Source organism: Triticum aestivum, chromosome 1D, assembly GCF_018294505.1.
Source record: "Triticum aestivum cultivar Chinese Spring chromosome 1D, IWGSC CS RefSeq v2.1, whole genome shotgun sequence".
Classification (NCBI taxonomy): Eukaryota; Viridiplantae; Streptophyta; class Magnoliopsida; order Poales; family Poaceae; genus Triticum; species Triticum aestivum.
Window position 1 is genome coordinate 246,473,522 of NC_057796.1, and position 144,179 is coordinate 246,617,700.

General features: G+C 49.0%; 1 pseudogene; it reads left to right on the forward strand.

Annotated features, from left to right (window-relative positions):
* Positions 1–26,340: 26,340 nt before the first annotated feature.
* Positions 26,341–115,891, forward strand: LOC123158725 (DNA-directed RNA polymerase subunit beta''-like; annotated as a pseudogene).
* Positions 115,892–144,179: the final 28,288 nt, after the last annotated feature.

Sequence of the window (144,179 nt, forward strand, 5' to 3'; positions counted from 1 at the left end):
TGACATATGTGGGCTTATAAGGATCATGGGCTTGAGAGAATAATTAAAGAGAAGAATTCAAGTTATGTTTCAATACAAGATCATGGTGAGCTCATATGTTGGATCTAGGTTGATCAAGTATTGAAGCAAGCAAATAGAGTGAAAAATTCATTGTGCCTCTCAAGAGATTACATGGAGTTTTAGAAGAGCAAGTGGTGACCAAGATGATATTCATAATGGAACTTGATATGGTCATGAAAGAGTCCTTGGTGATATAGTCTTGAAGCAATGAAGGGAAGTGAAGAGTTCATTATGACTTTCAAGAAACCGAGACGGGCATGAAGTAAAGATGTTGGTTGACCAAGATGAAGCTCGAAGATTATATATATGGTCAACTCACAAAGTGCAATCTTTGTACCATGTAGGATCAAGTGATCTAGTGGTATGGTAAGTAATTGTGAATAGTGATTTGTTACCTAACCCATGCTATGTGTTTGTTATGTCTATGTGGGTTAGATTTTTCTCATGGGCTTGCATCAAAAGGAAAGATTTCAAGTAGCCTATGTGTGTATGACATCAAGTGGTGAGCACTGCTACGCATCGGTGCTATACAAACGGTTTTTAACCCCTTTCCAAGACAACATTTGGAACCGTCGCCAAGTGAGTGTGGGCGATAGGGGGTCCTTACCACACGACCCAGAAACCATCGGGGATAGGCCCTCCTGGCACACAGGCTGGGGGAAAATGAGCTCGTGTGTGATCGAGTGAGGCATCGAAACCCAATCGTTTCCATTCGTATGTACATCCCACACGGTTAACCATTTGCTTTTATCAACTACATGACACACGATTTGATGAAGAAAACTGCGTGGCATCGGGCTATCCATAACAAGCGCTTTTACTGCTAGAACCGTTTGCAAAGTTCCCTGGCCCATTTAGCAGGTTTATTAGTTTACAATTAATAATTCCAGTATTACGCAAATTCACATTTCATATTGAACAGCTGTTTGCCAATTTCATATCAGGCACATAAATATATTTTAACATCACAGTATGATAGCTACCTGAAAACAACACATTAAAACATATAGCTAGTTCAACTTCATAAGAACAATATTCGAACAATTTCCCTAATTGAGATCATCTAGGAACGTCTTATCCACCTCTACTTTCAGTTCAGTAAGAACCTGTCTTGCACTGTCCAACTAGGAAAGTGCCTCCTCATTCTCCAACACCATCTTAGCAAAGTCTGATTTAAAAATCTGAGATCATTCTCCACCTTCCTCTTTTTATCCCGCATCTTCAAATATTCTTCAGCGTTGACAACACTTTCTCTAAGCCTACCTCTGTTCTCTTCCTCATACATGCTCCAGAGCTTTGCTAGGCACATCTTCAAAGATTGTGGCCACTCTTGATCAACCCACTCCAAGTATGAACACTTCCATTCATCCTATAATATTTAAAACTAGATCAGTAACAATTGTAGGGGAAATGGGTTTATAGAAACATAGAAAATCACCAATACTTATTTTTAAAAACTGAAGAAACAGGTTGATTATGACATATCTTCTCAAAAAGATCAATGTGCAAATGAATTAATTTCTACTGAGATAACAACCAAATTCTGAAACATCAGAAGCTATAATTGTCGGCGTTCTGGGAACGGGGGTCCCCAGACTTGCCTGCCAGCTGCCCATGATGTGGCGCTGCAAGCGGGCCCGTACGGCCCATCCTCACCAGCAAGCATTCAAGACCCTCGCGAGGGGCCAAGCCTCGCGAGGCGGACGACGCAAGACCTCCTCGGGAGTGGCCTCACCAGGCAGGCTCGCGAGGGGCGGGGAGATCAAGGCAAGGGAAACCTCGCGAGGTTCTCATGACGTAAGCCATGACAACCAAGGCCAGGCGGGCGCCAGCGACCACAGCGTCCTCGTTTCCTCTTTGGTGCTAAGGAGGCAAGCGCAGGCAAGGAGTACGGTGGCATCAGGACGAGACCAAGACTAGCAGGACGGTAGGATGGAGGTCACCGTGGAGCCCAAGACGGCGTCACCACCAGAGCCTTTGGCAGGCGAAGACCACCTTTAGTCGGGATAGCTTGTACTAGCTGTCCCCTTTCAAATTGGCCGTTGTGGCATCCCTTCCCGCTCAATATTTGGGAAGAGGACCAGGGCCTCTATAAATAGGACTAGCCACCACTGTAGGAGCCAACTCATCTTGGACTGGATTCATTCCATCCTCACACTCACCAAGCACAAGAACACCTCGACCTCAGGAGGCTGTTCTTCCTTTGTACTGTTCATCCTTAGCCCAAGAGGCAATCCACCACCACCACACTGGAGTAGGGTATTACACCACAATGGTGGCCCGAACCAGTATAAAACTTGTGTCCCTTGTGTTGTGAGTTCGTCGATCTAGCCTTTGAGATCGCGGAGCGGGTGAGGACGTGATCAGTGAGGGAGAGATCTTCGTGCGCACCCCAGTGTTCGAACCTCAAGGGTTTTGCCGGAACCCGAAATCTGACATTTGGCGCGCCAGGTAGGGGTGCGCCGGAGTTTTTCCTTACGTTGATCCGCGTCCCATCGCTTCGTCGCATCCAGGTCGGACGCCCGTCGAGCCTGCGCTAAGTGCAGGGACGCCTTTGCCGCCCGTATCGCTCAGACGGCTCCTGTCGGCAGGCCTCCCCGTCGTTCTCCGTCGCCTGCTGCCAACGCCGCCACCGGCCCGGCGGGGAACGAGCAACAAGCAACCTCGCTGCACCCCTCGGTGCGGCGGGATGGCCGCACCGCCACTCCATCGTTGACCCCCGCTGGTTCATCATCCCACTCTCGTCACGCTCCCACAGACGCGTAGGCCGCGCTGATTATGGCACGCGAGCTCCTGCGCTACCGCCCCGTCGACGACCTCTACGAGGACTGGCTCGACCGCATCGGCGAGCTTGTCAGCGCCGCAGGGGGCTCCCCTGTGCCGTCCCTCTCGCTGCCTCACCCTCCGCCAGCTGCGGGTGACGTAGCTCATGGAGCGCCTCCACCACCGCTGCCCCGAAGACGGCGTCCTGGCGCCAAGGCGCGCGGCCCCCCGGCGCGACCCACCGCGTCCGGCGCCCGTGCGAGAATAGAGAAGCTGCCAAGAAGTCCCTTGGCCGCGGGAGATCGCTCCCGTGCTCCCCGCGCCGCCACGACAAGACCGCGTGCCGCCCGCGATTGCGGTGCGCGTACACCATCAAGGGCCAGTTCTGCACCAGCAAAGGTGACCACAGCAGGTTGCCGCGCCTTCACCCCCGAGCCGCGTAGCGTCGCCTGGTCGGGCAAGTTCAAGCCAGATCTGCCTCCTCGCTACGACGGCACCCCCGACCCCGCGGAGTTCTTGCAGCTCTACGAGCTGAGCATCGAGGCAGCCAACGGCGACGAGAAAGTCATGGCGAACTGGTTCCCCATGGCTCTCAAAGATGGTGCCCGCTCCTCGCTCCTGAACCTGCCTCCAGGCTCAATCTCCTCCTAGGACGAGATGCGCGACCGCTTCGTTGCCAACTTCCAGGGCACTCGCGACCGTCCCCCGGCCGCGGGTGACCTGCGCCGCATCAAGCAGCAGCCAGGAGAGACTCTGCAGAAGTACATCCAGCGCTTCAACAACGTCCGCCTCAAGATCCCCAAGGTGACGGACGAGGCCATCATCTTGGCGTTCTCTGATGGCGTCCGTGATGTCAAGATGAAGGAGGAGCTCGCCATCCACAAGGAGTTTTGCACGTCTCTAGAGCTGTCCAACCTGGCGACCAAGTGCGCAAGAGCTGAGGAAGGGTGCCTCTCCCTCCTCGAGCTCCCATCTGCTGACTCGGAGGAGAAGAAAGCCAAGGCCAAGGACGTGAAGCGCAAGGGAGTGGTCGTGCTCGCAGCAGAGCCGGACACAAAGCGCGATAGGGACCAGCCTGAGTCGTCCAAGAGCAGCCGACCGTTCTGCGCCTTCCACAACCTACATAGCCACAACACCAACAATTCTCAAGAGCTCAGGGCCATTCGAGAGGGACGCTTCGGTCGATGCCCCGAGCGCAACGACCGGGGCTATGGCCGAGGGGGGGGTGTGGCGGAGGATGCTGGGATGACCGTGGCCCGCGCTAGGAGTGGCGTGACCGGCCTCGTGAGGACCGCTGGCAAGATCAGCCTCGCGAGGGCGCCTGGAGGGACCAGCCTCGTGAGGACCGCCCTCAGGGCAACGCCAGTCTTCCTTCACTGCCGCCACCACCAAGAAGGAACGACGACCACCATCAAGACGAGGGGGCTGGGGGCTTCCAGGAGCCACGTGCTATCGCCTGCATCCTAGGCGGAGCTCAAGCCCCAGCCTCACAACGTATCTCCAAGCAGTTTGCTCACGAGGTGAATGCAGTCCTCCCCAGGCTCGAGGCCACATGCCCGCTCAGGTGGTCCAAGTGCGCCATCACCTTCAGCTCGGCAGATTAGCTCAAGTGCGTAGCTACCGCTGGCACTCTCCCAATGCTTTGCTCACCCATCATCAGCAACGTACAAGTCACCAAGACCCTCATCGATGGCAGCGCAGGGCTCAACGTCCTGTCCGTCGAGACGTTCGACAGCCTTCAAGTACCATACGACCAGCTTCAGCCTACCAAGCCCTTCTCATGAGTGACCGACGGCTCCACCACCCCGATAGGACAGGTCCGCCTCCTTGTCACCTTCGGATAACGCGACAACTACCTCACCGAGATCATTGACTTCGACGTCGCCCACATTCGCCTACCGTACAATGCCATCCTCGGGTATCCAGCCCTGGCCAAGTTCATGGCAGTGACCCACCACGGCTACAACATCCTCAAGATGCCAGGAAGCGGCGGAATCATCATGGTCCCCTGCGAAGAAAGAGATGCCGTGTGCTCCCTCGAGCGCGCCTTCCAAGCCGCAGCAATCGAAGACCTCAACAGCAAGAGCGAGTATCCTTCTAAGGCCATCCCCAAGAAGAAGAAGCAGCTACTCCGCACAGGGCCTCAGGGGAGAGGCGCCTCAAGCGGTGCCGCATCAGGATCGGCGCTCGCGCCTGGGGCGCCTCCCTCTCTCACATAGGAAGGCGCGCCCCGGTGCCCTCCTTGGGTAGGGCTCGGGGGCTCCCTTCTGGAGGGCCTCAGACCTTTCCAACATCACGAGGGAGGCGCTCGGGCACCATTTGGAGGCGTGCTTCACGGCACATTTCCCTCAAGAGGACACAGGGTGAGGAGCGCCCAGCGCTCAGGAGTTCATTGCCAAGACCACACAGGAACTGCAGGATGCAAGGGCCATGCGCGGCGATCGCCGCTCACCTGGCACAGCACCCCATCCAAGCGAGGATGCCGGGCCGCGCGTCAGCATCGATGTCCCAGGGCTCAACAGGGAAGCATCTCAGGAGCCCTTCTGGCCTTCTCGCATGGGGCGTTGTGAGGGTCCACCTCACAGCTACGTTTGCATGCCATTCGTCCTGCCGAGTGTGGCGTCCGCCTTCTAGTGCAACCCGCGGAGCATCCCGGTGGCTCAGGAGGCCAGGCACCACGTAGTCCTGGCAGAGATGGAGACGGTCCTCAAGGAACCGCCTGGACCCCCAGAGCCTCCTGAGGCTAAGGGCCCCGGTGGCTCGTGAGGAGCAACCCCTTCACCGCGCATCTTTAGCTGCTCCAACATCCCTTCTGCAACGGAACCAGGTGACATTTTCCAAATTTATTTAGTTGGGAGCGCCCCCAGGGCGCATCATTCCCAGACCGCGTGGGTCCGTCCCTGCGGCATGTATCCCTTTTTATGTCTTTAGCTTACCTTGCTGGGGGCGCCCCACGGGCTGCATCATCCCCAAGCCGCTCGGGCCTGACCCAGTGGCATGTATCTTTCGTGCATTTACCTGAGCTAGTTTGCTTTCCATGCTTAATCTATCTATGATTATCACCTGCTCGATTGTCACCCACCACGGGAGCTACTCACGCTGGCACGGCGCTTGTGCTCGGGTCCGTCCCTGCAACGTTGACAAATCTGAGCGACCGAGCTCTGGCTCACGGCACGCCCCGCGCATGTCACCTCACCAGGCCCTCAGTGCCTACATCCTCTCGCGGAGTAACCAGTGCAGACCGGCAATCATAATGGCAAGCTGTGCTTTTCCTTGTGCTGACTTGCAGGAATCTCTTGAGGACAACAGTAGGCGGCACCGCAGGCTCTCTCTTTTCCCATGCGATTCGCTTGCGCGTTAAAAAGGGGGGATCCTGAGCATCGCGACTCAGGAGCTCTTACTGGCTCTCCAGCCCTCACCCCCTTGGCCTGGACCACGCCAGCGCGACCTGGCATACCAGCGGCAGCTGAGCTCGCTCGAGGGCCGGGACCTGAGGACGTAGAGGACGAAGGAGAGCATGGAGAAGAGAGGGAGGCTCGTATGGGCCTGACCTGGCTGCACTATAACCACCCGCGCCCAAGTCTGGCGCCTCGCGAAGGACCAACTCCGGACCGTCAAGATAAGTCTCGCGCTCGGGTCGGCTAACCAATAAGGCCTAGGAATCACACTCGCCGCAGCCCTGCTGTGGCAACGTCACCTCCCTTTCTCACCTTTCGACGAGCGCTTGCGTGCTAAAGGGGACCTCCTGAGCATCACGCCTCAGGAGCTCTTACTGGACCTCGGGCCGCTCACCTCCTGGCCTTGACCATGGCATCGCGACTTGGCATACCAGCGATGGCTGCAACCTATCTGGGGACCAGGACCTGTCAGCGTAGAGCACCAAGCCGTCGCGAGTTTTGAAAGGGGAGACCGAGCTGAAGCAGGACGCGCACTCGCACAAGTTCATAATAAGGATAATATCAACAAAAGATGTTACAGACCCTTTACACGCCCCCATGGGTACTTCTCGATTCCTCACAGGAAAGAAAAGAACGCGACCTCAGGAAGCCCTATCTACACGCGCCCCGTGACCGACGCCATCATCAATAGTGGGCCACGAGAGGCCGGCGCCAACCCCATCCACATCAGCGACGGTGGCGACCGGACGCTACAGCCTTGCTCCGGGCGCGGCGAGAGCTCGGGGGCACGTAGGTGTCGTTGCTCGTCTCCGGAGTCTCGTAGAGATCGGGAGAATCGCTGGACTCCCAAGCGTCGGTGTTGCTCCCAGAGGAGCCGTTGGTGAGGCGGATAGCAGGCCTTTCCCCAGCTGCAACGCCGTCCCGACGGCCCCCTCCAAGGCAGCACTCCAAGCGGCGGCCCTCCGCATCGAAGACCTTGAAGGACATCATGGAGGCGTGTGACACCCAAAAAAAAATTATTTGGCTTTTTCAAACTTTTATTTGATTTGAGGGAGGTTATTTAAAAATTTTCTTTTAAAGAACTCTCCCTCTCAAAAATGTTCTTTTATGACAAGTATTTTGTTTGGATTCACCCAAGGCTTGATTTTTGGTCTTGGAGGTTTTTCCATCTTATGTGGACTCAACACAAATGTTTTTCATTTGGGGAAAGTTTTTGAAAATCTTTTAAAATAGCCTATGGCATTTGGAGTGATCCTTTTCCCTTTCAAAAACTCCTCTTGCCATGACATGAGTGGAAATCCCCTCCCAAAAGCCATCTCCCATCTTTGTGTCAAGATATACTTCAAATCCAGCAAGTTGAACCTCCCCATGATTTTTTCTTCCTTTTATTTCTTATCAAAAATATTTTTCTGCCCTCTACTTTGGCTCTTGGAGATTTACCAAGGAACTACCTTTTCTCCTTTGAGTGTTGCCTCCAAACCATTTTCCCTGGCTAGTCCTTAGAGCCCTCAACCAAGATCCATGATGATCCACTGGTCTCCAGTTCAAAAATTTCAAATTGTGCTAGCTGCAAGTTTGGACCATATTTGCCAAATTTGATGAAATTCAATTGTTTTCTCCTCCTAAAAATCTGAGAAAATTCAGGCAGCCTCTGGATGCATTGAGAGGTCACCTCACCAAGTCCCAGCTCCAGAAAAAAAATTCTTCATGCCAAATCATTTCGTCGAACACCTGAAGGGCATTGTTACTGTCAATTTCAGAAGTTCAGTAAACAGTTTCAGAAGCTGCTGTCGTTTTCTTCAGAACCCCTTCTCGATCTCGCCAGTGGCCGCAGTGGCGCCGTGCGCCCTGTGCTTCCTTCCTATCCCCTGCGCCGCACGATCACCTGGAGGCTTGCGGGCGTCGGCGACGAGCAGGAGGAGGTGCCCCACCCCGTGAGCGACGGCAGCAGCGCCCTTTGCGGCCGCCAGAGAGGCGCAGCGTTGGACGGCGCCGTCCAGCGCCGCCTAAGCCACCAGAGGCCACCGCGTGGCCATCCACTCACCCGTGCACGCTGCAGTCCGTCGTCGTGAACTGGTAGGCGCGGAGCGCGCTCCCTGCCGCCGCCGTGCCCGTACGGCCGTTCCGTCGAGGACCGGCGCATTACACCTAGCCCGACCGAGGTTTAGCGGGGGAACGGCACCAGTGATCCTCCCTGATGGTGCCTAGCCTCCTAAATCCCCTGCCCAACCTCTGCCTCACCGTAATCGCTCGCCGGAGCTATCCCGTTCATGGCCACCCCCTCGGATCGCCTATAAAAGGAGGTCCCGAGCTTGAACTCGAACCCGTACCACCTCTACACACCACCAGTACCACGCCAAGCCACTGGAAGAGCCCCGAGGGAGTCTTCTTCCCCAACTCTGGCCGCCTCGACCCGCTTCAGGATCCAGCGCGATTCACTCCCGTGCGTGCACCCCCACCCCTCAACTCTTGCCAGTAGTCTCTTAGTACATCCACATCGCTGACCCGCGCATCAATTTGAAGCTTGCAGCACCCACCGGAGCATTCCAACATTGCCCAAACCACCGTCCGCCGGAGATAGTGTCGCCGTCGACGTGGTGCTCTCCGACGGCCAAGTCCACCACCCACCGATGCGGAAGAACACCCTGAACCTGTTGGTACCCTCCGATCTCTCTGCCTCGCCATGGTTCAACGCCGGCGACCACCGCAGCCTTCGGGCGCCGGTGAGCTCCGTTAGGAGTTTTAAACCTGACGGGTGGGACCCCCCCGTCAGCCTCTCTTCTTTTCCCCCTTCGAACCGTTTTCTGAAAGCGCCTTCGGGCAAAACGTGTTTTCCTCCTGGGCTGACGTATTCCTTACCGAACCGTTTTTTGGTTTTTCAAACAAGTCCCTGGTTCTTTTCTGTTTCATCACAGATTAGTCCTTGGACTAAAACCCTTATATCTTTTTAACAGAAGATGATTTTTGATTGATTCTTTTTCTGTCAGTCTTATATTTTTGTCTAGTTTTTTATAGTATTTATTTGGAAAAAAATTGGAACAATTTTTATGCACGCAACGATTTTCACGTTAGTGTACGGTTTCGTTAAACCGTAGGTTCCGGAGGAGGTGACGGAGCCGCGAACTTCGCCGAGCTAGACTCCAACTTCTCTGAACCAGGCAAGCATGTTTGAACCTTTGATATGATAGGTGTTTTGCATGTTTGCTTGAATGGTTTGTGCATGGCATATGAGCATCGGTGAGTATTACGTTGCATGCAAGGTAACTATCCCTGTGTTTCGAAGTTACTGTGATCTTTGATGAGAGATGACCTGATCATGTGGTGACATGAAAGGTAGTAAGATGGTATTGTTGTAGCATGCCAGTCTTACGTTATCCGATAAACTCCGACGTTAACGTGGACTGAGCCACGTTACCGTTCTTCCCCTTTCATGCTACCACATGTTTTCTGCAAAGGATACGGTTTAGTAAGTTGTTAACCTCTTTCCTTGTACACACCAAATAGAGGGGCCGGGATGAGGGTTCCATGGCCCTGGATTAAAGCCAGTCATCCGGTCAGGGAGCATGGGTGTTTCCGGTTGGGACCAAGAGGGGGGCACCCCTTAGAGCGCGCGGTATAAATTTGATCCCATGCTACGCGAGGTTGTAGCCTCCCCGTCTCAAAGTTTTTCTTGAATGTTGCCGAGGGTGATTCCTGGCATCGGAATGTTGAATGGGTGTGTACTGGTTAGATGTGTTTCTCCTAAAACACCATAAATGGAACTAGTCCCTTGTGGCTACTGAAATCCGTTGGCTGTGGTTAAGAGTACAAAACTCTGCAGAGTCAAATCCTTTCGAGTCATCGTGCCCATGGTCAAGGACCATGGCCAGTATATCCATGTCCATGTCAGTCCCTATGTCAGTATCCGTGGTAAATCCCCGGTGAACAAGCTTGAGTGGTAAACCCGGTTGAATTGTTATTCCTGTGGATGGACTAACCTTTTATTTATCTCGTACCTGAATATTCCCTTGAAACGATTTAAATTCATGAGCTGCTGAAATATCAAGTTATGAAATATAAGCCCTTTATGTGATGTCGCTCAGACGTCCGACTGTGGCACTCTTGTCATTTACTTTCAATATAAACCCTTTATGTGATGTCGCTCAGACGCCCGACTGTGGCACGCCCGTTATTTACTTTTGATATAAGCCCTTTATGTGATGTCGCTCAGACGTCCGACTGTGGCACGCCCGTTATTTACTTTTGATATAAGCCCTTTACGTGATGTCGCTCAGACGTCCGACAGTGGCACGCACTGCCATTTATATTCCATTATAAGCCCTTTATGTGGTGTCGCATTGACGCCCGACTGCGGCATTGTTATTTCATTTGTATCCTTTCGAGGAGTCATTCAGACACTCAATTGGCCTTCAGTACTACATTGGGATTTCGGGAGGACTACCGCCCGACTTCCCTTTTATTTCCCATGCATTGCTATCTCTTTGTCTGAGTGTGCTTTGTTAATCTATTCCTATGCATCATGTTTACATTTGTTATATCTTATGTCCGAACTGTCTTGCGAGTACTTTCATAGTACTCACCTGGCTTGTTGATTTGGCCAGATGTTGACGAAGGCGATCTCATGGATGAAGAGTTTGATAGTGAGTCCGACGCCTAGAGGAGTCCTAGTCAGTCCCGTGCGATCCTGGATATTGGTCACTTGTTTTATATATGCTTCCGCCACCCGCAATAAGAATCCTCGAGCTTCACTCCGATGCTCGATGAGCTGTAAGATTTAGGAGTCATGTCACCCACTTCACTATGACATATCCACCACCGCTTTTATTGTGAGTCAGTAGTTACGCCACCCTATCCGCCTTTATGTGTAATATCGGCGTGCTTGTAATAAATTGTTGAGCAGTCTCCGCTCAACCTTGTATTATATTTAGTACTCCTGGTTTTTCTTCTGTGATCAAGAAATTGTCTACCAGTGGGAAGGATTCTTCTCTACTGGTCCGTAAAAGGGACCGGTTCCTCAATAAATATTTTTATTGGAAAACCGGTCGTGACAAGGCGTCGTCGTACTCGAAGTGGATCGCGGGGGCGCCTTCCGTACAGCAGACCCGGGCGACCTCACTCCAGCCGCGGGTCATGAAGACCTTGCCAGAGGAGACGACTTCAACCTTCACTCCGGTCGCCGGGGCATCGCAGTCGGCGTGCTGTAGCCGGAGCGCGAGGGGCCCCCTCGGCAGCATCACGGCGGAGAAGAACCGCGGGAAGCAGATCCAAGAGCGCGGAGGCATCGCCGCCCACAACACATGTTCGCGCGAGGAGACCGTGGCATGGACTCCTAGGGCGACGGCGTGCGTCACCGCGGAGCGGCGACCATGGCTGCGGCGAGGGCGGCGCCGCTCGCTGCATCTCTCCCCTGAGCCGTCGGCTTGGGCATACAGGGGCAGCGGGTATCCCGGAGGCGGCCGCTCGCACCAAGGCCTTGCCACCTCTTGCCTCACGACTACGTCGCGGCGGTGCACCGGCCTCTTCTTCGGCGGAAGCGGCCCGGGCTCATCGCGGGGAGCCTTTTCCTTCTCCTCAGTGGAGAATCTTCGGATCGGTGCCATTGGTATCAAGGCCAACAATGAAGCAAGGAAGGAGGAGGAGCAGAACAGGAAGAGATGGGCAACGGGGGATCCACCCCCCTCCTCATTTATAGCCCGAAGGGGCCCAACCGACGGCCTCCATGATCGCAGGTAATGATAACCCTTTTTGCATGCAGCACGGACTCTCAAGTCGGGCAGTTGCTGAGGCAGCATGGGGAAGCGGAGACGCCCACGTCCAATCAACCGCCACGCGTCGACCAAGGCCGCAGGCTGTGGGGGCCCGCGGCACTCCGCACTTGCCCTTTGGCTTCGCCTCGAAGCCAAGTCCGAGCGCGCCTTGGGCCCGGGGGCTACTGTCGGCATTCTAGGAACGGGGGTCCCCAGACTTGCCTGCCTGCGACCCATGGCGTGGCGCTGCAAGCGGGCCCGTACGGCCCATCCTCACCAGCAATTATTCAAGACCCTCGCGAGGGGCCAAGCCTCGCTAGGCGGACGACACAAGACCTCCTCGGGAGTGGCCTCACTAGGCAGGCTCGTAAGTGGTGGAGAGATCAAGGCAAGGGAAACCTCACGAGGTTCTCATGAGGCAAGCCATGACGACCAAGGCTAGGCAGGCGCCAACGACCACAACGTCCTAGTTTCCTCTTTGGTGCTAAGGAGGCAAGCGCGGGCAAGGAGTACCGAGGCATCAGGCAAAGGTTTCCATATCGGTGCAACGAGACCAAGACTAGCAGGACGGCAGGACGGAGGTCACCGTGGAGCCTGATACGTCTCCAACGTATCTATAATTTTTGATTGCTCCATGCTATATTATCTACTGTTTTGGACATTATTGGGCTTTATTATTCACTTTTATATTATTTTTGGGACTAACCTATTAACCGGAGGCCCAACCCAGAATTGCTGTTTTTTTGCCTATTTCAGAGTTTCGCAGAAAAGGAATATCAAACGGAGTCCAAACGGAATGAAACCTTTGGGAACGTGATTTTTAGGAAGATTATGATCCGGGAAACTTGGACCCTACGTCAAGAAACAAAAGAGGAGGCCACGAGGTAGGGGGGCGCGCCCTCCACCCTCGTGGGCCCCCTGTTGCTCCACCGACGTACTCCTTCCACCTATATATACCTACGTAGCCCCAAACGATCAGATACGGAGCAAAAAACCTAATTCCACCGCCGCAACCTTATGTACCCACGAGATCCCATCTTGGGGCCTGTTCCGGAGCTCCGCCGGAGGGGGCATCCATCACGAAGGGCTTCTACATCAACACCATAGCCTCTCTGATGAATTGTGATTAGTTTATCTCAGACCTTCAGGTCCATAGTTAGTAGCTAGATGGCTTCTTCTCTCTTTTTGGATTTCAATACAATGTTCTCCCCCTCTCTCGTGGAGATCTATTCGATGTAATCTTCTTTTTGCGGTGTGTTTGCTGAGACTGATGAATTGTGGGTTTATGATCAAGATTATCTATGAACAATATTTGAATCTTCTCTGAATTCTTTTATGTATGATTGGTTATCTTTGCAAGTCTCTTCGAATTATCAGTTTGGTTTGGCCTACTAGATTGATCTTTCTTGCAATGGGAGAAGTGCTTAGCTTTGGGTTCAATCTTGCGGTGTCCTTTCCCAGTGACAGTAGGGGCAGCAAGGCACGTATTGTATTGTTGCCATCGAGGATAACAAGATGGTTTTTTTATCATATTCCATGAATTTATCCCTCCTCATCTTGTCATCTTGCTTAAGGCGTTACTCTGTTTTCATGAACTTAATACTCTAGATGCATGCTGGATAGCGGTCGATGAGTGGAGTAATAGTAGTAGATGCACGCAGGAGTCGGTTTACTTGTCTCGGACGTGATGCCTATATACATGATCATACCTAGATATTCTCATAACTATGCTCAATTCTGTCAGTTGCTCAACAGTAATTCGTTCACCCACCGTAAAATACTTTTGTCTTGAGAGAAGCCACGAGTGAAACCTATGCCCCCCGGGTCTATCTTCATCATATTAATCTTCCAACACTTAGTTATTTCCTTTGCTTTTTCCTTTGCTTTTATTTACTTTGCATCTTTATCACAAAAATACCAAAAATATTATCCTATCAGATCTCACTCTTGTAAGTGACCGTGAAGGGATTGACAACCCCTTATCGCGTTGGTTGCGAGGATTTATTTGTATTGTGCAGGTATGACGGACTCGCGCGTAGCCTCCTATTGGATTGATACCTTGGTTCTCAAAAACTGAGGGAAATACTTACGCTACTTTGCTGCATCACCCTTTCCTCTTCAAGGGAAAACCAACGCAGTGCTCAAGAGGTAGGAAGAAGGATTTCTGGCGCCGTTGCCGGGGAGGTCTGCGCAAAAGTCAACATACCAAGTACCCATCACAATCCCTTATCTCCTGCATTACATTATTTGCCATTTGCCTCTCGTTTTCCTCTCCCCCACTTCACCCTTGCCGTTTTATTCGCCCTCTCTTTTCCGTTCGCCTTCTTCTTTTTGCCCCTCGCTCTATCTGTCGTTATGTCTGAAATTGGGGAAATTATTACCGATATGGACAATAATAATATCATTAAAAAATCTGATGCTCCTGCTGAAGAACCCCCTACCTTGCATACAAAAAGATTTCGAATTGGTAGTGGTAATATTATTGGAAAAGGAGTTATTCAAGATTTGTTTACTTGTGCCGGTGCTTTGCCTTCTATGGGCAGTTCTATTCTTCATAGAACTAGTAGTCTTGCGGACGCTATTGCCATGCTTATAGTTGAACTTGAAAGGCAATTTATGCACATGCATCCTTGCATACAAAGAATTTTCCTAGAATTCTCTAATATTGAGCATTCTTCTGTTAAGCGTGCCGCCGCTATCTTTTTGGCTCATGAGTTTAGATTCATAATAAAAGAGGCCAAAGAAATCTTTGCGCATTATAGGGTAGATGCTAGTCATCCTCCCATTGAAGCCATCCTTTTTAATCAAGAAGACATGATGCGTTTACGATCTTTGGATCATATTGCTTATAATGAAAATCTTAGGAAAAAGGTTCCAACGGATATTCTAGTTGATAGAATTTCCGAGCTTAATGATGATTTTGCTATTCAGAATAATGGATTAGGTTTTCCTCTTGAACAAAGGCTTGTGACTTTTTTCCAAAAGAATGCTTGTAATGATGAATTGGTTGTGCAATACAAAGGGCCTAGGGAGGAACCCATACCTCCCGAGATTGATCTTGGGGACTTTTGTCCCATTAAATTTAGCCATTTTGATTATTTTTGCTTGCCTCAAAGAAAAATTTCTGCTGAACGTAGAGAATATGAGAAAAGTTTTCATGACTTGCCTTACCACTGTTATGGGAATACCTAGATCTATCCTTGCTTTAATGCCTAGCTAGGGGCGTTAAACGATAGCGCTTGTTGGGAGGCAACCCAATTTTATTTTAGTTGTTTTTGCTTTTGCTTATATTTAGGAATAAATCTTTGATCTAGCCTCTGGTTAGATGTATTTTTATGTTTTAATTAGTGTTTGTGCCAAGTTAAACCTATAGGATCTTCTTGGATGATAGTTATTTGATCTTGCAGAAATTTACAGAAACTTTCTGTTCACGAAAACAATTGTTAAAAATCACCAGAACGTGATAAAATACTGATTCCTATTGCTGCTGATCAATAAACAAATTGCCTAGGTCTTCCTATTTTGGCTTATTTTTTGGAGTTCCAGAAGTTTGCGTTAGTTATAGATTACTACAGATTGTTCTGTTTTTGACAGATTCTGTTTTTCGTGTGTTGTTTGCTTATTTTGATGAATCTATGGCTAATAAAATAGTTTATAAACCATGGAGAAGTTAGAATACAGTAGGTTTAACACCAATATAAATGAAGAATGAGTTCATTACAGTACCTTGAAGTGGTCTTTTGTTTTCTTTCGCTAACGGAGCTCACGAGATTTCTGTTGAGTTTTGTGTTGTGAAGTTTTCAAGTTATGGGTGAAACATTTTGATGGATTATGGAACAAGGAGTGGCAAGAGCCTAAGCTTGGGGATGCCCATGGCACCCCCAACATAATCTAAGGACACCAAAAACCCAAAGCTTGGGGATGCCCCGGAAGGCATCCCCTCTTTCGTCTACTTCCATCGGTAACTTTACTTGGAGCTATATTTTTATTCACCACATGATATGTGTTTTGCTTGGAGCATCTTGTATGATTTGAGTCTTTGCTTTTTAGTTTACCACAATCATCCTTGCTGTACACACATTTTGAGAGAGCCATACATGATTTGGAAATTATTAGAATACTCTTTGTGCTTCACTTATATCTTTTGATTTATATAGTTTTGCTCTAGTACTTCCCTTATATCTTTTAGAGCACGGTCGTGGATTTGTTTTATAGAAACTATTGATCTCTCATGCTTCACTTAGACTATTTTGAGAATCTTAAATAGCATCGTAATTTGCTTAAATAATCCTAACATGCTAGGTATTCAAGAATAGTAAAAACTTTCTTATGAGTGTGTTGAATACTAAGAGAAGTTTGATGCTTGATGATTGTTTGGAGATATGGAGGTAATAATATCAAAGTCATGCTAGTTGAGTAATTGTGAATTTGAAAAATGCTTGTGTTGAAGTTTGCAAGTCCCGTAGCATGCACGTATGGTAAACGTTATGTAACAAATTTGAAACATGAGGTGTTCTTTGATTGTCCTCCTTATGAGTGGCGGTCGGGGACGAGCGATGGTCTTTTCCTACCAATCTATCCCCCTAGGAGCATGCGCATAGTGCTTGGTTTTTGATGACTTGTAGATTTTTGCAATAAGTATGTTAGTTCTTTATGACTAATGTTGAGTCCATGGATTATACGCACTCTCACCTTCCATCATTGCTAGCCTCTTCGGTACCACGCATTGCCCTTTCTCACATTGAGATTTGGTGCAAACTTCGCCGGTGCATCCAAACCCCGTGATATGATACGCTCTTTCACACATAAACCTCCTTATATCTTCCTCAAAACATCCACCAGACCTACCTATTATGGAATTTCCATAGCCATTCCGAGATATATTGCCATGCAACTTTCCACCATTCCGTTTATCATGACACATTCATCATTGTCATATTGCTAGCATGATCATGTAGTTGACATAGTATTTGTGGCAAAGGCACCGTTCATAATTCTTTCATACATGTCACTCTTGGTTCATTGCAAATCCCGGTATACCGCCGGAGCCATTCATATAGAGTCATACTTTGTTCTAGTATCGACTTGTAATCATTGAGTTGTAAATAAATAGAAGTGTGATGATCATCATTTTCTAGAGCATTGTCCCAAGTGAGGAATAAAAAAAAGAGAAAGGCCATAAAAAAGAGAAGGCCCAAAAAAAGAGAGAAAAAGAGAGAAGGGACAATGCTACTATCCTTTGCCACACTAGTGCTACAAAGTAGCACCATAATCTTCATGATAGGGAGTCTCTTGTTTTGTCACTTTCATATACTAGTGGGAATTTTTCATTATAGAACTTGGCTTGTATATTCCAACAATGGGCCTCCTCAAGTGCCCTAGGTCTTCGTGAGCAAGCAAGTTGGATGCACACCCACTTAGTTTCTTTTGTTGAGCTTTCATACATTTATAGCTCTAGTGCATCCGTTGCATGGCAATCCCTACTCCTTGCATTAACATCAATCGATGGGCATCTCCATAGCTCATTGATTAGCCTCGTTGATGTGAGACTTTCTCCTTTTTTGTCTTCTCCACATAACCCCCATCATCATATTCTATTCCACCCATAGTGCTATGTCCATGGCTCGCGCTCATATATTGCGTGAAAGTTTATAGGTTTGCGATTTCTAAAGTATGAAACAATTGATTGGCTTGTCATCGGGGTTGTGCATGATGAGAGCATTCTTGTGTGATGAAAATGGAGCATGACTAAACTATATGATTTTGTAGGGATGAACTTTCTTTGGCCATGTTATTTTGAGAAGACATAATTGCTTAGCTAGTATGCTTGAAGTATTATTATTTTTATGTCAATATGAACTTTTATCTTAAATCTTTCGGATCTGAATATTCATACCACAATTAAGAAGAATTACATTGAAATTATCCCAAGTAGCACTCCACATCAAAAAATATCTTTTTTATCATTTACCTACTCGAGGACGAGCAGGAATTAAGCTTGGGGATGCTTGATACATCTCCAACGTATCTATAATTTTTTATTGCTCCATGCTATATTATCTACTGTTTTGGACATTATTGGGCTTTATTATTCACTTTTATATTATTTTTGGGACTAACCTATTAACCGAAGGCCCAGCCCAGAATTGTTGTTTTTTTGCCTATTTCAGAGTTTCGCAGAAAAGGAATATCAAACGGGGTCCAAACGGAATGAAAACTTCGGGAACGTGATTTTTAGGAAGATTATGATCCAGTAGACTTGGACCCTACGTCAAGAAATAAAAGAGGAGGCCACGAGGTAGGGGGCGCCCTCCACCCTCGTGGCCCCCCTGTTGCTCCACCAACGTACTACTTCCTCCGATATATACCTACGTACCCCCAAACGATCAGATACGGAGCAAAAAACCTAATTCCACAGCCGCAACCTTCTGTACCCATGAGATCCCATCTTGGGGCCTGTTTCGGAGCTCCGCCGGAGGGGGCATCCATCACGGAGGGCTTCTACATCAACACCATAGCCTCTCCGATGAAGTGTGAGTAGTTTACCTCAGACCTTCGGGTCCATAGTTAGTAACTAGATGGCTTCTTCTCTCTTTTTGGATCTCAATATAATGTTCTCCCCCTCTCTCGTGGAGATCTATTCGATGTAATCTTCTTTTTGCGGTGTGTTTGTTGAGACTGATGAATTGTGCGTTTATGATCAAGATTATCTATGAACAATATTTGAATCTTCTCTGAATTCTTTCATGTATGATTGGTTATCTTTGCAAGTCTCTTCGACTTATCAGTTTGGTTTGGCCTACTAGATTGATCTTTCTTGCAATGGGAGAAGTGCTTAGCTTTGGGTTCAATCTTGCGGTGTCCTTTCCCGGTGACAGTAGGGGCAGCAAGGCACGTATTGTATTGTTGCCATCGAGGATAACAAGATGGGTTTTTATCATATTGCCTGAATTTATCCCTCTACATCATGTCATCTTGCTTAAGGCGTTACTCTGTTTTCATGAACTTAATACTCTAGATGCATGCTGGATAGCGGTCGATGACTGGAGTAATAGTAGTAGATGCAGGCAGGAGTCGGTCTACTTGTCTCGGATGTGATGCCTATATACATGATCATACCTAGATATTCTCATAAATATGCTCAATTCTGTCAATTGCTCAACAGTAATTCGTTCACCCACCGTAATATACTTATGGTCTTGAGAGAAGCCATGAGTGAAACCTATGCCCCCCGGGTCTATCTTCATCATGTTAATCTTCCAACACTTAGTTATTTCCTTTGCTTTTTCCTTTGCTTTTATTTTACTTTGCATCTTTATCACAAAAATACCAAAAATATTATCCTATCAGATCTCACTCTCGTAAGTGACCGTGAAGGGATTGACAACCCCTTATCGCGTTGGTTGCGAGGATTTATTTGTATTGTGTAGGTACGAGGGACTCGCGCGTAGCCTCCTACTGGATTGATACCTTGGTTCTCAAAAACTGAGGGAAATACTTACGCTACTTTGCTGCATCACCCTTTCCTCTTCAAGGGAAAACCAACGCAGTGCTCAAGAGGTAGCAGTGCCCAAGATGGCGTCGCCACCAGAGCCTTTGGCAGGCGAAGACCACCTTTAGTCAGCATAGCTTCTACTAGTTGTCCCCTTTCAAATTGGCCATTGTGGCATCCCTTCCCGCTCAATATTTAGGAAGAGGATCAGAGCCTCTATAAATAGGACTAGCCACCACCGTAGGAGCCAACTCATCTTGGACTGGATTCATTCCATCCTCACACTCACCAAGCATAAGAACACCTCAACCTCAGGAGGCTGTTCTTCCTTTGTACTGTTCATCCTTAGCCCAAGAGGAAATCCACCACCACCACACTGGAGTAGGGTATTACACCACAATGGTGGCCCGAACCAGTATAAACCTTGTGTCCCTTGTGTTGTGAGTTCGTCGAGTTAGCCTTTGAGATCGCGGAGCGGGTGAGGACGTGATCAGTGAGGGAGAGATCTTCGTGCGCACCCCAGTGTTCGAACCTCAAGGGTTTTGCCGGAACCCAAAATCCGACAATAATTAACTACAACAACGCTACAAGTTCTTACTCTGTCAGGACCCCGATTCTAAGTCACACCGATCTAGCCTGTAACACCTCATATCACTTTGCGGCCTCACGCACGGTACTCCCACGGGTGTCGCCTTACCATGGCCCGGGACCGTTTGCGCCTTTTGGCTCACGTATATGACAGTGTCACTAGCATCCATATGACAGAGAACCCGGGCCGACATGGCTAGTCGTGAACCCAAAGCAGCACTAACGTATGGGGACAGGCATACATGAATCAACATCGAACGTGTCGGTCAGCAGCGTGTGAATCCGGGCTGTAGCACTGGGCTAACAGGACTCCGGGAACCCGGGCTGTAGCAGGCTAGGCAGGACTCCAGATGTCACCGCGTGACATTTCCCCGAAGGGACAGACACAGGAATGAAGTGAAACACATGCCGGCCAATCAAGTGTCCGGAGCAGTAGTGCTGGGCTAGCAGGACTCCGGTGGACCGGGCTGTAGCGGACAACTATGGCTCATGGAAGCACTAGACTACATTTCCCAATAAGAGAGGCTGCCAAGGATAAACAACTAGATTATCGGATCCCACACATACCAAGCATTTCAATCATACACACAATATGCTCGATATGTGCAAATACAACATGGCATCACAACAAGACTCTACGACTCAGAGTATTTATTCATTAGGCTCCGAAGAGCCAGATATTACAAACATAGGTCTCACGACCCAACATTAAAAGCATACAAGTCAAACACATGCGAAAGCTTAACATGTCTGAGAACAGACATCTACAAATGAAAAAGGCTGAGAAGCCTGACTATTTACTAGATCCTGCCGAGGGCACAAGATCGTAGCTGAGGAATCAAGCTAAACGTCGAAGTCCACACGGAACTACTAGCAAGACTGACGTCTCTCTGCAAAACATAAAATAAGCAAACGTGAGTACAAATGTACCCAGCAAGACTTACATCAGAACTATCTACATATGCATCGGTATCAACAAAGGGGGGTGGTGGAGCTTAACTGCAGCAAGCCAGCTTTGACTCGGTGGCTATCCTAACTACGACTGCAAGTAACTCTTTTGAGGTGGCGCACACGAGTCCACATTTTCACCATATCAATACACCACTATGGATTCGCTCCCGTCTCCCTACGAGGACGCCATCCATAGCACTCACGCTTATCTTGCACATTTTAGAGTATCCACTTTCACTTGTCTATGAACTATTATAGGCAACCCAGAAGTCCTTTACCGCGGACACGGCTATTCGAATAGATGATGTTAACCCTGCAGGGGTGTACTTCGTCACACACGCTCTCACCGCTTACCGCCGTTTACACAGCATGTACTCGGCAACCTTCAAGCGGAAGCCTAGCGAGGGTGTTGTCCACAGCCTACCTAAACACTCAAGTCTCTAGTCCAGGTTTAGCGCCTATTCAGGATCCATCCGCAGGGAGTCCAGCCGAGGTTTCCACATACGGCCCCGAACGATGTGTGCAGGGTTCCCGAGACACCAAACGGGCGCCCGGTACACCGTGCCACGAGCCTACCGCATCACAGCCCACCCCTCGGGTCAGCGCTGTCCACGGCCTCCAGCTTACTACAAACACCAGAAACTACTTGCAACTCCTGGACAGAGGACAAGGGTGATTAAGAAGCCGAGAGGGTCCATTGGTTTCGGGCCCAATGCGTGGTAGTAACTGTTTCATGGATCACAAACACAGTACTCAATTCCCGAGGACGGCTCCAATGAGACAACCCACCATGTACTCCTACATGGCCTCTCACCGCTACCTTTACCAAATCGTGTTCACACACTTAGCTCACACATAGTAGGACATGTTCACAACTTTCCAAATCATCCCCGATGAATCAGACCTGACACGACTCTAAGCAATAGCAGGCATGACAAACAAGCATGAATGAGTAGGCACATCAGGGCTCAAACAACTCCTACTCATGCTAGTGGGTTTCATCTATTTACTATGGCAATGACAGGTCATGCAGAGGATAAGGGGTTCAACTAACGCAACAAGTAACAGATGAATCGTTGTTGTCCTAATGCAGTAAAAGAGAGCAGGAGCGAGAGAGTGGGATTGTAATGGAATGAACAAGGGGGTTATGCTTGCCTGGCACTTCTGAAGATATTATAGTTCTTCATCGGTGTCATCGAACTCATTGTCGGAATCACGGCTATCGAGAGGGGACAAACACCGGCAAACAAGGAAGAACACAATCAATGCAATGCACAATATGATGGATGATCATGACATGTCTAGAATGTTATGATTTACACTAATGCATCTAGCAACAGTTTAAATGAGGTCCATATGAACTAAGGGTTCATATGCAAACTCCATATTTAGCATTTATAATGTCATTATCATGTTTTCACCTATACAGCAGGTATAACTTAGTTTGACATGCATGAAAATGATACAGATGGATAGATTGCATTTTTCTGATAATTTTTCATATATAAATTATTTCATTTTGAGCTACGGTTGATTTTATATGATTTTTAGAAGTTTATACTATTTTCTGGAATTTTGTGAATTATTTTAAATCCAGAATACCAATACTGCATCAGCATGACATCATGCTGACGTCAGCAGGTCAACAAGCCATGGTCCAGGTCAAACCTGACGCGTGGGTCCCGTATGTCAGTGTAATAGGGCAAGAATAGAGGCTGACCAGTGGGTCCGGGTTAACGTACACGTCAGCATAGTGAAAGCTGATGCGTGGGTCCATCGTGTTTAGATTAATCTTAATCTATTTTCTTTAGCTGGTTAATTAGGCAGTGGGGCCCGGCTGTCATTGACTCAGGTGGTAGTTAGTGGGGTGATTAGCTCCTAACAGCCGGGTTAGGTCGGCGGTTAGTCGCCGGCGACGTCCAGAGACGGCGGCGTTGCTCGGGTTTTGCCCTCCGGCGACCAAATCGGCGGCGGAGGGGCTCTACGTGCAGCTGCGACTCGTCCGTGTACAACAGTGCCATTAGCTCGAGCCGGGGTGAACCAGAACGACGGCGGGGAGCACATCCGCGGCGGCGCCCGCACGGGGTTGGCTGAGGCAGCGTTGTGGTGTGCGGGAAGAAGAGTTGGTGGGAGTTATCGGCTCCTGGGAGCGTGATGAGCATGACGACGGCCTCGGACACGAGCTACAGCAGCTGTGGCCGCGACGGCACCATGGCCGGTGGCGAGGAGCGCTCGGCATGGTGGGACGGCAGCTAGAGGACAGGAACGAAGGGGGCGAGAAAGGGGAAAGAATCAGGAGCTCACAGGGATGCGACAGGGCAAGTCAGCGGCCTCGGGGATGCTCTGGACGAGGCGAATCGACGCCGGCGATCTCCGGCCAGAGGCGGCGGGGACGAGCTCGATGGCGACGCTTCCAGGCGTCGGGGCTTGCTTCCTTCGTCGAGGGAACGTAGGAGACGATGGCGGTGCTGCTGGACATCCTAGCTAGGCGAGGGGGGGCTCGGTGGCCACGGCAACGGTGAGCAGCGTCGACGAGCTCCGCTCAGGCAGAGAGGAAGAGGGAGCAGAGGAGGGGGAAGAGGTCGGGAGAGAGAGCAGCGAGTGAGGGAGAGGAGAGAGGGGTCTCTGGGCGTCTCCGTGGCGCCCTCAGAAGAGCCGGGTGTCGCGGTGGAAGCAGGAGCTGGCGCGCGCGCGGTGACCACGCGCCCCTGCTCCTACTGGCACGAGGAGGAAGGCGACAGGAGCCCGGGAGGTGGGATGGCCTAGCCACTTGGGCTGCAGGTAAGGCCCAGGTAAGGTTCTCTCTCTCTTTTATTTCTGTCTTTAGTTTCTGTCTTCTATTTTCTTTCTCTGTTTTGGATTAGTAAAAATACTAATTCATTCTGTAAAATCCTGAAAATAATTGTGGGCACTTTTGAAAATATTTCCAACAGCCCTCAACTAGTTTCAGAATTATTAGAGCATTTAAAATATTTATAGGATTTAAATGCCCCAATTCAAATACAATATGAGTTAATTAAAAATCCAAAAATGACCTAGAAATATTGGCATCATTTTTGGCAGAGGTTTTCACCTTTATCAAAAATCATGAACATTTTCAAAGCCATTTTGGGTTAATTGAAAATATTGTTTATTTGAACCTAGTTGAATGCATTTGGTGCTAGGGTTTCAACATCCCCATTTCAAGTTTCTTTGAAAATTAAACATGATGACATGAGGAACAAGCAAAGTCAAACAAGGGCTGATCTGGGGCTGTGACATACTCATGTAACTGTAAATAACAAATTGAACATTTTATGAGGAAGGTAAATATAACTGCAACAGCATAGCGACAGTATTTGGATGACAGCAAATTGATACTAACAGGTGTGTACATGCACAAATTTAGTAACATAGAACCAATAGCAGTAAGGCTGTCCACTATGTATGCCAAAACTGGTGTAAAGACAACTATTGCTACATCTCGCCCGGTGCCCTGCACTGGCGAGCCGATGCAGCGGAAAAAAATTAGGGACCCGGACTCCGGAGCACCTAGTTGCTCCGATGCCCAGTTCCTCCGTGCCATAAAGATTTATTATTTTACTGCTTGGCTACTTGGATGTGTGGACCAAAGTTGGCTGCACAAACTGCTGAAGCGGTGCCAAATAATTTGCTAATGGCACCGCTGATGAGATGGTAACATTTTTAGATACTAGGTACAAACTGTGACACTATCTTAGGATGCGTTTGGTTGAAGGTGTGGTATGAATGGGTTGGGACCGTGACAGTGTTTGTATCACATCTAACAAATAATTTGTAACAACGAAAGAGGGTCTAACCTTCTCTGCACATGCCAGAAACTTCCTCCCATTGTCCACAGATTCAAACGCAACTAGCTTCATGCATGGAGATTGATGGTGACAAAGAGCAGACAGATCTTCAGCCACCCCGCTCCATTCGTTGCAGCTGGTGGTCCTAGGGAGCTACCAGAGGGATAAATGACTCAAATTGACCGCCGGGTTAAAATCCTTCATTCCAAGTCATAGCCTGAGAGAGAGAGAGAGAATAGAGGCATGCCCGGGTGGTGAAGGAGTCATCGGAGGAGGAGGAACCGCTGGAGAGGTCATTGAAGAAGACCATGGCGACCCCGGCGGTAGGATGCGAGACGGCGAGAGCGAGGAAGTGGCTATAGCTTAGGAAGGAAGGAAGGAAGGAGGAAACAGGGGAAATGTGACTTGTGGTCGGGGAGAAAAGGGGGTGGGGAAGGGGGGAGGGGCGGGGTAGATATTTTGGCGGTAGGCCAAAAATTTGAAAATGTGGAGGGAAACTTTGCGCGCGGTGCCGCTGGACACCATTCACTTTCAACGATGTGCATCGCAAACGATTCTTCTGCTTTACGCGCATGGGATGAGTTTCATAATTCAAATTTTGGTGGAAATTTCCCCGGGTACTTCATTGCATAATTTAACATTGCTTGCTAATTTGGGCACACAAAAGAGCGTACATCACACATACCACACTTACTGAATCGAGCAATTTTAGTAATTAAACAGAGCTAGTTGACCTAAACATTGCTCTAACAAAAGACCGGCATTAAAAACAAAGCCTAAGTACGCATAATTTTAACAAATCCGCCGCTGCGCCGACCTATGGATCGCCGGTGTGAGATGAGACGTCGATGACTTGTCCTGGCGAAATGTCGCCATTGGAGGACTCCGCGTCCCCCTGCTGAAGTCGACCGCTTCCTTGTCCTCGTCCTCGGCGCCGTCCTCAAGGTTGTAGTACTCGTAGTAGTGGTTGCACCAAAGCTCGCGTTGGTACTCCACCGCCGATTCCTTGACGGACAGACTCTTCTCTACCTCGACTTCGGCCACACGCAACTTCTCCTCCTGGCGCTCCTCGATCTCCGCCGCCTCCTGCATCTCGAGTTCCCGCTCGGTGATCTCATGAGGAAGGAGGTGCTCCATGGCCACCGCTGCCTTTTCGTACGTGGGTTGCATGCTGGATTCCGAGGTGGCCTGGAATATCTGGGCGTGTGCATCCTCGATCTTGGCGTGGATGGTCTCACCCCGGGCCAGGGCAACATCGGCGGCACGGACGGCAGCTCGAGCGCTCCCGGCGTTTGCAACCGCCGTCATAGCAGCAGCAGCTACAGCCGTCTCTGTTGCTGCACCTGCCCTGTCGGCTGCCGCAGATGCCCTCTCGGCGGATGCAGACGTGCTCAATGCGGATGCGACGGCACTCTCGGCGTAGGCGGCCTCGCTCTCCATGCAGGCGGCGGCGCTCGGGGAGGACGCAGCCATCATACAGGCCTTCACGAAGCGTTTGCATGGCGTCATCTTTGCAAGAAGGGGGTGCGGGAATGGAGACCGGGATCATAGATTCGGGGGTTGCCGGCACTGGAACAGACAAGCCGGGGAAGGTTAAGGAGGAAGACTTAAATAGACCAAGAAATTTTCATCACAAACGGTTCCTACAAACAAATTGTGTGTGATGTTGTGGATATTTTTTATTAGCTATGAAAGACAAATTTGGAGTAAAGTGGCAACAGATGGTGTTTTAAATGTACGAGAAAATTTGTAGTACTAATAGAACTTTCATGTCATATTTTGGAAAATTTTAGTGGTCATTTGACCTTTTAAGACATTTAAGTGATTTTCTAGCCATTTAATGACCTTAATTCAAATTTGAACTACATGTACATGCAACAGCTAACCATAACGGTATGAAAAGTCATATTTTGTGTACTTGTGTGCGATTTAATTCCATGTGCAGTAAATTGGAAGGAATTTTCAAACATATTGGTCTAACGGCCATGACACAATTAAGCATGGAGTGCCATGGCATTTAAATTCCAAAAAATTAAAAAAAGACGAGAAACACATGAAACCTTGCTTGATGTAATGTCATGCCACCAAGATGATGTGGTAAAAAAATTGGCATGTTCGACGAAAGTTTGGACACGCACCCCTCACAAACCGAAGCAACTCACTAAAAGGCTCGTGTTTCCGAGAGGGAACAATGCATGTTTGATGACGAATGGGAGATAGCTTCCCCTTACGGCCTTCAATTTTTTCTACATTTAACGTGCACTAATGCAACTGTCGTGTGAAATTTTGGAAAATTTCAGGGGTCATTTGACCTATTAAAGACATTTAAGTGATTTTCTAGCCATTTAATGTCCGTAATTGAAATTTGAACTACATGTACATGCAACAGCTAACCATAACGGTTTGAAAAATCATACTTGTGTACTTGTGTGCGAGTTAATTCAATGTACAGTAAATTAGAAGGAATTTTCAAACATATTGGTCTCACGGCATGGACACATGCATGGAGTGCCATGGCATTTAAATTCCAAAAAATAAAAAAATGATCAGAAAAACATGAAACCTTGCTTGATGTACTGTCATGCCACCAAGATGATGTGATAATTTTTTTTGAAAAGAAGATATTCCATATTTGAAAAAAATTGCCGTTATTGTCGCAAGCATACGACTCATCACGAAATAAAGAAGTAGGAACATCGTCTGTTCGATCTGTCCAAAAAATCCGGAATATGTCTATGTTATATAGACTTGCATGTAACTATTCAGAGTCATGATATTCTATATAGTGTGAATATTCCCTCAAAAAGCTTGATTCTAGTGCAAAATGATCAATATGTAAAATCCGAACAAGTAATTGCGGAGATTCGTGCCGAAACGTCCACTTAACATTTTAAAGAAAGGGTACAATAGCATATTTATTTTGAATCAGACGGCGAAATGCACTGGAGTACTGATGTTTACCATGCGCCCGAATATCGATATGGTAATCTTCGTCGATTACCAAAAACAAGCGTATTTTTCACTCCACAAGGATCAAGATCAAATGAATACTTATGGTAAAAAGATAAGGAAATTCTTGATTATTCAACATCGGATGGAATCATGTCCAATGGCCATTTGAATTTTATCTATCCTACTATTTTTCAAGATAATTCAGATTTGTTGGCGAAAAAGCGAAGAAATAATGTCGGGTGGTTCGTGCGACATATGCCAACGGATGGCTTATCATTGTGGGTGCCAATAAGACGTCGCCGGTGCCTGGAAAAGGGATGAGGCGAAGACATGCACGCCAGCGGATCTTACCCAGGTTCGGGGCTCTCCGAGGAGATAACACCCCTAGTCCTGCTCTGCGGGGTCTCCGCATGATCACTAGATCGGTGAAAGTAGCTACAATCGCTCCTAGAGCTGTTGGGTTCAAGGGAGAAGAAGAACAAGGCTAGCTCTCTCTTCTCTCTATCTATGGTGTGTGTGCTATGCTTAGAAGCCAACCCTTTGCATGGGTGCTTCGGGGGGTTTATATAGGCCTACCCCCCGGGGTACAATGGTAATCCGGCTGGGCACTGGTCCCAGCCGTCAGTGTCTACGCTCGCCGGCTTCTCCGCCGGCTGTTGGGACCCGCCGACTGGTGGGTCCCGCCGGCTGCCGGCTTCTTGGTCGACAGGCCGGCCCCACCGCCTAGGGTCTTGTCAGCGGCTGCTTACTGTAGCTTCACCTCTGATGACGAGGGCTTTGTCGAGGTAAGCGTGGCTACAGTGGGCCGCCTCGGGGGCTCTCACTGTAGCCTTACCTCGTCTTGTCTCCTTAATGGGGCTCCTGCTTCGAGGAAGGGAGTAGCTGGCTTCTGGGGGCCGGCTACGCCCTTGGCCGACTGGGAAAGGCCGGGCCGCCTTCACGCCTCTCTCTGGCTGAAGGGGCCCGTGCCCGTGGGCCGTACGGGAGTCCGTCGTGGATGACATTGAGGCCAGCATGGCTACAGTGCCGAGCCGCACGGGAAGCGGCTGTCCCGTACGGCCTTCTGTAGCCATGCCCGCCTCGGGCTTCGGGGGTAGTGGGCCGCACGGTGGCCACACCCCGTCTTGTCACCGTTATGAGGAAGTAGCTTTGGTGGTTGTGGTCTCGGACGGCTTCTGGGAGTCGGCGCTCTTTGAGGCCGGTTTCTTGGAGTCGGCCACCCCGCGGTTGTCTTGGGGAGGGAGGTCGCTTGAGGCTGGGCCGCCTTCCACGAATCGGCTTCGGAGGTAGCCGGCCAGGGAAGGGGGTCCAATGCTTGGAGCGTTGGGAGGCCCGAAGGCCTGATAGTTTTTCCGAAGAACCAGGGGTAGTCGGTTAGGCTACCCATGGCCATTTACTCCGACAGTAGTCCCCGGAGCTGATTGGGCTTCGAGGTTGAGTAGGAGTTGAGAAGCTCGATCAGCTTCCCATCTTAGCAAGCCGGCAGCTGGGAGCCGGCCTTGGTCAGGCGTGCCGCCTAGGTCGAAATGTTCCGAAGTCGGAGGGCGGGAGCCCGCCAGTGCGTGCACCGGGCCGCGGGCCGGCCACTGGCCATCTGCGAACCACGTGGCCCTTCTTGGCCGGAAAGCCTCCCAGCCCACGCGCGTGACGGGACGTCGCCGCAGGGAGGGGGCCCGCCACGTCGGCGCCCTGGCCCAGGCGCGGATTGGCTACATTCCGAAACCGTCCGCACGTCCCGTGCGGCAGTTTCGGCTCGCATTTATGCGCAATAATCGCGAGGCGTGGGGGGAGTGGGTGCAGTTAATCCCACGACTCCCCCCACGTTCGGCTTCCCCGGTCCTGCCTTACGAAGCTATAAGTAGGGGGAGGTGGAGGGCGGCAGGCCCTCGCACGCTCCTCCTACCTCCACCATCTTCTTCGCTCACCCGTTCTTGCGACAGCGCCTCGCCGCCGCGCTCTTCCACTGCACATTCCTCCGCCGCCGCGCTTGTTTTCGCCATGCCTCCCGCCACGCAGCAGCATGGCGGGGATTGGGATGGCTCCAACGTCCACGACGACCACGTCGAGTTCCTCCGCAACACGCGGCGGCTGCCCAGCGCGGACAAGGTGGAGGTCCGCCTCGCGCCGGTGAAGGAAATCACGCCAGAGCCGCAGGAGGGCGAGCGGGTGGTCTTCCGCTCGCACTTCTTGCACGGCATCGGCCTTCCAGTGAGCGCCTTCTTCCGCTCCTGGCTCGAATTCTATCAGCTCCAGCCGCACCACCTCACCCCGAATGCGGTGGTGCTGCTGTCGGCCTTCGTCACCCTGTGCGAGGGCTACCTCGGCGTCCTCCCCACCCTCGAGCTCTGGGGGGAGTTCTTCCAGTCCAAGCTGGGCACGCGCATGCAGGGCGTGCCGGCTCAGACTGGCGCCTTCATCGCGTCGCGGAGGTCGGTCGCCGACAACCCCTTCCCCGTCATCCCGCTGATCCAATCGGTGAAGAAGTGGCAGAAGTCGTACTTCTACGTGCGGAACATTGCCCCACGGGGCGACTACATCAACCTGCCGGCTTACGTAGCCGGCCCACTGGAGGGCAGGCGGCCCCAGTGGTCCTTCCGGGCCGTGACTCTGACGCCGGCCGGGTCCGCAGCCGTCGCCCGAGTGCGAGTGATGACCCAGTCGGAGGGCTTGACGGTGGCTGACCTTCTGGCCGCGTTCGTCACGCGCCGGGTTCTTCCGCTCCAGAGCCGTCCTCATCTGATCTGTCAGATGAGCGGCCAGCTCGATCCAAGCCGGATGTGCACCAAGGACATGCCGCACGAGGAGGTCGCCTATATGGTGAACTACCTTGCGAATTGCAAGCTCTCCGAAGAGTGGCAATTAGGCAAGGAGCCATACAGCCGAGCCAATCCACCGCCCACGGTATGCTCTCCCTATGTCTTCTTTTTCTCTCAACTTCGTTGCCGATTTCCTCTTGGCCGACTCTAACTTAGTCGGCTTGTTCTTTGACAGAGTCCTCTTCTCCGGCCGGCCGGCGGGTCAGACACGGAGCGTCGATTCGTCCCCGACCGAACGGAACACGATCTGGAGGACCCCGACCTGGGGGCGGCCGGCATGGACGACAACATCGAGCCGGGTGGCGGCCAAGCCGGCGGCGAAGCAGGCGGCTTCGGGCTTGGAGTCACCTTCGACAACTGGCTGGACGACGACGAAGCCGAGGTCGCCCCGCGCCGCCAGCCGGCTTCTGGGCGTCACGCAGGCTCCTCCGCTGCACCGCCTGCTCGGGGCGGAGGGCAAAAGCGTCGCGCCACCCAGGGTCTGTTCGGCAGTCGGACGAAAAAACCCAGGGGCGGGGCGGCCGCCACCAGGCGGGAAGAGGCGGCCGCGAAGGCGGCTTGCTTCCGCAAGGCGGTGAAGCAACCGCAGACCGTGTCGACGTAAGTCCGAATTTTTCTTTGTGTACTCTTTTTCTTTCTTTTCTTTGGTGGTTCCTGAAGCCTTGTCTTTTTTCTCCAAATGATCAGAGCTCCGTTGTCGCTTGAGCGGGCGGCTGCCGGCTCCGTCGTCGGGTCGCCAAGGGTGTCTGGGAGTACCACTCGCCGCGTGGACCCCCATGCCGATCTACAGGAGGCGACAGAACGGAACGCGCGGGAGGCGCGGGCGGAACGGGAGGCGCGAGAGGCGGAGGCACGGAAGGCGGCCGCCGCTCAGGCGGCTCTGGAGGAGGAGGCGGCGAAGGTGCTCGCCGACGCTGCTGCCAGGGCCCAAGCGGAGGCTGCATCTGCAGAAGCAGCGGGGGAGGTCTTGATGGTCACGCCTCTGCGCGTTGCGGCGCCGGGTTCCATGGAGCCCTCGCCAGAAGGAGCCAGCCGCGACCAGCCAAGGCCGGGAAGAGAGGACGACGTCATCATCCTGGAGAGGGCGCCGGTGCCGACCCCGCCGACTGGGGCGGCTCAAGGCGGCCGGCCAGATCAGCCGCCTACACAGTCGGCGGGGGGCGAGCCGGCTGTGAGGACTGAGATGGCGGTCCGGATGCCGCCGAGCCGGCGCGCGGGGAAGGCCACGTCGGAGCCACAGAAGGCCGCGTCGGAGCCACAGCCGGCCGCGGGCTCCAGCTCGTCGGCCCAGGATGCGGAGGCGGCCAGCGCAACCTCAGGGTGGACACCAGGGGGAGGGACGGCCGTGATGAACGTGGCTGCGCAGGATGTCCGGACCCGTCTCCAGGGCCAAGCCGTGGCGCTGAGGTAGTTCACCGTTGAGTTTCTCGCGACACGGGCGGCCATCAGGGTTAGTCTTCCCATCTAGCTTCTCTTGATCTTGATTTCTTCCGTGGGGGCGCGTTAGCGCACCCACTGGGTGTAGTCCCCGAGTTCCGAGTCGGCTGCTGAGCAGGCGGCTTGGAACTTCTTGGAGGATTTGCCTTTGCTATTCTTGTTCTTACTCCGATCTTCTGTCTATTTTGCAGGACTACCACAATCTTCGTGCGGCCGCCTTCAACTCCCAGGTTCGGGAGCTGACCCAGAAGACCGCCGACCTTACTGAGAGCCGAGGTACGTGCTTGGTTCTTTATCTCATGTGGGGGCGCGTCAGCGCACCCACTGGGTGTAGTCCCCGAGATTCGGGCCGAGTGCTGAGCAGTCGGGTCGGATCTTCCTTGACGACTTCTTCTTATTGTTCTTTCTTCTTCTGCCATCTCTGCAGCGGCCAACGCCGGTCTGAGGGCACAGCTGGGGGAGTCCCAGACTGCCCTTCGTGCCAAGGACGCCGAGATCGCCGCCTTGGTGCAGGAGCGCGATCGCTTGGCCAAGACGTTGGCCGACCAGGAGGAAGGCCACAAGGCGGCCCTGAAGGCTGCGCAGGACCGCGAAGCCACTCTCCAGGCCGAGTTTGAGACGGAGGCGGCTGGCTGGGCTGAGGCCAGGCAGACTCTGATCTCTGGCTACGGCCAGATCAAAGATCTGGTTTACGGTAAGCCGCCTACCTCTTCGTCCTTTCTTGCCATCTGCCACTTTGGCTTGTTTTCTGATTTTGGTGTTCTTTTCTTCCTTTCTTCTTCTTTCTTGCACAGAGTATTTCCCTAGCTATTCTACTGCCGCCAACCAGACCATCGAGGCCCGTCGCCAGGCGCGGAGGCAAGCTGGCTTTGAAATCTCGCCAACCGCCGGCCGCTCGCTGGAGCAACAGCTTCTGGCGATCCAGGCCCGCATCCAGCCGGCTCACCGACTGCTCCGCCGGCTTCAGCGAGCCGGGGCGCAAGTCCTGGCCGCCCTCTGGCCCGGCCAAGTGGTTCCTCGCACCCCCAGTCGGACTGCCGACTGGCTGGAGGTAGCAGTCGGCCGCTTCGAAGCTTGGAAGGCCTCGGCGGCTCGCTCCTGTGCCAGGCCAGCGCTGGAGTTCGTCAAGGCCTGGTATCCCGGCCTGAGCCTGGACCAGTTGGCTACCTGGCGGCAGCAAGCCGACACGGAGCTGGAGCCGGCACGGCCGGCAATCATCCGGCGGGCTTCGGCAATCGCCGACTACACCGACACCAGCGGCTTCGCCCCCGAGGTGGACGACAATGGTGTCGCCCAGCCAGAGGAGTGGTTCGGTCTGAACCCGGCGGACGGCGAAGACTCGGCGGAGGAGATCGACTCCAGCGACGAGGGTGAAGAAGAGGAGGAGGAGGTGGGTGAAGATGCCGAGCCAGCTGGGGGAGCAGCCGGCCAGCCTCAGCCTGACCGCACCTCCAGCACCACGTCGCGCGCGAGTGCGTCGCCTGCCGTAGGTGGTGATCAAGCCGAGACCCGCTAGGCGGCCACCCCTTCAGCCGGCGAGGCCGCCTTCACCGACCAGCTCGGCCTCCGCATCGCGCCTTAGTCTGCTATCTTTTGTTTTCCTGTCTAGTTACTTTTGGAACAAAGTTTGGTTAAGTCTGCACAATTCCACCCACTGGGTGTACTTGAACATATGTCTGTTGCCAACCCGTTGGGGGCTTTATGTGTATATATAACTTATGCATGCATTTGGCCTTTCCTTGTGCTTTGCTTTTTATCCTTCCGCTGTTTCCTTTGCCGCCCTCCCTTGGATGCCGCCTCCCCAGTCCAACAGTTGCTTGGCAATCTGAAGCTGGAGGAGTGCTTGGCCGATCGGGGGGGGGGAAGTACTTTAGCTTTGCTGGACTGATGCTAAGTTTTTTAGGAAGCCAGCCAGCCGGCTGTTTTTTGACAGCCGGCAGGCATGTTTGGAGGCCGTCTCTTTGCTATATAGGTTCGTTGCTCCTTAGCCATTTTTCGTTTGGGCATCCTTTCTGCCTTGCCTCTTGCTAGTCGGACAGTCGGTTCTTCGAGCTGCGACTTTCAACAAGAGGGGACTCGGGAGCCGGCACACTACTTTTCTGACTTTAGGTAGAACTTTCAATATAGCTCAAGGCGGCCAGTCCCCGGGCCAACTAGTCAAGCCCGGTGTCAGACAAGAATTCAAATGTAATAATACATTCATGGATATGACGCTTGTCATTCATAGATAAACAAAGGCAGTCCCCGAGTACTGTTCGGGGGGCCTGTTGGTTTGTACTTAATACAAAAGTGTAGCGTGATACATACTGCTTTCAACTGTAAAATCGTCTTAGGAGGTTTGCATTCCATGGTCGCTCCGACTCCTTGCTGGAGTCATCTCTCTTGCGTACTCTTGGTTTTTGCGTGTCGATCAAGTAGTAGGAGTCGTTGTCGATGCCTTGCTGACGACGAAGGGGCCTTCCCAAGGGGCCGAGAGCTTGTGCTGGCCGGCAGTTCGCTGGATCAGCCGGAGCACAAGGTCGCCCTCCTGGAAGGATCTTGGCTTGACCTTGCGGTTGTAGTAGCGACGCAGCCCTTGCTGGTAGATGGCGGACCGGCTGAGTGCTAACAGCCGGCCTTCTTCCAGTAGGTCGACGCCGTCTTCTCTTGCTTCTTTGGCCTCCTCCTCTGTGTACATGGTGATCCGAGGCGAGTCGAACTCGATGTCTGTTGGGATGACGGCCTCGGCACCGTACACGAGGAAGAATGGAGTGAAGCCGGTTGACTTGTTGGGTGTAGTGCGCAGACTCCAAAGGACAGCCGGCAGCTCATCGAGCCAGCAGCCGGCCGATCGTTCCAGTGGTACAACTAGTCGAGGCTTGATGCCGGAGAGGATGAGTCCGTTTGCTCGCTCGACCTGGCCGTTTGACTGCGGGTGGGAAACGGACGCTAGGTCCAGTCGGATGCCCTGCGTCGCGCAAAAACGTGCCAGTGCTCCCTTGGCGAAGTTCGTGCCGTTGTCGGTGATGATGCTGTGCGGTATGCCGTACCGAGTGGTGGTGTCGGTGATGAATGTCACGGCAGTCGGCCCGTTCAGCTTCTTAATCGGCTTTGCTTCGATCCACTTGGTGAACATGTCCACCGCGACTAGTAGATGTGTCAAGCCGCCGCGGGCTGTCTTGAAAGGGCCCACCATGTCCAGTCCCCAGACGGCAAAAGGCCAAGTGAGGGGAATGGTCTTGAGTGCCGAAGCCGGCAGGTGTTGCTTGGAACTAAAATTTTGACTTCCTCTGCAGCTCTTGACTATTTCTTTAGCATCCTCCAAGGCAGTCGGCCAGAAGAAGCCGTGGCGGAAAGCCTTGGCCACGAGTGATCTTGAGGCTGCGTGGTGGCCGCATTCGCCTTGGTGGAGGTCTTTGAGGATTGCCACTCCTTTTTCTGGCTCGACACAACGCTGGAAGACTCCAGTGACGCTGCGCTTCACAAGCTCTCTGTTGATTATTGTGTATGCTGCGGCTCGTCGTTGCACTAGTCTTGCTGAGATCTCATCAGCTGGCAGCTCTCTGCTGACTAGGAACTTGAGGATGGGCTGGGCCCATGACGGAGGTGTGACTTCTTCTTCTGTTAATGTAGCCACCATGACTCGGGTGGGTGGGCTGGGTGGCGTGGAATTGGAGTCGGCCACCGCTTCTTGTGTCGTTGCAGTCCCCGGGCCGACTGCTGCAGTCCCTGGGCCGGGTGCGACTACGGCAGTCCCCGGGCCATTTGCCGAAGTCGTCGTGCCGCCTGCGGGATTTGTCCAGTCGGATCCGGCTGTATCTGGCGCAGGAGGTATGAAGATGGAATCCGACTTTGGAGACGGCTTGATGGACGGCTTGAGGAGGCGCTGGAGGGAGACGCCAGTCGGTATGGCTTGTCGGGTGGAGCCGATCCGTGCTAGGGCGTCTGCTTGGTCGTTGTCGGCCCTTCGCACATGAAGGAACTCGCAGCCCTCGCAGTATCCGCTGATCTGCTGGACGAGGAATCGATAGCTCGCCATGTTCGCGTCCTTGGCGTCCCAGTCGCCAGACGATTGCTGGACCACCAAGTCTGAGTCGCCGTAGCACAGGATCCGGCGTATGCTGAGTTCTTTGGCTAGCCGGAGCCCATGTACGAGCGCCTCGTACTCGGCTATGTTGTTGGAGGCGGCGAAGTGGATCTGCAGTGTGTACTTGAGCTTGTCGCCTTTGGGAGAGGTGAGGACGATGCCGGCTCCCAAGCCGGTGCGCATCTTGGACCCGTCAAAGTGCATCCGCCAATGGGTAGAGTCGGGAGCCGGCGGTAGGTACTGGGTTTCGGCCCAGTCGACGAGGAAGTCGGCCAATGCTTGCGACTTGATGGCGGTGCGGGGTTGATAGAAGATTGTGTAGGGTGCCAATGCAATGGCCCATTTGGCCACCCGGCCGGATGCATCCCGGCTGCCTATGATCTCGGCGAGCGGAGCAGTGCACACGACCGTGATGGGGTGCTCTTGGAAGTAGGGCGTCAGTTTGTTGGCAGCGAAGTACACCCCATAGCACATCTTCTGGTAGTGCGGGTAGTTTTGCTTAGAGCTGGATAGCACTTCGCTAAGATAGTACACCGGCCTCTGGACTAGCTGGGCTCGGCCTTCCTCCGGGCGCTGGACCACAACAACAGTGCCGACGACTCGGCTAGTCACGGCGATGTAGAGGAGCATGGGCTCCTTTTCAGTCGGCGCAGCCAGGACAGGCGGAGTAGTCAGCATTTTCTTCAACTCATGGAAGGCTTGGTCGGCTTGATCATTCCACTCGAAGTGAGTGGACTTCTTCATGAGTCGGTACAGGGGGAGAGCCTTCTCGCCTAGTCGGCTGATAAAACGATTCAGGGAGGCTAAACAGCCAGTGAACTTCTGCACATCTCGCAGCTTGGTGGGAATCTCCATCCTCTTGATGGCCTTGATCTTGACGGGGTTGCATTCGATGCCGCGCTCGGAGACCAGGAAGCCCAACAGCTGGCCGGCTGGCACTCTGAACACGCACTTCTCAGGATTGAGCTTGATTTGGAATCGGCGCAAGTTGGTGAATGTTTCTTTCCGGTCTTCCAGCAAGGTACTGCGCTTCTCTGTCTTCACCACAATGTCGTCTACATAGACGTGGGCATTTCTGCCGAGTTGTTTCAAGAGGCATTTCTGCATGCAACGCTGAAAAGTGGCACCGGCATTTCTCAAGCCGAATGTCATTGTCAGGTAGCAGAAAGCTCCAAAGGGTGTGATGAAGGCAGTCTTCAGGCGGTCAGCCGGGTCCAACTTGATCTGATGGTACCCTGAGTACGCATCCAAAAAACTTAACAGCTCGCATCCGGCTGTGGAGTCTATTACTTGGTCAATCCGCGGCAGAGCAAACGGATCCTTTGGGCAGGCCTTGTTCAAACTAGTGTAGTCTATACACATACGCCACTTTTTATTCTTCTTCAGAACCAGAACTGGGTTGGCAAGCCATTCTGGAAAGAACACTTCCATGATAAAGCCAGCGGCAAGGAGCCGGGCTATCTCTTCTCCCACGATTCTTCACTTCTCTTCTGACAGTCGGCGGAGGGGTTGCTTGACAGGCTTCGCATCAGCTCGGACATGTAATTTGTGCTCGGCGAAATCCTTCGGGACACCCGGCATGTCCTTTGGGGACCATGCAAAGATGTCTCGATTCTCACGGAGGAAGTCGACGAGCTCGCCTTCCTATTTACTGTCCAAGTTCGCTCCAATGACAGCGAACCTCTCCGGGTTCTCCGGGTCCAGAGGTATCTTCTTTGTCTCTTTGGCAGGCTGGAAGGAGCCCTGCACATCACCATCTTTGGGGTTGGGGACAGGCCCGGTTGCTTGCCGGCCATGGCCACAACCCGTTCCAACATCTTCTTCTCTTTTGCCACCACGAGGGACTCGGCCAGCCTGCTACTGGCCATGGCGCACTCGATGGACTTCTTGTAGTCGCCGGCTACCGTGATGATCCCCTTCGAGCTCGGCATCTTCATCTTCAGGTAGGCGTAGTGGGGCACAGCCATGAACTTGGCCAAAGCAGGTCGGCCAAGCAGTGCATGATAGGGGCTCTCCAAATCCACTACCTCGAACCATATTGCTTCCCGGCGGAAATGATCTTTGTCTCCGAAGAGAACATCCATTTTGATCTTGCCGATTGGAGAGCAAGACAGGCCGGGGACGATGCCATGGAAGACGGTGCGGCTCGGCATGAGCTACTTTGCTTTGATGTTCAGCTTCTCCATGGTATCGCGGTACAGTATGTTGATACTGCTTCCGCCGTCTATCAGGACGCGGGAAAATCTGGCTGCTCGCCTCTCCGTCACGAGGGTGACGTCCAAGACCATTGCATAGGAGCCAGGCGAAGGCATCACCTCTGGGTGGTCGGCCTGGCTCCAGCTGATCGGCTTCTCTGACCAGTTCATGAACTCGGGGGTGCTGGAGGCGACTGCATTCACTTCTTGATGCTGTCGGCGTCGGCTGCGCTTGTCGTCGGCTTGATTGGTGAAGATGACGTAGGCGGCATGCTCTTCGGAGAATTCGTCTTGGATGCCGCCGGCTGCCGGCTGAGCCGCCGGCTGCTGGGGGGCTACAGGCGGCGGGCCGGGAGGCGGAGGTGGCAGCATCCCCTCGCCCTTGGTGATGCGGGTGAGCCAATGGCATTTCCGGGTTGTGTGGTTGGACGGCTTCGCGCCGCTGTGGAATTTGCAGGGGGCATCAAGAGCCTGCTCGTAGGAGAAAGCCGGCTGCCAAGGCGGCCGGCCACCCTTCTTCTTGGGAGCGGGCCGTTCTTCGGGCGGCTCATCTTCAACGGTGGCCACTTGCCGACTGGAGGAAGTCGGCATGGGGCCCTTGCGCTTGTGGGCATTCTGGTAGGGGCGCCGATTAGGGTCGCCAGCCGGCGTCTTGGGAGCCGGAGCAATCACCTTCCCCGAGGCGTCTACTCGCAGCTCGGTCTTCATTGAGGAGTCGGCTGTGGCGTACTTGTCAGCGATGACCAGTAACTCATCGAGGGTAGCCGGCTCGTCGCAGAGGAGTCGGTGCTTGAGGAGGGTGCCCTCTCGTCACCCGGCGGTGAAGTACTCGATGGCCTGGACCTCATGCACCCCCTCGCAGGAGTTGCGGAGCTCGGCCCACCGCGTGAGGTAGTCGCGGGTCGACTCGTTGGGCCCTTGGACGCAGAGGGAGAGCTGGCGAGCCTTGGGAGGCCGCTTGTAGGTGCTAGTGAAGTTGCGGACGAAGACTTCTGTGAAGTCCAGCCAACTGTTGATGCTGTAGGGCTTGAGGCTGTTGAGCCATGTGCGCGCCGTGCCCTGCAGCATGAGGGGGACGTACTTCACGGCGACGCGTTGATTGCCGTTGGCTATGCTGACGGCTGTGGAGTAGTCGATGAGCCAATCTTCCGGCTTCACTGAGCCGTTGTACTTGGGCGTGTCTCTGGGGAGCGAGAACCCTTTGGGGAAGGACTCGTCGCGGATGCGGGGGCCAAAGCATGGCGGGCCGACATCGCCTTCTTCTTCTAACGCCAAGGATTGAGCAAGGCGATCGATCCTGTGGCGGGCGTCGTTCTCGCCGACTCCTTCTCGGCGGCCGAGTCGGTCGCCAAGAGTCGGGTGTGTGATAGGCGGCGGAGTGAGGCGTCTTTCTCTTCGAGGCGGAGGAGGGGGCAGATTTCCTTGGTGCTCTACTGCTCGAGGGCGGCCCTCCGCATCGCGCTCGATGGTGATGCGAGTCCGGCTGCGGCTGGCAGCCGGCTCCTTGTCTTTCTTCTGGCGTGCGCCGCTCGTAGTCGGCGAGCGGGACGTCGCGGCGTGCTCCCGGCGCGGGGGATGACTATCAGCACGGGCGCCGGCTTCGTGCCGTTCTGCAGCCACGTCGATCAGCTGCTGGATCCGTCTTGTCATGTAGGGGAGCTCGTCCCAGCCCATTCAGCTCTTCTGCGGCCGCCTGGGCGGCTCGCAAATTCTCGAGCGGGGTGGCGTAGACGGGGCGATATGCCCCCAGCATGCTGGCGACGGCCGCGCCGTGCTTCTGGACGAAGCCGGCTCGGCTCGGGCCGCTAGGCGGCGGCGTACCGAAGGCGGCGCGGTCGACTTCGCGCTGGTGAGCCTCGGTGAGGCATCTCATGGTGCCTCCAAGGTCTCGGCGTCGGCATCGGCCGGGATGGGGACGGAGAGGTCGTGCATTGCCGCTTGCAGGGCGTCGTGGGCGTTCTCGCCCAAGTTGGCGACGTGGCTGATGACCAGCACTTCGGTGACAGCGCTGTTGCCGCTGTCGGCTCGTGGGAGGGGGTTGTCGAAGACCACCACGTCGGAGGGGTAGGCGCCGAGCGATGCGGTGTCGGAGTCGACAAGCATCGAGTCGGTGGAGCCGACCGACTCCACATCTGCAGTAGGCTCGCTGGAGACGTGAAGCTGGTCGAGGAGGCTGACGAGGCGGCTCTCGGGGTAGTCTGTGCCTGCGTCGGACGCAGGCTCGTCGGAGATGCGAGTCTCGCCGAGCAGATCGGCGAGGTGGCTTGCTGCGCAGGCGTCGCCGACGCCTTGCAGCGCGTCGAGGCAAATGCCATCGGGCGCAGCAGGCTGGCTGCGCTCGCGGGGGAGGAAGAGGGTTCCCATCCAGAACAGGTCTCCGGACAACGGTGCACCTGGCCCCACGGTGGGCGCCAAATGTCGGGTGGTTGGTGCGACATATGCCAACGGATGGCTTATCATTGTGGGTGCCAATAAGACGTCGCCGGTGCCTGGAAACGGGATGAGGCGAAGACATGCACGCCCGCGAATCTTACCCAGGTTCGGGGCTCTCCGACGAGATAATAGCCCTAGTCCTGCTCTGCGGGGTCTCCGCATGGTCACTAGATCGGTGAAAGTAGCTACAATCGCTCCTAGAGCTGTTGGGTTCAAGGGAGAAGAAGAACAAGGCTAGCTCTCTCTTCTCTCTATCTATGGTGTGTGTGCTATGCTTAGAAGCCAACCCTTTGCATGGGTGCTCCGGGGGGTTTATATAGGCCTACCCCCCGGGGGTACAATGGTAATCCGGCTGGGCACTGGTCCCAGCCGTCAGTGTCTACGCTCACCGGCTTCTCCGTCAGCTGTTGGGCCCCGCCGACTAGTGGGTCCCGCCGGCTGCCGGCTTCTTGGTCGACAGGCCGGCCCCACCGCCTAGGGTCTTGTCGGCGGCTGCTTACTGTAGCTTCGCCTCTGATGACGAGGGCTTTGTCGAGGTAAGCGTGGCTACAGTGGGCCGCCTCGGGGGCTCTCACTGTAGCCTTACCTCGTCTTGTCTCCTTAATGGGGCTCCTGCTTCGAGGAAGGGAGTACCGGCTTCTGGGGGCCGGCTACGCCCTTGGCCGACTGGGAAAGGCCGGGCCACCTTCACGCCTCTCTCTGGCTGAAGGGGCCCGCCGCCCATGGGCCGTACGGGAGTCCGTCGTGGATGACGTTGAGGCCAGCATGGCTACAGGGCCGAGCCGCACGGGAAGCAGCTGTCCCGTACGGCCTTCTGTAGCCATGCCCGCCTCGGGCTTCGGGGGTAGTGGGCCGCACGGTGGCCACACCCCGTCTTGTCACCGTTATGAGGAAGTAGCTTTGGTGGTTGTGGTCTCGGACGGCTTCTGGGAGTCGGCGCTCTTTGAGGCTGGTTTCTTGGAGTCGGCCACCCCGCGGTTGTCTTGGGGAGGGAGGTCGCTTGAGGCTGGGCCGCCTTCCACGAGTCGGCTTCGGAGGTAGCCGGCCAGGGAAGGGGTCCAATGCTTGGAGCGTTGGGAGGCCCGAAGGCCTGATAATTTTTCTGAAGAACCAGGGGTAGTCGGTTAGGCTACCCGTGGCCATTTACTCCGACAAATAAGTTCGTCATTCCATAACAATATCATCAAGAACAACAGAAAGAACTAATATCCTGTTTTGGGATTTCGATTGAAATCCCCCTTATGGGTGTTTTACGTAGAAATACTATTTTTGCTTATTTTGATGATCCCTGATACAGAAAAGATGAAAAGGGTTCAGGACTCGAGCGGAAGACTTAGAAGAGGAATATGAGACCCTAGAAGACGAATACAGGACCCGAGAGGACGAATAATCTAAATATAGAATCCTAGAAGACGAATATGAATATGAAACCCTAGAAGACGAATATGGGAGCCCAGAAAACGAATATGGGAACCCAGAGAACGAATATAGGACTTTAGAGAAAGACTAAGAAGAGGAATCTGGGAGCCCAGAGAGCAAATATAGGACCCAAGAGGACGAATATGGAACTCTAGAGGAAGACTCAGAAGACGAATATGGCAGCCCCGGGAAAAGCGCAGAGGAAAATATGGTACTTTAGAGGAAGACTCAGAAGAAGATTTAGAGGATGAATACGAGAGCCCAGAGGAAGATGCCATCTTAAAAAAAGAGGGTTTGATTGAGCATCGAGGAACAAAAGAATTTAGTCTAAAATACCAAAAAGAAGTAGATCGGTTTTTTTCATTCTTCAAGAAATAGTATTATTGCCAAGATCTTCATCCCTAAAGATACTTGACAAAAGTATTATTGGAGTGGATACACAACTCACAAAAAATAAAAGAAGGCGACTAGGCGGACTGGTCCGAGTGAAGAGACAAAAATGCCATACGGAACTCCAAATATTTTCCGGAGATATTCATTTTCTTGAGGAGGCGGATAAGATATTAGGTGGTTGTTTGATACTACCAGAAAGACAAAAAATTATTCTAAGGAATCAAAAAAAGGAAAAATTGGGTCTACGTTCAATGCAAAAAAAATCTTAAGAGCTAGGAAAAGTATTTTGTTTCCGTTCACCCTACAGTGGCATATGAAATGGACGAAGGAAGAAATTTAGCAACACTTTTCCCGCAGGATCTCTTGCAAGAAGAAAATAATCTCCAAATTCGACTTGTCAATTTTATTTCTCCTGAAAATAGCAAGTTAACTCAAAGAATTTATCACACAAACAGTCAATTTGTTAGGACTTGCTTAGTAGTGAATTGGGAACACGAAGAAAAAGAAAAGGATGGTGCTTCCCTTGTTGAGGTAAGAGCAAATGATCTTATTTGCGAGTTCCTAAGAATTGAGTTAGTCAAGTCCACTATTTCGTATACACGAAAAAGGTATGATAGGACAAGTGCAGGACCGATTCCCCGTAATAGGTTAGATCGCGCTAATATCAATTCTTTTTATTCCAAGGCGAAGATTGAATCACTTAGCCAACATCCAGAAGATATTGGCACTTTGTTGAATCAAAATAAGGAATACCACTCTTTGATGATTTTGTCGGCATCCAACTGTTCTTGAATTGGTTTATTCAAGAATTCAAAACATCCCAATGCGATAAAAGAATGGAATCCTCGAATTCCTATTCGAGAAATTTTTGGCCCTTAGGCGCTATTGTAGCTAGAATATCGTTGTCGGTGTACTAAAGTTTGGGCCCTTTGGTACCCCTTACTTGTGCACGGGCAGTTGCAGCCGCACCCGTGGCGGGGCCTGACGGGGGTAGTAGGGGACACAAGACAAAGAAGACGGCATCCAAGATAGTAACCAGGTTGCAGAAGACAAGCTGGAACCCCGGCAAGATCCTTGCCGGGCGGTCTTGCCGGGACGGCTTGCGAAGCAATGACAAGAACACCACCCTTGAGGTCGAGAGCTTTGACACCATCGACAATGTCAAGACCAAGGCCCAGGGGCTCATGCGCAGTGGCATGCAGATCTTCGTAAAAGACCAGATGACCAAGTTCCTGCCGAGATCCTTGTCGGGGACGTTTGCGAGACCCCGGCAAGATCCTTGCCAGGGACGTTTGCGAGGGCATGACAAGGCTCCGCCACCCCACCGCCGCTCCAGCACAGTGACCGATTTGCCAGCCTGGCAAGCACCTGCGTGGTGGCATGCAGATCTTCATGAAGATCCTGCCACCGCTCCAGCGCAACGGCTAGCCAGCCAGCCTGGCATTGCATGCCTCGTCAGCCTGGATACGTGTCAAGGTGGGGTGAGGCGGCGACGGACGGGATGGGCTCTATTTCCGTCCCCGATAAAGCTAGGGGGCACGTAACCAGCGCATTTAACGCGTTTTGTCCCAGGACGTCAGTGATAAGCATAGCTATTTTACACCTCATGTGTGCCACTGTGGCAGCCCCTTGGACGTATAAAAGGAGGACCAAGGCGTACTAGAGAAGGATTCGGAATTTTTGGACTTTCTGGCCCAGCTTGCATGCATAGCAGCTAGCCGAAGCTCAAGAACGCATAATATACACTCAAGCAGGACTAGGGTTTTAGGCTCCTCAGCGGCCTGAACCTGGGTAAAAATCCATCATGTTGATCATTAGATCTGCTCTTTATGCACCCCTCTTCCCTGCCAAACCGTAGAAGGGATCCACGTGATCCCATAGGTGTCGTTTCTCCGACATCCTTTGCGTGCCAGGTAGGGGCGGAGAGGTTGTGCAAACCTAGTTTAGCAGTTATAGCGCGTCGTTTCCTTGATCACCATGGCTCCCAAGAAGAAGGAGATCACAGTGATTGGTTCGTCTGGAGCCGATCCGCCTGTGTCGGCACGGACAGGTGATGGTGTAGTCACATATAGTGGCGGAGGTGCGGATCACGAGCATCCACGACATTCTGGCAATCAAAGCTAGGCAAGCGGCATCGTTCGTGCTCGCGACGACGAGCCGCACGCCGCTGTGTCCATGGACGGACCCGTGCTTCCTACGGGCGGTGCGGCGACCTCCAAGACACCCCCGCCAGCGCCCGTGCCATGGTCTTCCCAGGCCGTGTGCGACGAGCGGTGCCACGATGTTGCAGACCACGGGCGTCCCCACAGAAAGAGCTCTCAGCATCACTCTCGAGATGCGCAGGGCCGGCATGCACGCCATGATGCTGGTGGGAACGACACATGGTCGCGGAACCGTGATGGGGCTCCTTCTAACATGGTTGGAAGTCCGAGCACCTCCCGTTCCTTGCGCTTGTCGCTGCCACCCACACCAGCAGAAGCGTTGGCACGAGCGCAGCTACTCCTCGACTTTCCTCCCGCTGCGAAGAAGCAAGAAGAGTGGAGGGCTGCTATCCAGAGCCTTATTGGCCATGCTAATAAAGATAGATACCAGGAGGCGGGCCTTTCATGGTGTCGGTCCATCGAGCCGGCGTGTGCCGACAGCAGAAGGGCCGGAGGCACCGCAACCAAGGTGCACTCCCCTCCACCACGACAGCAACGCTCGCCAGCTCGGCGGGTCGATGCCCATGACGATGGATCCACGGCGTCGTCTGATCCACGAGCTCGTCGCGACCAACGTCAAGTTCTTCGGGAGCGGGTTAAATAGGACGCTCGAACTACCATCGAGCGGCGACGAGAAGCACGACATCAATGTGATAGGCGTGCAGGGCCTACTGTGTACAGGCCTGCGCCGGGGGACTCTAGTGACTTGCCCTACGAGGTAGGTTGTCCAGCTTTTAGCCGTGAGCTGCGGCAGTTCCAGTGGCCCAATACCCGCATGTTTAAACCAGAGATCCCGGAGAAGTACGACGGCAAGACTCATCCATCCGAGTTCCTGAGCGTTTACACCATCACGATGCAAGCTGCCGGGGCTCGGGACGTCAAGGTGCTTGCCAACTACTTCCCGTTGGTGCTCATGCCCAACGTCAGGTCATGGTTGATGCACCTACCAGTAGATTCCATCTCCTCTTGGTCAGACCTGTGCCACGAGTTCGTTGGCGCCTTTACTGGAGGCCACACGGCTCCTGGCCAGGCAAGCGATTTGCATCTCATCCCCCAGAAGGATGGCGAGTGCTTGTGCAACTACATACAGAGATTCAGCCGTGTGCAGTACAACGTCAGATCGTCATCAGCGCATTCCATCAGAACATGCGCAACCGCAAGATCCATGAAGAGCTGGTGATGAAAAAGGTTACAGATGTTGCCGAGCTTTATGTTTTGGCCAACAGATGTACTCGAGCTGAAGAAGGAAGGAAGTACCCCAGCGAAAATGCCGGAGCGGGAAGTGACTCTTGAGACGAAGACGTCGTCGGCCCGGCAAAGAAGGTCCGACGGTGCAACGGGAAGCGCAAGGGCAAGACCATGCTTGCCGTCGAGGAATCCGGCAACCTCGGCACCGCCAGGAAGGCCAAGGTTGACGACCCCGGCAAGGAGGTTGCCGGTTGCGCCGTCTGCTAGGCCTTGGCAGCCACCGACAAGCCGGAGGGCTCCAACAAGAAATACTGCGAGATCCACCGCACCAAGTGCCATGACCTCCAGAACTTCCGGCAAGTTGAGCAGCTTCTGGAGAGGCAGAAAGCTGAGTATGAAAGGTGAGACAAAGAGAAGGGCCAGGATGGTGTTGACGAGTCCGGCAAGAAGCGCGGCGGCTGAGGGGGGCGCCGCGGCAAGGAAAAGCAACAAGAGAGGCCTGCTCGGGGCCGCGACAAGAAAGAAGGAGATGATGACCGTGAAGAGGATGACGAGTCTAGCGAGCACGAGTTTCAAAAAGCTACGGAAGCCATGTGCATCGATGGTGGTGCCTCATTGCATTCTTCTCACCGCCAACTTAAACAGTGGGCGCGCGAGATCAATGCGATGGAGCCATCGATCGATGCCCAGAACCCACTAAAATGGTCCAACACGCCTATCATTTTTTACGCCGAGGATCACCCTGATCGCACAACCGTGGTCGGGTGCTTGTCGTTGCTAGTTTCACCAACAATACGCAACCTCAAGGTGACAAAAATGTTAGTGGACGGTGGGGCCGGTCTGAACTTGATCTCGGCCAAGGTGATCAAGAGGTTGGAAATCCCTGATGGAGATCTCGAAGAGACGGGCACGTTTCAAGGAATCAATCCAGGGAGAAGCTAGCCCAAGGGTAAGATTACACTACCAGTCACATTTGGTGGTGAGCTGAACTACAGGACAGAGAAGATCATTTTTTTATATCGCCAAGATCCCGTTGTCGTATAACGGGATCCTTGGCCGCCCAGCATTGGCCAAGTTTATGGCAGCATCACACTACGCCTACAACACGCTGAAGATGCTCGGCCCGATGAGCGTCATCACTGTTGGCTCTGACAAGAAAGATGCACTCATCTGTGCTGACCAGCTCTACCGGGAAGTAGTTGTGGCACCTGCCGCCAAGGCACTTGCTCCTCCAACTGGATCTCTCGAGGGGAAGAACACCGGCAAGACCCCAGTCACTGGCAAGACCTCTGGCCCCGACAAGGCCTCTTGCACCCACTCCGGAAAACGCGCCTCCTAAGGGGTGCCGCATTCCCATTGAGGACGTGCCAGAGAGCTCCACCGGCAAGAGCAAGAAATCCAAGGCAGCACCACCAGAGACCAAGAAGGTGCTCGTCAAGGAGGACGGCACGGGCGGAGCTTTCACTATAAGCTCCACCCTCGACAGCAAATAGGAAAGCGCGCTCGTCACCTTCCTGCAGGCGAATGTCGATGTGTTTGCATGGCAAGCATCAGACATCCCCGGCGTTCCCAGGGAGGTGATTGAGCACCACCTTGCTGTCTGTCCTCATGTGCGGCCCGTCAATCAGAAGCTCAGGAAGCATGCTTTGGAGCGGCAAGAGTTTATCATCAAAGACACTAGGAAGTTGGAAGCAACAGGTTTGCTCAGAGGAGTGCTCCACCCAACATGGTTGGCCAATCCAGTGGTGGTGCGCAAGGCAAATGGGAAATGGAGGCTCTGTATTGATTATACAGATATCAATAAAGCCTGTCTGAAGGATCCTATCCCTTTGCCACGAATTGACCAGATCATGGACTCCAATGCCGGGTGCGACTTACTGTCGTTCCTTGACGCCTACTCAGGACACCACCAAATCTTCATGATGAAGGAGGATGAAGAGAAGACCGCGTTTACCACCCCATGTGGTACGTATTGTGTTATACGAATGCCTTTCGGGTTGAAAAGCGCTGGTTTTACGTTTGCAAGGGCGGTTCAATTTGGTTTTGAGCCCCAGCTGCATAGAAATATGGAAGCATATATGGATGACATAGTGGTCAAAACCAAGGACAAGGCAACACTTGTGCAAGATTTGGAAGAAACATTTGCAAACTTGCGCAAGATCAACCTTAAGCTCAACCCTGAGAAGTGTGTGTTCGGTGTCCCATCCGGCAAACTTCTCGGGTTCTTTGTGTATCAGCATGGGATCGAAGCAAACCCCAACAAGATCAAAGCGATTGAGCAGTTCGAAGCACCAAGATGAGTCAAAGATGTGTGTCGGCTTGCTGGCTGCGTTGTTGCTTTGAGTAGGTTCATCTCCATATCCGCTAAGCACGCCCTTTCCTTTTTCAAGATTTTGAAAAAGGCAGGACCAATGAAATGGACTCCAGAGGCCGAGGCAGCGCTACAAGATTTGAAGAGGTACCTCTCCTCTACGCCAATACTAGTCGCACCTAAGCCGCAAGAGCCGTTGCTACTGTATCTAGCGGCAACGATCAAGTGGTCAGTGTTGCGCTAGTGGCGCAGAGGGAAGTTGATGAAGGAGGTGTCACAGTGGCGAGACCGTCGGATGGCGAGCCAGAGCTCTCCCCGGCAGGGACTGGTGCCGGCAAGGCAGGACCCCCGGCAGAGTCTGGTCCCGGCAGGGCAGAGTCTGGTGCCGGCAAGGCAGGATCTGCGCAAGCAAACGAAGTGATACAGATGAAGAATACGATGTATCACCCGGTTTATTTTGTCAACTCCCTCTTGCAGGGGACTAGGTCAAGATACTCTAGGGTGTAGAAGTTGCTCTTCGGCCTTCTTATGGCCTCGAGGAAGCTCCATCATTATTTTCAAGCACATGAGATCATCGCCATCACTCGCTTCCCGTTGCAACGGATCTTGCACAAACCAGATGCGACCGGAAGGATTGTGGAGTGGGCGTTGGAACTGTCGAGCTTTGGCCTCGGGTTTGAAAGCACTTCGACAATCCAGAGCAGAGCCTTGGCAGATTTCATTGCACAATGGACCTCAACGCCTAACGAAGAAATTCAAGAGACCACTCTCCCCGGCAAGGAAACGAGCCGCAACTGGATCATGTACTTTGACGGGGCTTTTTCGCTGCAAGGCGCCGGTGCTGGTGTGTTGCTTGTCGCGGCCACTGGAGGGCACCTCAAGTACGTGGTCCAAATGCACTTTCCCCGGGAGAGATCAACAAACAACACTGCGGAGTATGAGGGACTGCTTGCCGGTCTCAGGATCGCGGCAGACCTTGGGATCAGAAAGTTGATCGTCCGTGGAGATTCGCAAGTTGTAGTGAAGCAAGTAAACAAGGATTATCGAAGCCCATTGATGGAAGCTTATGTAGATGAAGTGAGGAAGTTGGAAGAGCGTTTTGAAGGTCTTCAAGCAGAGCATGTTCCTCGAGCAGAGAACAGCATTCCTGACGACCTGTCGAAACGTGATGCCCTCAAATTACCTATGGAACAAGGGACCTTTGTGCTCCAATTGACTCAGCCATTCGTTGAACCATCGGCAGGACAGAATAAGCAAAGGAAATTGAGCCCCGACAAGTACTCTCCCGCTGAGCTCCCAGGATCTGCTGGCAAGGAAGTTGCCGAGGACGCCAAGCTTGCCGGAGAGCGCGAGGCTCCGGCAGGGCCTCAAGCCCTTGCAGTCGAGACGACTGCTTCCGCGACGGAAGACATGCCTTTAGTCCTTGTCGTCGAGCCTCAGGCTCCAGCATGGGCACAACACATTGTTCGTTTCCTCCAAACAGGGGAACTCCCTGAGGAACAGGATGAAGTAGAGAAAGTAGCCCATCGGTCCAGCATGTACCAGTTTGTGGACGATGTCCTGTACATAAAAAGACCAAACGGCGTGAAATTGAAGTGCATTCCTCGTGAGGACGGAGTAGAGCTGTTGGCAGAGATACATGCAGGCATATGTGGCTCTCACATAGGATCAAGAGCCCTTGCTAGCAAAGCATTTCGGCAAGGTTTCTTTTGGCCAACTGCTCTCCAGGATGCAACTGCATTAGTAACCAAGTGTGAAGCGTGCCAGTTCCATTCAAAGAAGCTCCATCGGCCAGCTCAAGCTCTTCAGATGATCCCTCTTTCCTGGCCATTTTCGGTTTGGGGGCTCGACATACTGGGCCCCTTGCCCCGTGCTGTCAGGGGCTTTGAGTACTTGTACATAGCAATCGACAAGTTCACAAAGTGGCTAGAAGTGGAGGCAGTGAGAAAGGTGACAACACAATCAGCCGTCAAGTTCTTCAAGGGATTAGTTTGTCGTTTTGGTGTGCCAAACAGAGTCATCACCGATAACGGCACGCAGCTCGCGAGCTGCACCTTCATGCAGTACATCTAGGACCTCGGCAGCAAAATCTGTTTTGCTTTTGTTGCATATCCATGAAGCAACGGCCAGGCAGAAAGGGCAAATGTTGACGTGTTGTGGGGCCTCAAAACAAGAACTTTTTACAGGCTACACAAGTGCGAAATACGCTGGATTGATGAGTTGCCGGCGGTTCTTTGATCCATCAGGACGACACCAAATCGAGCCACCGGCAGACACCCTTCTCCCTCATATACGGGGCAGAAGAAGTTCTCCCCACGGAACTCTTATACGGGTCACCTCGAGTGCTCGCTTATGATGAGCTTGTGCAAGAGCAGTTGTGACAAGATGATGCTACGCTCCATGAGGAGGATTGTCTTCAGGCTGCTGTGAGAGCTGCGCGCTACCAGCAAGCCTTGCCCCGCTACCATAGCACGCAAGGTTCACACCCGAAGCCTTGAGGAAGGCAACCTTGTTCTTCAGCGCATTCAGTCGGCCAAGAACTCCAACAAGTTGACACCAAAGTGGGAAGGCCCTTATCGGGTAATACGAGTCACCAGGCCCGGCGCAGTCCTCCTAGAGAATGAAGATAGCATTCTAGTGAGAAACTCCTGGAATATCGAACATCTTCGCAAGTTTTACCCGTGAGGCGCGGTTGCCGGGAACCCCCTTTTGTACTAGCCTTGCCAGCAAGGCATATAACCCTATGTACAGAGCTAGGCGCAGACCCTGTGCGCAGTTGAATAAGCTTCAGTATGTACATTGTTGATTTCCATGTTATATACGTATGTATATATGCATGCTTGTCCAAGATATCGTACTACATTCGCTTCCCGCAAGTACTCACGATTCGCCAAGATTCCACGTTCCTATTTTCTCTTCTTTCTTTTTCTCAGAGGACAGAAGGTTCCCTCGCACACAAGTTTGTCGGGGGGGTAGAGAGTGTGGGCACCGACAAGCGACGTGCAAAGTGACGGCTTGCGAAAGCGAATGCGGCGGCGAAAGCTAAGTCATGAAACCTCGAGTGAATTTTCTTTTAAAAATAAGGTTATTTCCCTCGAATGGTTTCGGTTCTTTGTATGGAAAACCTGCACGCGAAGGAACTTTGTTTGGATTGGTTGCACCCATGCTCTGTTTCGAGTCCGCTCAACAGTTCAAGCGGCCGCGCCAAGAGCGGCAAGGTGCCTTGCCGGCAGCGGCACCCCCAGCAGGCTACTATGGACCCGTCCTCAAATCGCTCGCGGCAAGGGTGCGTGCAACGGCAAGCTTTTTCCAATAACGCGTAGGGTGTGTGCCATACAAGGAGGGATCAAACAAGGAAGATAAACGTACATTCAACCCAAAACACAGCAAGTTATAGTACATCAATAGTTGCCACAGTTCTAACTTAAGATAAATTTGTCTTGGGTATGAGTTCACGGTGGCAAGACAAAGCGGAGCGGCTAGTCCCAGCGCTGGCCTTCTACCCTCTTGACTTGGTCAACCCTGTTGACGGTGGGCACAACAAGCTCTGCAAGCGCCTTGCGGTACGCATCCTCCGGCAAGCTTTCGAGCACATTGGTGAGGTTGAGGTTGGGATTCCAATACGCCACCTTGGTGAGCACCTTGAGGAGGACGCCCCCGCAAAGCTTGCGGGACTTGTTGGCCAGGTGGGTGGCTCGATTGGAGTGGAGCAGCTTCAGAGCCTTGAGGACGGCCTCGAAGAACATGGTCAGCCTGGCGCTCTCAGAAATCCCCTTGTTGTGGGAGAACCTGAAGTTCGGCATACCCATGATGGACAGCTACGTGGTGAGCCTCTCTGCAGCATCAATGAGGCGCTCAGTCCAGATCCCCACGCCCTCCATGTAATCGTTGTGAGTGGCAGCATCACTCTCAAGCAGCAGCTTCTCATCCTTGAGGTCCTTGGCCAGGGCCTTCTCACGAGCCTTGCTGCCCTTAAGGGATGGGAAAACTTTGTTTTTGCCACTCTAGCTTTTGACCACTTTGATTATGCCACTCTGGAATTTGACATATCACTTTTGCCACTCTTAGTTTTTGACAATACATCACAATTGCCATTCTGTGGCAAAAGCAATAATTTTAGCGTGGCAATTGTGATACATTGTCAAAATCTAAGTGTGGCAAAAGTGAAATGAAAAGTTATTGCTTTTGCCACGGAATGGCATTTGTGATCTATTGTCAAAAACTAAGAGTGGCAAAAGAGATATGTCAAATTCTATAGTGGCATAAGCAAAGTTTGCAAAAGCTAGAGTGGCAAAAACAAAGTTTTCCCTTAAGGGATTCCTCCATGCTGGCCAGCTTCAGCTTCAGATCAGCAATGGAGTGTGACACCCAAAAAATTTGTTTGGCTTTTTCAAACTTTTATTTGATTTAAGGGATGTTATTTAAAATTTTCTGAAGAACTCTCCCTCTCAAAATATTTTCTTTCATGACAAGTGTTTTGTTTTGGATTCACCCAAGACTTGATTTTGGTCTTGGAGGTTTTTCCTTCTTATGTGGACTCAAAACTAGATGCTTTTCACTTGGGAGATTTCTTTTGAAAAATCTTTTAAATAGCCCTATGGCATTTGGAGTGATCTTTTCCCCTTTCAAAAATCCCTCTTGCCATGACCTAAGTGGAAATCCCCTCCCATAAGCCTTTCCCCATCTTTGGATCATGATATACTTCAAATCCAGCAGTTTGAACCTCCCCATAATTTCTCTTCCATTTATTTCTTATCAAAAATATTTCTGCCCTCTACTTCGCTATTGGAGATTTACAAAGGAGCTACCATTTCTACTTTGAGTTTTGCCTCCAAACCTTTTTCCCTGGCTAGTCCTTAGAGCCCTCAACCAAGATCCATGAAGATCCACTTGTCTCCAGTTCAAATATTTCAAATTGTGCTTGCTGCAAGTTTGAACCATATTTGCCAAATTTGATGAAATTCATTTGAATTCTCCTACTAAAAATCTGAGAAAATTCAGGCAGCCTCTGGATGCATTGAGAGGTCACCTCACCAAGTCCCAGCTCTAGAAAAAATTTTCTTCATGCCAAACCATTTCGTCGAGCACTTGAAGGGCACTGTTTCTGTCATGTTCAGAAAGTTCAGTTAACAGTTTCAGGAACTGCTGTCGTTTTCTTCAGAGCCCGATGTCGATCTCGCCAGTACCGCGGTGGTGCCTTGCTCCCTGTCCCCTCCTTCTTATCCCTGCGCCGCATGATCGCCTGGAGGTTTGCGGGCGTCGGCGACGAGCAGGAGGAGGTGCGCCACCCCATGAGTGACGGCAGCAGCGGCTTTGCGGCTGCCAGAGAGTGGCGCAGCATGGACGGCGCCGTCCAGCGCCGCCCAAGCCACCGGAGGCCGCCGCGTGGCCACCCACTCGCCCGTGCACGCTGCCATCCCTCGTCGTGAACTGCTAGGCGCGGAGCGCGCTCTCTATCGCCGCCGTGCCTGTACGGCCGCCCCGTCGAGGATCGGCGCATTACGCCTAGCCCGACCGAGGTTTCGCAGTGGAACGGGACCAGTGATTCTCCCTGATGGTGCCTAGCCTCCTAAACCCCCTGCCCAACCTCTGCCTCACCGTAATCGCTCGCCGGAGATATCCCGTTCACGGTCACCCCCTCGGATCGCCTATAAATAGAGGCCCCGAGCTCGAACTCGAACCCACACCACGTCTGCACTCCACCAATACCACGCCAAGCCACTAGAAGAGCCCCGAGGGAGCCTTCTTCCCCAACTCCGCCCACCTCGACCTGCCACGGGACCCAGCTCGATTCGCTCCCGTGCGTGCACCCCTACCCCTCAGCTCTTGCCAGTAGCCTTCTAGTGCATCCACTCTGCTGACCCGCGCTTCAATTTGGAGTTTGCAGCACCCAGCGGAGTACTCCACCATCGCCCGAACCACCGTCCGCCGGAGAAAGTGTCGCCGTCGACGTGGTGCTCTCCATCGGCCAAGTCTACCACCCACCGACGCGGAAGAACACACTGAACCTCTTGGTACCCTCCGATCTCTCTATCTCGCCGCGGTTCAACGCCGGCGACCACCGCAGCCTTCGGGCGCCGGCGAGCTCCGTTGGCCGTTTTTAAACCTGACGTGTGGACCCCCCCGTCAGCCTCTCTTCTTTTTCCTCGAACCGTTTTCTGATGGCGCCTTCGGGCAGAATGCGTTTTCTCTTTGGGCTGGCGCATTTCTTTCCGAACCGTTTTCTGTTTTCTCAGTTAAGTCCCTGGATCTTTTCTGTTTCATCACAGATTAGTCCCTGGACTAAAACCCTTATAACTTTTTAATAAAAGATGATTTTTGATTGATTCTTTTTCTGTCAGTCTTATATTTTTGTCTAGTTTTTTATAGTATTTATTTGGAAAATTTTTGGAACAAATTTTATGCACGCGATGATTTTCACGTTAGTGTACGTTTTCGCTATACCGTAGGTTCCGGAGGAGGTGACGGAGCCGCGAACTTCGCCGAGCTAGACTCCGACTTCTCCGAACCAGGCAAGCATGTTTGAACCTTTGATATGATAGGTGTTTTGCATGTTTGCTTGAATGGTTTGTGCATGGCATAAGAGCATCGGTGAGTATTACGTTGCATGCAAGGCAACTGACCGTGTGTTTCGAAGTTATCGTGATCTCTGTTGAGAGATGACCTGATCATGTGGTGACATGAAAGGTAGTAAGATGGTATTGTTGTAGCATGCCAGTCTTACGTCATCCGATAAACTCCGACGTTAACGTGGACTGAGCCACGTTACCGTCCTTCCCCTTTCGTGCTGCCACATGTTTTCTGCAAAGAATACGGTTTAGTAAGTTGTTAACCTCTTTCCGTGTACACACCAAATAGAGGGGCCGGGATGAGGGTTCCATGGCCCTGGATTAAAGCCAGTCATCCGGTCAGGGGGCATGGGTGTTTCCGGTTGGGACCGAGAGGGGGGGCACCCCTTAGAGCGCGCGTATATAAATTTGATCCCATGCTACGCGAGGTTGTAGCCTCCCCGTCTCAAGGTTTTTCTTGAACGTTGCCGAGGGTGATTCCTGGCTTCGGAATGTTGAATGGGTGTGTACTGGTTAGATGTGTTTCTCCTAAAACACCGTAAACTGAACTAGTCCCCGTGACTACTGAAATCCGTTGGCTGTGGTTAAAGTACAAACTCTGCAGAGTCAAATCCTTCTGAGTCATCGTGTCTATGGTCAAGGACCATGGCCAGCATATCCATATCTATGTCAGTCCTCGTGGTAAATCCCCGGTGAACAAGCTTGAGTGGTATACCCGTTTGAATTGTTATTCCTGTGGATGGACTAACCTTTATTTTATCTCGTACCTGAATATTCCCTTGCAATGATTTTAATTTATGAGCCACTGAAATATTAAGCTGTGAAATATAAGCCCTTTATGTGATGTCGCTCAGACGTCTGACTGTGGCACTCTTGTCATTTACTTTCAATATAAGCCCTTTATGTGATGTCGCTCAGACGTCCGACTGTGGCACGCCCGCTATTTACTTTTGATATAAGCCCTTTATGTGATGTCGCTTCAGACGTCCGACTGTGGCATGCACCGTTATTTATTTTTCCATTATAAACCCTTTATGTGGTGTCGCCTTGACGCCCGACTGCGGCATTGTTATTCTTTTGTATCCTTTCGAGGAGTCATTCAGACAGTCGATTGGCCCTCAGTATTACTTTGGGGTTTTGGGAGGACTACCGCCCGACTTCCCTTTTATTTCCCATCCATTATTATCTCATTGTCTGAGTGCGCTTGTTAATCTGTTCATATGCATCATGTTCACATTTGTTATATCTTATGTCCGAACTGTCTTGCGAGTACTTTCATAGTACTCACCTGGCTTGTTGATTTGGCCAGATGTTGACGAAGGCGATCTCATGGATGAAGAGTTTGATAGTGAGTCCGACGCCTAGAGGAGTCCCAGTTAGTCCCGTGCGATCCTGGATATTGGTCACTTGTATTATATACGCTTCCGCCACCCACAATAAGTATCCTCGAGCCTCACTCCGACGCTCGAAGAGCTGTTAGATTCAGGAGTCATGTCACCCACTTCGCTGTGATATTTCCACCACCGCTTTTATCGTGAGTTAGTAGTTATGCCACCCTATCCGCCTTTATGTTTATTGGCGTGTTTGTAATAAATTGTTGAGCAGTCTCCGCTCAACCTTGTATTATATTCAGTACTCCTGGTTTTTCTTCTGTGATCAAGATATTGTCTACCAGTGAGAAGGAATTCTTCTCTACTGGTCCGTAAAAGGGATCGGTTTCTCAATAAATATTTTTATTGGAAAACCGGTCGTGACAAGCTTGGTATCAGAGCCAGGCTGACTGTAGGAAGCCACTAGGTGCGATCGCTAATCGGTTATTAGCGTCTTTAGTGCTTTTTCAGCATTTTGCAAATGTAGCTATTTTCTGTTGGTCATCATAAATTTATGATTTGACTACTCAGAATTTTTGCCTACTTTTGTAGATGGCTGGCAACGACTGCGAGACTCGGGTGTTCACTAATGTGGCCGAGGGGTTTGTCAAACTCCTCGTCTCCATCACCAAGCTCGCGATCGGGCCAGCGACGCGTCCGGAGTTCACGCTTTATCAGCACAAGCTCAGCGACGACGTGTCTATGCACCAGGCCGTGGTGCAATTCAAGGGAGGACGTTCTGCGTCTCGCCACTTCCGTTTTGTGGGAAGGGCCATGCCTACGGAGAGGCATGCCATGCAGATGGCCGCCCGTGAGGCGATAGCTCGCCTTCGGGATATCCTCCCTATGATGAAGACTCGTCGCTACCGCTACCTCCCATGCCATGTGCCATATACTTGTCACTATGCATTCGCCTGCCATAGGGGAGAGCGAGATGAAGCTATCGAGATGCTCGTTGAGTATCTCAAAGCTCTAGAGGAATCTTTCGACAACCTCGTGGACGATCTTGTGGCTGCCCGCATGGACTTAGTTCAGGGCGGTCCTGCCAGCAGGAAGGAGCTTCTCCACATGGCACCGCCACTGACTTTCGTCTCGTCCTCAGCATCTTATTCACCGGCCATCTTGGCCACTGCTCGCCGTCTGCCTACCACTGAGGAGTTCGACCGAGTCATCGCTCCTACTCCAGTCAGAGCTGCACCACCTGCCGCACCCGCACTACCGCCTGTCGCACCCACGCCATCACCTCAGCACAGTGCTACACGCCTGGAGCATATTAGGGAGGAGGTGGAGGTTGAGTCTCCTGCACCGCTGGGTCTTACCCTCGGCAAGGGGAAGGACATCTTCACCATCTCCGACTGAGTGCGCCTAGTCGCCGCGCGTTGTGCCTGCATGTATGATATGTTTTATATGTACGTTAGTTTGTAGTTTTTGTGTGCGCTTCGTGTGGAATCCCGGAGGAGTATGCCAGCCTAAATAACATGTCAGGAGTGTGTGCGCACATCCTGAGTGATGTATCGTATGTTTGCGTATCGCGTGTAAGATATGTGCTAAGCGGTCCTTCTCCGTGCGAAATCGTTTATGTCCTTGAAAAATCTTGAGGTCTTTTAAATTTTTGTCTCTGCAAGATTTTCCTTGTGCCACACAGTTTTACTCATAAATTTTGCAAAATAATACCCCCAGAGTGGAAAATGTCTCATCCGTGGACTCGTTCCATGCCAAATCCCCCAGAAGAAGTTTATGGAACACAGACAAGCAACAACTTCACTCAGGGACAGTCTAGTCAACAGGACAGCGAGGCAGCCTTATCTCAAGTATGCCGCCTTTTCGAACAAAGCCAACAGCAACACCAAGAAATGATGAATCACGTCATCAATATGGGAATCACCGTGAGCCATACCAACCACACTCCAAGTTGTCTGAACTGCAGAAGACACGCCCTCCAACGTTTGCTCACACTGATAGGCCACTTGAAGCCGATGATTGGCTTCGTGACATCGAAAGAAAGTTGATTATTGCTCAATGTTCTGATCATGAGAAGGTGCTTTATGCACCTCACTACCTCACTGGAGCAGCTGCAGCATGGTGGGAAAACTTCCTACACATGCATCCCAGTGAACACAACATCACCTGGGAGGAGTTTAAGGAAGGCTTTCGTGGGGCACACATCCCCAGGAGCATCATAAAAATCAAGAAAAGAGAATTTGATGACCTCAAGCAGAGAGGCATGTCAGTGACGGAATACAACAGTCAGTTTACCCAGCTATCTCGTTATGCCTACGACGAGCATATGACTAAGAACAAGAGGATGGAAAAATTCTTAGATGGCCTGGCACCGGCACTAAGATGCCAACTGGTTGTACACACTTTCCCAGATTTCAAAACTCTGGTTGACAAGGCCATTACTTTGGAGAATGAGCGCCGCAGTCTGGAAGATATTCGTAAGCGAAAGAGGGACAAGGCGACTCTTGCTCGCAACAATCGAAGCAAGACTGATGTTCAGAGGATTGAAGCAAGAAAATCCACGACAACTGATCTAAGGCCAACCAGACAGTTTCATTCAAGGGACAAAGACTTTACATACCATCCAGGGGTCACTTGCTATGCTTGTGGTGAAGAAGGGCACTATGCCAAACAGTGCCCAAAGCCAAGGAACTCGGTCCCCAAGCCGAACAATGGTGGGAATAATCCAGCCCCCAAGCGCAACAATTTCAACCCCAACAACAATCACAGGAAGGGTCACCTGAACCATGTGACCAGGGAAGAAGCGCAGAATGCCCCAGACATCGTGCTCGGTACGTTCCCTGTCAACACAGTACCTGCCACGGTTTTGTTTGATTCTGGAGCTTCTCACTCGTTCGTTTCGAAGAGTTTTGTTTTACAACATGGTTTTCCGATACTTCCCTTGGAAAAATCTATGATCATCAAGTCCCCCGGGAATAAGCAGATCACTCAGAGTTACTGCCAAGGAGTGATCATTGAGTTCGAAGGACTAAAGTTTCAGGCTAATCTCATCGTGTTGGAAAATAAAGGACTGGATGTCATCCTAGGGATGGACTGGTTGACCACCAACAAGGGATTTATTGACTGTTTCAATCGGACCGTGATTCTCACTCACCATCACGGCAAGACAATAAAGGTTACAGCTCAAGAGAGACCACGGTCACGGCAACCAAAATTGAACAAAGTGGACATTTCAGAACTGAGAAAAGTTCTAGTGGTGTGCGAGTTTCCTGACGTATTTCCTGAAGAACTACCAGGCATGCCACCAGACCGAGAGATAGAGTTCAGCATTGAACTAGCACCTGGCACCACTCCCATCTATAAGAAACCTTATAGAATGGCACCCTCAGAATTGGTAGAATTGAAGAAGCAGATAAAGGAATTACTGGACAAAGGATTTATTCGAGCCAGCTCCTCACCTTGGGGTTCGCCAGTATTATTCGCCAAGAAAAAGGATGGGACACTGAGATGTGTATAGACTATCGAGCTCTCAATATGGTCACCATCAAAAACAAATATCCGATGCCACGGATAAATGATTTGTTTGACCAGCTCGCACAAGCCAAGGTGTTCTCAAAAATTGATTTGAGATCGGGATATCATCAATTGAAAGTACGGACAGAAGATATCCCTAAAACAGCATTCACCTCCAGATACGGATTATATGAGTTCACAGTAATGCCGTTTGGACTGACGAACGCCCCTGCATATTTCGTCCACCTCATGAACAAAGTGTTTATGAAATTTATGGACAAATTTGTTGTGGTGTTCATTGACGATATTCTGGTATATTCAAGGACACCAGAAGAGCATGCTGAACATCTCAGAATTGTTTTGGGAGAATTAAGGAAACATCAATTGTACGCCAAATTTAGCAAGTGTGAATTTTGGCTAAGGCAAGTTGGTTTCCTAGGCCATATATTAACCCAAGAAGGCATGGCCGTAGACCCAGAAAAGGTCAAAGCCATACTTGACTGGAAACCACCAGCCAACGTGACAGATGTGCAGAGTTTCCTGGGAATGGCCGGATATTACAGAAGATTTATTGAAGGATTCTCCACTATGGCAAAACCAATGACACAGTTGCTCAAGAAAGACAAGAAGTTTGTATGGACGGAAGCGTGCGAGAAAAGCTTCCAAGAACTCAAGAAGAAACTAACAACAGCACCAGTTTTGATCGTGCCAGACATACACAAGAGCTTTGAAGTGTATTGTGACGCATCCCGGAAGGGCCTCGGGTGCGTGCTGATGCAGGATGGCAAAGTTGTCGCGTATGCTTCCAGGCAACTACGGAAGCATGAGGAAAATTATCCAACTCATGACTTGGAGCTAGCAGCGGTCATCCATGCACTCAAGGAGTGGAGGCACTTTCTGTTGGGAAATCGTTGTGAAATATATACGGACCATAAGAGCCTTAAATATATTTTCACACAACCAGAGCTAAATTTACGCCAACGACGCTGGTTGGAATTGGTCAAGGACTATGATGTCGGCATTCACTACCATCCAGGGAAAGCAAATGTAGTGGCAGATGCTCTTAGTCGGAACCCCAGCCCGGGCAACGACAGTCCACAAAACTTGAGGCCTGAGTTTCAGCAGGAGCTCGCTAGACTCAACATGGTGTTAGTCTCTGAGGGCAACGTATCAAATCTGGAGATACATCCCACCCTAATGGAACAAATTAAGAAGGCTCAGCACGGACATCCCAGCATCGAAGGTATAAAGAGGAAGATGAGCCTTGGCAAGGCTTCAGAGTTCGTCACAGACAATGAAGGAATATTATGGTACGGGGACAGACTTTGCGTACCTAACATTGAGGAACTCAAGCAACAAATCCTAACCGAAAGCCACACCGCTCCATACTCGATCCACCCTGGAGGAACCAAAATGTACAAAGATATTCAAGAAAGATTTTGGTGGCACGTTATGAAAAGGGATATAGCCGCATTCATTGCTTGTTGCAATTCATGTCAGCGCATTAAAGCCGAGCATCAAAAGCCAGCAGGGCTACTACAGCCAAACAGGATACCAGAGTGGAAATGGGATGAAATTGGAATGGACTTCATCATCGGACTACCTCGATGGCAACGCGGAAATGATGCCATATGGGTCATCACAGATAGGCTAACCAAGGTAGCACATTTGATTCCCGTGAAGACGTCCTACTCCACACAAAGGCTAGCCAAGCTTTATCTCTCCCGTATAGTTCGTTTGCATGGAGTCCCAAAGACTATAATATCCGACCGAGGCAGTCAATTTGTCTCTAAATTCTGGGATCACTTACAACAAGCTCTGGGCACTCAACTAGCATTCAGTACAACGTACCACCCTCAGACTGATGGACAAACGGAATGCGTGAACCAAATCCTAGAGGACATGCTGAGAGCCTGTGTGCTCACCTATGGATCCAGTTGGGAAGAAAGTTTGCCGTATGCCGAGTTTGCTTACAACAACAGTTACCAAGCCAGCCTGCAAATGGCACCCTTTGAAGCATTGTATGGACGGAGGTGTCGTACCCCACTAAATTGGTCAGAGACAGGTGACAGTCGTATCTTCGGCCCAGACATGCTCAAGGAGGCCGAGGACAAAGTTAAATAGATCAGGGACAGACTCAAGACAGCTCAAAGTCGATAAAAGAGCTATTACGATCAAAAACATCGTGAGGTCAGCTTTGAACCCGGTGATTTCGTATACCTACGAGTGTCTCCTATGAGGGGCCTGCAACGGTTCAAAATTAAGGTAAAGCTAGCCCCGAGATTTATTGGACCCTTCTGTATAGTTGCATGAAGAGGCACGGTAGCCTACCAGCTAGACCTACCCAAAGAGCTGTCAGACGTCCACGACGTGTTTCACGTCTCACAGTTGAGGAAATGTGTGAACAACCCGGAGAAGCATGTATCTCATGAAATCATTGATGTGCAACCAGACCTCACCTACAGAGAGCGGCCAGTAAAGATTTTGGAAGAGTCTGAAAGAAGGACCCGTCAGAAAACAACTAAATTCTTCAAGGTCCAGTGGAGCAATCACACCGAGGATGAAGCTACATGGGAAAGAGAAGATTTTCTTCAGGCAAAGTACCCATATCTATTTGAGGATCAGCAGAAATCTCGGGGACGAGATTTTTCCTAAGGGGGTAGGTGTTGTGACACCCAAAAATTTTGTTTGGCTTTTTCAAACTTTTATTTGATTTAAGGGATGTTATTTAAAATTTTCTGAAGAACTCACCCGCTCAAAATACTTTCTTTCATGACAAGTGTTTTGTTTTGGATTCACCCAAGACTTGATTTTGGTCTTGGAGATTTTTCCTTCTTATGTGGACTCAAAACCAGATGCTTTTCACTTGGGAGATTTCTTTTGAAAAATCTTTTAAATAGCCCTATGGAATTTGGAGTGATCTTTTCCCCTTTCAAAAATCCCTCTTGCCATGACCTAAGTGGAAATCCCCTCCCATAAGCCTTTCCCCATCTTTGGATCATGATATACTTCAAATCCAGCAGTTTGAACCTCCCCATAAATTTCTCTTCCATTTATTTCCTTATCAAAAATATTTCTGCCCTCTACCTTGGCTATTGGAGATTTACAAAGGAGCTACCATTTCTACTTTGAGTTTTGCCTCCAAACCTTTTTCCCTGGCTAGTCCTTAGAGCCCTCAACCAAGATCCATGAAGATCCACTGGTCTCCAGTTCAAATATTTCAAATTGTGCTTGCTGCAAGTTTGAACCATATTTGCCAAATTTGATGAAATTCATTTGAATTCTCCTCCTAAAAATCTGAGAAAATTCAGGCAGCCTCTGGATGCATTGAGAGGTCACCTCACCAAGTCCCAGCTCCAGAAAAAAATTTCTTCATGCCAAATCATATCGTCGAGCACTTGAAGGGCACTGTTTCTGTGATGTTCAGAAAGTTCAGTTAACAGTTTCAGGAACTGCTGTCCTTTTCTTCAGAGCCCGATGTCGATCTCGCCAGTACTGCGGTGGCGCCTTGCTCCCTATCACTTCCTTCTTATCCCTGCGCCGCACGATCGCCTGGAGGTTTGCGGGCGTCGGCGACGAGCAGGAGGAGGTGCGCCACCCCGTGAGCGACGGCAGCAGCGGCTTTGCGGCTGCCACAGAGAGGCGCAGCGTGGACGGCGCCGTCCAGCACCTCCCAAGCCACCGGAGGCCGCCGCGTGGCCACCCACTCGCCCGTGCACGCTGCCATCCGTCGTCGTGAACTGCTAGGCGCGGAGCGCGCTCTCTGCCGCCGCCGTGCCCGTACGGCCGCCCCGTCGAGGATCGGCGCATTACGCCTTGCCCGACCAAGGTTTCGCAGTGGAACGGGACCAGTGATTCTCCCTGATGGTGCCTAGCCTCCTAAACCCCCTGCCCAACCTGTGCCTCGCCGTAATCGCTCGCCGGAGATATCCCGTTCACGGCCACCCCCTCGGATGGCCTATAAATAGAGGCCCCGAGCTCGAACTCGAACCCACACCACCTCTGCACTCCACCAATACCACGCCAAGCCACTGGAAGAGCCCCGAGGGAGCCTTCTTCCCCAACTCCGGCCGCCTCGACCCGCCACGGGACCTAGCTCGATTCGCTCCCGTGCGTGCACCCCTACCCCTCAGCTCTTGCCAGTAGCCTTCTAGTGCATCCACTCTGCTGACCCGCGCTTCAATTTGGAGTTTGCAGCACCCACCGGACTACTCCACCATCGCCCGAACCACCGTCCGCCGGAGAATGTGTCGCCATCGACGTGGTGCTCTCCGTCGGCCAAGTCCACCACCCACCGACGCGGAAGAACACACTGAACCTCTTGGTACCCTCTGATCTCTCTATCTCACCGCGGTTCAACGCCGGCGACCACCGCAGCCTTCGGGCGCCGGCGAGCTCCGTTGGAGTTTTTAAACCTGACGTGTGGACCCCCCCGTCAGCCTCTCTTCTTTTTCCTCAAACCGTTTTATGATGGCGCCTTCGGGCAGAATGCATTTTCTCTTTGGGCTGGCGCATTTCTTTCCGAACCGTTTTCTGTTTTCTCAGTTAAGTCCCTGGATCTTTTCTGTTTCATCACAGATTAGTCCCTGGACTAAAACCCTTATATCTTTTTAATAAAAGATGATTTTTGATTGATTCTTTTTCTGTCAGTCTTATATGTTTGTCTAGTTTTTTGTAGCATTTATTTGGAAAATTTTTGGAACAAATTTTATGCACGCGATGATTTTCACGTTAGTGTACATTTTCGCTATACCGTAGGTTCCGGAGGAGGTGACGGAGCCGCGAACTTCGACGAGCTAGACTCCGACTTCTCCGAACCAGGCAAGCATGTTTGAACCTTTGATATGATGGGTGTTTTGCATGTTTGCTTGAATGGTTTGTGCATGGCATATGAGCATCGGTGAGTATTACGTTGCATGCAAGGCAACTGACCGTGTGTTTCGAAGTTGTCATGATCTTTGTTGAGAGATGACCTGATCATGTGGTGACATGAAAGGTAGCAAGATGGTATTGTTGTAGCATGCCAGTCTTACGTCATCTGATAAACTCCGGCGTTAACGTGGACTGATCCATGTTACCGTCCTTCCCCTTTCGTGCTGCCACATGTTTTCTGCAGAGAATACGGTTTAGTAAGTTGTTAACCTCTTTCCGTGTACACACCAAATAGAGGGGCCGGGATGAGGGTTCCATGGCCCTGGATTAAAGCCAGTCATCCGGTCAGGGGGCATGGGTGTTTCTGGTTGGGACCGAGAGGAGGGCACCCCTTAGAGCGCGCGTATATAAATTTGATCCCATGCTACGCGAGGTTGTAGCCTCCCCGTCTCAAGGTTTTTCTTGAACGTTGCCGAGGGTGATTCCTGGCTTCGGAATGTTGAATGGGTGTGTACTGGTTAGATGTGTTTCTCCTAAAACACCGTAAACGGAACTAGTCCCCATGACTACTGAAATCCGTTGGCTGTGGTTAAAGTACAAACTCTGCAGAGTCAAATCCTTCCGAGTCATCGTATCTATGGTCAAGGACCATGTCCAGTATATCCATATCTATGTCAGTCCTCGTGGTAAATCCCCGGTGATCAAGCTTGAGTGGTATACCCGTTTGAATTGTTATTCCTGTGGATGGACTAACCTTTATTTTATCTCGTACCTGAATATTCCCTTGCAATGATTTTAATTTATGAGCCACTGAAATATTAAGTTGTGAAATATAAGCCCTTTATGTGATGTCGCTCAGACGTCCGACTGTGGCAATCTTGTCATTTACTTTCAATATAAGCCCTTTATGTGATGTCGCTCAGACGTCCGACTGTGGCACGCCCGCTATTTACTTTTGATATAAGCCCTTTATGTGATGTCGCTTCAGACGTCCGACTGTGGCATGCACCATTATTTATTTTTCCATTATAAGCCCTTTATGTGGTGTCGCCTTGACGCCCGACTGCGGCATTGTTATTCTTTTGTATCCTTTCGAGGAGTCATTCAGACACTCGATTGGCCCTCAGTATTACTTTGTGGTTTCGGGAGGACTACCGCCCGACTTCCCTTTTATTTCCCATACATTATTATCTCATTGTCTGAGTGCGCTTGTTAATCTGTTCATATGCATCATGTTCACATTTGTTATATCTTATGTCCGAACTGTCTTGCGAGTACTTTCATAGTACTCACCTGGCTTGTTGATTTGGCCAGATGTTGACGAGGGCGATCTCATGGATGAAGAGTTTGATAGTGAGTCCGACGCCTAGAGGAGTCCCAGTCAGTCCCGTGCGATCCTGGATATTGGTCACTTGTATTATATACGCTTCCGCCACCCACAATAACTATCCTCGAGCCTCACTCCGACGCTCGAAGAGCTGTTAGATTCAGGAGTCCTGTCGCCCACTTCGCTGTGATATTTTCCACCACCACGTTTATCGTGAGTTAGTAGTTATGCCACCCTATCCGCCTTTGTGTGTCATTGGCGTGTTTGTAATAAATTGTTGAGCAGTCTCCGCTCAACCTTGTATTATATTCAGTACTCCTGGTTTTTCTTCTGTGATCAAGAAATTGTCTACCCGTGAGAAGGAATTCTTCTCTACTGGTCCGTAAAAGGGATTGGTTTCTCAATAAATATTTTTATTGGAAAACCGGTCGTGACATGGAGTCACTGGCTTCGAAGAGCAGCTTGGTCTTGTCAAATATGGTAACCTGCAGCTCTGCCAAGGTGTAAGCGGTTTTCTCTCTATCGCTCTTGAGCGTCAAGACCTCCTTGCTATGCTTCTCCAATTCCACCTCTAGTTTCTCCACCTTGCCGGCCAGCTCATTCCGGGCGGCCTCTTCGACTTCGGCAGTGTCGACGGCCTCCTTCAGCTTGCCAGCATGATCCAGGACCAGAGCGTCGATTGCGTGTTTATGTTTCTGCTCTAGCTCCTGGGTCCGCTGCGCGACAAGCTTCCCAATTTCTTCATCTTTTCCATGGAGCTTGGTGGCAAGTGCATGTTCACGAGTGGCAAGGTCCTCTTCTTGGGCGTCAAGCAGAACGCGGCGCTCACTTAGCTGACCGTCGTCCTTGGTGGCCTGTGCAGTGGCCTCCTCCCGAGCCTTCTCAACATCAGACTGCTTCAGGAGGAGCTTGTTCTAGCGCTCACTCAGCTGCTCCTGGCTGGTCTTCAGCTCATGTCGGGCCTCAGAAAACTAGATCTGCATCTACTCGACGCGCTTCTGGAAGTCCGCCTCTGCCGCATCGAAGACTGCCGTCCTGGAGTCTAGCTTCTCCTTGCGGGCACGGTGAAGCGCCTGAAGCTTCTGGAAGTTGCCGCTCATGGCTTGGAGGAGCCGGTCCTCCTTGGAACTGTCGCTGCTGGTGCTCGGCTCATTAACAACCTGGAGCCTGGCGGCGGCAATGACTTCTTCGTCAAAAACTTCCCCCTCGGTCGGTGCTCCGGTGCCTGCCTTCGCCGGGATGCTGACGAACAGTTCGTCGCCTACCTTCAGGTATCTGCTTGGGGTGGGGGCTTCGAAAGTTGACGGTTGGTCTTCGGCCACCGTCTCCTCGGAAGCTAAGGACTCCGGGACCGATGTAGTGCCGGGCGCTCCTGCGGCAGGGATGCCGTCAGTATGGTCGCTGGTCTCCTTGGCGGCCTCCTTGGTAGACCCCTTGGCGGCCTCGCCGGCAGTAGCCTTGGCGGCCTCGCTGGCAGCATCCTTGGCGGTCTCCTCAATGGTGGCATCGAAATCCATCTGATCCACCAAAGAGGGATCTGGAGGCCAAGAAGGGGAAATAAAATGAAACAAAGATTGAAGCTCAAAGCAACAAAAACAAAAAAGATTGCACTAAAGAAGTAGCAAGGGCCAGGAGGCGGGCGGCTTACCTGTGACGAGTTGGGGGGGGGTTCCCTCCCTGACAACACTCGTCGCCAGGATGGAGCTGCCGGTGCCTGTGCTTGCTGGTTCTCCCTCCTCGTGCGTGGGCTCGTCGGCAAAAGCCCTTGCCGGGGATCTCTCCCTTGGCAGCGTGGGCTCATTGGCGGAGGTCCTCGTCGGGGACCCCTCTTTGGGTGGTGTAGTTGACGGAGGAGGCATGTTGGGGGTGGCCCTTAATGGCTCCTCCTATTGTCGCTCCTCTTGTGCAAACCTGGCAAGGTTAGCGGTGAAGATACACATCCCGACGCTTGCCAGCGCAAAGTCGGTAGCGTGCTCACGCTGAGGGCTGAGTCGGGGGCTGCGACATGGGTTGGGGTCCGAGCTGATCGTGATCATCTCCGGCGCACTTGAAGTGCTTGTCGCAGGCTCGTCGCTGTTGGGGAACGTAGTAATTTCAAAAAAATTCCTACGCACACGCAAGATCATGGTGATGCATAGCAACGAGAGGGGAGAGTGTTGTCCACGTACCCTCGTAGACCGACAGCGGAAGCGTTATCACAACGCGGTTGATCTAGTCGAACGTCTTCACAATCCGACCGATCAAGTACCGAACGCATGGCACCTCCGAAGTTCTACACACGTTCAGCTCGATGACGTCCCTCGAACTCCGATCCAGCCGAGTGTTGAGGGAGAGTTTCGTCAGCACGACGGCGTGGTGACGATGATGATGTTCCACCGACGCAGGGCTTCGCCTAAGCTTCGTGACGGTATTATCGAGGTGTAATTTGGTGGAGGGGGGCACCGCACACGGCTAAAATATCGTATATCAAGTGTGTTCTTAGGTGCCCCCCTGCCCCCATATATAAAGGAGCAAGGGGGAGGCCGGCTGCCTATGGGGCGCGCCAAGGAGAGGGGGGGGAGTCCTCCTCCTAGTAGGAGTAGGACTCCCCTTTCCTAGTCCTACTAGGAAAAGAAGGGAGGAAGGAAAGAGAGGGAGAGGGAGAGGGAAAGGGGGCTGCGCCCCCCTCTCCTAGTCCAACTAGGACTCCTCTGGGAGGGGGCGCACCACCTCCTGGCTGCTGCCCTCTCTCTCCCCTCAAGGCCCACTAAGGCCCAATACTTCCCCGGGGGGTTCCGGTAACCCTCCGGCACTCCGGTTTAATCCGAAACTTCTCCGGAACACTTCCGGTGTCCGAATATAGTCGTCCAATATATCAACCTTTATGTCTCGACCATTTCAAGACTCCTCGTCATGTCCGTGATCACATCCGGGACTCCGAACAACCTTCGGTACATCAAATCATATAAACTCATAATAAAACTGTCATCGTAACTTTAAGCGTGCAGACCCTTCGGGTTCGAGAACTATGTAGACATGACCGAGACACCTCTCCGGTCAATAACCAATAGCGGGACCTGGATGCGCATATTGGCTCCCACATATTCTACGAAGATCTTTATCGGTCAGACCGCATAACAACATACGTTGTTCCCTTTGTCATCGGTATGTTACTTGCCCGAGATTCGATCGTCGGTATCTCGATACCTAGTTCAATCTCGTTACCGGCAAGTCTCTTTACTCGTTCCGTAATACATCATCCCGTAACTAACTCATTAGTCACAATGCTTGCAAGGCTTATAGTGATGTGCATTACCGAGTGGGCCCAGAGATACCTCTCCGACAATCGGAGTGACAAATCCTAATCTCGAAATACGCCAACCCAACAAGTACCTTTGGAGACACCTGTAGAGCACCTTTATAATCACCCAGTTACGTTGTGACGTTTGGTAGCACACAAAGTGTTCCTCCGGTAAACGGGAGTTGCATAATCTCATAGTCATAGGAACATGTATAAGTCATGAAGAAAGCAATAGCAACATACTAAACGATCGGGTGCTAAGCTAACGTAATGGGTCATGTCAATCACGTCATTCTCCTAATGAGGTGATCCCGTTAATCAAATGACAACTCATGTCTATGGCTAGGAAACATAACCATCTTTGATTAACGAGCTAGTCAAGTAGAGGCATACTAGTGACACTCTGTTTGTCTATGTATTCACACATGTATTATTTTTCCGGTTAATACAATTCTAGCATGAATAATAAACATTTATCATGATATAAGGAAATATATAATACTTTATTATTGCCTCTAGGGCATATTTCCTTCAGTCTCCCACTTGCACTAGAGTCAATAATCTAGTTCACATCGCCATGTGATTTAACATCAATAATTCACATCACCATGTGATTAACACCCATAGTTCACATCTCTATGTGACCAACACTCAAAGGGTTTACTAGAGTCAATAATCTAGTTCACATCGCTATGTGATTAACACCCAAAGAGTACTAAGGTGTGATCATGTTTTGATTGTGAGATAATTTTAGTCAACGGGTCTGTCACATCCAGATCCGTAAGTATTTTGCAAATTTCTATGTCTACAATGCTCTGCACGGAGCTACTCTAGCTAATTGCTCCCACTTTCAATATGTATCTAGACCGAGACTCAGAGTCATCTAGATTTAGTGTCAAAACTTGCATCGACGTAACCCTTTACGATGAACCTTTTGTCACTTCCATAATCGAGAAACATATCCTTATTCCACTAAGGATAATTTTGACCGCTGTCTAGTGATCTACTCCTAGATCACTATTGTACTCCCTTGCCAAAATCAGTGTAGGGTATACAATAGATCTGGTACACAGCATGGCATACTTTATAGAACCTATGGCCAAGGCATAGGGAATGACTTTCATTCTCTTTCTATCTTCTGCCGTGGTCGGGCTTTGAGTCTTACTCAATTTCACACCTTGTAACACAGGCAAGAACTCTTTCTTTGACTGTTCTATTTTGAACTACTTCAAAATCTTGTTAAGGTATGTACTCATTGAAAAAACTTATCAAGCGTTTTTGATCTATCTCTATAGATCTTGATGCTCAATATGTAAGCAGCTTCACCGAGGTCTATCTTTGAAAAACTTCTTTCAAACACTCCTTTATGCTTTGCAGAATAATTCTACATTATTTCTGATCAACAATATGTCCTTCACATATACTTATCAGAAATGCTGTAGTGCTCCCACTCACTTTCTTGTAAATACAGGCTTCACCGCAAGTCTGTATAACACTATATTCTTTGATAAACTTATCAAAGTATATATTCCAACTCCGAGATGCTTGCACCAGTCCATAGATGGATCGGTGGAGCTTGCATATTTTGTTAGCACCTTTAGGATTGACAAAACCTCCTGGTTGCATCATATACAACTCTTCTTTAATAAATCCATTAAGGAATGCAGTTTTGTTTATCCCTTTGCCATATTTCATAAAATGCGGCAATTGCTAACATGATTCGGACAGACTTAAGCATAGATACGAGTGAGAAACTCTCATCGTAGTCAACATCTTGAACTTGTCGAAAACCTTTTGCGACAATTCTAGCTTTGTAGATAGTTACACTACTATCAGCGTCTGTCTTCCTCTTGAAGATCCATTTAATCTCAATGGCTCGCCGATCATTGGGCAAGTCAATCAAAGTCCATACTTTGTTCTCATATATGGATCTTATCTCAGATTTCATGGCCTCAAGCCATTTTGCGGAATCTGGGCTCACCATCGCTTCTTCATAGTTCGTAGGTTCGCCATGGTCTAGTAACATGACCTCCAGAAGAGGATTACTGTACCACTCTGGTGCGGATCTTACTCTGCTTTACCTATGAGGTTTGGTAGTAACTTGATCTGAAGTTACATGATCATCATCATTAACTTCCTCACTAATTGGTGTAGGAGTCACAGGAACAGATTTCTGTGATGAACTACTTTCCAATAAGGGAGCAGGTACAGTTACCTCATCAAGTTCTACTTTCCTCCCACTCACATCTTTCGAGAGAAACTCCTTCTCTAGAAAGTATCCATACTAAGCAACGAATGTCTTGCCTTCGGATCTGTGATAGAAGGTGTACCCAACTGTCTCCTTTGGGTATCCTATGAAGATACATTTCTCCGATTTGGGTTTGAGCTTATCAGGATGAAACTTTTTCACATAAGCATCACAACCCCAAATTTTAAGAAACGACAACTTTGGTTTCTTGCCAAACCACAGTTCATAAAGGCATCGTCTCAACGGATTTTGATGGTGCCCTATTTAACGTGAATGTAGCTGTCTCTAATGCATAACCCCAAAACGATAGTGGTAAATTGGTAAGAGACATCATAGATTGCACTATATCCAATAAAGTACGGTTATGACGTTTGGACACACCATTATGCTGTGGTGTTCCAGGTGGCGTGAGTAGTGAAACTATTTCACTTTGTTTTGACTGAAGGCCAAACTCGTAACTCAAATATTTTACCTCTGCGATCATATTGTAGAAACTTTTATTTTCTTGTTACGATGATTCTCCACTTCACTCTGAAATTCTTTGAACTTTTCGAATGTTTCAGACTTGTGTTTCATCAAGTAGATATACCTATATCTGCTCAAATCATCTGTGAAGATCAGAAAATAATGATACCTGCTGCAAGCCTCAATATTCATCAGACCACATACATCTGTATGTATGATTTCCAACAAATCTGTTGCTCTCTCCATAGTTCCGGAGAACGGCGTTTTAGTCATCTTGCCCATGAGGCACGGTTCGCAAGCATCAAGTGATTCATAATCAAGTGATTCCAAAATCCCATCAGTACGGAGTTTCTTCATGCGCTTTACACCAATATGACCTAAACGGCAGTGCCACAAATAAGTTGCACTATCATTATTAACTTTGCATCTTTTGGCTTCAATATTATGAATATGTGTATCACTGAGATCCAACAAACCATTTTCGTTGGTGTGTATGACCATAAAAGGTTTTCATTCATGTAAACAGAACAACAATTGTTCTCTAACTTAAATGAATAACCGTATTTGCAATAAACATGATCAAATCATATTCATGCTCAACGCAAACACCAAATAACACTTATTTAGTTTCAACACTAATCCCGAAAGTATAGGGAGTGTGCGATGATGATCATATCAATCTTGGAACTACTTCCAACACACATCGTCACCTCGCCTTTTACTAGTCTCTGTTTATTCTGCAACTCCGTTTTCGAGTTACTACTCTTTAGCAACTGAACCAGTATCAAATACTGAGGGGTTGCTATAAACACTAGTAAGTACACATCAATAACATGTATATCCAATATACCTTTGTTCACTTTGCCATCCTTCTTATCCACCAAATACTTGGGGCAGTTCCGCCTCCAGTGACCAGTTCCTTTGCAGTAGAAGCACTTAGTCTCAGGCTTAGGACCAGACTTAGGCTTCTTCACTTGAGCAGCAACTTGCTTGCCGTTCTACTTGAAGTTCCCCTTCTATCCCTTTGCCCTTTTCTTGAAACTAGTGGTCTTGTTAACCATCAACACTTGATGTTTTTCTTGATTTCTACCTTCGTCGATTTCAGCATCACGAAGAGCTTGGGAATTACTTTCGTCATCCCTTGCATACTATAGTTCATCACGAAGTTCTACTAACTTGGTGATGGTGACTAGAGAATTCTGTCAATCACTATTTTATCTGGAAGATTAACTCCCACTTGATTCAAGCGATTGTAGTACCCAGACAATCTGAGCACATGCTCACTAGTTGAGCGATTCTCCTCCACCTTTTAGCTATAGAACTTGTTGGAGACTTCATATCTCTCAACTCGGGTATTTGCTTGAAATATTAACTTCAACTCCTGGAACATCTCATATGGTCCATGACGTTCAAAACATCTTTGAAGTCCCGATTCTAAGCCGTTAAGCATGGTGCACTAAACTATCAAGTAGTCATCATATTGAGCTAGCCAAACGTTCATAACGTCTGCATCTGCTCCTGCAATAGGTCTGCCACCTAGCGGTGCATCAAGGACATAATTTTCTCTATGCAGCAATGAGGATAATCCTCAGATTACGGATCCAATCCGCATTTTTGCTACTAACATCTTTCAACATAATTTTTCTCTAGGAACATATCAGAAATAAACAGGGAAGCAACAACGCGAGCTATTGATCTACAACATAATTTGCAAAATACTATCAGGACTAAGTTCATGATAAATTTAAGTTCAATTAATCATATTACTTAAGAACTCCCACTTAGATAGACATCTCTCTAATCATCTAAGTGATTACGTGATCCAAAGCAACTAAACCATGTCCGATTAACACGTGAGATGGAGTAGTTTCAATGGTGAACATCACTATGTTGATCATATCTACTATATGATTCACGCTCGACCTTTCGGTCTCTGTGTTCCGAGGCCATATCTGTACATATGCTAGGCTCGTCAAGTTTAACCTGAGTACTCCGCGTGTGCAACTGTTTTGCACCCGTTGTATTTGAACGTAGAGCCTATCACACCCGATTAACACGTGGTGTCTCAGCACGAAGAACTTTTGCAACGGTGCATACTCAGGGAGAACACTTTTATCTTGAAATTTTAGTGAGAGATCATCTTACAATGCTACCGTCAAACAAAGCAAGATAAGATGCATAAAGGATTAACATCACATGCAATCAATATAAGTGATATGATATGGCCATCATCATCTTGTGCTTGTGATCTCCATCTCCGAAGCACCATCATGATCACCATCGTCACCGGCTCGACACCTTGATCTCCATCGTAGTATCGTTGTCGTCTCGCCAACTTATTGCTTTTACGACTATCGCTACCGTTTAGTGATAAAGTAAAACTATTACATGGCGATAGCATCTCATACAATAAAGCGACAACCATATGGCTCCTGCCAGTTGCCGATAACTCGGTTACAAAACATGATCATCTCATACAACACATTATATCACATCATGTCTTGACCATATCACATCACAACATGCCCTGCAAAAACAAGTTAGACGACCTCTACTTTGTTGTTGCATGTTTTACGTGGCTGCTACGGGCTTAGCAAGAACCGTTCTTACCTACGCATCAAAACCACAACGATAGTTTGTCAAGTTGGTGCTGTTTTAACCTTCGCAAGGACCGGGCGTAGCCACACTCGGTTCAACTAAAGTGAGAGAGACAGACACCCGCCAGTCACCTTTAAGCAACGAGTGCTCCGAACGGTGAAACCAGTCTCGCGTAAGCGTACGCGTAATGTCGGTCCGGGCCGCTTCATCTCACAATACCGCTGAACCAAAGTATGACATGCTGGTAAGCAGTATGACTTATATCGCCCACAACTCACTTGTGTTCTACTCGTGCAAAGCATCAACGCATAAAACCTGGCTCTGATACCACTATTGGGGAACGTAGTAATTTCAAAAAATTTCCTACGCACACGCAAGATCATGGTGATGCATAGCAACGAGAGGGGAGAGTGTTGTCCACGTACCCTCGTAGACCGACAGCGGAAGCGTTATCACTACGCGGTTGATGTAGTCGAACGTCTTCACGATCCAACCGATCAAGTACCGAACGCACGGCACCTCCGAAGTTCTACACACGTTCTGCTCGATGACGTCCCTCGAACTCCGATCCAGCCGAGTGTTGAGGGAGTGTTTCGTCAGCACGACGGCGTGGTGACGATGATGATGTTCCACCGACGCAGGGCTTCGCCTAAGCTTCGCGACAGTATTATCGAGGTGTAATTTGGTGGAGGGGGGCACCGCACACGGCTAAAATATCGTATATCAAGTGTGTTCTTAGGTGCCCCCCTGCCCCCGTATATAAAGGAGCAAGGGGGAGGCCGGCTGCCTATGGGGCGCGCCAAGGAGGGGGGGAGTCCTCCTCCTAGTAGGAGTAGGACTCCCCTTTCCTAGTCCTCCTAGGAAAAGAAGGGGGGAAGGAAAGAGAGGGAGAGGGAGAGGGAAAGGGGGCTGCACCCCCCTCTCCTAGTCCAACTAGGACAACTCTGGGTGGGGGCGCACCACCTCCTGGCTGCTGCCCTCTCTCTCCCCTCAAGGCCCACTAAGGCCCAATACTTCCCCGGGGGGTTCCGGTAACCCTCCGGCACTCCGGTTTAATCCGAAACTTCTCCGGAACACTTCCGGTGTCCGAATATAGTCGTCCAATATATCAATCTTTACGTCTCGACCATTTCGAGACTCCTCGTCATGTCCGTGATCACATCCGGGACTCCGAACAACCTTCGGTACATCAAATCATATAAACTCATAATAAAACTGTCATCGTAACTTTAAGCATGCAGACCCTTCGGGTTCGAGAACTATGTAGACATGACCGAGACACCTCTCCGGTCAATAACCAATAGCGGGACCTGGATGCCCATATTGGCTCCCACATATTCTACGAAGATCTTTATCGGTCAGACCGCATAACAACATACGTTGTTCCCTTTGTCATCGGTATGTTACTTGCCCAACATTCGATCGTCGGTATCTCGATACCTAGTTCAATCTCGTTACCGGCAAGTCTCTTTACTCGTTCCGTAATACATCATCCCGTAACTAACTCATTAGTCACAATGCTTGCAAGGCTTATAGTGATGTGCATTACCGAGTGGGCCCAGAGATACCTCTCCGACAATCGGAGTGACAAATCCTAATCTCGAAATACGCCAACCCAACAAGTACCTTTGGAGACACCTGTAGAGCACCTTTATAATCACCCAGTTACGTTGTGACATTTGGTAGCACACAAAGTGTTCCTCCGGTAAACGGGAGTTGCATAATCTCATAGTCATAGGAACATGTATAAGTCATGAAGAAAGCAATAGCAACATACTAAACGATCAGGTGCTAAGCTAACGTAATGGGTCATGTCAATCACATCATTCTCCTAATGAGGTGATCCCGTTAATCAAATGACAACTCATGTCTATGGCTAGGAAACATAACCATCTTTGATTAACGAGCTAGTCAAGTAGAGGCATACTAGTGACACTCTGTTTGTCTATGTATTCACACATGTATTATTTTTCCGGTTAATACAATTCTAGCATGAATAATAAACATTTATCATGATATAAGGAAATATATAATACTTTATTATTGCCTCTAGGGCATATTTCCTTCAGTCGCCCGTCGAGGTTTTGGCCCTCTTCGCCATCCTCTGCACCAGTGTTTCCGTGTCTCTGCGGAGACAAGCCAAAATGAGAACAAATCAGATAAGATGATCAAAATAGAGACTCAAGAGATGAAGCCAGCAGTGAGGCACTTACTCGTCTTCTGCTTCTGGTTCCTTTGCCCTGTTTGGGCTGAAAGAGGAGAGGCCGAAGTCGGCCTCTAGAATGGAGTACGGGCTAGGGGGTGGAGATCGAGATGGGGACCTGGGCCGCTTGGCCGAGGCAGAAGCGGCGACCGCTGCTTCCTTTTTCGCCGCGGCCATGCGCCTCGTATGGCACACTGATACGTCTCCAACGTATCTATAATTTTTGATTGCTCCATGCTATATTATGTTCTGTTTTGGACATGATTGGGCTCTATTATGCACTTTTATATTATTTTTGGGACTAACCTATTAACCGGAGGCCCAGCCCAGAATTGTTGTTTTTTGCCTATTTTAGAGTTTCGCAGAAAAAGAATATCAAATGGAGTCCAAACGGAATGAAACCTTCGGGAACGTGATTTTCGGAACGAACATGATCCAGAGGACTTGGACCCTATGTCAAGAAATCAAAGAGGAAGCCACGAGGTAGGGGGCGCGCCTACCCCCCCCCCCCAGGCGCGCCCTCCACCCTCGTGGGCCCCATGTTGCTCCACCGACGTACTCCTTCCTCCTATATATACCTACGTACCCCCAAACGATCAGAAACGGGGCCAAAAACCTAATTCCACCGCCGCAACCTTATGTACCCACGAGATCCCATCTTGGGGCCTGTTCCGGAGCTCCACCGGAGGGGCATCAATCACGGAGGGCTTCTACATCAACACCATAGCCTCTCCGATGATGTGTGAGTAGTTTACCTCAGACCTTCGGGTCCATAGTTATTAGCTAGATGGCTTCTCCTCTCTTTTTGGATCTCAATACAATGTTCTCCCCCTCTCTTGTGGAGATCTATTCGATGTAATCTTCTTTTGTGGTGTGTTTGTTGAGATCGATGAATTGTGGGTTTATGATCAAGTTTATCTATGAACAATATTTGAATCTTCTCTGAATTCTTTTATGTATGATTGGTTATCTTTGCAAGTCTCTTCGAATTATTAGTTTGGTTTGGCCTACTAGATTGATCTTTCTTGCAATGGGAGAAGTGCTTAGCTTTGGGTTCAATCTTGCGGTGTCCTTTCCCAGTGACAGTAGAGGTAGCAAGGCACGTATTGTATTGTTTCCATCGAGGATAACAAGATGGGGTTTATATCATATTGCATGAGTTTATCCCTCTACATCATGTCATCTTACTTAAAGCATTACTCTGTACTTATGAACTTAATACTCTAGATGCATGCTGGATAGCAGTCGATGTGTGCAGTAATAGTAGTAGATGCAGGTAGGAGTCGGTCTACCTGTTTCGGACGTGATGCCTATATACATGATCATACCTAGATATTCTCATAACTATGCTCAATTCTGTCAATTGCTCAACAGTAATTTGTTCACCCACCGTAATACTTATGCTCATGAGAGAAGCCACTAGTGAAACCTATGGCCCCTGGGTCTATTTTCCATCATATTATTCTTCTAACACTTAGTTATTTCTTTTGCCTTTTATTTTACTTTGCATCTTTATCATAAAAATACCAAAAATATTATCTTATCATATCTATCAGATCTCACTCTCGTAAGTGACCGTGAAGGGATTGACAACCCCTTTATTGTGTTGGTTGCGAGGATATATTTGTTTGTGTAGGTGCGGGGGACTCGTGCGTGGCCTCCTACTGGATTGATACCTTGGTTCTCAAAAACTGAGGGAAATACTTACGCTACTTTGCTGCATCACCCTTTCCTCTTCAAGGGAAAACCAATGCAGTGCTCAAGAGGTAGCAAGAAGGATTTCTGGCGCCGTAGCCGGGGAGTCTACGCGAAAGTCAACATACCAAGTACCCATCACAAACCCTTATCTCCCGCATTACATTATTTGCCATTTGCCTCTTGTTTCCTCTCCCCCACTTCACCCTTGCCGTTTTATTCGCCCTCTCTTTTCCGTTCGCCTCTTTTTTGCTTGCTTTTTGTTTGCTCGTGTGTTGGATTGCTTGCTTGTCACGATGGCTCTACCTAAATTTGGTGATCTTCACCTTAAAAGGTTGGAAGAGATCGAAAGCAACGTCAGGAGTTTTATGGTCTTACAATTTTAGCATAATAATTTCTTTAGAAACGAGCTTAAGGAAAAAAAAGCTTTATGAGTTATATGAATAAAGAGCTCGATGATATGTCTAAAGAATTTGATGGTTTGAAATCTCAGATTGCTCATCTTGAGAAGTTAATAGCTGAAGTTGCGGATAAGCAGGCCACCTTAGTTAAGAAGATGGCCGCTAAGCCGGAAGTTTTTTGGGAAAATAAAGATGAATATCTAAAAGTTATTGATGTGTCCCCTATTAAATCTTTGTTTTGCAATATGAATCTTGATAATGATGGGACTGAATATGATCCACCTTTACCTAGAAGGCGTTCCAAAAATTCGGAGTTTTTAGATCTTGATGCTAGAATTGATAAAAGCAAGATTGAAGAAGTTAAAACTTTAGATCTCAATGAACCCACTATTTTGGACTCCAAGGAATTTAATTATGATAATTGCTCTTTGATAGATTGTATTTCCTTGTTGCAATCCGTACTAAATTCTCCACATGCTTATAGTCAAAATAAAGCCTTTACTAAACATATCATTGATGCTTTGATGCAATCTTATGAAGAAAAACTTGAGTTGGAAGTTTCTATCCCTAGAAAACTTTATGATGAGTGGGAACCTACTATTAAAATTAAAACTAAAAATCATGAATGCTATGCTTTGTGTGATTTGGGTGCTAGTGTTTCCACGATTCCAAAAACTTTGTGCGATTTGCTAGGTTTCCGTGATTTTGATGATTGCTCTCTACACTTACACCTTGCGGATTCCACCATTAAGAAACCTATGGGAAGAATTAATGATGTTCTTATTGTTGCAAATAGGAACTATGTGCCCGTAGACTTTATTGTTCTTGATATAGATTGCAATCCTTCATGTCCTATTATTCTTGGTAGACCTTTCCTTAGAACGATTGGTGCAATTATTGATATGAAGGAAGGGAATATTAGATTCCAATTTCCGTTAAGGAAAGTCATGGAACACTTTCCTAGAAAGAAAACTAAACTACCATATGAATCTATCATGAGAGCCACTTATGGATTGCCTACCAAAGATGGCAATACCTAGATCTATCCTTGCTTTTATGCCTAGCTAAGGGCGTTAAACGATAGCGCTTGTTGGGAGGCAACCCAATTTTATTTTTAGTTTTTTTCTTTTTTCTTTTTAGGAATACATATTTGATCTAGCCTCTGGTTAGATTTGTTTTTATGTTTTAATTAGTGTTTGTGCCAAGTTTAACCTATAGGATCTTCTTGGATGATAGTTATTTGATCTTGCTGAAAATTCCAGAAACTTTCTGTTCACGAAAATAATTGTTAAACAAATCACCAAAACGTGATAAAATATTGATTCCAATTGCTGCTGATCAATAAACAAATTATATAGGTCGTCCTATTTTGGCTGAATTTTTGGAGTTCCAAAAGTTTGCCTTAGTTACAGATTACTACAGACTGTTCTGCTTTTGACAGATTCTGTTTTCGTGTGTTGTTTGCTTATTTTGATGAATCTATGGCTAGTAAAATAGTTTTTATAAACCATGGAGAAGTTGGAATACAGTAGGTTTAACACCAATATAAATAATAAATGAGTTCATTACAGTATCTTGAAGTGGTGTTTTGTTTTCTTTCGCTAACGGAGCTCACGAGATTTTCTGTTAAGTTTTGTGTTGTGAAGTTTTCAAGTTTTGGGTAAAAGATTTGATGGATTATGGAAGAAGGAGTGGCAAGAGCCTAAGCTTGGGGATACCCATGGCACCCCAAGATAATCTAAGGACACCAAAAAGCCAAAGCTTGGGGATGCCCCGGAAGGCATCCCCTCTTTCGTCTACTTCCATCAGTAACTTTACTTGGAGGTATATTTTTATTCACCACCTGATATGTGTTTTGCTTGGAGCGTCTTGTATTATTTGAGTATTTATTTGTTAGTTTGCCACAATCATCCTTGCTGTACACACCTTTTGAGAGAGTCACACTTGATTCGGAAATTGTTAGAATACTCTATGTGCTTCACTTATATCTTTTAAGTTATATAGTTTTTGCTCTAGCACTTCAGTTATATCTTTTAGAGCATGGTGGTGTATTTGTTTTATAGAAACTATTGTTCTCTCATGCTTCACTTAGATTATTTTGAGAGTCCTACAAAACAGCATGGTAATTTGCTTTAATTATGATAGGCATTTAAAGATTAGTATTTTTTTTCTTATGGGTGTGTTGAATATTATGAGAAGTTCGATACTAGATAATTGTTTTGAGATATGGAGATGGTGATATTAGAGTCATGCTAGTTGAGTAGTTTTGAATTTGAGAAACACTTGTGTTAAAGTTTGTGATTCCCGTAACATGCACGTATGGTGAACCGTTATGTGATGAAGTCGGAGCATGATTTATTTATTGATTGTCTTCCTTATGAGTGGCGGTCGGGGACGAGCGATGGTCTTTTCCTACCAATATATCCCCCTAGGAGCATGTGTGTAATACTTTGCTTTGATAACTTGTAGATTTTTGCAATAAATATATGAGTTCTTTATGATTAATGTTGAGTCCATGGATTATACGCACTTTCTCCCTTCCACCATTGCTAGCCTCTCTAATACCGCGCACTTTTCGCCGGTATCATACACCCACCATATACCTTCCTCAAAACAGCCACCATACCTACCTATCATGGCATTTCCATAGCCATTCCAAGATATATTGCCATGCAACTTACCACCGTTCCGTTTATTATGACACGCTCCATCATTGTCATATTGCTTCGCATGATCATGTAGTTGACATTGTACTTGTGGCAAAGCCACCATTCATAGTTCTTTCATACATGTCACTCTTGATTCATTGCATATCCCGGTACACTGCCGGAGGCATTCACATAGAGTCATATTTTGTTCTAAGTATTGAGTTGTAATTGTTGAGTTGTAAGTAAATAAAAGTGTGATGATCATCATTTTTAGAGCATTGTCCCAAGTGAGGAAAGGATGATGGAGACTATGATTCCCCCACAAGTCGGGATGAGACTCCGGACTAAAAAAAGAAGAGGCCATAAAAAAAGAGAAAAGGCCCAAATAAAAAAAAGAAAAAAGGAGAGAAAAGGAGAGAAGGGACAATGTTACTATCCTTTTACCACACTTGTGCTTCAAAGTAGCACCATGATCTTAATGATAGAGAGTCTCCTATGATATTACTTTCATATACTAGTGGGAAATTTTTTCATTATAGAACTTGGCTTGTATATTCCAATGATGGGCTTCCTCAAAGTGCCCTAGGTCTTCGTGAGCAAGCAAGTCGGATGCACACCCACTTAGTTTCTTTTGTTGAGCTTTCATATACTTATAGCTCTAAGTGCATCTGTTGCATGGCAATCCCTACTCACTCACATTGATATCTATTAATGGGCATCTCCATAGCCCTTTGATAAGCCTAGTTGATGTGAGACTATCTTCTACTTTTTGTCTTCTCCACAACCAGCATTCTATTCCACATATAGTGCTATGTCCATGGCTCATGCTCATGTATTGCGTGAAGATTGAAAAAGTTTGAGAACATTAAAAGTATGAAACAATATCTTGGCTTGTCATCGGGGTTGTGCATGATTTAAATACTTTGTGTGGTGAAGATAGAGCATAGCCAAACTATATGATTTTGTAGGGATAACTTTCTTTGGCCATGTTATTTTGAGAAGACATAATTGCTTAGTTAGTATGCTTGAAGTATTATTATTTTTATGTCAATATTAAACTTTTGTCTTGAATCTATCGGATCTGAATATTCATACCACAATTAAGAGAATTACATTGAAATTATGCCAAGTAGCATTCCACATCAAAAATTCTGTTTTTATCATTTACCTACTCGAGGACGAGCAGGAATTAAGCTTGAGGATGCTTGATAGGTCTCCAACATATCTATAATTGTTTATTGCTCCATGCTATATTATATTCTGTTTTGGACATTATTGGGCTTTATTATGCACTTTTATATTATTTTTGGGACTAACCTATTAACGGAGGCCCAGCCCAGAATTGTTGTTTTTGCCTATTTCAGAGTTTCGCAAAAAAAGAATATCAAACGGAGTCCAAACGGAATGAAACCTTCGGGAACATGATTTTCGGAACGAACGTGATCCAGAGGACTTGGACCCTACGTCAAGACATCAACCAGGAGGGCACGAGGTAGCGGGCGCCCCTACCCCCCTGGGCGCGCCCTCCACCCTCGTGGGCCCCATGTTGCTCCAACGACGTACTTCTTCCACCTATATATACCTACGTACCCCCAAACTACCAGATACGGAGCCAAAAACCTAATTCCACCACCGCAACCTTCTGTACCCGTGAGATCCCATCTTGGGGCCTTTTCCGGAGCTCCACCGGAGGGGGCATCAATCACGGAGGGCTTCTACATCAACACCATAGCCTCTTCAATGATGTGTGAGTAGTTTACCTCAGACCTTCGGGTCCATACTTATTATCTGGATGGCTTCTTCTCCCTTTTTGGATCTCAATACAATGTTCTCCACCTCTCTTGTGGAGATCTATTCGATGTAATCTTCTTTTGCGGTGTGTTTGTTGAGAACGATGAATTGTGGGTTTATGATCAAGTTTATCTATGAACAATATTTGAATCTTCTCTGAATTCTTTTATGTATGATTGGTTATCTTTGCAAGTCTCTTTGAATTATCAGTTTGGTTTGGCCTACTAGATTGATCTTTCTTGCAATGGGAGAAGTGCTTAGCTTTGGGTTCAATCTTGCGGTGTCCTTTCCAAGTGACCGTAGGGGCAGCAAGGCATGGATTGTATTGTTGCCATCGAGGATAACAAGATGGGGTTTATATCATATTGCATGAGTTTATCCCTCTACATCATGTCATCTTACTTAAAGCGTTACTCTGTTCTTATGAACTTAATACTCTAGATGCATGCTGGATAGCGGTCGATGTGTGTGTGTGGAGTAATAGTAGTAGATGCAGGCAGGAGTCAGTCTACTTGCTTCGGACGTGATGCCTATATACATCATCGTACCTAGGTATTCTCATAAGTATGCTCAATTCTGTCAATTGCTTAACAGTAATTTGTTCACCCACCGTAATACTTATGCTCATGAGAGAAGCCACTAGTGAAACCTATGGCCCCCGGGTCTATTTTCCATCATATTAATCTTCCAACACTTAGTTATTCTTTTGCCTTTTATTTTACTTTGCATCTTTATCATAAAAATACCAAAAATATTATCTTATCATATCTATCAGATCTCACTCTCGTAAGTGACCGTGAAGGGATTGACAACCCCTTTATTGCATTGGTTGCGAGGATTTTTTTTGTTTGTGTAGGTGCGAGGGACTCGTGCGTGGCCTCCTACTGGATTGATACCTTGGTTCTAAAAAACTGAGGGAAATACTTATGCTACTTTGCTGCATCACCCTTTCCTCTTCAAGGGAAAACCAACGCAGTGCTCAAGAGGTAGCACACACATGTTACAGCTGGGCCTCTTGCCGCTGCGCAGCCTTGCCGGCCACTCCTTTGACGGGGCCCTCCTCGCTCGAAGAGGCTCGCCGGACTGGTTCATCGGAGCCAAACCGCCGAAGGACGCATTTCTTCTTCCTCGGGACTGCGGGCTCATCGTATGGCTCCTCTTCATCGGCCCCTTCAGCCGCCTCTTCGGCTGTCTCGTCGACAGAAGGGCCCCCGGCAGCGGCGCCGCTGTGCTCCCCGGCAAGCTGCTCCCGCCCGGCAAGCTCATCCTCTGGGCTAGCCTCGTCCTCCTGGAAGCTGACGCTGCTGGCCTCCACAGCAAGGGCTGCCTCTTCCGCCCTGCTGGTGATGTACGCCACCTCTACATCGGTGGTGTCGTGGATGAGTTGCGGTTCTTCGCGGATGGGCCTCTCCGACAAGTTGTCGAAGAATATTTGCACCCGCACCGCGTCTGGCTCGGCCATGGGCGTTGAATACCGGCATCATGGCGATGATGGAGGTCAGAGCAGAGTTGTTGCACAAAGGGACCTCGCCCGCCGGCAACTTGAATGGTTTGTCGGCGTTGTTGGCCTTCTTGGTCTTGTCGGCCTTGATTTGGAACAGCCTTTGGCAGAGAGCCACGTGCTGCATCATTGTCAGATTGTTATTCAGGCCGGGGCGCAGCCTCATGATGTCCGCCGTGTTCCGGAACTCCCAAGCCAGCCTCCCTTTGTTCTGCAGAGGGGCGATGCGGCGGCGGATCAAATCGGCCCAAATCATCTCTAGAGTGAGCCCGGCAGCCTTGAGGCGATGGATTCTGGTGGTTGCGATGGTGAGCTTCTTGTCCTGAGGGTCAAGATCGCACCAGTTGCCGCCGCAGACCACTTGCGCTTGCCGGGGCATACCGAACGGGTGCGGCTCCTTATCCATGATCTAGCACCACCTATGCCGCCATTCATCCCACTTCTCCTTGTGGGTCCCGTTCGGGTACGCCTCCTTGCACAAGGCCCTCGGGATCCAGGTGACGCAGCGAGATAGGGCCCCTCCTGGCTGGATGCAGGGGACGAAGTAGTGGCGGAAGAGCGCCGTGTTGGGGACCACTGTCGGTTCAATATCTGGCGTATCTCGTAGTAGGGATCCTAAGCTAGGCGTCTTGGAGCGATGGTAACATGGGCACGGGCTTTTACCCAGCTTCGGGCTCTCTTGATGAGATAATACCCTACATGCTGCTTTTGATTGTATTCCTATGGGTGTAGTGCAGAGTACATGTATCTACCATGAGATTGTAGTAATGAATATGATATCATCTATTGACTAGCCTGGCCTCGGTTTATATATGCACCATAGGCCTAGGGTTTAGAGGAGTCCTTGTTTTGGGCACCAAGTCTTGTAGAATCCTCCTTGTATGCGACATGGGCTGTCCGAACTGGCCCAATAGTGAACCGCCATGGGGGTTCTCGGCCCGATCCAGCTGGTCGGGAGACGACGTGGTGAGTACCCCCTAGTCCAGGACACCGTTAGTAGCCCCCTGAACCGGTCTTCAAGTTGGGGACGCTCCTCGATTCTTCCGAACTGTTCTTCATCTTCTGTCGTCGGTCTTGAAAACTGGTTCGACAAATCTTCTCATCTGCGATCTTAAGGATCGCCGAAGTGCATCCGAAGAGTTTACACGTCAGGTATCCAAGGACCCCTTTAAGTTTCCGGCCTTTATCAATGCCCTGTTATTTTTATGCCACACCACGGGTTTGAAGTTGTTCCCAGGCGGCAGTGTCGTCTTGCATCCGAGCTCCAACGCCGGACTACATTTGAGGTATCTTTTGCAACCAAGCACCAACGCTGGACCGCTTCCGAGCTCCAACGCCGGACTGCATCCGAGCTCCAGCGCCGGACTATATCCGAGCTCCAACGCTGGACTATGTCCAAGCTCCAACGCCGGACTATGTCCGAGGTGTCATAGATCACCTTGGTTCAAAAAAGTTGAAGGAGTTTAGCCGAGCTTAATGCCAATGCCCTCTATGGAGCCAGCCACTAGCGCCCAAGCTTTATGCTGGACTGCTTCCGAGGTGGTGCATCACCCCGACTGCGGGCCAATTTTTTGTCAATATTTTTTATATGGTGCAATTTATTCTCTGTCGAGATATATAGCCAGTAGCCCTCAAGGTGTGTATCGGTCTAAAACCCGAGATGCACCTGAAGGATGGCATAAGACCGCTGATCCCAGTAGCCCCCGATTCTCAGGTTGATTCACAAAATCGGCCTGCGGATCAACTCCTAGCTCGGTAGAATACTTCGGGACACAAAAAGCAGTGTGCAAAGTCCTCGAGACTCAGGTTGGGTGCGTCCGACCAACCTGAGGATCATAATCTCCTCGAAAACTATGTTGCACTTAAATTTTCTGCATTGGATTGCCAATGCAGTAGCCCCCGAGACACTGGTTGGGTGGCAACACCAGATCAGGGGATCGATGTGCCCCTTTAATATTTATAAATAATGAGCGTGAAGCCCAGTAGCCCCCGAGCCTTAATGTGGGAGCGGGTGGCCGAATTAAGGATCGATATCCGGAGTAAAATCACAAATTATGTGTAATGATTCTATGTATCCAAGTACTTTACATCATTAATGCTCGGATCCGCATTGTACAAAACTTTGTTGACCGACCATCGGCTTCAACCTCTTCGGCCAGTAGCCGAGGAGTGTTTTCCTATTTTATTAAGTCGTTATAAGGGCAAAGATTTATGGAAAACAAGGCAATCCGGCCATACGGTTTTATAAACAAAGGTACACAGAGAGAGATATTATATTACATTTTTAACGTAAGAAACATCTTCCAAAGAAAATAGTCCTGCTATCGATTCCTTTCTTTAGGTCATCATGCTTATCATGATCATGAAACCTCACCTCTGATCAATGTGGGAGGAAAATATTGAGGATTTAGTTCGGGGAAAGTTCCCGAACTCTGTGGTATTAATGAACCAAAATTTTCACTTCCGTCGTTGCCGACCAATGTGATCCTTTAAGATTGCTAGCTTTCGGCTTCACCCAGTCTGAGGTACTTACTCGGATGACTCGGTAGTAACAATCACAGAGGTGCTCCCTTTACCACCTAGTCGAACAATCGGGAACGTAGGGGCAAGCACAGGAGCCAGGCAACCCAGCTTGGCCAAAATCTTAAGTCAAATTGATTCATATGTATGGCTTTATAACGATGACTAAGGAAGGCGGCCCTCGTATATTAAATACAAACGCCAATGATATGTTTATTTTGACTCCGTTGTGACCGTTTATTAGTTGAAAGTGGCCCATCGTCGGCTTCCGCCCCCTTGTAGATGCTACGCAGGGTGTTTTCGCAATAACAAAACAACCCTTAGCCGACGTCTCAGATCCCAAAGGCGGCTGTGTTAGCGGAAACGAGGCAATCAGATATGTGGGCTTTATAACTTTCACTTAGTCATATGAGCTTAAAGTTGGGAGGCCAGGTACTAGCCCTCGGTTAGTGTTCGGTGACAGTCGAGGTCAAGTCGTAAACACTTCGGCAAATGTTATGAACGGACCGTCATTTAACACGGGGTGACCTCTATCAATCATTATAGTTTAATACAGTCATCGGATCGCTGTCCAGTGTACACTTATTGTGACAGTCAGTTTTCTGCTTTCTCCACTGAGGCGCTTGACCATGCGAGCTGGAAGGACAATCGCAGTGGTTCTCCCTTTGCACACCTAGCCGAACAAAGCGGAACGTAGGAGGCAAGCACAGGAGCTGGGCAACCCAACTATTGACCGAAGACACAATTCGAAACCGATGCATATATAGCAATGTCCGAGAATGTTTTTCCCGAATCTCTAAAGGTGTCTGGCGTTGCACTGCGAGACTTATGCTGGAAACACACAAATAGTTTAAAAGTGCCATAGGCTTGGAAAACCAAAAACTTCAGTAAAAACTGGTCGTCCGAACTAGATCAAGTGTTCGGTGCCAAATCGAAAATTGGTCTTGGAGAGAAAAAATTGTGCTTCTATCGTGCTTTAACATGACACATCCTATCTCAAGACTTCAAGCGGGTCAGCCTACGGCTTGAACCTTCTATCCTGAAGGCGGAGTACTTCTCTGAGGCCAGTTTAGCGAACTAAACTCGAGCGGCTGTAGAGAGAAGCTAGGCTATCCGGCTATTGACCATGCACTCGAGTCGAAAAAAGAGCGGTAGAAAAGAATTTGCAATGACCAAGAAGAAAACACTTATTATAAAACAACTCATATAAATTTAAGAGCCCCCAAGTGACTTGGGTAAAAGAATTTTATGTATAATGATTATATGTACCGAAGTACTTATATCATATCTGTGTTCACCCGAACTTTAAACGTGTCTTAACCGACCGTCGGCTTCTCCCTCTTCAGTCAAGGACCGAAAAGTGTTATGTACTCCACCTGTCGAGAATATTAATGGTGTTTCCGATAACTAGGCAATCAGGCCATAAGGCTGTAACAGACAAAGCATGCTCCGGGAACTTATGCTATATTACTGACGAAGTGTAAGAAGCATCTTCGAAGAAAATAGTACCTCCACCGATACCTTTCTTCGGTTGCTCATTGTCAATATGAGACTTGTGCAATAGATTTTTTGTACTCATGAGTTTCGTTGTGTGCCGACCATGATTGAAAACAATAAGAGCGCTAGCTTTCGACTTCACCCAGTCTAAGGTCTGAGCTCGGATGACCCGATCATGACAATCGCAGAGGTGCTCCCTTTACTCCCTAGCCGAACAATCGGGAACGTAGGGGTAAACACAGGAGCAAGGCAACCTAAATTGCGGAACAAGTCAATATGGTGCATATTGTGGCATAATACACGAACAAGGAATGAAGCCGTACAAGTATAATCATATGCAAAAGGAAAAGCTTCATAAAGGAAGCCCCCAAGTAGACGGGATATTTGAATTTGTGTGTCACAAACAAAGTTTTGACAAGGAAGTTTTTCACATACAACTTTTTGCCAAAAAAGTATAATGCTTTGGTCGAACCGAACAAAAATTTAAAATTGAAAATTATGAGCATAAAAGCGACTTAGCTGGTTAATGTGCTCGGTGTCGATGCACGGCCCGAGCTTACGGCGGGACAAGGTCCCAGCCCCAAGCCGGTCCCGAGGTGGCGGAGCGAAGAGCTGGGCACTCCGAAGTGGCGACATAGCACGGCCAATGCAGGCCCGCAGTGTGATGCCGAAGTCCCCGTCGTGGGTTAATGAAGTGATGACGAAGCCCTCGGTCCAGCCGAGGTGACGTGGTATGTCGGTACGCAGAGGTGAAAGCGCTGCCCGATCCAAATCCTTTATCTGTGCACAGAAAATAGTGCAAGCCAGAGATAATAGGAATAATAATAAATTAAAAAAATGTTGCATAATTAATAATTTATGCGAAGTCAGTAATAAAAGACATATGGCCTGTGTGCCGAACACTCGATGTGAGCTCTCTCAACGATGCCGAAGTCCCCGAGGCAACCGAACACGTCGGTATGGCAACACGACCAACAAGGTGATCAAGCAAGCTGATTTACGTCGATTGGGACGACGGCGTCGGCTTGCCGAAGTGACCACGTGACGTAGTCGAAGTCCATAACCGAACCACCATGTGACTGTCGTTAATGCGGCCACCATTTGATAGACCTGGTTTATTTGTTGTAGCAATCCGAAGAAAGGTGACTCCCAAAATTGGGACTCGATCTGCACACCCATTGCCTTATGGGCGATAAAGCAACAACATCGCAATGCTGGCGAAGGTTGGGTTGCCGAGACAAAGCCCTCGGTCCAGCTAACATGACGAAGCTGGTCGGCTGGTGACACTGAAGTCACCGGAGTATGTTGATGATGAAATAGCCAAGTCCCCGGTCCAGCCGAGGTGACGGAGCGGGTCAGTGAGGAGACATTGCAGCTGCCATGTCAGCCGAGGTATTGAAGCAGGTCGGTGTGATGGACATCGACTTGAAGAAGCAACAGTGCGGCCATGCTGACGCAGGTCATGACTTGTGACGCGGTCAATGCCAGCTTCATGAAGTGACCATGAGGCAATGCCAGTGTGCCCGCTCCGTGTAATCCGTGGGGCAGCGATGTTGGTGATGATGTATCCTTCATGATGCCGAACTCTTGTTTGGCTTGCCAAGATGATGATCGAAGAAGTTGAGCTCGGCTCAACAAAGCGCAGGTCGGCAGCCGTGGAGCAATATTGCCGGACTGGTTTGTAACCCCCGATACCGATGCTTCAGAAGCCTTGAATGTTCTTCGTTGCCGTCATGTGTTTTATTTTGTTTGTTGCATTTGATCATGGCATCATTCGCATTGCATCGGCACTCTTTGTCGTCATTGTTTTTAAAACTCGCATCTGCTTGTTGTGGCCGCGTCCCCCTTGCTTTTGTTGACCGTTCCGAGACCAACCTTGTTCTTCGCTTCCCTCTTGCCTAAACCGAAGTCTCTCTGTATAGTGCATAGACCCCCCTCGTGTGCGCTTCCGAAACTTCCCCGAACCCGAACCCGGCTGTCGTTACCGATGGATCCGGATCATCTCCAAGTATCCCTAAGATATCATTGTTTTATTTATTGGACTCCGTAGCCTATTTATTCTCGTCTATCATATTTCAATCAGAAGATCCAAACTTCCCTCCTTTCCATATATATAGTCAATTCCTAGTCCATTTTGGATAACCCTAGAAATCCTCCCCCTTGTCCTCCTAGCCGCCGCCACACTCCACCTGGTCGTCTCCCACCTCGGGATCTCCTCCCGATCCAAAAATCACTACTGGAATCAGCTAATTTGCCATCTGCCAGCTCTTTGCCGTCCGCTAGCTGACGGCAAAGAAGCTCTTTGCCATCAGCTACCCAAAAGCAGACGGCAAAGAATAGGCAGACGGCAAAGAAGCTCTTTGCCATCTGCCAGCTCTTTGCCGTCCGCCAGCAGACGGCAAAGAGTGTGGTGGCCCCCACCCCGCTCGTTTGAAGAAATCTTAACGGCCCACCTCTTTGCCGTCCGCTATCAGACGACAAAGAGGCAAAAAGGCGGACGGCAAAGGCTGGCAGACGGCAAAGAGGGCACTTGACTAACGGCAGGTACCCCCCCGCCCGTTACTCACTTCCTCCTCGCCCTTCTCTCCCACCGCCGCCGCCGCCGCCGCGCCCCGTCGCCCCCGCCGCCCCGTCGCCCCCCGCCGCCCGGCTCCCTGCCGCCCCACCGCCCCCCGCCCGGCCCCCGCCGCCCCGCACCCACCGCCGCCCCGGCCCACGCCGCCCCGCGCCCCCCGCCGCCCCACCACCGCCCCGGCCCCCCGCCCCCGGCCCCCCGCCGCCCCGGCCCCCCGTCGCCCGGGCCCCCACCGCCCCGCCTCCTCCATCGCCCCGCCCCGGCCCCCGCCGCCCGGCCACCCGCCGGCCGGGCCCCCGCCGCCCGCCTCCTCCACCGCCCCGCCCCGGCCCCTGTCGCCGGCCCCTCCCCGACCCGTCGCCGCCCCCCACAGTGAGCCCCTCCCATTTTTTCTGTTTTTTTGTTTTTCTTTTCTGTTTAGATAAGGTTTTTTAGTTTAAGTTTTTTCAGTTTAGAATTAATTAGTTTAGGTTATTTAGTTTAATTAGTTTAGGTTTAATTAGTTTAAATAGTTTAGTTTTAATTAGTTTAGGTTTTCAGTTTAGGTTAAGGTTAAGTAGAAGGGGGAAGAAGAAGAAGAGGAGGAGGAGGAGGAGGAGGAGGAGGAGGAGGAGGAGAAAGAAGAAGAAGAAGAAGAAGAAGAAGAAGAAGAAGAAGAAGAAGAAGAAGAAGAAGAGAAGAAGAAGAAGAAGAAGAAGAAGAGAAGAAGAAGAAGAAGAAGAAGAGGAGGAGGAGGAGGAGGAGGAGTTGGAGAAAGAAGAACAAGAAGAAGAAGAAGACGGGGGATGAGAAGAAGTAGAAGAATGAGAAGAAGTAGAAGTAGTAGAAGAATGAGAAGACCCCCTGACCCCCTGACCCCCCAACCCCGACACCACACCCCGACACCCGACCCCGACTCCACCCCGACACCCGACCCCCTAACCCCCTGACCCCGACACGGACACCCCGACCCCCCGACCCCCTAACCCCCTGACACCGACACGACACCCCGACCCCCGACCCCGAAACAGCACCCCGACCCCGACACGGCACCCCGACACCGACACGGCACCCGACACCGACACGACACCCCGACCCCCGACACGACACCCCCGACACCCCGACACCCCGACCCCGAGACCCCGACCCCGACCCCGACACCCCGACCCCGAGCCTGACCAACACCCCGACCCCGACACCGACACGGCACCCCGACCCCGACCCGGCACCCCGACCCGACACCCCGACCCTGAGACCCCGACCCCAACACGGCACCCCGAGACCGACACGACACCCCGACCCCCGACACCTCACGAAAAGGTGTTCTTTGGCCTTCCAGAAGCCGACGGGGTCATATATTTGTGGAATTATTAGTTAGGTCATATATCTTTCGATTTTGTTATGAAAAACATCATATATAATTGTGTTGATCGGGTAGTTTTAAATGTGCAGTTGTTTCATCGCTGCGAGGTTTGGTGTTCGACGACCTCGCCGTGCGTTTGACGAGCTCTGCCCCTTCGTTCGTGGGTGAGCACAAATGACATGTCCTCCTCCCCCATTAATTATTTGATCTATTCCGATGAAACTTGATAGCTAGATATATATGTGTCTTGAATCATCAGTATGCGTAACCAATATGTGTCTCCCGTTCGAAAGCGTCATAGTTATAAATATGCATGCATTTGCATATTTATAACCTTGATTCTTTCGAATTGTCCAACGCTATCCATGGACAGCCCGAGTATGTTTAGATTGGGTTCGTTTTCCCATATGCTTTGCTCCGGATCCGACGCATAAATTTCGTCAGTGCCTCCCCTGTTGTTCTCCGGGTACACATCCTCTCTGTTTATTGCAGAGACGTGTATCAGGAGAACAGCGGGGAGGTGCTGCCGAAATTTTGCGTAGGATCCGGGGCATAGCATGGGAAAATGAACCCAATCTAAACATACTCGGGTGGGATTAGGACCTATCATTACCTATTAGAGTGTAGGTTGCATGGACGTAATAAAATTGACAAAGTAGATCAACTGATGAATACATACATGGTGAATTATATATATATATATATTTGTTGTGTGTCTAGTAGCTCTGAAAGTCAAGATGAGTGATCGTGCGTGGATGTACACCGGTCACACTGGTCAGAACAAATGGAGCACTGAATGGTTCACAAAAACCAAGGGGTTTGTGCGAGCCGCATTTGCAAATGGCCAGAGGAAAACCTGGTGCCCCTGTTTACGGTGCGGCAATTGGGAAAAGAGGACAGAGGCTGAAATGGGCAAACACCTGCAGAAGAGTGGTTTTACGCCCGATTATACGGTGTGGACATTTCATGGTGAGTCTGCCCAACGTGACCGAGCTGAGGTGGATCGTCGTCGCACCGACGAGCATGGTACCGGGATGGAAAACATGGTGCAAGACTTTGATGATGCTCGGGATTCGGACGAGGAGATGGAGGAATCTGCAAAGGCCTTCAATGAAATGTTGGAGTCTTCAAAACGTCCGCTCCATGAGCACACTGAGCTTTGTCAGTTGGATGCCATCTCACAAGTAATGGCTCTGAAGGCTCAGTTCAACTTGGGCAGAGAATGCTACGATGCAATGATGACAGTATTTGGACGCTTTCTACCCAAAGGCCATGTAATGCCTGCAAACCTGTACCAGTCGGACAAAATCCTCCGTGCACTGAAGATGCCCTATGATAAGATACATGCCTGTGAGAAAGGATGTGTCTTGTTTAGGCTTGACTATGCGGACTTGAACTATTGTCCCATTTGCAAGTCTTCCAGGTATGTTGTGGTAGACAACGGTATGGGTGAGAAGACACAGACCAAAATCCCCGTTAGTGTTCTTCGGTATATGCCAATCGTACCAAGACTTCAACGTCTTTTCATGGTCGAAGAGACGGCCAGACAGATGACATGGCACAAAACGGGCAAAAGAACCGAACTAGATGCAGATGGGAATCTGATGATTGTACACACATCGGATGGTGTTGCGTGGAAAAAGTTTGATGAATTACATGGTGACAAAGCGGCAGATCCGAGGCATCCTCGAGTCGGCATCAGCACGGATGGGTTCAGTGTGTTTGGTATGACGGCAGCCCAATACAGTTGTTGGCCCGTATTTGTCTTTCCACTCAATCTCCCCCCCGGACAGATTATGCAAAGAAAGAACATTTTCCTGACGTTGATAATTCCAGGGCCCAACTATCCGGGGGAAAAATATGAATGTGTACATGCAACCGCTTAAGGACGAATTGCAAGAAGCCTGGGATAATGGGTTCAAGACATACGATGCCTATAGCAAACGGAACTTCATAATGCGTGTCTGGTACATGTACTCGACGCATGACTTGCCGGCGTATGCGCTATTCGTTGGCTGGTGTGTGCATGGAAGGTTCCCGTGCCCCACATGCAAGGGAGCTCTTGAGTTTCGTTGGCTTCAGGCCGGTCGCAAGTTTTCTTGCTTCGACATGCATAGACAGTTCCTGAATCCTCGCCATAAGTTCAGGAAAGACAAGAAGAACTTCATCAGAGGTAGAGTTGTCAAAAACTCTGCACCACATGCATTGACAGGCCAACAGACCCTGGATCAGTTAAACGCTCTCGAGCCAGATCCAGAGCGTCCAGGGTACTTCAAGGGGTATAATTCTAAGCACGCCTGGACTCACAAAACATGCTTATGGGATCTGCCTTACTTCAAAGACCTCCTTTGCCCACACAACATCGACGTGATGCACACTGAGAAGAATATCGCCGAGGCACTTTTTGGTACATTGTTCGGCATAGATGGGAAGTCAAAGGATAATACTAAGGCTAGAGTCGATCTGGAGGCGCTATGTGATAGGCCGTTACAAAACATGAAAGAACCGAAAGGAAAGCAGAACTGGACGAAGCCAAAGGCATGGTTCAATCTTGGAAGGCCAGCTATGAGGGAAATTATCTTGTGGGTGAAAATGCAGTTGATGTTCCCCGATGGGTATGCAGCGAATCTACAGAGGGGAGCCAGTCTTGATAAATTGAAGATATTTGGTCTCAAGAGTCATGATTGGCACATATGGATTGAGCGGGTAATGCCGGTGATGTTGCGTGGCTTCATCCCTGAGGATGAATGGCTAGTACTGGCAGAACTCAGCTATTTCTTCCGTGTTCTTTGTGCGAAAGAACTATCGCCTGTCGTGCTAGAAGAAATGGAAGAGTTGGCGCCGGAGTTGATCTGCAAGTTAGAGAAGATCTTTCCACCGGGCTTCTTTAATCCAATGCAACATTTGATTTTGCATCTCCCGACCGAGGCAAGATTGGGGGGGCCCGTGCAAAATCGTTGGTGCTACCCAACTGAGAGGATGCAGAAGACGCTTCGACAAAAATGTAAAAATAAACGTAGAATTGAAGCATCGATGGCTGAGGCATTCATCACTGAGGAGGCGGCAAACTTCGTGACAGCACACTACGAAGCCAAAAATCGTCATTTGCATAATCCGAAGCCTCGGTACAATGCTGACGACCCTAAAAAGGGTGGATCCAACCTCAGCCTATTCAAAGGGAATCTCGCACCAGCCAGTGTTTCAAATCCAGTATCTTTGGATAACGAACAATGGCGGACCATTTCGTTGTATATCTTCAACAACCTGATAGAAGTGCGGCCGTACATCGAGTAAGTTCTCGGTACATAGTTTCGCAACTTCTATTTCCTTTGAACTGCTCTTATTCCTGGATATTTCATACAGTCGATACGTCGCCTTATTCTCGTATGGAGCGGTGATCCAAAAGGATTCTGTCGAAGAGTATGAGCTTCTCGCAAAGCAAGGAGGCGGCTATCCCGGTTTCATCTCTTGGTTCAAACAAACGGTAATTTCTATTAGACTTGTAGGCTAACTTGTAGGGCTATCCCGGTTTCATTCGCTAATTTGTGCGTAATGCAACAATCCTTTCATATTAAACTTGTAGGCTAATTCAGAGTCTATGGACGCCGAATTGAGACAAGTCGCTAATGGTTTTGACTATAAGGTCCGTTCATTTGACAAATACGACATCAACGGGTATCGCTTTCGTACCTATGGCAAAGAGCTATCTATGGCCGACCGAAAGTCTACAAATTGTTGTGTATCTGCTATCGGCGAAGGAGGTACCGAGTATTATGGGAGAGTTGAAGCAATTTATGAACTTCTATTCTATGGTGAAAACCCACCGAATGTCGTAGTCTTCAAATGTTATTGGTTTCAGCCGAAGGAGACTAGAAGGACTCATGAACATATAGGGCTAGTTGAAATCAACCAAAGCACCCATTTAGATGTTCCTGATGTCTATATTACGGCTCAACAGGCGACCCAAGTATTCTATCTACCGTGGGCCTGCCAAACTAATCCAAATCTGAAAGGTTGGGATGTCGTTTATGAAGTGCCGCCACGTGCTAGACTATCTCCCCCAAAGGAAGAGGATTATGAACCTCACATTAACCCAGACACATATGAAGGAGAATTCTTCCAAGAGACACGTCTTTCCAAAAAGCGTTTCAAGAACCGCTATACTTCACCCCAAAACATTGAAGTAGACAGCGACAGTGAATCCGACATCACCCCAGAGGAGGAACAAGAAGAGCCGGAACAAGAAGAGGTTACTGCTGCGGATGACCTGTCATTGCTTGACCGATTACGTCAAGGTGGCCTTGCACATGTTGATGCCACTGAACCCTATGAGCCCGTCATTGATTATAGTGATGATGATGATTATGCATTTATTGATGATACTGATCGAGATTATTAGTAGTGTCAGGTATTAAATTTTTAATGTTGTACTTGATGATGATACACTTAAGTGATACACATATTATTATTCATGTCGGTCTTTTTTTATGTTGTACTAATTTCGTTTACTGTTTGTCATGGCAGGTGTTGAAAGATGGTGGGCGCTGGTCGGGAGCGCGCCAAGGCCCCTTCTTCGTCGGCGCGTGGTCTGAGGTCTTCGATTCCAGACGTACCTCTCCGCCGAGCGTTGCTGGACAGTATGTCCACACCGCCGGGCCCTTCTTCGTCGACCGCGGTGCCCAGCAGGGGACGAGGTAGGAAGAGAGGAGGTGGGGCACGTGGTCGCGGGAGAGGAGGTAGGGTGACTGCTACGGCGCCTTCCTCGCCGCCACCCCCAGCTGTTTCACCCGAGCACGTGACTGCTAGGGTGGACTCGTCCGAGGAGGAGGCTACACGGACTCCGGTCCACGAGCCTCCGGTCCACGGGTCTTGGGCCCACGAGCCTCGGGTCGGCTGGCCTTCGGCCCACGAGAGTTCGGCCCACGAGACCCCGGAGGAGCACACGTCCGGATGGGGTACCTGGCCGGATCAGCCCGAGGAGCCGAGTGGCCATGCTGATGATGGCGGGGAGCCGACTGATCTTGAGGAGGAGGGTGGCACCGTCTACCAGCGTGGTGCTACACGGCTCCCGTCCGTGCCGGCGACCCGCGAGCAGAGGTGGTTGATCTTCCCTGATGGGGAGAGGTACGTAAGTGCATTTAATATTTTTGTACCTTCTGCATTCACGTTTCTTCAAATAACTAATGCCTTGGCATTGTCATGCTGCAGGGGTTGGGACCACCATCATAGTGTCCGCCGGCCCAACTCCGTCCTTGGAGTTCTTTGCCGGCAAAACTTCCCGGGGTTTGTCACGTTGCCTGGTGAGGGTCGGCTTCCAGAGCTTGGGTTGAGCTGGGAGCACTACGTGGCTGCCCCGGCCCCACCGGATGTCATTATCGACGGTGTCGTGTGCGACACGAGGGCAGACATGGTGATCAGGACGTTCTGGGTAATTTCTCCTTTACACATTTTCAAAATCTTCAACTAGCTAGTTATTAATTGTACTAATCAATATTGTCTCATTTGATTGCAGACATTCTATAGGTGTGAGGAGGGATACGAGGAGGACAGCGCAAATGTTATCCAGAACGTCTGCAAGCGCCTACTCCAGAACTTACGGCACGAGGCTCGGGTGCAGGCTGTTCGAGACGACTACGCCTTGCGTGGTATCAAGAAGACCAAGCCGGCGTGCCGCGATAAGTTCCTGAGTAAGGAGCAGTACATGAAGGTAATTCTTAAGGCCTTCTACTTAAGTTCCTTCATTTAGTAATTCTTAGCCGTAGCGCTCAATTTTCTATTTGCTAACTTAGGCGCCTCTGAGATGGTGTGCGGATCGGATGGATTGTTGGGAGGTCTTGGTCGATGAGTGGTGCTCACAAGAATGGCTAGCCCTCCACAACCAGGCCAAGGACAAACGTGCCCAAATGGAAGGTGTGCCACACCATCAAGGCAGCTCCAACTTATATCAGTTCGGGCGCAACTGGGTATGTGGTTTGCTTCATGATTCATGCAATTCATTCATCATGCTAGCTTGAGCCCTTTAATTACTAATTTTCATTGTTTCTCTCTTTCAGGCACGCCACAATAAGGCGGATAAGGTGCCAGAGGTGTACGACCTGTATGCCATGGCCCATACTAGCTCTTTCAAGAAAGTCAAGGCTTTCTCTCAGTCTGACCTCGATGATGCAAACAACTTCACCAACATCTCCTCCCACAACAAGCTCGTGAGATATAGAGATGAGGGGAAGGCGAGGAAAGGGGAGGACTTTAACCCGAGCCAGGGTCCCATTGATCCAGAGCTGGTGATGATATCTGGTGGCGGGAGATCCCATGGCTCCATAGCCATTGGAGATGGACTTATCCGTTGTCCTAGCACTCTCCCGGAGATCAAGGCGCGCCAGTCGAGCTCCGCTCCTGAGATAAGGCCTCGTGAACGGCCAGTGCAACTCGCCATCAAGGTTAGTGATACGTACTCAGTTATCTTGACTGAGAGAGATAGAACGGAGAAACTTCTGGCGGAGGCGGCGGAGAGGCAGCGGGAGATGGAGGAGAGGACGAGAAAGATGATGGAGGAGGAGAGGGCATGGAATGACATGCAGGCAAGGGCCATGTACGAGCTCCTTGTGGTAAGTTTCTTCTGCAGATTACTTGCTAGTCTTAACATTTGAGTCTCATTACTAACTAGTATGACTCTGTTCTGAAAACCAAATGTGCAGTCTGTGTGCGAGAAGTCCGGTCAGCCCGCTCCGCCGATGCCAGTGATTGCTCCTGGGAGCACGGTGAGTTTAGTTTGAATGGACATTACTTGGTAGTCTTAACATTTGAGTGTCGTAATGCTAACGAGACATTGGAAATGATCTTTGGTGCAGCTTAACTCCAGAAACGCATCGCACGATCCTTCTCCAGGTAGCGGCACTAGCCACCCCGCTCCTACACCTCCCTGATCACGGTAAGTTTCTCTAGTGTTTTGCTTAACAAATGCATAAAGACCTAGACTTAGCTTTATTTCCTCCAATATGCTTACCATAATGACCTAGAGTTAGCTTATTTTCCTCCAAAATGACCCATTTTACCTAGGTTAGCTTATAAATGATGCAGTTCATCCAAGTTAGCTAAAAAATGACCCATTTTACCTAGATTAGCTCCTAAATGATCCATTTTACCTACGTTAGCTTTAAAATGGCCCATTTCACCTACGTTAACTCCAAAATGACCCATCTTACCTAGGTTATCTCATAAACGATCCATTTCAACTAATTTAGCTCATAAACGATCCATTTGACCTAAGTGAGCTAAAAAACGATCCATTTCACCTAAATTAGCTCATAAATGATCCATTTCACCTAAGTTAGCTCAAGAAGATCCATTTCAACTAAATTAGCTCTAAAATGACCCATTTTACGTAGATTAGCTCCTAAATGATCCATTTTACCTACGTTAGCTTTAAAATGACCCATTTCACCTAGGTTAGCTCCAAAATGACCCATTTCACCTAGGTTAGCTCCAAAATGACCCATCTTACCTAGGTTAGCTTATAAATGATCCAGTTTATCCAAGTTAGCTCTAAAATGACCCAATTTACCTGAGTAGCTCCTAGGTTAGCTTATAAATGATCCAGTTTATACTTCTTGTTCTAGTCTTCTTCTTGTTCTAGTCACCTATTTCTAACTTTCTTATTTACCATTTTGCAGATTTCATTCACTTCATGGAAGCTAGCTTGCTATGATGGAGTGCTTGCTTTTCCTTTGATGAAACTTTGCATTGTATCTAGCTTGCTATGATGGAACTTGCTATCTTGATCATACTTTGCATTGTAATATATATATGGATGGAACTTGCTTATGTATGAACAATGTGTATGGATGAAACTGATGTGATATGTGATATGAAACTTATGTGCTGGATATGTGATATGGAAATATATCTATATATGTCATATATATTTTCTGTGCAAATTGTGGGATTTAATAAGAAACAGAAAAAACAGCCAATATGCAGGCTCTTTGCCGTTTGCCACGGACGGCAAAGAAGCCACGTGGCAGCCAACTGTGCTTCCTGGGAGCTGACCCATTTGGTCAGTTTGCCTACAGTGGCAGACGGCAAAGACTTTGCCATCTGTGGCAGACGGCAAAGAACCTGCACTTTGCCATCTGTGGCAGACGGCAAAGAACCTGCCATCTAGTGACGTGTAGATGACATCATACGGCAGACGGCAAAGACCAGAGAAATTTTGCCGTCAGCGGCGGACGGCAAAGGTCTGCCGTTAGCCACTTAACGGACTGACAGCACAATTATTGCCGTCGGCCCTCTTTGCCGTCCGCCGCACCCGGCAAAGAGCCTTTGCCGTCCGCCGCCAGGAAGCAGACGGCAAAGCAGCTGTTTACCGTAGCCTTCTTTGCCGGAGCCTTTTGCCGTCCGCCTTTCGAGCCTTTGCCGTCCGCCGTGGTAGACGGCAAAGTAGCTGTTTCCTGTAGTGAATCCTCATCGTTTTCTCCACCCAACCAACCACCACCGCAGCCTCCGACCACCTCCGTCAGGCCAGACCACGCCTCCCCATATTTCTCCTTCCTCCATCTATTTTTCTCCCTCACGCAGTTCTCTCCCTCTTTCTGAACATTCAGAGGAGCCATGGCCGAAGCTTCAAGCGCTGCTCGTCTCGTCTCCATCCGAAGCCGCCCTGGCCTCGGATCCGTTGGGTCCCGGCCATCCCCGTCGTTGCCGGACCTCCTCAGCTCGCCGGAGCCCCAAGACCCGCGCCAAGTCCCTGCTGCCGCGCCTTCGCCAAGTCCCTGCCACTGCCATCTGCTTCCCCTGCAACGAGAAGAGCCGCCGCCGCCTCGACCTCCTCCTCGCCGGAGTCCCGCACAAGCCGCCGCTGCGAGTCGTCCTCAACGCCTTGCCCGCCTCCAGTCGCTTAGCCGGCGAGCCCAGTCGCCGGTGAAGCCCCGCAGGTCGCCGTGTGCCCCTGCTCCTCCTGCTCTTTTCCCCTCTTCCTCCCTGACCCTTTCTCGCGCCCGTGTCCTGCAGCAACGCGTCGCGTTGCCGCCGCCCGAATCGACCGCCTGCTGCCGTCCTGGACCTCACGTCGGCTGCATCCCGCGCCGCCGCTGTCTTCCCCTGTCTCAACTGAAGCCACCGCGGTCGGCTTCAGTCTCTGCATCGAGCAGGAGAGGACGCACGCGCCCAGCCGCCAGATCCTCTGCTCGTTGACCCTCGCGTTGACCGCGCCCTGCCTACTTCCCCTTCGGCCTCCAAGGCCAGCTCTAGCTGGCCCAAGTCAGATCCAGCCTGCCCTGCCTCTTCCACCGACTGGGCCTTGGCTCATGGTGAGCTCCCCCACAGCTCCTGTTCTTGATAGGCCGGCCAGTTTCGGCCCGTTCACTATTTTTTCTGCCGAACGATTTTGTGTTTTATCCAGAAAACTGCATGTTTACAGATTGCACCCTCATGTTCATGCATTTAATAACTCCACAACCGTGCATCGGTTTAAAATGTTTTATATATGCAAAATGCTTAGATTTTCATCTAGTTTCATAGTATACCACTTTCATCCATGTTGAAAATGTTTAAATTGCTGTTTGCATTAATTTCTTAAATGCCATGTTAAAATGATTTATTTCATAACTAAATAACCGTAGCTCAAAATTTAATAAACTTTATATGTAAATGGGGTAGAAAAATGCCTAGTTTAACATGGTGCACTTTATTTTGCTGTTTAACAACATTCAATATTGTTGGGTACATAACCGAGAGAGAATTAAATAATCGTATGTGGTGTTTCGTCAATATGCAACGAGTTGCATATTGAGCTCCACTTAACTTGTAGTATTGTTTGTGCACTTTGCCATCCCATGCCACATTAAACCGGACATGCATCATACTTGGTTGTGCATCATGCCATGTTCGTGTGATGGTTGTTTACTATGTTGTTTGTTTCTTTCCGGGTTGCTTCTCTTGCTAGCTTCGGTTTCGTTCCGGAGTTGTGAGGATTCGTTCGACTACGTCCGTTTGTCTTCTTCATGGTCTCGTTCTTCTTCCTAGCGGGATCTCAGGCAAGATGACCATACCCTCGAAATCACTTCTATCTTTGCTTGCTAGTTGTTCGCTCTATTGCTATGCCGCGCTACCTACCACTTGCTATATCATGCCTCCCATATTGCCATGTCAAGCCTCTAACCCACCTTTCCCGGCAAACCGTTGTTTGGCCATGTTACCGCTTTTGCTCAGCCCCTCTTATAGTGTTGCTAGTTGCAGGTGAAGATGAAGTTTGTTCCATATTGGAACATGGATATGTTGGGATATCACAATATCTCTTATTTAATTAATGCATCTATATACTTGGTAAAGGGTGGAAGGCTCGGCCTTATGCCTGCTGTTTTGTTCAACTTTTGAAGCCCTAGTTTCCGTCATACCGGTGTTATGTTCCCTAATTTTGCGTTCCTTACGCGGTTGGGTGATTTATGGGACCCCCTTGACAGTTCGCCTTGAATAAAACTCCTCCAGCAAGGCCCAACCTTGGTTTTAACATTTGCCACCTAAGCCTTTTTCCCTTGGGTTCTGCAGACTCAAGGGTCAGCTTATTTTACCCCCCGGGCCAGTGCTCCTCGGAGTGTTGGTCCAAACTAGAGCCACTTGCAGCGCCACCTCGGGGAAACTTAAGGGCTGGTTTTAGTTGTACGTAGTGTTCATCCGGTGTCTCCTGAGAAAGAGGTACGTGCGACTCCTATCGGGATTGTCGACACATCGGGCGGCTTTGCTGGTCTTGTTTTACCATTGTCGAAATGTCTTGTAAACCGGGATTCCGAGACTGATCGGGTCTTCCCGGGAGAAGGAATATCCTTCATTGACCGCGAGAGCTTATAATGGGCTAAGTTGGGACACCCCTGCAGGGTATAAACTTTCGAGAGCCGTGCCCGCGGTTATATGGCAGATGGGAATTTGTTAACGTCCGGTTGTAGAGAAATTGACACTCGACTTAATTAAAACGCATCAACCGCGTGTGTAGCCGTGATGGTCTCTTTTCGGCGGAGTCCGAGAAGAGAACACAGCTTTTGGGTTATGTTTGACTTAAGTAGGAGTTCAGGATCACTTCTTGATCATTACTAGTTGACGACCGTTCCGTTGCTCCCCTTCTCGCTCTTATTTGCGTATGTTAGCCACCATATATGCTTAGTGCTTGCTGTAGCTCCACCTCACTACCTTCTTCTACCCATAAGCTTAAATAGTCTTGATCTCGCGGGTGTGAGATTGCTGAGTCCTCGCGACTCACAGATACTTCCGAAAGAGTTGCAGGTGCCGACGATACGAGTGCAGGTGATGCAACCGAGCTCAAGTGGGAGTTCGACGAGGACCTTGGTCGTTACTATGTTTCGTTTCCAATTGATCAGTAGTGGAGCCCAGTTGGGACGATCGGGGATCTAGTAGTTGGGTTATCTTCTTTCTTTTGGGTTTGACCGTAGTCGGTCTATGTGTGTAATCTAATTGATGTATGATTTATTTAAGTATCGTGTGAAGTGGCGATTGTAAGCCAACTCTCTTTATCCCATTCTTGTTCATTACATGGGATAGTGTGAAGATGACCCTTCTTGCGACAAAACCTACAATGCGGTTATGCCTCTAAGTCGTGCCTCGACATGTGGGAGATATAGTCACATCATGGGTGTTACAAGTTGGTAATCAGAGCCATCCCCGACTTAGGAGCCCCCTGCTTGATCCAATCGCTGGCGTTGTTGAGTCTAGAACAAAAATGTTTTGAGTCTTAGGATTATTTATATCGGAGAGTAGGATTCTTTTTATTCCTCAGTCCCTTCGTCGCTCTGGTGAGGCCTCCTGACGTAGATGTTTTGACTTTTCTCTCCTCAAATTTCACTAAAAAATTTTAGGATCACGCGGGTATCTTGGAATCATTCCGATGGTTTTGTGACGAGAACATTGTTCTTGGTGCCTGCTGACATTTAGGGTTTGTGGCAGTGTCCAGGGGAGTTGAGCTCCGAGGTGTTGTCGTCACAATTTTATCGTTGCAGTTCTGGAATACCTGAGTTTCGCCGACATCGGAAATCTCTTTTATGTAGTTGTTGGTGAGATCACCTCGACGCCACCCAGTACTCGGGCGGGAGTTCGGGAGTATTGCCATAACTCGTATAACGGATGCTTTTCGAAGGTTGAGGTAAACGATTTCCGAAGGTTTCTTGGTTATGTGTTGAAGGATGGATATAGCTGGATCTAGGTATTGTTAGTTTGGGTGATATATTTTGTGTCCCCTGTATCCCCAACACCAGATTGCATAACCAGAAAGTTTCGGGAGTTTATAAGTGGGAATTCAAGTATCTCGTAGGATATCTTTCCAACAGACACATGATACGATATGGGATCTATCATATGTTTGTTTCTGGCTTATTTTGCAAGCCAATCCTTTGTTTTGTCTTGAGTTGTGGTATTCGAGTTGCTTCATTGTCAAGTGTTGATCCATACCTTCCCTAAACGGTGTTCTCATATTTCTATGGGAGTGTTAATCCTTCTTGGTCATCAAGAGTGCCATCCCAATTCTATTTCTAACCGGTGCACTTCTCTTCAAGATGATCCCATCATTCTCCCCATCCGCAAGGTCAATTCTAAGTTTCTCAACGGTGTTTGTTTCATCCGTCCCAAGTTGCCTTTGTTTTTCCCGCCCTCCCACCCTTTTATTCAAGGATTCAGATTTCTTAATCAAGTATCATTTTATTGATGCGAAGTCCCTTCATTCTTTTCAATCAATGTTCTTATCCGGTGATTTCCCATGAAGATACTAACGAAGCTTCAAGTTCATCATCCTTCGTTGTTATTTCTTCTCCGGTGGATTCAATTCAAGCTTTCAGTGTTGATCATATTCCTTTCCTCGCTTCAATGCTTTCTCATACCGGTGCACCTCTCAATCATTCACCTCTCACTATTTTCATTGGTTCCGAAGTGTACAAGATATCTCAGAAGATTCACATTTCCATTCCCAATCCGTTCAAGCTATCTCGAGGTTGTTATCTCTTTTGAGCCATTTAATTCGGCCGGCGCAATCTTTCTTTTAAATCATTCCAATGGTGTTTCTTTTGAGTGGGTCCTAACCCCTAGGTCTTTTCCCAGGATCTTACCTGACTCTTCTAATTTTCCCGGAGCTTCTAAAATTCCTTTCAAAGTTTGACGTAAGAATGGGTTATCATCAGTCAGATGTCTTTCTCCAAGATCTTTCAAATTCTTTTCATCGTCGGTTCAACCTTTCCAATTTTTCACTCCGGAGTGCCTCAACAATTCATGGTGGTTCTCAACATCATTCTCAACATTTGAGGACCGAAGAAGAATTTCTCCTAAATCTTGGACCGTTCTCTTGAAGATTCATAGTTCTAGCTTATGCCAACCTCTCATAATTGTTTTTTGATTGTGAGAATTCTTTTCATACCCATCCGGAGCATTTCATGAGTTGTTTTCGCTTCTTGATCATCCAAAGGCCATCATTTCAGAAGATTTCTTCGTTCTAAGTTTTCAGCCTCGTTCTCCAATTATTTTAAATTGATATCTCTTCGGTCATCTCCATATTATTCTGGTGCATCGTTCAAGTATTCTGTAATCAGCTCGTGATCTCTTCGTTCACTTGTATCTAAATTCTCTCAAGTATCTTCGTTCATTTTCTAATTCTTCCCGGTGTTTCTTTATCTTTTCGTCGTTCATTTTCAATTCTTACGCTGGTTCGTTCAAGAGTTCTCTTCCTTCGTTATCATATAGATTCATTCGTTCTTTCCAATCCTACCGGTGGTTTGTAGAAGACCTTCCCAAGTTTGCACCATATCTATCTTAATCCTTTCTACGAGAATAAGTAGTATGCCAAATCCATTGCTTGTCATCAATGTAATTGGTGAAGGATGAGCATAAAGTAATTCTTATTCTTGTTTCATCGAGTAAATTCAATTCCTTATTCCGGAGGTTCATCGATATTCTTGATTTCATTTGTTTATTTTTCTTTACGGAGCTCCAAGTTATTTCAATTATATCATTTCAAAGCTTCATCTAATCATTGCAAGGCTTCTCCTGGAGTTCTTTTCAATTTTCCCTTTCGTTTGATCATTCTTTTATTATCGGAGTTCTTCATGGAGGATCAACATGGTGGCTCATCAAGGATTCCTTTCATTCTTCAATTGTTCTTCAAGATTTCTCTCGGAGTCAAGATCCGTCAAGCTATACTCTAAAATAAACATGGTGCTCAACACATGGTTGTCTTGAGGAGTTCAAGCATTCTTCATCTCGCATTCCGAAGTGCAATTCTTTCTACCTTATCTTTTGAGGTGGTGCTATGTCATTCTGGATAATTTCCCTTCGGGTTCATGATTCACAAAGTTTTCAAGAGTGACATATTTAAATCCATCATTTTATCTTCGTTCAAGAGATCTTTCCAACCAATCAATCTTTTTGTTGGAGTTGTATTGGGTTATATTTCACCTATAGCCTTCCCTAAGGAATGTAGCTATTTGTGGTGTTTATCAATGATCAAATTTTCTCCTTCTCATCTTGGTGAAGAAGTTTTCTTCTCCTTGTTGATCTCAATCCAATCAACTGTTTCCGTAGTGGCAGAATTTCGCCTCTATCTTGAGAAGTTTTCTATAAGCCCACTACAAGCTTATTCGTTTCGTAGTTGGTTTTTCCAACAACTCCGTTCTAACCTTCTTGGAAGGGTGCTTTCCAAGATCATTTGTGGCAGAAGTTGGCATTTTCTTCTCCATTCCTTTATTCCAATGATCTATCTTATATTTTCTTCCGGAGGCATGGTGATGTTGCTATCTTCACTCATCATCTCGATTTGTGAGGATCGTGTTCTTTTCATGCTTACCATTTAACCGGAGTGTTGTGTCATCTCTTCAAGTTCTTTTCATCTTATAAAGTTTTCCTTCTTCTGTCAGTCGGAATGCTGCCCAAATTATATCAATCTTATTCCTTCTCTATCTAATTTTAACCGAAGTCTCATCCAAGTGCTTTCATTTTGCCAAGTTCATATTCTATCCCTTCCATTTTCCAACCGGAGCGTTATCATAATTGATCCTTATCGTTCCTTGTACATCTCGTTTCAACCGGAGTGCTTGCATGTACTTCTCGTCCATTGTTCTCGTCATTCATAGCTTGGCAAACTCCAAGGTTCACATGGAGTTCCTTGTTTCTCTTTTCTACCGGTGTGCTTTCATATTTCTTTTGATCCGTCTCTTGTTCCATATTCTTTAACCTACAAAGGTTCTCGCAATGTTCCTTGTTCCTCTTTCTAAACAGAGTGTTTTAAATTTTGTTCACCTCCGTCGTGTCATTTCTTCAAGCTTTGCGACCTCTCAAGGTTCTTTGGTTTCACTCGTTTGTCGAAGAAGCAACTTTGTTTTACCTCTTCCTCTTCCGCTTTTCTCCGGTGCCATCCTAGATCTCGGGACGAGATCCTCTTGTAGTGGTGGAGTGTTGTAACGCCCCGAGACCGACGCTTCAGAAGCCTTCAATGTTCTTCGTTGCCGTCGTGTGTTTTATTTTGTTTGTTGCATTTCATCATGGCATCATCCGCATTGCATCGGCACTCTTTGTCTTCATTGTTTTTAAAACTCGCATCTGCTCGTTGTGGCCGCGTCCCCCTTGCTTTTGTTGACCGCTCCGAGACCAACCTTGTTCTTCGTTTCCCTCTTGCCTAAACCGGAGTCTCTCTGTATAGTGCACAGACCCCCCTCGTGTGCGCTTCCGAAACTTCCCCGAACCCGAACACGGCTGTCGTTACCGATGGATCCAGATCATCTCCAAGTATCCCTAAGATATCATTGTTTTATTTATTGGACTCCGTAGCCTATTTATTCTCGAACGTCAGATTTCAATCAGAAGATCCAAACTTCCCTCCTTTCCATATATATAGTCAATTCCTAGTCCATTTTGGATAACCCTAGAAATCCTCTGCCTTGTCCTCCTAGCCGCCACCACACTCCACCTGATCGTCTCCCACCTCGGGATCTCCTCCCGATCCAAAAATCCTCATCGTTTTCTCCACCCAACCAACCACCGCCGCAGCCTCCGACCACCTCCGTCAGGCCAGACCACGCCTCCCCTTATTTCTCCTTCCTCCATCTGTTTTTCTCCCTCACGCAGTTCTCTCCCTCTCTGTGAACCTTCACAGGAGCCATGGCCGAAGCTTCAAGCGCTGCCCCTCTCGTCTCCATCCGAAGCCGCCCTGGCCTCTGATCCGTTGGGTCCCGGCCATCCCCGTCGTTGCCGGACCTCCTCAGCTCGCCGGAGCCCCAAGACCTGCGCCAAGTCCCTACTGCCACGCCTTTGCCAAGTCCCTGCCGCTGCCATCTGCTTCCCCTGCAACGAGAAGAGCCGCCGCTGCGAGTCGTCCTCAACGCCTTGCCCGCCTCTGGTCGCTCAGCCGGCGAGCCCAGTCGCCGGTGAAGCCCCGCAGGTCGCCGTGTGCCCCTGCTCCTCCTTCTCTTTTCCCCTCTTCCTCCCTGACCCTTTCTCGCGCCCGTGTCCTACAGGAGCGCGTCGCGTAGCCGCCGCCCGAATCCACCGCCTGCTGCCGTCCTGGACCTCACGTCGGCTGCGTCCCGCGCCGCCGCTGTCTTCCCCTGTCTCACCTGAAGCCACCGCGGTCGGCTTCAGTATCTACATCGAGTAGGAGAGGATGCACGCGCCCAGCCGCAAGATCCTCTGCTCGTTGACCCTCGTGTTGACCCCGCCCTGCCTGCTTCCCCTTCGGCCTCCAAGGCCAGCTCAAGCCGGCCCAAGTTAGATCCAGCCTGCCCTGCCTCTTCCACCGACTGGGCCTTGGCCCGTGGTGAGCTGCCCCCCCCCCCCCCCCGCTCCTGTTCCTGATAGGCCGGCCAGTTTTGGCCCGTTCACTGTTTTTTTTTCTGCCGAAAGATTTTGTGTTTTATCCAGAAAACTGCATGTTTACAGATTGCACCCTCATGTTCATGCATTTAATAACTCCACAACCGTGCATCGGTTTAAAATGTTTTATATATGCAAAATGCTTAGATTTTCATCTAGTTTCATAGTATACCACTTTCATCCATGTTTAAAATGTTTAAATTGCTGTTTGCATTAATTTTCTTAAATGCCATGTTAAAATGATTTATTTCATAACTAAATAACCGTCGCTCCAAATTTAATAAACTTTATATGTAAATGGGGTAGAAAAATGCCTAGTTTAACATGGTGCACTTTATTTTGCTGTTTAACAACATATAATATTGTTGGGTACATAACCGAGAGAGAACTAAATAATCGTATGTGGTGTTTCGTCAATATGCAACGAGTTGCATATTGAGCTCCACTTAATTTGTAGTATTGTTTGTGCACTTTGCCATCCCATGCCACATTAAACCAGACATGCATCATACTTGATTGTGCATCGTGCCATGTTCATGTGATGGTTGTTTACTATGTTGTTTGTTTCTTTCCGGGTTGCTTCTCTCGCTAGCTTCGGTTTCGTTCCGGAGTTGTGAGGATTCGTTCGACTACGCCCATTTCTCTATTTCATGGACTCGTTCTTCTTCCTAGCGGGATCTCAGGCAAGATGACCATACCCTCAAAATCACTTCTATATTTGCTTGCTAGTTGTTCGCTCTATTGCTATGCCGCGCTACCTACCACTTGCTATATCATGCCTCCCATATTGCCATGTCAAGCCTCTAACCCACCTTTCCCGGCAAACCGTTGTTTGGCTATGTTACCGCTTTTGCTCAGCCCCTCTTATAGCATTGCTAGTTGCAGGTGAAGATGAAGTTTGTTCCATGGTTGAACATGGATATTTTGGGATATCACAATATCTCTTATTTAATTAATGCATCTATATACTTGGTAAAGGGTGGAAGGCTCGGCCTTATGCCTGGTGTTTTGTTCCACTTTTGCCGCCCTAGTTTCCGTCATACCGGTGTTATGTTCCCTAATTTTGCGTTCCTTACGCGGTTGGGTGATTTATGGGACCCCCTTGACAGTTCGCCTTGAATAAAACTCCTCCAGCAAGGCCCAACCTTGGTTTTAACATTTGCCACCTAAGCCTTTTCCCCTTGGGTTCTGCAGACTCAAGGGTCAGCTTATTTTACCCCCCGGGCTAGTGCGCCTCGGAGTGTTGGTCCAAACTAGAGCCACTTGCAGCGCCACCTTGGGGAAACTTGAGGGCTGGTTTTAGTTGTATGTAGTGTTCATCCGGTGTGTCCTGAGAACGAGGTACGTGCGACTCCTATCGGGATTGTCGACACATCGGACGGCTTTGCTGGTCTTGTTTTACCATTGTCGAAATGTCTTGTAAACCGGGATTCCGAGACTGGTCGGGTCTTCTTGGGAGAAGGAATATCCTTCATTGACCGTGAGAGCTTATAATGGGCTAAGTTGGGACACCCCTGGAGGGTATAAACTTTCGAGAGCCGTGCCCGCGGTTATATGGCAGATGGGAATTTGTTAATGTCCGGTTGTAGAGAACTTGACACTGGACTTAATTAAACCGCATCAACCGCGTGTGTAGCCATGATGGTCTCTTTTCGGCGGAGTCCGATAAGAGAACACGTCTTTTGGGTTATGTTTGACGTAAGTAGGAGTTCAAGATCACTTCTTGATCATTACTAGTTGATGACCATTCCGTTGCTTCTCTTCTCGCTCTTATTTGCGTATGTTAGCCACCATATATGCTTAGTGCTTGCTACAGCTCCACCTCACTACCTTCTCCTACCCATAAGCTTAAATAGTCTTGATCTCGCAGGTGTGAGATTGCTGAGTCCTCGCGACTCACAGATACTTCCAAAACAGTTGCAGGTGCCGACGATACCAGTGCAGGTGATGCAACCGAGCTCATGTGGGAGTTCGACGAGGACCTTGGTCGTTACTATGTTTCGTTTCCTGTTGATCAGTAGTGGAGCCCAGTTGGGACGATCGGGGATCTAGCAGTTGGGCTATCTTTATTCTTTTGGCTTTGACCGTAGTCGGTCTATGTGTGTACTCTGATTGATGTATGATTTATTTAAGTATTGTGTGAAGTGGCGATTGTAAGCCCACTCTCTTTATCCCATTCTTGTTCATTACATGGGATTGTGTGAAGATGACCCTTCTTGCGACAAAACCTACAATGTGGTTATGCCTCTAAGTCGTGCCTCGACACGTGGGAGATATAGTCGCATCGTGGGTGTTACATGGTTTGACACCAGCGTGATGGTGAAGATTACCTCGGTGGAGGCTTAAAATTTTATGAGTACGTGTTTAAAAACAACGCGCAATACCCTAGAAAAAAATTCCTTCAAAAGGGTTGTCCAATATTCCGTTCATGAAGAAACATGAACTCGGGCCTGATTCGTATTCGCACAAAAAACAGATCCAAAAATTGGTCCACTCATCGGAAGGTTCCCGGAGTTTGAACTGTCGGATCGAGCTGAAATTTGCAGGGGTGGTAGACATGGGAATTCCACAGCAGATGAACAGTTCGATCTTCCAAAGGACCTCCGAGCTAGGCTCTGGAGACCGTGCCCTAAACTCGTCCAGATTCCCATCCGGATTTGACGGGGCTCCGGTATATCATAGATTGCCGGAGATTCCTCCATCGGAACTCGACGAAATTTGGCATGGTTGTTGTACACTTAATTCCGCACAATTCCACCGAAGGAATCGTCAAAGCGATGCTCGAGGAGGTGGTGGCAGCGGATACAAGTTTGCTGTTCGGAAAAAACAGCACGGTCGCCCGAGGGCAATGTTGACGTTGAGCCCCCGAGCTCCATGGATGATTCTTCCATGATCGTGATAGAGATCGGAGTTGATGTTGACAAAGTCCCTCGTTCGAACATGATGATTGGAGGTAGGGCACAGTCCTTGGTTAAGCCAAGGTGACCAGTCGAGCCGGCGACAAAAGATGCCGACATCGACCATAAAGCTCGGCTACGATGCGTAGATCGCGCCGGAGACGATCTGAATTCCCATCGCCCCGTGGCGACCGCCAGCAGGCTCTCAATGAAAGCACCAATGTTGGTTCAATATCCGACGTATCTCGTAGTATGGATCCTAAGCTAGGCGTCTTGGAGCGATGGTAACATGTACACGGGGTTTTACCCAGCTTCGGGCTCTCTTGATGAGATAATACCCTACATGCTGCTTTTGATTGTATTCATATGGGTGTAGTGCAGAGTACATGTATCTACCACGAGATTGTTGTAATGAATATGATATCGTCTATTGACTAGCCTGGCATCTGTTTATATATGCACCGTAGGCCTAGGGTTTAGAGGAGTCCTTGTCTTGGGCGCCAAGTCTTGTAGAATCCTCCTTGTATGCGGCATGGGCTGTCCGAACTGGCCCAATAGTGAACCACCATGGGGGTCCTCAGCCCGATCCAGCTGGTCGGGAGATGACGTGGTGAGTACCCCCTAGTCCAGGACACCGTCAACCACCCCGCAGAACTTCTCGCAGAGGTGGGCGAAAATGGCCATACACGCCACGACATTCAGTGTGAAGTCCAAGAGATGGAGGCCGAAGGTATACATAATGTCGTTGAAGAAATCTGAGAATGGGGGACAGAGCCCGCGGTAGAGGTAATCGACGAAGAAAGGAAATTTATCTGGAGCGGGAGCGGCGCAAGAAGCAGGGACGACATGGGTGGCAGGATAACCCGTCGTCTCTCTCGCCCACATGCACAGGTAACGATCCCTGAGCGCACACGTGTCGAGCGTCAGCATGAAGACGACGTGCTCCTTCCGCATCTTCACCAGCTCGCTCTCTGGCACCTCTTCCCGATCGCTCGCCTTGGACGCTTCTTTGCCCTTGTTTCTAGGCGCCATTGCAGCCGGCGGAAGACGGGGGACCGAAGGTGGTGGGGGCGGGGCATCAACGGGTGGGAGAGAAGGCTCTAGATTGGGCTCGAGGAAGAAGAAAGAATATGGCGGTTTCCTAGATTGGAATGGGTGAAAGGGGTAAATGAGCAGCACCCCTGCAGATTCTTCTTTTTATGGGGGAAGGCGCGAGGCTGCCTCTTTACCGTTCAATGTGAAGGCATTTGCGCAGGCGCAAGCGTGCTGTGACCGTTCCATGCACAACCCCTACGTCGCGCACTCAATGTGGATCGTGGGGAAGTGTATCAGACGAGAAGATTACATCATTTAACCCTTGCCATGCGTACCAACATACCTTTTTGGGCCTGGCCCAACGACGCTTTGCGCTCATGTGTGTCCCAGGCACGGGGGCTCCTGTCGGTGTACTAAAGTTTGGGCCGTTTGGTACCCCTTACTTGTGCACGAGCAATTGCAGCCGCACCCGTGGCGGGGCCTAATGGGGGTAGCAGGGGACAAAATACAAGACAACGAAGACGGCGTCCAAGCCAGTAACCAGGGAGCAGAAGACAAGCTGGAGCCCCAGCAAGCTCCTTGCCGGGGCGACTCGCGAAGCCCCGGCAAGATCCTTGCCGGGACGGCTTGCGAATCACTGACAAGAACCCCACCCTTGAAGTCGAGAGCTCTGACACCGGCAAGATCCTTGCCGGGGACGTTTGCAAGGCCACGACAAGGCTCCGCCACCCCGCCGCCGCTCCAGCGCAGCGACCGATCTGCCAGCCTGGCAAGCACCTGCGTGATAGCATGCAGATCTTCGTGAAGATCCTGCCACCGCTCCAACGCAGCGGCTAGCTAGCCAACCTGGAATTGCATGCCTTGTCAGCCTAGATACGTGTCAAGGCGGGGTGAGGCGGCGACGGATGGGACGGGCTCTATTTCCGTCACCGATAAAGCTAGGGGGCACGTAACCAGCGCATTTAATGCATTTTGTCCCAGGACGTTAGTGATAAGCATAGCTATTTTACACCTCCTGTCTGCCACTGTGGCAGCCCCTTGGACGTATAAAAGGAGGCGCAAGGCATACTGGAGAAGGATTCAGACTTTTTTGACTTTCTGGCCCAGCTTGCATGCATAGTAGCTAGCCGAAGCTCGAGAACGCATAATATACACTCAAGTAGGACTGGGGTTTTACGCTCCTCGGCGGCCCAAACCTGGGTAAAAATCCATCGTGTTGATCATTAGATCTGCTCTTTGCGCACCCCTCTTCCCTGCCAAACCATAGAAGGGATCCACGTGATCCCGTAGGTGTCATTTCTCCAACAATCGCATTTTTCTTCATCTTACTATTTACTAACGCATAATAAAATCATGTTAAAAAAATATTTGTTCATTGACAATTTAAAACAAACCTTCCATGTACTTCAAGAACTTAAATACTCTTTAATTAATAAATGAAAATAAAATTATTTCTAATTTTGATAGTAACATAATGTTGGATCCATTCCTTTTGAATTGTCACTTTGTCCATCATGATTCTTGGGAAGAGACATTGGCAATAATTCACCTTGGACAATTTATTTATGAAAATGTATGTCTATTTAAATCGCACATAAAAAATCCGGTGAAATTTTCATTGTAAATATGAATTCCTTTGTTATAAGAGCAGCTAAACTTATTTGTCCACTACAGGAGCAACTGTTAATGGTCATTATGGAGAAATACTTTACAAGGGAGATAGGTTAGTTACGTTTATATATGAAAAATTGAGATCTAATGACATAATGCATGGTCTTCCAAAAGTGGAACAAATCTTTGAAGCGCATTCAATTGATTCATTATCCCTGAATCTCGAAAGGAGAATTGAGGATTGGAATGAGTGTATACCAAGAATTCTTGGGGTCCCTTGGGGATTCTTGATTGGAGCTGAGCTAACCATAGCCCAAAGTCGTATCTCTTTGGTTAATAAAATCCAAAAGGTTTATCGATCCCAAGGGGTACAGATCCATAATAGACATATAGAGATTATTATACGCCAAGTAACATCAAAAGTGCGGGTTTCCGAAGATGGAATGTCTAATGTTTTTTCGCCTGGGGAATTAATCAGACTATTGCGAGCGGAACGAGCAGGGCGATCTTTGGATGAATCGATCTATTATCAGGCAATCTTATTGGGAATAACAAGGGCTTCCCAGAATACCCAAAGTTTCGTATCTGATGCAAGTTTTCAAGAAACTTCTCGAGTTTTAGCAAAAGTTTCCCTACGAGGTCGCATTGATTGGTTGAAAGGCTTGAAAGAAAACGTAGTTCTGGGGGGGATTATACCTGTTGGTACTGGATTCCAAAGATGTGTGCATCATTCACACAAGACAAGAACCTTTATTTCGAAAAAAAATCTATTCGTGTCGGTAATGAGAGATTTTTTGTTTCTCCATACAGAATTAGTTTGTTCAGATTTTGACATAACAAACATTTTTTTGAGACATAAGAACCCCCATTTAACATTTAACCCTATATCATTTAAGGATACATAAAAAATATTTTTTTACTTTACTAGACTTTTGAACTTAGAACACTAACAAGTCAAATTTTAGATTTTTATTTTAATAAGTAAAACAAGTCAGTTAATTCATTAAGGTGGTTATGTTTATACCATGTATCAATGGCCAACTCTTATCTTAGTACAAGGTTCTCCCAGAACAATTATTATTTATGTCAAGTTATTTCGGATCTTTCTTAATCTTTGAAAAGAACTAAATTCTGTAATGGAATGCTAGGACTAAAAAAAGTAAGTGTGGAAAAAATGACAAGAAGGTATTGGAACATTAATTTGAAAGAGATGATAGAAGCAGGAGTTCATTTTGGTCATGGTATTAAGAAATGGAATCATAATATGACCCCTTACATTTCGGTAAAGTGTAAAGGTGCTCACATTATAAATCTTGCTAGAACGACTCGTTTTTTATCAGAAGCTTGTGATTTAGTTTTTGATGCAGCAAGTCAGGAAAAAAGTTTCTTAATTGTGGGTACCAAAAAAGAGCAAGGGATTTAGTAGCATCAGCTGCAATAAGGGCTCGTTGTCATTATGTTATAAAAAGTGGTTCAGTGGTATGTTAACGAATTGGTCGATTACGAAAACTAGACTCTCAATTTAGAGACTTAAGAGTAGAAGAAAACATGGGAAAATTCCACCATCTCCCAAAAAGAGATGTGGCAATCTTGAAGAGAGTATTATCTACCTTGCAAAGGTATCTCGGTGGGATCAAATATATGACGAGATTGCCAGACATTGTGATCATCCTTGATCATCAAAAAGAGTATATAGCTCTTCGGGAATGTGCCATTTTGGGGATTCCTACTATTTCTTTAGTCGATACAAATTGTGACCCGGATCTCGCGAATATATCGATTCCAGCCAACGATGACACTATGACTTCAATTCCATTGATTCTTAACAAATTAGTATTTTCAATTTGGGAGGGTCGTTCTCTCTATATAAGAAATCGTTCATTAAGAATATATAGTGAATTCTTGGGCAACTGCGTAAATTTATGGAATCACTTAGTTTACTAGATTTTTTTGCATAGAATTTTTTATGCATAGAAAAAAGAAGGGGAATGTTGATATATATTAGAGGGTATTCATATATATTATGATCAGATGTGCTTTCTTGGTATCCTAAATATAAGAAGATTAATACTTCAAGTTGCTGAGTTGAGAAAGAGATGGTTGAATCAAAAGAATTCCTTTTTTGAAGTTCAATTTTTATCAGAGGACTATATAAATACTATGCCTTGTTCCATTAAAACACTCAAGGGGTTATACGATATATCGGGTGTAGAAATAGGCCAACACTTCTATTGGCAAATAGGAGGTTTCCAAATTCATGCGCAAATACTCATCACTTCTTGGGTCGTAAGTACTAACTTGCTAGGTTCAGTTGTTATAGCTGTTCGGAATCCACAAACCATCTTGTTCGACAGTCATAATTTTTCTGAATATGTCCTTCAGTTTATTCGAGACTTGAGCAAAACTTAGATTGGAGAAGAACATGGCCCCTGGTCCCCTTTATTGGAACTATGTTCCTTTTTATTTTTGTTTCGAATTGGTCGGGTGCTCTTTTACCTTGGAAAATTATAGAGTTACCCCATGGGGAATTAGCAGCGCCCACGAATGATATAAATACTACTGTTGCTTTAGCTTTACTCATGTCAGCGGCATACTTTTATGTTGGTCTTAGAAAAAAAGGATTGAGCTATTTCGAGAAATATATTAAACCAACTCCAATCCTTTTACCAATTAACATCCTAGAAGATTTCACAAAACCATTATCGCTTATGTCGCGGAAAATATACAGGGGTATGCAATTTTTCCCCTGACTCGTGCACGACAAGCCAAGGCCAAGCCAGAATACAAGAAATGAAGGGATCTGGAGGAACCTGCATGAAGTCCAAAGAGACCAAGATCGAGCCAGAAGAGCAAGATATTGGCAAGAGAAGGGCCTCCCTTGTCGGGCAGGTGAGCACGGCAAGGGGCAAGGCCACCGCAAAAAGCAGGCAACCGAGGCACCCCGGCAAGGTCTGCCGGGGCTCGCGGGGGCAGAACCACCCCACCAACCACTCAAGCATGACCCACGTCGTCAATCAATGCGGTGTCAAGCCACAAGACGATTAAGTGGTAGCCGTTCGCCACATGGAAGCCATTTCCTACGGAAGAAGCCTACAAATGACACACGTCCTGCGACATGTCAAGAGAATAGGCGTGGAGCTGGCAAGATAGCCCAGCAAGCCTTGTCGGGCAACCAGTGATGTGACACCAAGCAGCACATTTAATGCACCTTGTCAGCCCGCAGAGTTAGGTATGATAGCACTGTTCGCTATCATATCAGTGGATAATGACTACTTTGCCATTGTGGTGACCCCTCAATCTATAAAAGGAGGCCCATGGCACTCGTAGGAGGGGTTGGAAAGTTGATGAACCCAAGCCACCATACGGGCGTAGTCACTATGGCCCCGAGGCGAACCCTGCTGGGCAAGTGTACTATGCACCACCACATTCATTCCACCATCAATCCACGAAAGCAGGAGTAGGGTCTTACGCCTCGCGGCGGCCCGAACATGGGTAAATTGCTTGTGTTCTCTCCGCCACACTGCCGTACGTTGGTCTGCTCTTTGTGCAACACGACGTCCCCCTGCCGAACCAGCAAGGGGCCACCCGGTCCCATAGGTGGTCGCGGATATCCCGCGACATCTTTGGCTTGCCAGCTAGGGGGAGCGCTTGCGTGAACCTGAAAGTGTGTGCAGCGCGTCATCTTCATCACCATCCTCATCCTTGACGGCGCCATCGACCATGGCGCCCGCGAAGGTGCCGAAGCGGAACTGGGGAAGATCCACTCTCGCGCCGTGTTGTCGCTCTCCAAGATTTGCCGTAGCAACGGTCACGACCAAGACCATGGTTGATGACGGTGGATTTACCCCGGCGGCTCATATGGTGTTATGGCCATCCGAGCACTGTCCGGGGGAAGGGGCACAAGACATGCGGGCGCGAGCTCCCTCCTTCCTGTCCCTCCACCTCGTCAGCAGTCGAGTTGCTTTAGCCTCGGCGTCATCAATGTCGATGATTACCATGCGACGCTCGGTCTTGTATTTTCCCTGCTGTGGGTAATCCTGAGCAGAATGCGGGTATGAGTCCATTGATTGATGCCCCGGCAAGCACACTTTGGCGAGGCTGCCCGCACTGGCACAACCCATGTGACGGCAGCCGCTACACTGACTCGAGGGGGGAGAGAAAGGGAAGGGGACTGGCGAAGCCCGACACCATGCCCCTATTCCCGCCAGCTACAAGAGATACATGTCGAACCTTGCCAGGAATGAAGAAACCACCTGACCGCCTTCTACTTCTCCAGGCGCCGCGGACGCGTCGAACGCGCGCGGCCTGGCAGATGAAAAAGAAGCTTAAAACGAAAGCTAAGTCCACGTTATCACTTCTTGTTGATGCGTTTCAGATTTCTGCAGTCGTTTATCCCTTAACTCTAGTGAGTGTTTGTATCGTGAGAGCCCTCATGCGATGGAACCTTGGCTAGTTTCTTTGATCGCACCATCGTCCTATCCCGAGCCATGCTCGCAGGACGAGAGCCTACGTCGAGAGCTACCTAGGAAAAACCTGCCGAGACGCATCCACGCCAAGATGACTGTTAAGGGCCAGACCCTTACGACAATCATGGCAATATGATATCGGTAGGAATCCATAGCATACATAGGGATTGATCATATGAACATGAGCATATAGAGTTTAAAGGGATAAACACGCATTTAAAGATCCAGCTAGAGGCATCATCCTCGCACAAACACTAGACATAAAGCGAGTAAACACAAAATATGTGTCATGTTCCTTTACAGGACCAGAAGGAATAACTCAAACGTGGAGAATCCTGTCGGCACGGGGAGCGTCCTTCTTCTCAGCTGCGGCGACGTCAGCAACCGCTGGCGGCTTCTTGAAGCCGTCGTCAAGATCGAGCTCTGGGTGACGACAGTCGATGTTGCTCAAGAACATGAAGAGGGTGTTGCGAGCGAGCCTCCGTGACTCGGTCGCGAAACGCTTGGCCCTCCCCTCTTCATGCGCCCTCAACTTGTCTATCAACTCGTTGAAGAAGATCCCCAGCTTGACACTCGGGACCTCATGCTCGCCGGTTGAATAGACTGTGCCGTCCATGCCCATCACCGCAACTTGGGCTCCAAGACGTTCTGCAATATCAATCAGGCTCTTGACCCAGAGGTTGCTCATGTGGACCTGATTCTTTAGTTTGTCCTCTGCATCTTGCCGGAGGCGCTTGGCGGTTTCCAAGTCCTTGGACAGCAACTGCTGCCTTGATTCAAGGGTTCAGCCTACTGCTCCAGCGAGCCGATCCTCGCCTTCATATCAAAGATGTTGCCATTGGTGGTCTCAAGGCCTTGGGTCTTGGAGGAAAGCTGCTACTGCACATCAACCAGGTGAAACTCTACTTGTCGTGCCTCTTCTTTGAGTGCCTCCACCTCCTTGGCACTCCTAGCAAGGTCTTCATTCAGTTTGGCCACCTGCGGGTCGAGCTCGGCCATGGCGGAAGACGCGGCATCCAAATCTTCAACAAGCTTCTTCAGCTGGGCAGCATGGTCGGTAGCAAGGGTGTCCAGAGCAGCCCCATGCTTTTCCTTCAATTCCTTGGTGTGTTGCTGCACCAAGGTCTCCAAACTTTCATCCTTGGCGCGGAGGGTAGCTTCAAGATTCTCCTCCCGAAGGGAGATCTCTCGCTCCGTGGCATCCAAAGATGCTTTGTGATCCGCCAGGCGCCCCTCCCGGGCCATGACGTCCTCCTTCGTCATCTGAAGGGTCTCTTGCTGCCTTATGAGCGCCTTGAACTTGTTGTCATGCCATTCACCCAGCTCCAGACATTTGTCCTTCAGCCTCTTATCCACTTTGTCGGCGGATTCGCGTCATTCCTTGAGCTCCTGCCACTTTTGGCGGTGCTGGGCCAGCATTTCCTTCACACCTGCCGCCATGGATTCCATAAAGGACAAATCCATATTGATAGCAGCTGAGTCATCGGCCTCCACGCTTCCCAGATGTAGCGGTGCCAGAAGGCATTGAAGCTCTTAATCAAGCTCTGCATTTGTCAAGGACATGCCGGGGGCTCCGATGCCACGCAGCGACAACACCATAGCCAGCGTGTTCAAAGAAGACGACGTGGCCTGAACGGCGCCCCTAGAAGAGGGGAGTGGACCCATGGTTTGAAGGGGAATCTTCACCTCGATGACCACTTCCTCTACCAGGGCGCCCTCCAGAGAGTGCTCCACCACTGCCAAGGAACCTTGTGTTTCCCCGTCAACGAGATCCTGCCCCTCAGCAGCTGCAACCTTCGCGGCCTCGTCCGCGGCAAACCTCCCTATGTCTGCCACCACCTCCAACGCATCTAGTTCTTCTGATTGAGAGGCTGCAGATGAAAGGGGCCGGTGGGCAAGCGAAAAAATGGAAGTCTCAAAGTGAATAAAGGAACCAGAGGAAGCAGTCCAAACATGGGAGAAAAGAAGAACCAAGCAAAATACCTGGGGAAGTCTGCGGGCGGGGATCTCCATTTCCCTAGTAGCAGTTGTTGCCGGGTCGCGAGCTTTATCCTCTGCCGGGGCATGATGACCCACAAGTGTAGGGGATCTATCATAGTCCTTTTGATAGTAAGAGTGTCGAACCAAACATGGAGCAAAAGGAAATGACAAGCGGTTTTCAGTAAGGTATTCTTTGCAAGCACTGAAATTATAGGTAACAGATAGTTTTGTGATAAGATAATTTGTAACGGGTAACAAGTAACAAGTGTAAATAAAGTGCAGCAAGATGGCCCAATCCTTTTTGTAGCAATGGACAAGCCTGGACAAACTCTTATATAGAGAAAAGCGCTCCCGAGGACACATGGGAATTATCGTCAAGCTAGTTTTCATCATGTTCATATGATTCGCGTTCGGTACTTTGATAATTTGATATGTGGATGGACCGGTGCTTGGGTTCTGTCCTTACTTGGACAAGCATCCCACTTATGATTAACCCCTATTGCAAGCATCCGCAAGTACAAAGGAAGTATTAAGCTAAACCTAACCATAGCATGAAACATATGGATCCAAATCAGCCTCTTACGAAGCAACGCATAAACTAGGGTTTAAGCTTCTGTCACTCTAGCAACCCATCATCTACTTATTACTTCCCAATGCCTTCCTCTAGGCCTAAACAATGGTGAAGTATCATGTAGTCGACGTTCACATAACACCACTAGAGGAAAGACAACATACATCTCATCAAAATATCGAACGAATACCAACACATGACTACTAATAGCAAGACTTCTCCCATGTCCTCAGGAACAAACCTAACTACTCAAAAAGCGTATTCATCTTCATAATCAGAGGGGTATTAATATGCATATAGGATCTGAACATATGATCTTCCACCAAATAAACCAACTAGCATCAACTACAAGGAGTAATCAACACAACTAGCAACCCACATGTACCAATCTGAGGCTTTGGGCAAAGATTGGATACAAGAGATGAACTAGGGTTTTAGAGGAGATGGTGCTAGTGAAAAGATGTTGATGGAGATTGACCCCCTCCCGACGAGAAGATCGTTGGTGATGATGATGGCGACAATTTCCCCCTCCTGGAGGGAAGTTTCCCCGGCAGAACACCTCTATCGGAGCCCTAGATTGGTTCCGCCAAGGTTCCGCCTCGTGGCGGCGGAGTTTCTTCCCGAAATCTTGCGTATGATTTTTTTTCTCGGATGAAATACTTCATATAGCAGAAGATGGGCACCGGGGGCCTGCCAGGGGGCCCACGAGGCAGGGGGCGCGCCCAGGGGGGTAGGGCGCGCCCCCCACCCTCGTGGCCAGGGTGTGGGCCCCCTATGGTATTTTCTTCGCTCAGTATTTTTATTATTTCCAAAAATGACTTCCATGGAGTTTCAGGACTGTTGGAGTTGTGCAGAATAGGTCTCTAATATTTGCTCCTCTTCCAGCCCAGGATTCCAGCTGCCGGCATTCTCCCTCTTCATGCAAACCTTGTAAAATAAGAGAGAATAGGCATAAATATTGTGACATAATGTGTAATAACAGCCCATAATGCAATAAATATCGATATAAAAGCATGATGCAAAATGGACGTATCAACTCCCCCAAGCTTAGACCTCGCTTGTCCTCAAGCGGAAGCCAATAACGATAAATATGTCCACATGTTTAGAGATAGAGGTGTCAATAAAATAAAATAAGGACATGCGGGCATCATGATCATTCTTATAACAGCAACATATATATATTGTCATATGATTTCTTATGCTCAAGTAATAATCTATTCACAATGTCAAGTATGAATCAGAAACTTCATTGAGAACCAACAAACTCTAATCTCAGTCATTGAAGCAATTGCAATTTATCATAACATCGGAAAGAGTCAATATAAGAGCTTTTCAGCAAGTCCACGTACTCAACTATCATTTAGTCTTTCACAATTGCTAACACTCACGCAATACTTGTGGTTATGGAGTTTTAATCGGACATAGAGAAAGATAGGGCTTATAGTTTCGCCTCCCAACCTCTTACCTCAAGGGTAATGTCAACAATAATAATTCATGCTAACTTACATCCAATTGGATATATATATATATCAGGATCTTTCCAACACAATGTGCTTGCCAAAGGATAAAATGTGAAAAGGAAAGGTGAAGATCACCATGACTCTTTGCATAAGGGTAGAAGATAAAACTGAAAGATAGGCCCTTCGCAGAGGGAAGTAAAGGTTGTCATGCGCTTTCAGTTGGATGCACGAAATCTTAATGCAAAAGAACGTCACTTTATATTGCCACTTGTGATATGGACCTTTATTATGCAGTCCGTCGCTTTTATTTCTTCCACATCACAAGATCGTATAAAGCTTATTTTCCCCACACTAATAAATCATACATATTTAGAGAGCAATTTTTATTGCTTGCACCGATGACAACTTACTTGAAGGATCTTACTCAATCCATAGGTAGATATAGTGGACTCTCATGGCAAAACTGGGATTAAGGGTATTTGGAAGCACAAGTAGTATCTCTACTTGGTGCAAAGAATTTGGCTAGCATGAGGGAGAAAGGCAAGCTCAACATGTTGGATGATCCATGACAATATACTTTATTTCAGATGTAAGAAAACATAACCCATTAAGTTGTCTTCCTTGTCCAACATCAAATCTTTAGCATGTCATATTTTAATGAGTGCTCACAATCATTAAATTTGTCCAAGATAGTATATTTATATGTGAGACCTCTCTTTCTTTATTACTTCCTATTAATTGCAACGATGACCAAAACTATGTTTGTCAACTCTCAACAACTTTTAATCATGATACTCTTTATATGTGAAGTCATTACTCTCCATAAGGTCAATATGATCTCTTTGTTTCTTTTTATTCTATTTGTTTTTTCTTGAACTCCCTAAAGATCATAGTAAGATAATCAAGCCCTTGACTCAACACTAATCTTTATTATATATAGCTCACGGACTCGATTACATAGAGGGATCATAAAGCAAAACTCAAAGCTAGATCATACTAAAACTTTATTCTACTAAATCAAGATATTACTAAAAGGATTGAACTAAGAAAAACGGTAAAGATAGGAGTGTGATGGTGATACGATACCGGGGCACCTCCCCCAAGCTTGGCAGTTGCCAAGGGGAGTGCCCATACCCATATGATTATATCTCTTTTGCTGGTGAAGGAATTGTTGATGATGTAGGCTTGTCATCCATCTTCCAAGGCATATGCTCACCATCATAGAAAGATGATCGAGTCTCCGGAATCCTCAAATCTGCAGCCAAACTCATCCTCTTGAATGTATATTCATACTCACAGTTTTGGTTTTGCAGGTAATAGATCTGGGCTTGCAGGTGCTCGATTTTCTCGTGAAGCTTGAAGATGGCCTCCCCAGTGTCCTTGGCGTCCAGCTTGTGGTTGCTTGTGATTGGAGTCAAGACCGTGCTCCACCATCTCCTGACAATTGAAAACTTGTTGCTCCATTGCCTCGAGCCTTGTCTCCACGCTTCCGGTCCTCCTTGGTCCCTCAACATCGCAGATGTCACTAAAAAAGACACATCCGTGACATTTTGGGCCGAACGAAAATTTTTTTGTCATACTTATGACACTTCTATGACGATAATTGTGACAAAACATGGTATCATCATAGATGTGGTGGGGTCCTACTTCTATGACAAAAAATCATGACAGAAAATGGGCTTTTCGTCCTGGGCGGGCCGGAGACGCAGCTGCATGACATTCTTTGGGCTGTCCATGACGGAAAAATCGTGGTAGAAGCGAGGGCGAGGAAAATATCGGGGTGTTCCCGGTTACGGTGGGTGGTCGGGGCCGAGCGATGCGCGTTTCTCTCGTACACGCATGCGCGTGGGTGCGAGGCGTTGGGCTCTAACTGAACCCGAGCGAGGCATTGGGCTCTAACTGAACCCGAGCGATTGCACTGCAGGCTACGCGTTACTGAACCCGAGTGATCAATCGATGGCTGTTAACTGAACCCAATCGAGCGATTCCTTTGCTACTGCTGCTAACTGGAGCCGATCGATGCTGCCTCTGGATGAACAGTGAGCGTTGCTGGGGGGTTTCGATGAACAGTTCCCGGTGGGGGTGGATGAACAGGACCCCGTGGCGTTGCCTCTAGATGAACAGGACCCCGATCGTTCGAGCCGGTTGGGGCTGGATGAACAGGACCCCGTGGAGGGTAGGATGAACTGGACCACCCCATGGAGGGCAGGATAAAAAGTAGATGGTGGAGGGCTGGATGAACAGTAGCCCGTGGAGGGGTGGTTGAACAGTAGCCCGTGGAGTGGGCTGGTTGAACAGTAGCCGGTGGAGTAGCGCGCGGTGGAGGCTGGATGAACAGGAGCCCGTGGATGAACAGTCGCAGGTGGAGGCTGGAGGAGGTCGATGGTGGATGAATAGTAGCCCGTGGAGGCTGGAGGGGGTCGACGGTGGAGATGAATAGTATCCTGTGGAGTCCCGTTTTGCGGTACGCCACACCCCTCTCGATGAACAGGACCCCTGTTTCGACCGTAACGCTCCAACACAAGTCCGTTTCCTCCGTTTTGCGGTACACCGCACCCCTCCCGATCAATAGGACCCCCGTTTCGACCATAGGAGGTCCGTTTCCTTCGTTTTGCGGTATGCCAGACCCCTCCCGATGAACAGGATCCTGTTTCGAACGTGGCTGGTCGAACACAAGGCCGTTTCCTCCGTTCTGTGGTATCCCAGGCCTCGTTTCCATCGGCTGTTCCGTCCAAGCCGGTTGGCTCCCACGCGTTCCGTTGCCTCCCGATGAACACGACGCATTTCGTTGCCTCCCCATGAACACGACGACGACGTTGTTTCTCCGTTCCAACCCAGCCATGTACACGAGGCCTGGCCATACGTACCCGCGAGTAGCCATTCGAGACCCCGCCCGTATGTACGTACGTGGTCATATTTACTTTCTTGCACCCTGGCCGCTGTACTTACGTGTACATCCTACATGCGCGCCTCTACTATGACACGTGCGCGCCTCTACATCGACCAGTATGTACGTATACGTTCACGACCAGAATGACAACGCTGCGTATGCTTCGACCAGGTGGGTCCCGACTGTCAGGCATTTCCTTGCCTGCGAAGATGTAGCTGGTGGGTCCCAGCAGTCAAGGGGGCGAATCATTATTTTTCTGCCCGGACGCACTTCCTTGCGTGCGAAGATGTAGCTGGTGGGTCCCAGCAGTCAGGGGGAAACGTTTTTTTTGCGAAATACGGTGGCCCGTCCGGTGGGTCCCTGCTGTCAGGTGTAGGAATAATTATTTTGCGCGTAATAATGAGGCACTTCCTTGCTACGACCATGGACCCAGCTGTCAGCCTCTCCACGTACAGTCCACGTCCGATGGAAGCCGTTCCTTGACCACGTTGACCACGCCGCCCCGAGAGCACCAGGGCGGTGGACGACGGCGAGGCCTAGGAAGGGGACGACGCGGAGCCGGGGAAGACGTGGCAGTGGATGCCCATGTGTAGAGGAGTACGAGGGTTCACTGGTTCGCTGCGGTGTGAGGCTGTCGTCGCCGCAGAATAACAGGGGGTGTGGGTGAGTAGAGGGATGGCCTGGCCAGCGGTGGGAGTAGTAGGGGACGGTGAGGCCTCTGCCGCATCACAGCCGGGCACGGGAGGGAGGAGCACGAGGCATGACCGACGCTGGTTTGGGCGGCTGGAGCAAGAACACCAGAGGTTGAATAAGCACTACGGCCGTTGGATGGACATCGTACGGTCACTGGAGCTAGAATCGTGCATATTGACTAAGTTGACAAAGCCCTCCGTCCCCGTCAACTTAGTAGGCCCACAAGTCAGCCTGCCACTATACTAGGTCCCAGCTAACAGGGGGAGTATTCATTTTTTTTTGTGCGTAATAAGGAGGCACTTCCTTGCGTGCGAAGATATACCTGGTGGGTCCGAGCTGTCAGCGGCGGTAACGTTTTTTTCGCAAAATACAGAGGCCCTTTCAGTGGGTCCCTGATGTTAGGTGGAGGAATCATTATTTTGCGCGTAATAAGGAGGCATTTCCTTGCGTGCGGCCGTGGACCCAGCTGTCAGCCTCTCCACGTACAATCCACTTCAGATGCATGTCGATCGTTGACCACGTTGACCAGGCCGCGCCGAGAGCACCAGGGCGGTGGACGACGGCGAGGCCTAGGAAGGGAACGACACGGAGGCAGGGAAGACTCGGCAGTTGTTTCCCACGCGGTGGGGAGTACGACTGTACGAGGGTTTACTGGTTCGTCTGCCGTCGCCAGAGAGTAACAGCAAGTGTGGGTGAGTAGAGGGATGGCTAGGCCAGCGAAGGGAGTACGGTGGGGCGGTGAGGCCTGCGCGGCAGCACAACCGACCGCGGGTAGGAGGGAGCAGGCAGTCCCGCCGGCGCTTGTTTGAGAGGCTGGAGCAAAAAGAGCAGAGATTGAAGAAGCACGACGGCCGTTGGATGGACATCCAACAGTCACTGCTTGTGCGTCAACCTTTTTTAGGAAAGGCTCAAATCTGTGAAAAACAGCATACAGCCCATCTGCCATTATTTCTAATAATTTATAGCCCATTTGCTAATTCTTAAGGTTTTTTTTGGAGCCCGTATTCTTTTTGTTAGCATTACAGCCCATATTGTGGCCACGGTTAAAAAATTATACGAAATTTTGCATATTTTGGTGCGGTCCGAACTGTTTTTAATCCCAAAATTTCGAGTCACATTCAAACTGATTTTCAAAATAAATGTATATCAATATAAAATCCAACAAATTGTCCATGCAAAACAATTAATGTAATTTAAAATCTCGAAATGAAAAAAAGAAATTTGAAACTAATTGTCGGTTTGATGTGTTTTAAAAATGTAAAGCCCATTTCTCATTGCTGATAGGCCATTTTCTCGGCCAGCCAAATGAAAGCTCTCCTCATCTTGAAAGATTTGCAGCCCAACAGGCCTGACAAAGCGACTTACTTGGCAAATCACAAAAAAACTAGGCTGTGGCCATGGACCCAGCTGTCAGCCTCTCCACGTACAGTACTCTTCCGATGGAAGTCGGTCGTTGACCACATTGACCATGCCGCGCCGAGAACACCAAGGCGGTGGACGACGGTGAGGCCTAGGAAGGGGACGACGCGGAGCCGGGGAAGACACAACAGTGGATGCCCACGTGGAGAGGAGTACGAGGGTTCACTGGTTCGGCTGCGGTGTGAGGCTGCCGTCACCGCAGGGCCTGGCTAGCGGTGGGAGTAGTAGGGGCGATGAGGCCTCAACGGCAGCACAGCCGACCACTGGAGGCAGTAGCAGGCGGTCTCGCCGGCGCTGGTTTGGGCGGCTGGTGCAAGAAGAGCAGCGATTTAAGAAGCAGCGGGACCATTCGATTCAAATCCAACGGTTACTGCTGCTAGAATCGTTTGTTGACTAAGTTGACAAGCCCTGCGTACGCGTCAACTTAGTAGGCCCACAGGTCAGCCTCCCAACCGGTGCGCCCCAGATGTCAGTGGGAGGAATCGTTTTTTTTCGCGTAATAAGGAGGCAGTTGATTGCGTGCGGCCAGGCCAGCGGAGGGAGTAGGGTGGGCCGGGGAAGCCTGCGCGGCATCACAGCGGACCACAAGAGGAGGGAGCAGGCAGTCTCGCCGACGCTAGTTTAGGCGGCTGGAGCAGGAAGATTAGAGATTGAAGAAGCACGTCGGCCGTTGGATGGACATCCAACAGTCACTGCTGCTAGAATCATGTGTTGACTGACAAAGCCTTGCGTAAACAAGTCAGCCTCGAAATCTGTGGCGTGTACAGCCCATTTTCTATTATTTTTATAATTTTTACTCATTTTCTAATTCATATGGAATTTATTGCAGCCTGTTTTCCATTTTTAGAATTGCTGCCCATTTTCTGTTCAGTACCAGGGTTAAAAAAATTAACTAAATATGTGGGAAATTTTGAAAATTCGCAAATTTTTACTGGGGAACAAAATATTCTTAATCCAAAAATTAGTAGCCATACTAAAACAAATTTAAAAATAAATTAGTACTATGTCATGTTAAATCCAATGAAATACGTATAAGATATCACTGAAGAACAAAAACAAAAAAAGAAACTAATATCCCATTTGCTATATTTTTTTTTGGAATTTTCAACCCCTTTTGATATTACTTTTAACATACACTGACCATACTCTTTGGCCATGCCAGAATGCATCCCTCCTCATCTTGAAAGATTGGCAGCCCAGTAAGTCGGAGAAAACAAATAGGCCTAGCTTTGGTATTCTTCAAAAAGAAATATCGGGCTACCTATTTCCCAAAGAAAAAACTGTTGGGCTGATCATGTTGTTAGACGGGCCACAGAGACCGCACAACCCAGTTTATAGCCTGGTCCTCCGAATTACTACTAAAAAAAGTTGTGCAATTCTGTCGTTAATTGACTATACGTTGAAAATGACGTGGGTCCCAGATATCAGCAGGGTGGATTAGAGTAAAAAACGAGGGGTTCATCTGAGTAGTAAAAGAGGCGCTTGCTTGTGTTCAGGAGTGCACCTAGTGGGTCCGTACTGTCATACTCACAACTACAGTCCTCTCTTGATTCACTATGTTGACAGGGACCATTTTGAAAAAAAACTATGTCGACAGGGCCGGAAAGCGGCGCCGCGGCGAGCGCACCAAGGCGGAGGATAAAGTGCTGCTGCCAATGTGCTGGGCTGGGTTGGACATTCTTATTGAAAAATAAAAATGGACCGGATCTATTTACGATGTTGACTATGATTTGCATGGGTCCGCTGGTTGCAGGAAGAAAATGCTGGGAGAAAGAAGACTGGTCGCTATCTTTGCCGAAGAATAATATCGACTGAATGTAACGACACTATCATAGGAAATAATATCCTCATGTTAAATCGTGAACTTAAAGAACTGGTGCATGAGCATTTAGCTTTATTTATTTATTTACTTATTTATGTTTAGGGGACCATGAGCATGTACCTGGGCCGGATTCATGTGAGATCCTCCCTTCCAGTTAATTATGGGCTTCTCTATTGGGCCTTCATCAGTGGGCTGCATGTTATCAACAAGTGGAAAATGTGTTCCGTACAAAAAATAGTATGCGCTACGTACGGTACGGGGCACTAAAGGATCGAACCGTGCAACGACTTCCAAAACATTGTGTTTGTCATTCTAACAACACATTTATTCAACCAACAGACGATATATACTACTGATTGTATGTTGAAAACAGCAGCAGCAGCAACCAGGGCTGGGGGTGCAACAGAAGCAGTAAGCAGGCCAGAAGAGTGAAGACGCATCTCTCTCTTCCAAACCAAACATCAGCCATCATTACAAAAGGGCTACCAAAAAAGAACAAGTGTATGCATCAAACTAAATAAAGATCCTACTACACCAAGTGTACGCATCTAACTAACTGGCTCAGTTAGACGTTACTATTTATTAAGCTGTGGAGATTGGCTGACGGCTTGAACCAGATGGGTGCCTGACGGGGAAACTCCAGCCAGCAGGTCGAAGTTTGATACTTGCGACCCTCTCTCCTACTTTGGGCTGCAGAGCGTGGCGGCACATATCAGGGTATGGTGCATGCAGAGACGCATGGTACGCTGTGTACACACAGTTTTGCCTGATGAACGAAACCGCGCTGCCATCATGATCCTTGTCGTCGGTTATCTCCTGGTTAATCAGATAATTCAGTTCGACAAATAGAGAGCGTGTACCAAGGCTACTTACCAACCTCCAGTCAAAAATTCCTAAAGGCCCAGAGAAGCTGGGATCCTCCTCAAAGACCTTGAAGTGACTGTGATTGTATTCCGCGAAACAACACGTCCGGTACGTGCAAACGATCATCAATCGTTCGCCGTCGTCTGATCGAGCCAGGAACCACCTGCAACTTCCATGCCGCTTTTCTTTGAAAGGTTCTGGGATTAGGAAGGGTAGGGACACCAGGCGGCCTACAACATCATATCAAGTTGGAGTCAAATAACCCTAAAAAAGTTGGAGTCAAATAAAAAAGGGCTCTTGATGTAGTCAATGTTAAGAACAGCACGTTATGACCATGAATATTTTTTTGGTAAATGTTGACAATAATATAAGCAAGCCATCATGATATCATAGGAAAGTAACATACTGCTGTAACAGCCGTTTGTAGCAATGACTGGAGTAGGCCAGCAATACGTCCAACCATAGAAGGAGTCGACAGCATAAATGAAGCCCTTGTGTTCAATGGCATCAGAGAACCATGGAGGATGTACGATCCTGCGATGGACGTGCAGATTTATCCACTTACCGCAGTGACCTGTCAGATAGGCGAGACCGCGGTTGAAGAACGCAATTAGCCTGAAGTCTTTATAATTCACAGATCTTGTGGGCACTTGGCAGATTACAACCTTGAGCAAATCAAACTTGGTATCATGTTGGCTACTGTAAGATTCTGAGTATTTTGGGTCGCGGTGCCAAAGCAGTGCAGTGTTAATCCAGCTGTCGCGACCATCGACGAGCACCATCCAAGACGTGTTCATGCCAACCCAGTACATACCATTAATGTAGTTGAGGGTGACGGGGATCGGATCGCAGTCAAGGGGGTTGATGCTCGCCACCCTACGATCATTATGGTGCGTGACACGCTGTTTGTGAAGTTCAGGCGGCATCAGCAAGCAAGGAGCTGGCTTAAAAAGCTCCGGCCTGAGGGCTTTGAGTAAACGGTACATCCCCGATGAGCACGCGGCGAGCGGCATGGTACTGAGATTGTCCACACGCGAAACAATGAGCTTGATTACATCCGTGGGGAGCGAATTCCAGCCACTCTTTCGGCGGACGCTGCTCGGTTATGCCATTGTTAGTGCTTGAGTTTCGGATGAGGGGGGAGGCGCCTTAGCGGGGATGGAAGAGCGGACAAAGATGGAGAAGCGAATATGTGTTGTGGGAAGTGGACAAGTGATGATGACTACAGCACGCCGCTTGACTTACGAGACACATACCAGCAGTGTAGGGTCATATCGAAGTCAGACAACTTGCTTGAGTGATCACAGTACTGGTACTCCCTACAGTACCTACTACTATGCCCTAACTTTCTTGAGTAGAGTAGTAGTGGAGTAGGACTCTACTCTACTACTAGCACCGGAGGGGTAGTATGTTCTAATCTAAAATAGTTACAAACTTCAATGCCCGAGCGTGGAACAACTACGAACCGCCATCGGTGCTAACTCCAATCCTGCAAGTCATGGATTTGTTTCTTTTTAACTTTCTGTACGAATCTGTAGCCAGCCTGCAAGTCATGTACACCGTACTGATAGTGGAACCCACAGAGTACTTAGAATACAAGATTAAGGATGCAATTAACTTTTTATAGAGGGAGAATCATACATGCAATTAACTCAAATGGATTGGACGTGACTCTATTATTCTCCAATGGCAACCGGAAAATTTCCTCCCGCGGGCCGGAGTAGGTTTCTCGGTTTGCATGCGGGTTTAACGGAGGGGTTTGATGGAGGCGAGGAGGCGTGTTCAGCCGGGCGTGCAGTGGACGACGCAGTACTATTCGATTTGACAACTACAACTAGTATATTATAAAAAACAAAGAAGAGTAGTAGAGATAGAGATAAGAATAGAGATTAGGGACGAGCACCATCTACTGTTTTGTGGGCTACTCCTGCGCTCCATTCGGCGGCCGCAATGTCCCCTACAACCACTCCATCCTGCGCTCCATTCGGCGGGCGCTGTTGAAATTTGGGGAGCGCACTCTCGCGACTGCTAGCAGCGATGACTTCACCGACGACGACTTCTTCCCCGACCTCGGCAACCTCTTCCTCAACGACATGGGTGACAACCTCAACGCCAATGGTGCTGCTCCCGTTGCACCATATGTGTTTCTGTCCTTCCTGTTCGAAATTGTGGTAGAATTCATGTTTCTAGTCTGTGTCCTAGATTCGATCTGTTCATCTACTATGCTAGTCCGCATGATTAGTTTGATCTCTGTTATAGCCGTCATGATTTATTTTGTGCTTATTCGGACTAAATCTCGTAGTAACTTGCTCATATATTCAACTGGCGGAACATCCCCTACAGCCACTCCCGTTTCATGGACGGCCTGGTCGATGCCTCCAAGGAGCCCTTCGTCTACTGCTATGAGTGCCCGGTGCCGTTTTGGGGCTCGCCGGCGGACATCGTGCATCACCTAATGCAGGCGTGCGGAAATCACTACTGGCCCTTGGCGGAGAACATCAAGTATGAGACATCTACCCGTTCACCGTGCTGGAGTCGCTGGAGGATCAGCGCCGCCTGCTAGTCTCGGAGGAGGACGGCAGCATCTTCCTCTTGACAGTGGCCACCGGCGAGGCCCGCGTAGGCCGCCGGCACATCTCTGTAGTGTGCATCAGGGGCGACGCCGCTGACGCTGACACTGACACGAGGCCGATGTACGGGTGCGTGATCACTATTACTACCCCTCGGAGGTCCGTGGGCGGCGACACTGGCTACGCCAAGCATACTTGGACCCTGTCGAGCTGGGACTTTCCCGCCAATGTGGACACGGAAGACGCACGATGTTATTTGACCCCCAACAATGTGCACGGGGACTCCAAGGAGGTTCACCAGGACATCTACATATTCAAGTTAAATGTTGATCATTAGTCTTCGCTGAATGTAATCCGCTGTCTAAGCATGTGGAGACTTCCATGCATGATCTTGCTCTATTGGAGTATCGCGCATGAATAAAAGTGTATCCATTTATGGTTTAGTTTAGAATCTTCCATGTATGAATTTTTACTACAGTACTGGTGAAAGACTTATGATGAACCATTTCTTACATATCCTCTGCCCCCTTCCAAGTCATCCTGATTTAATCCCTCGGTCTAGGTGTATAAGGGCATGGTTAATACTTAAATAGTATAGCCAACTGTTGACTATAATAAAGTGCCGTGTCATCTGTAGCCAACATGTATAACAATGGATACTCAAAAACTAATTCTTGAAGATCATTTCCTGCAAAGCACAATAAGAGTTATTTCTTCACAAGTTTTGGGTGCAGGTTGAACAGTTGAACGCTTTTGTTTGCAAAAGATACCTTTTTATCTATTTCACCCGGATTTTTGTGAGCTCTAGAGATGAAATAGTATCCGAACAAACCTATCGATACCCGTTACACATGAGATGACCCCCACATCCTTTGTCAAAATAAACAACTCCCCGATCAATGCATTTCACTCTTCCGTGCAACGCACGGGCACCTTACTATAGATTAGTACGACCAAAAATTGAACTAACATTATATATAGTACGATAAATGATGATGCATGCCACCTAAAATTATATCATTGAAAACTATGTTCAAATACGAATCCAACGATATTGTTTTTGTTGACATGCACTAACATTTTGTAAGTTAAATCTTCAGTCAAATTCAATGGGGGATAAACCACGACCGATGTAGTGGTATAAGTGCAGAGGGCGGCGCTGCACGGGAGTCTCACCCCGCTCGTGGCGCGGCAGTAAAGCCGTCATATCACAAAACCCAACCACTACCAGTAATAAGTGGCCTGGTAAAATAAACGGACAAGCAACCATCACATCCCTCCGTCTTTTTTGCATTTCATCTCTCTGCATTTACTTTCTCTGGTTCATCTCGCACACTCGATCCCTAGCTACTACTCCTAGTATCCCTAGCTACTACTCCTAGGGCCAGTTCTTTTGGCGGCTTCCCCAGCTTTTCCCATAAGACTAGTCGCAGTGGAGAGTAACATTAAGGCGCTTCACTCATTTATTTGGGCTTCTAAACTACTACTAGTAGTACCTCCGTCCTGGTTTATTCCTCACCATTGTAATTTGTGCTAAATTTTGACCAAAGATTTAACTGATAAAATGTTAGTGCATGTGACATGCACTAACATTTCATTAGTTAAATTTATGATCAAAATTTAACACAGATTACAATGGGGACCAATAAACCAGGACGGAGGTAGTAGTTGTGGGATTACTAATGTAGAAGCCTAAAAGAACTGGCCCATGGTACTCCTACTAGTAGTAGTACTCAAGTTGGAATTCCAATTGCACGACACAACTTGTTAGGCAAAAAATTCGATACAGGGTGTAGGAAGCGGTTTGGGAATTTGCATGCCCTTCCAACCAGTGAGATTCTCTGTACAAAGTATGATAGAGAAAATAACCATGGAGAAGGAAGCTAAAAGTAAACAATCAAACGAGCATTTTTGCATTTGTTTTGCATTGAATCGTTTCACAAGCTTGACTAGTGTTGTTTTTCTACTTTTACAAAAACCGCATCATAATGTTAAAACGTGCATTTGCACGTACATAAGTAATAGTAGTACTCCCTCCGTCTAGGTGTATAAGTCTTCCCTCCTTCTTCGTCACGGTGCACAACCAAAGATGAATTATTGACCTGGACGGAGGGAGTAGCACAGTCTGCAAGCATATATAGAGAGAGACGTGTAGTGTGATAGTATATAGTAAAGTTTGTGCTATATGCACGTACTTGCAAAATGCGTACGAATACACAAGGTTTCCAAACTTTCCCTTTTACATACTTAATTAAGGACGCTAATAATTCCTGAACATTCGGGATTTATCATTTGCGTCCCAAAACTAATGAGATCGCCTTACGAAACAAAAATTATACTCCTCCTAAAAGCCACAACGCTCGCAGGAGCGCTTGCGGCGCGCCACGAGTGCCCTGGTGCACGGCCGTTTCCCAGCGCGCTGACACAACGCCTCTTCCTCAGCCTCGCAACTCACGAGGTGCCGATTGGCGGCTTGCCAGCGGGCGAGCGCGATCTCACCAGTGTGGTGATCCGGCGCCAACAGGTACTCCTCCTCGCTGGAAGCATGCACCCGGTCCACGTACCGCCAAGCGTAGATGAGGTGCTTGGGCCTGACTGCACTCAGGGCATCGGCACGGGTGTCCTCTGCCACCCTCACGGCCCTCGCGCGAGCCTTCTGCCAAAGAGCCAATTGCCTGACTCTCTCGGACGCGACATAGGCCTCCCAGGTAGCTTGTTCTGCGGTGCGCTTCTCTTCCTCGGCCTTCTTCTCCGCCTCTATTTTGGCGCGCTCTGCTGGAGGCAAAGCCTCCCACAAGGCGACATCCATTTCTTTCCAAAGCTCCTCAAGGCTGGGGGGCTTGGCGGGCGGTGCGGCATTCTCCTCGTAGCGGGGAGCTGAAGCGTCCTCCGACGCGCGTGCTGGCGAGATTGGGAACGCCGACGCGTTCACCTCGACGCGTCGCGGCGAGGACCGGAATGCCGACGCGTCCTCCTCGACTAGTGGTGGCGAGGAACGGAACAACGACGTGAGAGGGAGCCAGGGAGGGGGAGGAGATAGCGATGAACGTGAATGTGAGCGGGAGGTGATAGCGATGTCGTGGGAGGCGTGGTATTTATAGCAAGCAATGGCACACCTACGTAAGATATGGACTGAGCTGCACTGACTTAACTGCAGGTCCAGTTGCGTCACTGACATGTGGGCCAGACCCCTGTTGGGCCCATATGTCAATGACCCAATGCACCTGCAGTTAAGTAACAGCTACGTGGGCATATTTGCTGGAGTAAATTACAGGGGAGGGAAGGGGTGGAAATATTGCTGGTCACAACGGATTGGACGAGCGCGGGGGGGGGAGTCATGCATGCAGATTTTTTCCACACGGGGTGGAGTGGTGGGACCGCCGGAGGGAGAAGGAGAGTCTGGCAGGCATATTGTTCCCACACATGGAGAGGAAAAGATTTGGAGACGAACGGGCTTCCTGCAGGTATGGGGAACGGTGCATAGTAAATCTCACCTTGCATGTTGGGCTAGGTATAGTCTCAAGTCATTAAGAACATACACGCCCCACACATGTTCATATTTCAAGGTGCACTAAATTATTGCATGCGATGATTAAGGCTGGCCATAATGGTGGTATCTTAGCTGGTATCATGCACACGTGAATAGCAAACATGCTGATGTGGCAAAGAATTAAAGAAGAGAGGGGGTTAGAGTAACTAGTGTTCATGCATGCATTGGTAAACACTTTTTTTTGTGAAGAACTACAAAAACTATTCCACCGCCTCTATCTTGCTAAGAGTAGGTCAAATTTTTGAATCGAGCCCTTTAAACTAGAAGGGAGGTAGTAGTACTCTAATAGCTAACCTTGGCCCTGTTTGGATCCATGTGTTAGAGTTAGTTTGGGTTAGTTTGAACTCAACTAACCCAAAAAAAATCTAACCCACCAAAGAGGTGCTTTATACTCCCTCCGTCTAGGTGAGTAAGTCATCTTAGGTTGTGCACCGTGACCAAGGAGGAGGGGAAAAATGAGAGAACTTAATGTTTATTTGCTAATTAATAGCATTGCATGCAATGAACTAACTGCTGCATGTCGTGTTTGGTAGTCTCAAGACATTAAAATCATGCACACCCCACATATCTTATTGGTTGATATGTCAAGAAACAAGAAACGAGGTAGAAGTTAATGCACCGTGCCTAAGTGTTTTGGGATTATTTGGTTTATGTAAGATGACTTACACACCTAGACGGAGGGAGTACTCATTATAATCAGTATTGTAGATATTGATATTTTTAGTATAAACAGTTGACGGAAGTAAAAAAGGACCAGAGGGAGTATCATGCATGCGGAGTAGGCAAAACAATTGCTCATTTATAGCCGGTCGAAGTCTCAAAGGGCGCGATCGAGCGAGGGAGGCGAAGGTCGTGGGAGGCGCGGCGGTTGACGGAATTAATTGAAGTTACACACAAGCCGGAATGGCGTGCGAACATGCAGAAGCTATACCGTCAGGCCTACGATATGGTCTAGTAGACATGACATCTAGTGGGTCCCGCATAGTTCTCGAGAACTCTTTGGGGGCTTGCAGCCGTTTATCCACCGGGCAAGCCAGCAACCCCACGCCGTTCGCACGCCCTACTCGTCCCCGTCTTCTACTAGTACAGTACCTTACAACAGTTCGCTCACAGTCGTCCCTTCCTTTCACATTACGGCAGTTCCACTAATCCTAACCCTCCTCCCAAATCCATGGCGTCCCAAATCTCCATGATTGGCGGTGAGTACAAGGTTAGAACCATCACCGGCGATGAGTTCGACGTCATCTACACCCGTTCTTCCGCAACGGTGAAAGAATGCCTTGCTCGCTTCAAACGCATGTTCGAAAACTCAAATGATGAGTGGGTCGCTGGGCTAGATGTTGACTACACCACAGTCCTGGGAAGCGAGAAGAAACTAAAGGAGGCAGAGAAGAAGAAGCCTGCCGTGATCCAGGTTTGCGTGCATGACTTATGCTTGGTCTACCACATATGCCATGCCGACGTTGAGTGCGAGGAATTTAAGAAGTTCCTCAAGGGCGGCCGAGTCAAATTCGTTATTGTAGACTTTAGGAACGACAAGGAAATCCTGGGTCGGATAGGCCTCGTTGTAGGCGATCCCTTCGACCTCCAGAAGGAAGGGCTGGTGTCCTCCTCTCAGCCTTCAATGCTAACCCTGGCAGCAGCCATGATTGATCATTCGTACGCTAAACTGAAGAAACCTCATCACGAGTTTCATCATGCATGGGAGTTGAAAACATTAGATGAAGATCACATCCTGTACGCAGCAATGGATGCCTACCTTTGTTTAAATATCTACAAGGGTTGGATGAAGAAGCAGATCCCAGTGTCCGGTTCAAGCAAAGAAGCGTCGGCGAAGAGGAAGAGGGACGAGGACGAAGTCGAGGACGTGGACTCGGACTCCGAGTAGGTGGTAGTGCTGTCGCTCATGCTGGTTCTACTACAGTGTCAAGCAGACTAGTTGCTTAGTTTATTTTCAAGGGTGTGTTGTGCTGAGGCCCCAGCAGAACTATGTTTATGTTCTTTCTCGTTATTTGAACTCTTTAGTACGTACAGTAGTACTAGTAGTATGTCTTACTACTGTTCTTCTTGCAGTTGGTACTACTGCTCGTATCTTCGTGTTCCTACTGTAGTTAATACGTTCGTACTAGTAGTATAATTTGGGTCAGTCGATTTGTGAAAGAAGTTCGATGGAGTGAAGGAAGAAGACGGCAAGGTGACCATGATCTATCTTATGAGTGTTGGGTGTGGAATGCAGTTCGCCGGAAAAAATGGATCGTCCCCGGGGTTAAATGGATGGCGGGGGTGGGGGGAAGCATGGCGGTGGCAGGCGGTTCAGGGGAGGGCGCGGCGGCGGTGGCAGGCGGTTAGGCGTGTGGCGGGCTGAGAAGATGAACCGTGCATCTATTTCGGAGGTTGAAGAAGCCCTTCTAGCCATCCATGTTGCATCAAACGGCTCACAAGAGTCGACTGACCGAAATTGCTTCTTCAGATTGCAGGATCCACGTGGCATTCAAGGTCTCGAAGGTAGATTCCGCGTCCGCACCCGGTTTGCGGGCTCGACGCGCGCGCGACCGGCTTTCGCGGCGACGGCCACCATGCGCGCCTCCTCCGCGCGGGCGGAGACGACAATGACACTCTAGTTCCTCCTCTCCGGCGTGCTAGAGCACACGCTCGTCCTCCTCTTCGTACGCTATGTGCATAGACGCGGCTCCACCAGTTGGTCGCGTGCTTGGCAGCGCGGCTGCATCGCGAGGAGGGACTGCAAACGACGTGAGCGGGCGAGCCTTCGGCTTGGCGGTGACACGGCGGTGATGGGCGAGAATTTTTTGGCCGGAGCAGGCGGGCGCCGACATGCGCAACGGCGGCGGTGGCATATTGATAAGTGCGCGTATGGGAGCTTAGTTTAGTTTTATATAGGGTTGGTCAAACTTAAAAGAAAACCGTACTAGTACATGTAAACATTAGACTTAGGCAGCGCTTTTATTAGTTACCACAGCCACGATACGGAATCCTGTGCAAGCGCGTGAACCGCGGCCGCGCGGTCGATCGAACGGTGCGTCACCGTGTCGCGCTCGAAGGACATCCACCGAACCTTTTTGTGTGTGTGAAAACAATCCCCGAATATTACTCAACTTTTTTTCCGGGAAAAGTTCTAGACGCTACAATATTTTCATATATTTGAATTTAGCTCCAGTTCGTGTTTATTTGGATTTGGACGTTTTAGGTGCGCCCTAGTTTTTTTTAATACTAATTTTGGGGCTGTTTGGTTCCCAGCCATCGTTTGCCAAGCCAAAATTTGGCAGCCACAGTTTAGTTGGCATGTGTTTGGTTTTTGCCACACTTTGGCTTGCCACACTTTATTGACCCTATGGCCCACTTGTCATAGAGACAATGTTGCCACACTTGCCTAAGGTTATTAGTTCTTCAAAATGAGAGCCACAAGTTGGCAAGCCTAAGGGAATCTTGCCATACTTTTTGAGTGTATCTAATGTGGGACCCTAATGTGGCTTGCCTAAGGTGTGGCTTGAACCAAACACCCACCTAAGTTGGTCAAACTTGCCTAACCTTAGGTGTGGTAACCTTAGGCAAACTTAGGGGTTGTTTTGTTCTAGGCCTAGCATTGCCACATTTTGCCACACATTTTTGCCAAGCTTGCCTAAGGTTAGTTCATCAAAATGAGAGCCACAAGTTGGCAAGCCTAAGAGAATCTTGCCACACTTTTTATGGGTATGCCATGTGGGACCCAAGTGTGGCTTGCCTAAGGTGTGGCTTGAACCAAACACTCACCTAAGTTGGTCAAACTTGCCTAACCTTAGGTGTGGCAATCTTTGGCAAAGTTAGTCACAAACCAAACAGCCCCTTAGTCCCAAACCAAACAGCCCCTGTGTGTGTGACTGAGAGAGAACGTGTGTATGTGTCCATATGTGTGTTGTGGCGGAAGGGCAATGTGGAGACGGTGTGCGTGTGATAGAGACATAGAGAGGTGTGAATGTGCAAATGATCATGCATGAGTGAGACATAGACAGATGCCGATACGTTGTGTATACATGAGAGAACGGTCTTCTATTTTACTTGTGTGTGTGAGAGAGAGAGAGGAGCATCCGTAACACAACAACCCTCTCTCTCGATTCGTCCGTCCCTCGCACGATCGCATGTAACACATGCATCAACGCGCACATTTTGACACCCTCACCCGGCCCCTACCCACCTCAAGGCCCGCACATCGCTCTCTATCTCGCACGCACAATCTCTTCGTGAATACCCTGTTTAGCAAGTAGCTTTCCGTTACATACACACACATTTCTCTTCTTAGGTTTGTTTTCTCTCAATATCTGACACACACACACACAGAGCACACATCACAAACACACCCTCCCCCGAGCACACAATTCATCCCCATCCAAGGTTATATGGCGACCACTCTCGCTTGTGCTTCTTCGCACCCCAGCATGCACAACACCTCAATCTTCAAAGAGGGCATCGAGGAGATCGAAGATGGCGACCACACTGCGCTAGAGAATGCGGGGCCATTTGGAAGCAGGATGATGTGACGACGGCTGACTAACACCTCCCCCAACCCTCTCTCTCGCACAAAATTAGCAATCCCTCTCTCCCCCGCACAAATTTATCAATCCCTCAACCCACGAGATCCTTCCCATCTCATCCATGTTTTTCCAGCTCTCTCATCAAACCTGTTGTCTCTTCTCCTTCCACGTGTATAGAATCCGGATGCACACGCATCTCACGTATGTTACATGTCTCCATCTTTCTCACAGACCTAACTTCTTCCTCTCTCTTTCTCTCTCTATCTCCCTCTTTCTGTTTCGTTAGGTTTGTCTCCTACTCTCTCGTCCACATACATACAATCTTTCCCGCCCTATCTGCTCCATCTGCGCAAGCTCTCTCTGCACGTTTCATTCACACATTGGGATATGTTCAAAATGTTGCTTTTATAATGGCTGATGTAGAGTTATTGTTGGTTTTGTTGCATCCTACAAAGTAATAACTATGAAATGCATTTTGATTGTCATTTGACTGGGATTATGTGAGTTTGAGCATGTTGTGAAGTACTATAGACCTCGTATACATCTTGGAATTCGACAATGATTGTAACTATTGAATTGTATAAACCATTTCATTCGAAGTCAGTAGCCTAATATATTTATTTCACAATTTCAACAAATGATTAATTCACTACATACTAAGAAAACAAATGTGTACACCCTCCATTTTTATTTAAGTCTGCGTATTAGCATTGGTCAAAGTCAAGTTTTGTAAACTCTCAGAAAGTTTATAACAAAACATATTAACATATACAATAACAAATAAATACCATTAGATTCATTATTGAATGTACTTTCACATCATACATATCTGTTATGGTAAATGTTTATATTTTTCTATAAACTTGGTCAAATTTTAGGAAGTTTGACTTCGGTCAAACCTAATATGCAGAGTTTACTAGTACTACTCGCTAGTTGCTTAGCCGAATCACCCAACACGCCACACGGGGAGTTCAGTGTCACAAAATTTTGAGGTCGGCGGGAAAAGCTCTCGCGACCCTGATTCGAGCAGTGGGAAGTTACCATCATAGCCTTCGGAACAGGCCTACGGATGATGGTTGGTAGGGGGCTGTTTTCGTAACTTCAGGTTCACCCTACCCAGCCAACCCCACCCCGGCACCCAGAGTAGTACACCTGAATACTCCCCATTTTCTATCCCCACTACAAAATAGAATTCTCCACGGCACCGTAGCCTTCGTGCTCCTCCCCTTCTACATCGGCGCACTCGTCCACCGCAGCGCATCTGCCTCATCGACGACCTCGTACGCCGCACTGGAGCTGGTCCACCGTCGTCGTCGTACACGGAGCCTCTTCCCCGGCACCGTCTTCCATGGTCTCGGATCTGCTTCCCGGAAGCCGACGCCAAGCGCGGAAGCACCACCGTCATGGACAATGAACTGACTCCCGTTGCCGACCATGACTCACAGAGGCCGCCGCGACCATCGTTCTCCTCCTCGATTGGTAATGTGTGTATTTAATCACATAGCAGTACATGTGCAGTTCCAATTCTGTTCATACCTACCCTTCAAATTTCCTGGTTATAGCCTCCATTGTCCAACAGAATATCAGCTTGTAATTGTGCGTTGCTCCTGTATCGCGCTGTGCTTGGGTAGGTATTTCATCTGCAACCAGTAGTGTGGCAAATGATGGATAGTTTTTTAGAACTAGCAAGATGCCCATGCGTTGCACGCATCAAGATGCATTTGTATGAGTAGTTTATCTTGTGGGAGAAAAGGATGAACAGGGGAATGCCTTATTTGCAAATGCGGAGAGGGGTGTGGGTATCTTTTTGCAAAATTGCCACAGTTTCCTTCCTATCCGTCGGATATAAATCGGATGGCCTATATTGCAGGATGGCAGGAACACCATCATCACCAACTCTGTTTTTTATAACAGTAGGGAAAAAGTAGACAAAAAATAGAGAGTAGAGAAGTAGAGATAAATATTAAATATAAAATAAATATAATAGTAGAGAAGAGAGTAGAGATAGCAGAGACGTCGGGAAAGGATTGAATGCGCGCGGGAAAAAGCGGCCGAGCGTGCGCTAGTTTTGGCGCGGCGTCCGGCGCGCTTTATAAAATCCAACGCCCTCCCACCAATCTGTGCCTTGCCACCGCTCTCTCCCCGCTTTGTGCCTCGCCACCGCTCTCTCCCCGCTCTTTCTCGCCTCGCCGCCGCCGCGCCACCATGCCATCGCGTCGCCGGGAAACTTGGGGATACCGCGGCGTCCGCGCGTGCCCCGCCAGCGGCTTCTCCGTTGAGATCTAGTTCCGCGGGATGCGCCTCGGCCTCCGCAATTTCGACACCGCCAATGAGGTCGCCCGCGCGTACGACGCGGCGGCGTGGCGCCTCCGGTGGCCTCAT